General features: G+C 41.8%; 2 protein-coding genes and 1 pseudogene across 6 annotated transcripts; all 3 read left to right on the top strand.

Moving 5' to 3' along the window:
- The first annotated feature begins 1,858 nt into the window (after window positions 1–1,858).
- On the top strand, window positions 1,859–29,974 carry LOC115139340 (inverted formin-2-like; annotated as a pseudogene).
- Window positions 29,975–30,403: 429 nt separating this feature from the next.
- Window positions 30,404–46,954, top strand: LOC115139343 (adenylosuccinate synthetase isozyme 1 B). Its single transcript, XM_029676608.2, has 13 exons — window positions 30,404–30,694; window positions 41,880–41,982; window positions 42,090–42,152; window positions 42,300–42,350; window positions 42,833–42,899; window positions 43,188–43,295; window positions 43,437–43,518; window positions 43,803–43,929; window positions 44,337–44,491; window positions 44,658–44,782; window positions 44,950–45,047; window positions 45,200–45,349; window positions 45,456–46,954. The coding sequence occupies exons 1-13, from the start codon at window positions 30,527–30,529 to the stop codon at window positions 45,506–45,508; spliced, it is 1,350 nt and encodes a 449-aa protein (XP_029532468.1). The 5' UTR covers window positions 30,404–30,526; the 3' UTR covers window positions 45,509–46,954.
- Window positions 46,955–54,816: 7,862 nt separating this feature from the next.
- Window positions 54,817–122,884, top strand: LOC115139339 (RAC-alpha serine/threonine-protein kinase-like). 5 transcript variants are annotated; one of them, XM_029676597.2, is made up of 14 exons: window positions 54,817–55,160; window positions 91,912–92,092; window positions 116,892–117,020; window positions 117,231–117,345; window positions 117,656–117,782; window positions 117,908–118,039; window positions 118,133–118,198; window positions 118,310–118,378; window positions 118,679–118,804; window positions 118,926–119,054; window positions 119,218–119,432; window positions 119,513–119,600; window positions 119,704–119,806; window positions 120,009–122,884. In XM_029676597.2, the coding sequence occupies exons 2-14, from the start codon at window positions 92,047–92,049 to the stop codon at window positions 120,086–120,088; spliced, it is 1,425 nt and encodes a 474-aa protein (XP_029532457.1). In that variant the 5' UTR covers window positions 54,817–55,160; window positions 91,912–92,046; the 3' UTR covers window positions 120,089–122,884. The 5 variants fall into 5 exon arrangements, with proteins under 5 accessions (XP_029532457.1, XP_029532456.1, XP_029532459.1 ...); XM_029676596.2 differs by lacking the exon at window positions 54,817–55,160 and adding an exon at window positions 60,801–60,977; XM_029676599.2 differs by lacking the exon at window positions 54,817–55,160 and adding an exon at window positions 60,802–60,977 and having other exon boundaries at window positions 117,234–117,345.
- Window positions 122,885–124,732: the final 1,848 nt, after the last annotated feature.

Here is a 124,732-nt window from a genome sequence, read left to right as displayed (position 1 = left end):
ATGAAGAGGGTGATAACGCTATCTGTCTGTGTTTTTTGCAGTAGGATTGGATAGAGCACAATCACTGCAGGTGTGTATCTCATTCCCGTGTTAGTGAGCTAGTGAGCATTGTCAAATCAAAACCCAACCTTAAAGTAAGTCATGATGAACTCACTGACAAAACTCAGTTTTGGACAAGACTGACTTTATTATTAAGAAAATTATCCTATTTACACCTTGTAAATTTTGACACTGTAATAAGTTTCTGACTAATATTGGTGCCACATAGCCCATTTTCTATTTGATAAGTTGTTTTTCCTTCAGTTGTGCTTTAAGCCGCGGCAAAACGCATCATCAGGAGGATGTGGCAAGTGACATTTTGCTTCTTGAAAATCCTATATCTTGAAAACTTGACTGCTGACATGCAAAATATTTTGGGACTGTATCAACAGTGGACTAATAAAAAAATAAATCCAAAGTTTTTTTTTCTTTTAACGCAGGACATCAATGACAAACGATGTAAGGAATAATAGCGCCATTTCGTGGCAGCAGGGCTACTACCTAGAGTAGCCAATATTGGGGTAAAAGCCAGTAAGCACACGGATACAACGCTTACAAGCAACAGTACAACCATCATGACTACTTTTAATTAAAACATTTTACAGTTATTTGTAACAGTGAAATATGACTCAGACTCATCCCCTGGCTTTAAAACAGAAGTCCAAACTCTCGTGGTAAGGTAGTTGCATGGTTAGTAACCTCATCCAAAGAGGAACAAGTGAAGTGAGAGATTTTGCACACACCAAAATCTGTCCAAAATAACCCCAATTAATTTCTATGGGCTTAATATGCAGACCTAGGCGTGTCACCTGCCTTCCTGCCTTTGGGACAAAAACTCCCATTGTTAGTGCAGAGACATGAGCGTCTCGTCATTATACACAGATCTCTGCTTCATCCCCAAGCTATTGCGCACAGAGCATATAAGCCTTGGATATTATCAACCACTCAATGTGGTAAGAGGTGAGAGGTGTTGTTGATTCTTTCTGCCCAGAGGCCAAATGCAAGCACTCCAGTAATCACTGACTGGAAATGAGGATGCTGCTCTCAGATGCAGGCTAGGCCATGTATATGGTCATATGCAGCAGTGTGTAGGAGGGAGATTCTGAGATGTGAGAAGTATGCAGGGCATGGGACAAAGGAATGTCTAGTATCGGTGGAAAAAACTGTGTCTCAATTGGGTGCCCATGTTGTTGGGGATCAGAAGTCCCCGGTACGAGAGAGACAGGTTGAGGTTGCCAGGGTACGAGTAGAACAGAAGGTGTCATATGCTGAGGCAGTGATGAGAATAGAGGATGATGGGTCAAGGGTGAATAGTTGGTCTAAGCCAATACAGAGTGAAACAAATTTTTACTTCAGTGAGGTTGGCTTCTTAGCATTCATTGCCATAGTTATCACCTGTACCGCAGGAATGGAATGTAAAATCACAGAATTATAGATGTTGTGATGGAAGCTGCAGAGAAGTGTGTGGATGCCTGATGAAGACCTAAGGGTCGAAACACTGTAAATAAATATAACCTGGGAGCATGGGCAGCAGTGTGCAGCGTTTTCCTTTCTTTTTTTCCAAGTATGTGGGTGTACAATGTTTTACTGCAGAAGAGTTATAAGGTACCTTTCCATCGACACAGCTCCATCCATTACCATGTGCCTGTCCTCCCCAATTAAGGCGCCACCCACCTGTGTTGTAGGGTTTTTGAATCACAGAGGGTAACATGATCGACCACACACTCCCGCACAGTAGGTGGCGGAATGCACAAACAAAATGTGCAAGCACCATGATATCAAAGAAGAAGAAGTACCACTTAAAGTTGTCCTGGTTGATGAATGCAATGTCTGAGCAGGGGAACGCAACCCTAGTATGTTTGGAGAACAGCGCTGCAAGGTTTGGCCAGTGTATTTATACCAAAACGTGCGCACACAGGAATTGTATGAAATTGGTAACTACAAAACGTTACCTTCGATTCGCTGTGGAAATCGAGCAGTTGAAGGGATAAGTACGGTAAGAGTAACACACGTTTTGCAAACAGGGCGAAATTGGTCTGTAATTTGTTAAACTCATGCACTCGGACGGAGAAAAGGACTACTTCACTCGCAAACAACTTTTTGGCCAACATGTATGCTGTATCATGATACACATTGTATTGTCTTGCTCATGCCAAGCCTGGGCGAAGTTATCTTGGCTAAGTCAAGTACCACTGCCAACATTTCAGTAATACAATGCGCAACGTTCTGCCAAGCTTGTGGATGTCATGACAATGGGTACAAAGTATTTGCAATTAGTAATACAGATAAAAGGGTCAATCCACCAATGGAGTACATTTTGGGTAATGTAATTTATTTAAAAAAATAATTACACCTAATTTGTGTTCTATATCGAGTACATGTTCAACTTCATGAACATGTTTTCACACATCAATGGGTTAAATAAAAATAACGTGCCAAGTAACAGGGTTGAGGTTTTTATCTTAAATTAGACAAATTCTGTTACATTGGGGAATGTAAGTGTGTTATGTGCACCAGGGAGGGGCAATTGGATGCAGACTTCAGAAATGCAAGTTTAGACATGTTAACAATTTATCTATGAGTAACGGTGTTATGCTCCAGTTTCCCATCACAAAACACTGGGGGGACAGAAGCTTGTAAGTCACCAGCAACAGTACAACACTACATGCCCAAAAGTATGTGGACACCTGCTCATTGAACATCTCCATTCCAAACTCATGGGCATTAATATAGATTTAGTCTCCCCATTTGCTGCTATAACAGCCTCCACTCTTCTGGGAAGGCTTTTCCCTAGATGTTGGGAAATTGCTGCAGGGACTTGCTTCCATTCAGCCACAAGTATTAGTGAGGTTGAGTGATTTAGGCCTGGCTCGAAGTTAGCAGTCCAAAGGTGTTCGATGTGGTTGAGGTCAGGCCAGTTAAGTTCTTTCACACCGATCTAGACAAACCGATTCTATTTGGACCTTGCTTTGTGCACAGGGACATTGTCATGCTGAAACAGGAAAGGGCCTTCCACAAAGTTGGAAGCACAGAATCATCTAGAATGTCATTGTATGCTGTAGTGTTAAGATTTCCTTTCACTGGAACTAAGGGGCCTCGCCCGAACCATGAAAACAGCCCCACACCATTATTTCTCCTCCATCTAACTTTACAGTTGGCACTATGCATTGGGGAAGGGAGTGTTCTCCTTGCATCTGCTAAACCCAGATTCGTTCGTTGGCCTGCCAGATGGTGAAGTGTGATTCATCACTCCAGAGAACGCGTTTCCACTGCTCTAGTCCATTGCGGCGAGCTTTATACTACTCCAGCCGACGCTTGGCATTGCACATGGTGATCTTAGGCTTGTGTGCGGCTACTTGGCCATGGAAACTCATTTCATTAAGCTCCCAACGTACTGTTCTTGTGATGAAGTTGCTTCGAGAGGCAGTTTGGAATTCTGTAGTGAGTGTTGCAACCAGCCAGAAATTTGACGAACTGACTTGTTGGAAAGGTGGCGTCCTATGACGGATTGAAAGTCACTGAGCTCTTCAGTAAGGCCGTTCTACTGCTAATGTTTGTCTATGGAGATTGCGTGGCTGAAATGGCCAACTCCTAATTTGAAGGGGTGTCCACATACTTTTGGATATATAGTGTAGGTCTAATAGACACCTGGATTCAGGATATGGTGCATATACATTGGAAATATAAATGGGTTATGTCCACTGAAATCTAGTGCAGGGATTGGCTACGTTGATAAGGGTGGGTGCCACAATTTCTTAACTCATTAAGGGGCTGCAGTGGCTCGCGGGTCTGCTTACCCATATCCACAAATGCAGTCAACTGATTTGTGAAATCAATCCATTTGTGCAGTTAAACTGCTTAACTCTCCTTTTGGGTGCCCAAAGCGAGATTTGGTTGTTTTTTAAAGTACATTTTCTGTAATTCTACACTTTTTGCCATGGGGCATAGACGATGTTGCTATTTTTTTTATAACATTTCCTACAGTTTTACACGTTTTGCCAAGACTGTTGACGTGTTACTATGAGGGTGACTAACAAAATCAATGGGTGGGCCCCCTGGAGGTCACGGCCCCTGGGCACGTGTTTAGATAGCTGGTTAGACTGTTAATTAGTCTCAAAATTGTTAGTGACTGACAACTAAACTGCTGGTGCACAACCAAATTTAGAAACTGCACTTTGTGTATTCTACTATTGTAGCTCTCCTCGACTGAGTACCTAAGAGTACTCGGCAGTGAGTGTTGCAACATGGCAGACCCTGCTCTAGGAGGACTAATGCCCTTGGCCATGTATTGTTTACATCTGTTGGTGATAGTCAGTGTTACCATGGCATTACCCACCTCATTCACAACTTATGACAGGCTGGTGTTTTCTACAGCACATGGGAACACATTGCATTAGATGAGAAGCGGTATGTGTGCGCCCGTGTTTATGCTGTACTGTATGCAGTTGCTCACACCCATGCATTCTGTGAACAAAAATAAACACCGTTGACCCTCGGCTTTGCTGCCACACAAATGCAGCCAATTTAGATGTACTGATTTTTATTTTAAAAATTGTGTAGAACCAAAGACAAAGGAGGAAAGAATGGCCCATTAGGTTAGAATGAATTTTGGTTGGTTTAAGATGGCTATGTTCCTCATTAACGTAGTGATTTTAGTGAGTTCCCAAGACTAAATTGATGTAAGCACAAATTCTGAGAGGATGAAATTTGTTGTGTTGGCAATAGTGATGCTGACTGGGTCCCAGAGGGTGGTGGCCTGGATATATAGGGAAGAGAATCTCCACTAGCAGTTCTTCTGCTGACAGAGGTGAATGCAGCTAACTAGGAAGGTCAACAACTGTTTACGTATGTTACTGCACCAGATATGAGACGGCTATAAACCATTCCTTTGCATGAGATGAAGGTTTATTATTGTTCAAACTTCCATGGCTACTGAAATGTTTTATATTTTATAGTGATACTATCATTGTAAACTGCGTAGATTTCTCAATTGCTCTGTAAGCTTTCACAAGGTCCAGAAAGGTAGATTAGCAGGCCACTCGTGTTGTATTTTGTCATGATGTATTGGAGTTAACAACCTACCATAGGAAAATGGGGGGGCTTCTTCTGATGGTGATTGTGGATCATCATCAGTCTCCCAAGTTAAACTATAATGTGGCCACCAATATGCTGACATCCCTAGTTATTCAGGAACGCTCAACGTGCGCTCTGCCTCTCCCCTCCTAGTGACTATTTCTTGCATACCTAAGAATGCTTCAGTAGAACACATTTTTGATTGGTGGAGGGAGGAATTCGCTCAAAGTGATTCCAACGATGGCTATCCTTCTCCACAATTTTTGTAGTATGAATGCTGCTGTTTACTTGAATTAGAACAACTTTTTATAGTTATTGTCTTTGGTGTGGACGGCCCTGTAAGAAGTCACATCACATAGCCCAGAGCCTTGTTCCTTATTTCACATGACCCAAGGAAGATTCTCTCTGCCAGGGTCATGCTGCTATAGCATTTCTCAAAAGTGCTGGCTAATGATAATCTTGACAAGAATTTGCATTGTACAGTATATGCAGCACATTAACATTTGCATCTCCAGGAATGTCATGCTACACATTCTAAGGGATGTAATTTGCCTCTATCAGACGGTGATATGTGAATGAAGAAGCAGAGTTTCTGCATACTTTGCATGTATGCTTATATCACATGCCATTCAGTATTGTATGTCTTAGACATAAACACATTTGTGATGCAATTTACTGATTTGATTCAGTTGACCACAACCCTGTTGATAACTGCATGGTGTTTGCATCGAGGCCTCTATAAACCAATAATGATGTCAAGGTTATTTCAGGAATCTGTCCCTATAGTCAGGCAACTCCTCATATATTATCTCAGGTCAGGTTTGGGAGGAATGTGACAGAGAATAACACAACAAAAGTTAATAATTTACGAAGCATGTTAGTCTCTGCCTCTGTCTGTCGCAATAAACTGGTTTCTATGATTTGAAGACATTGGGGGCTTAGTCCAAAGACAGTGTGTGTGGGGGGTCATCCTTCTCCGTCAAAGAATTTCAACAGCAGAATGCATGAATTTTGTGCACTTTGAGAGATTTGATTTTGTTCAGGTAATTTGCACCTTTCCATCTGCCATAGCAGACACTGCCAGTAGTCCATTACAGTAGCTACTGTGGATCTCTATTCTGGAACACTGTCATTTTCTACGTGTTTTATCCCAGGTTCCCAGAACATTTCCTTATTAAAACTCAGAAAATTAAAACTTGTAAAATGTTCTGTGTGTGTACCCCTGTAAGATATCGTAGCTCTAGAAAAAATGGAAATCTCCTCAAACCCAAAGGAAATAGTACACATCAATCCATATATACACTGCTCAAAAAAATAAAGGGAACACTAAAATAACATCCTAGATCTGAATGAATGAAATATTCTTATTAAATAATTTTTTCTTTACATAGTTGAATGTGCTGTCATCAAAATCACACAAATTATCAATGGAAATCAAATTTATCAACCTATGGAGGTCTGGATTTGGAGTCACACTCAAAATTAAAGTGGAAAACTACACTACAGGCTGATCCAACTTTGTAATGTCCTTAAAACAAGTCAAAATGAGACTCTGTAGTGTGTTTTCTCCACGTGCCTGTATGACCTCCCTACAACGCCTGGGCAGGCTCCTGATGAGGTGGCGGATGGTCTCCTGAGGGATCTCCTCCCAGACCTGGACTAAAGCATCCGCCAACTCCTGGACAGTCTGTGGTGCAACGTGGCGTTGGTGGATGGAGCGAGACCTGATGTCCCAGATGTGCTCAATTGGATTCAGGTCTGGGGAACTGGCGGGCCAGTCCATAGCATCAATGCCTTCCTCTTGCAGGAACTGCTGACACACTCCAGCCACATGAGGTCTAGTATTGTCTTGCATTAGGAGGAACCCAGGGCCAACCGCACCAGCATATGGTCTCACAAGGGGTCTGACGATCTCATCTCGGTACCTAATGGCAGTCAGGCTACCTCTGGCGAGCACATGGAGGGCTGTGCGGCCCACCAAAGAAATGAAATGCCACACCATGACTGACCCACCGCCAAACCGGTCAGGAGGATGTTGCAGGCAGCAGAACGTTCTCCACGGCGTCTCCAGACTCTGTCACGTCTGTCACATGTGCTCAGGGTGAACCTGCTTTCATCTGGGAAGAGCACAGGGCGCCAGTGGCAAATTTGCCAATCTTGGTGTTCTCTGGCAAATGCCAAATGTCCTGCACGGTGTTGGGCTGTAAGCACAACCCCCACCTGTGGATGTCGGACCCTCATACCACCCCCATGGAGTCTGTTCCAATTTGTAAGTCGCTCTGGATAAGAGCGTCTGCTAAATGACTTAAATGTAAATGTAAAATGTTTCTGACCGTTTGAGCAGACACATGCACATTTGTGGCCTGCTGGAGGTAATTTTGCAGGGCTCTTGCAGTGCTCCTCCTTGCACAAAGGCGGAGGTAGTGGTCCTGCTGCTGGGTTGTTGCCCTCCTACGGCCTCCTCCACGTCTCCTGATGTACTGGCCTGTCTCCTGGTAGCGCCTCCATGCTCTGGACACTACGCTGACACACAGTATACCTTCTTGCCACATCTCGCATTGATGTGCCATCCTGGATGAGCTGCACTACCTGAGCCACTTGTGTGGGTTGTAGATTCCGTCTCATGCTACCACTAGATTGAAAGCACCGCCAGCATTCAAAAGTGACCAAAACATCAGCCAGGAAGCATAGGAACTGAGAAGTGGTCTGTGGTTATCACCTGCAGAACCACTCCTTTATTGGGGGTGTCTTGCTAATAGCCTATACTTTCCACCTGTTTGTCTATTCCATTTGCACAACAGCATGTGAAATGTATTGTCAATCAGTGTTGCTTCCTAAGTAGACCATTTAGGCAACAGACAACGCATTACATCGACATCGCCTCGCTATTATTTTTAATGAATGGTCTTTCAATTGAACCTAAACAATTTATTAACGTTCAGTTTATATCTTAAACAAACACTAACAACCGTCTATTTCCAGGCAAAACATACCAATAGTTGAATTCTAATCCGAAATCCAGATTTGATTCTATTGATGCATAGGCTGGGAAACGAACCAGAGTCTCCCGCATTGTAGGCAAGAATTCTACTACCAACGCTATTGAAATGGTGGAGACTCCTCGCAAATAACACTTTATAATTGTCTATAGTCCTTCAGGCACATATTACCGAGACAATTCCCAGAAAATAGCCCTACTTTAAAGGTAAGCATTTCTCTTGCGATAATTCTCAGTACTCTCTTTCTCTATGTTCCCTTATCTTCTCTTTTCTTTGACTTTTGTCACTCTATCTCCTACTCATAATTTAGGAATAATTACTATTGACTTTTGATAAGTTAATTAGGTCTCACACGCACAATTTTTTTTCCCCCTGTTGAAACTTTCTCTCACCCTTTCTCTGCACTTGCCTTCCTGCCTTTTTCGGGCTTCAGACTACAGGTCGACCGATTTAATCGGAATGGTAGATTAATTAGGGCCGATATCAAGTTTTCGTAACAATCGGAAATCTGTATTTTTGGACACTGATTTAAAAAATATTTTTCTTACATCTTTATTTAACTAGGCAAGTCGGTTAAGAACACATTCTTATTTTCAATGACTGCCTAGGAACGGTGGGTTAACTGGCTTGTTCAGGGGCAGAACGATTTTTACCTTGTCAGCTCAGGGATTCAATCTTGCAACCTTACGGTTAACTAGTCCAACGCTCTGAACCACCTGCCTCACGAGGAGCCTGCCTGTTACGCAACTGCAGTAAGAAGCCAAGGTAAGTTGCTAGCTAGCATTAAACTTATTAAAAAAACAATCAATCATAATCACTCGTTAACTACACATGGTTGATATTACTAGTTTATCTAGCGTGTCCTGCGTTGCATGTAATCAGTATGCATATGTGGAAAAAGGACTGTCGTTCAAGCCTATCAACTCCCGAGATTAGGCTGGTGTAACCGATGTGAAATGGCTAGCATGTTAGCGGGGTGCGCGCTAATAGCGTTTCAATCGGTGACATCACTCGCTCTGAGGCTTGAAATAGTTTTTCCCCTTGCTCTCAAGGGCCGCAGCTTTTGTGGAGCGATGGGTAATGATGCTTCAAGGGTGGCTGTTGTCTGTGTTCCTGGTTTGAGCCCAGGTAGGGGCGAGGAGAGGGACGGAAGCTATACTGTTACACTGGCAATACTAAAGTGCCTATAAGAACATCCAATAGTATATGAAATACAAATAGTATAGAGAGAAATAGTCCTATTATTCCTATAACTACAACCTAAAACTTCTTACCTTGGAATATTGAAGACTTATGTTAAAAGGAACTACCAGCTTTCATATGTTCTGAGCAAGGAACTTAAACGTTTGTTTTTTTTACATGGCACATATTGCACTTTTACTTCTCCAACACTGTTTTTGCATTATTTAACAACTGTTCCACAGGTGCATCTTCATTAATTGTATATGGTTCCTTGAACAAACATGGGAAATGGTTTTTAAACCCTTTACAGTGAAGATATGTGAAGTTATTTGGATTATCTTTGAAAGACCGAGTCCTGAAAAATGGATTTCTTTTTTTGCTGAGTTTATATTTAATATGGGCTATTTTCAGCCCTTTCCTGGGTAGCTTATCAGAGAGACAAAATCTGGAAAATAGCAAAAAAAATCTAGATCATTTACATTCAGCAGTCCTGTAATCAATTGGTGTGTGCTGCGGGTGTGAAGCTACAAAATGTCATTTAGTCAGTTCTACCACCTCAACATTGACAATTTTTAAATGGGGTTCATGTAAAGTTCCGCTTCAGTCCACAGGGGGGCACTCTGTCACTGTCAAGATACTTGCTTCAGTCAAAATCTCTTCTGTCTCAGCTAGCTAGCCAGCAAAGCTAGCTACAGAAACAAAACACATCAAATACACTTGCTGGAAATGAGAACTTTTTCTAATACCATGACTTGTGTCAACGTCCTTAGCTTGCCCGTTCACTAAATATACTGTTAAATAACTGACACCCAATAGCTTAAAGAGCGACTGCCTTTAAAAAAAAATGTATCCCTTAAATGGTCTGTCATTGCTATGAGTCAAAGTTATTCTAGTGTAAATGTTGACTGTGTAAATAGGATAATTCTGGTCATAAAGACTGTCTTGTTTGGAACATCCATGCGTCAACATTTTAAGGTTGGGTTTTGATTTGACGATGTCCACTTGCCCACAAACATGGGGTGAACAGCTGCGGTGATTGCTCTCTATCCATTAGCATAGACATGGTCAGCAGCTTTGACTGTTTACATAAGACAACACCTCACTTTTTTTCTATAACTTGAAATACTGCCCCAAACACCTTTTTAGTTGCAGCAACTGAAACCTCTTCTGCAAAAACGTCAATTAATTACTCAAGAATTCTGTAATTTTGTATCGTAGATTAATTCTGGGGATTTTGAGGAAGTGAAATATAGGCTTCCACATCTCCAGTGTCTCATGGGGGATAAATATCATGAATCACACCTCCAAGACTGAAGTCTTGCGTTTTTCCTGTTGCTCATTAGTAAAAAAAAACACACTTATCGGCCTGTTCAGTGGCTCTCTAAGGATGCTGAGTGCTAATTCTAGCTTATTAACATTAGCCAACCCTTATGCTGATGGAGACTAGTATTAGCTACCACTGACTTTGCAGTAACTGCTGCTGCTCCTGCTTCACTTTGATTTTCTGGTTGTTCTACCCTCTTTCACCACATTCGCAGCTGCCTGCTTGTGCTCAACCTGCTTTCTTTTTTTGCTTCCCTTTCGGAAGAAATTCTAACAATCCATATTTGCTCTGTGCTATACTGCAGACTGACTGTGACAGGCATTTTGCTGAATTATGACATTGACATCTAAGCGGTGCTGTGGGAGAGGTGTCAAGGGACCATGAGCGTTCCACTGCCTTGTGAAAACGTTGCGCCTGGTGACTACCATACCCTGTTCACAGGCACGTAAATATTTCCTTGCCAATTCACACTTTGAATGGCACACACACACAATCCGTGTCTTAATTGTCTCAAGGTTTAAATGCTATTTTAACTTGTCTCATCCCCTTCATCTACCTTGATGGAAGTGGATTTACCAAATGACATCAATATGGGATCAAATCTTTCACCTGGTCAGTCCATGTCATGGAAAGAGCAGGTCTTAATGCGTTGTATTTACACTACTGTTCAAAAGTTTGGGTTCACTTAAGAATGTCCTTGTTTTTAACGAAAAGCACTTTTTTTGTCAATAAAAAAAACGACATCAAATTGAGCAGAAATACAGTGTAGAAATGTTGTAAATGACTATTGTAGCTGGAAATGGCAGATTTTCTTAAATGGAATATCTACATAGACGTACAGAGGCCCATTACCAACAACCATGTTCCAATTGGCACGTTGTGTTAGCTAATCCAAGTTTATCATTTTAAAAGGCTAATTGATCATTAGAAAATTGCAAAGGGGGTTATGTTAGCACAGCTGAAAACTGTTCTCATTAAAGAAGTGATTTAAAACTAGCCTTCTTTAGACTAGTTGAGTATCAGCATTTATGGGTTCGATTACAGGCTCAAAATGGCCAGAAACAAAAACCTTTTCTGAAACTCATCAGTCTATTCTTGTTCTGAGAAATGAAGGCTATTCCATGTGAGAAAATGCCAAGAAACTGAAGATCTCTTACAACGCTGTGTACTACTCCCTTCACAGAACAGTGTAAACTGTCTCCAACCAGAATAGAAAGAGTGGGAGGCCGCGGTGCACAACTGAGCAAGAGGACAATTACATTAGTGTCTAGTTTGAGAAACGCACGCCTTAAGTTTTCAACTGGCAGCTTCATTAAACAGTACCAGCAAAACACCAGTCTCAACGTCAACAGTGAAGAGGCGACTCCGGGATGCTGGCCTTCTCGGCAGAGTTGCAAAGAAAAAGCCATATCTTAGACTGGCCAACAAAAATAAAATATTAAGATGGGCAAAAGAACACACAGAGGAACTCTGCCTTGAAGGCCAGCATCCTGGAGTCGCCTCTTCACTGTTGACATTGAGACTGGTGTTTTATCAGGCAGTTGTCTTTTGAAAATGGATACCTTGCTTTTACTACCTCCCCAATTTTCCTGTCTTCCAATCATATTTTGTAGTTACTCTGAATCCAATCAATACATAATTTAGACTTATTTTTAATTGTTCTTTCTATTGTTGTCGGTCTGTTTTCACTCGTGTCACAACCCAAACATTGCACCCTTTTTCTCTAGCTCCCTTTGTTTTGGTTGCTATGGCAGCCAAGGCATCGAAAGGGAAGTGGGGGGCCCTGAAGGAGCACCTGACCAGCAGCCCCCTGACCGAGATGCTCACCTTGAGGCCAACTTGGAGAACTCAGTTCCAGAGCTATGCATACGACTGCTACAGGTACCCACAGTGGTCAACTACTCGGGGGTGCGGAGGCGTCTAGAGGGGAGTGACCAGGAATGGATGGTGCAGTTCCTGGAGCTCAATGGACTGGATCTGCTGATGGAGGCCCTGGAGAGGCTGTCTGGCCGGGGTTGTGCCCGCATCGCTGACGCCCTCCTCCAGCTCACTTGTGTGGCCTGTGTGAAGGCAGTGATGAACTCCTCCGCTGGGCTGCACTTTATACTGGACAATGAGGGATATGTCAGGACCCTGTCACAAGGTGAGAAAGAAGGCAAGTAAGCAGGTTGGCAAAGGAGCGTGGGAGGAGGGGAACAGGCCTGCTTGTCTGTCTGTCCGTTGGGACATAATCTCTGTTTTGATTGGCAGCCCTGGACACATCCAACACCATGGTAAAGATGCAGGTGTTTGAGCTGCTGGCGGCCCTCACCTTGTTTAACCCACAGGGACACCACCTGGCCATGGATGCCCTGGAGCACTATAAAGTAAGGCCACCTTTTTTCACACAGCATAACATCATAAATGTACATAGAAAAATGATAATTATACTCATTGTTCACTTTCAAAGAAATTGTCAGATTGAACCATCATTGATAACCCATGTATTCATGCAAAGTATTAAAAGGAGGCTTATGGAAATATATTTTCCCTCATCTAAGGGACGGAAAACATATATTTTTAGAAAAGACTTCTGTTTGTGATTTAGGGATGATAACCATAAGTAATCTTTATAACTGTCTCTGACAGAGTGTGAATATGCAGCAGTACCGCTTCAGCGTCATCATGAATGAGCTGCATACGACTGACAATGTTCCGTACATGGTCGTCCTCATGAGTGTGGTCAACGTGATCATCTTCGGGGTAGAGGACCTGCGGAAAAGGGACAAACTACGCAAAGAGTTCATCGGTATCACTCCCTCTTAAGCTTTTTCAAAACTCATGTAATAGAGGAACACAGGTATTGGTGCGAATAGGAGATGAAGCCCCTCATTGTCTCTTGAGAAAGGTTTCAATTGCCATGTGTACAGTACCAGTCAAATGTTTGGACTCAACTACTCATTCCAGGTTTTTCTTATTTTTTTTACTGTTTTCTGCTTTGTAGAATAGTGAAGACATCAACTATGAAATAACACCTATGGAATCATGTAGGAACAAAAAAAAGTGTTAAACAAATAAAAATATACTTTGAGATTCTTCAAAGTAGCCACCCTTTGCCTTGATGACAGCTTTGCACACTTGGCATTCTCTCAACCAGCTTCATGAGGTAGTCACCTGGAATGCATTTCAATTAACAGGTGTTCCTTGTTAAATATATTTGTGGAATGTATTTTCTTCTTGCACTTGAGCCAATCAGTTGTGACAAGGTAGGGTTGGTATACAGAAGATGGCCCTATTTGGTAAAAGACCATGTCCATATTATGGCAAGAACAGCTCAAATAAGCAAAGAGAAACACCTGTTCATTACTTTAACACATGAAGGTCAGTCAATTCAGAAGAATTTCTCAAGTACTTTGAATGTTTCTTGAAGTGCAGTCGCAAAAACCATCCAGCACTATGATGAAACTGGCTCTCGTGAGGACCGCCACAGGAAATGTAGACAGTTACCTCTGCTGCAGAGGATACGTTCATTAGAGTTTGCAGCCCAAATAAATGCTTCGAAGAGTTCAAGTAACAGACAACTCAACATTAACTGTTCAGAGGAGACCCTGTGAATCATGCCGCCTTGGTTGAATTGCTGCAAAGAAACCACTAAAGGACCCCAATAATAACAAAATACATGCTTGGATCAAGAAACTTGAGCAATGGACCTTACACTAGTGGAAATCTGTCCTTTTGGTCTGAGTCCAAATTCAAGATTTTTGGTTCCAACCACTGTCTTTGTGAGACTCCGAGTAGGTGAACGGATTATCTCCGCATGTGTATTTCCCCCCGTAAAGCATGGAGGTGACACTGTCTGTGATTTATTTAGAATTCAAGGCACACTTAACCAGCATGGCTACCACAATATTCTGCAGTGATACGCCATCCCATCTGGTTTGGGCTTATTTGTTTTTCATCAGGACAATGACTCCGCACACCTCCAAGCTGTGTAAGGGCTATTTAACCAAGAATGTGCGTGATGGAGTGCTCCATCAGATGACCTGGCCGCCACAATCACCCATCCTCAACCCAATTTGAGATGGTTTGGGATGAGTTGGACCGCAGAGTGAAGGAAAAGCAGCCGACAAGTGCTCAGCATATGTGGGAACTCCTTCAAGACGGTTGGAAAAGCATTCCAGGTGAAGCTGGTTGAGAGAATGTCAAGCGTGTGCAAAGCTGTCAAGGCAAAGTGTGGCTATTTTGAAGAATCTCTAATAAAATATATTTTGATTTAAGAATAAAAATAATTACATGATTCCATGTGTTATTTCAGAGTTCTGATGTATTCACTATTATTCTACAATGTAGAAAATATAATTGGAAACCTTTGAATGAGTAGGTGTCCATACCTTTGACTGGTACTGAATGTCTAATTTATGTGGAAACAGTCGAGGCTTAAGGAGTGTCTGAACTCTTACAAGCTAGAATCCACAGTTGCGACATACATTTTTGGACTTAATGAGAGAGAGCATAGTTTAACTGTCGTACCCCATCAGAACCCAAAATATAAGCTTGTTTTTTTTTACACCAATGTTTGTCAAACACTGTATAGCCTCTAAACATGGATAAAATCATAATTTTTGTTATCATGAATGGTCAGTTTCTGCATCCATAGCTCTATGAATTTGCCCTTCCTCAGCTTTTTACCAAAAGAGGCTGCTTTATTTTTGTTTGAATTAAGGACTCTAGAATTAAAGATCAACCTTGCATAAATTGTTTACTAGTATCAATAAGTACCACACCAGTGCTTACTTGGTGTGGTGTGTTACATATGGTGCAAAAATAAATCATAATGATGAAGATACTGCAATTGTTATAAGCAATGAGGTGGACATGTCAAACTGGTTACAAATGTTGAACCTAGCTGTGCCATTATTTGTTTCCCAGGGCTTCAATTACTACAATTACTTCCAAAACTTAGGTAAGTTGAGTCTTTTTTTATTAAATTTAAAGTATTTCACAGCTTCTGAACTTTTTGTAAATTAGCAAATGCTTTGTTCTACGCTACACACATTTTCTGTCACACTGCGACTTGTTTTAGCCTGTGGAAATGCATATTTGTGTGTGTGTGTGTGTGTGACAGAGAGACCGAGGATGTGGACCTGAACATACAGTGTGAGGCCTTTGAGGACACCATGGCAGAGGATGAGGAGGAGATGGAGAGGGTGTACGGAGGCATCGACATGAGCAGTCACCAGGAAGTCTTCACCACACTCTTCACCAAAGTAAGCCCCAATAGTTTATTTGTAAATGGAAATCCACCACAGATAATACAAATAATATAACGTTCTCTCCCCCTCACTCCAGTTGAGTAGCTCCCCTGCATCGGTGCAGCTGCTGTCGATCCTGCAGGCTCTGTTGTTGGTAGGTCCGGAGCAGAGCGAGGTGTGGCTGGCCCTGGAGGCCTTGGCTGACCGCGCTACTTTGCTGGCACAGGAGCGTGAGTCTCGCATCAATCACCTTCTCATGGTCCATAAACATTGTGTGGCCGTGTACGCTGACATGTTATGGCCGGTTTGTCTGTGCGTGTGTGTTCTTTAGCTGATGTTGACTCCACCAAGCGCCTGATGGAACGTCTGGTGTCCTCCAAGGGTCAGCAAGGGTCACCTAAGGTCAAGACCACAGACCGGGGCGTTCAGATTGATCGGTCAATCTGTCCATCAGGTCTATCAGAGGTCCTCATTAAAGAATCTACCACCCCTGTTGCCACTTCACCTCCTCCCCATCCTGATCTACCACCACCCCTACCAAGCATGAGAACTTTTGTCCCACCACTTCCTGGCTTCTCTGGGATGCCTGGCCTCCCTCCTCCGCCACCACCTCTACCACAGATGGGGCATGGAGGTCCACCACCTCTACCACAGATGGGGCATGGAGGTCCACCGCCTCCCCCACCCCTGCCAGGCATGATGGGTCCACCGCCTCCCCCACCCCTGCCAGGCATGATGGGTCCACCGCCTCCCCCACCCCTGCCAGGCATGATGGGTCCACCGCCTCCCCACCCCTGCCAGGCATGATGGGTCCACCGCCTCCCCCACCCCTGCCTGGCATGATGGGTCCACCGCCTCCCCCACCCCTGCCTGGCATGATGGGTCCACCGCCTCCCCCACCCCTGCCAGGCATGATGGGTCCACCTCCTCCCCTTGGTGGCAATGAAATTATAGTGGCCCAGAGTGTGCAGATGCGATCCTGCTACGCCTCTTCACCCAAGGTGGGCCGCTGCCCCACACTGCGTATGAAGAAGCTCAACTGGCAGAAGCTGCCATCCAGAGTGGTGACTGGTAAGGGACCTGTCAGAATGTCACCTTTGAATTAAACTGACACATACAGCTGACCTTGATAAGTGCCCATTGGATTAATTCAAACTGTGTAATTTATAAATCGAAATTAAAACACTGTCCATTATTTTATCTTTCTAAAGATAGTCACTCCATGTGGACCTCGGTACAGGTAGATTCTCTGGAGCCTGATTACTCCAGTATTGAGGAGCTCTTCTGTCTGCCAGTGACTGACTCAAAAGCCAAAGGCAGCACCCCTGCAGTCAAACAGGAGCCCAAAGAGGTAGCTGTGGTCTTACCCTAACTCATTGTAGTCTTTGAAAGGGTCTTCTAATCGTACTCTCTCCACTGCGATCGTTGTCATTTTCCTTACCCCGTCCCGTTTTAATTTCAAGCTTCATGCTTTTTCTCCATCTACATACAGATTTCTTTCATTGATGCCAAGAAAAATCTTAACCTGAACATATTCTTGAAACAATTCAGATGGTGAGTATTTTCAGAGAAGGTAATATAAAGAAGAGAACCTTAGTAGAGGAAGCACCTTAAGACTATTTACAGTAGGAGAGTTAAAAATACATGTTGTCCCCTACCAGCTCACATAAGGAATTTGTGGCCATGATTCAAAAAGGTGACCGGTCCAAGTTTGATGTGGAGGTGCTGAAACAGCTGCAAAAGCTACAGCCAGAGAAGCATGAGGTGCGTGCCGGCCACAGAAACCCCTGCCAAGTCGATGGTTAAGCCGACGTGGCTATACTGTATTTTTAGATCTAAATACATTTTCAGTTTTGATAGATGTAGTGTTGGAAACCAAATGTTTGTCAGTTTATGGTCATAGAAAAATGATATTATTTCCACCACAGATTGAGAACCTGAAGTCGTACCAGGGAGAGCGGGAGAAGTTAGCTGGTGTGGACCAGTTTTATCTCCAGCTCCTAGCTGTTCCATGGTAAGGTTCTTGACAGCGTTCAATAAGCTAGGACTGATTCACCCTAGATGTTGACCTTGGTCCTGTGTATGTGTTTTACCCCCAGCTACGCTCTGAGGATCGAGTGCATGTTGCTGTGTGAGGAAATCAGCTCAGTGTTACAGATGATGCAGCCTAAAGTTAAGCTGCTGGACGAGGCCTGTGATAGTAAGTCGAGGCACCAGGCTAGCGGCTCTACCACCTTCATCTCCCCGACCGCTAATTAAACGTCCTTTTTATTTTATTCTATTTAATGTGTTATTTGTATCCTGCAAGGTCTGAGAGTGAGCACTCGACTGCCAAGCTTCTGCATGCTCATTCTGGACGTTGGAAACTTCCTCAACTATGTAAGAATCCGTAATGTGATACAATACAATACATATAACCAAACACACAAAATAGGGTCTCGCAACAACGTTTTTAGTGAGAGAACGACGACTCCTGACGCTGGTCTGTCTAACTTTGTTCTACAGGGAAGCCACACAGGGAATGCTGAGGGCTTCAAGATCAGCACACTGTTGAAACTCACTGAAACCAAGGCCAATAAAAGTCGCATCACGCTGCTCCACCACATCCTAGAGGAGGCTGAGAAGAACCATGATGACCTGTTGAACCTTCCAGATGATCTAGAGATCTGTGAGAAGGCTGCTCGGTAATGGGGGAAAAAAGCTGTATACAACTTTTGCAATTTTTCAGTGGTGCCAACATTGTAGAGTAATCAAAGCTTGACACGGGAGGCTATGCTAATCTTACAGAGTTTATAATTTCCTTCCACAGTGTGAATTTGGAGACTCTCCAGTCAGAGGCGAGTTTGCTCATCAAGCGGTTGAAAGAGTCAGAGAAGAAGGTGGCTTCCTCCTCTGTGGCAGCCATCAAGGAGCAGTATCTCACTGTCATACAGGTGGGTTGCTATACCTCTCCTCACCACCAGAGAGCAGGTGACTGGTTTCTCACAAGCGCCCCTTTAATGGTGTCAGAGATTAGCATGCCATCAGGTTGGTTGCCAGATCATAACTAAATACAGCTCCTGAAATGGCTGTCTACTCTAGGGAAGCCAGGAGGCCTGCAGGGAGCTGGAGGCGAGGTTTGCCTCCATTGACAGGAAGAAGGAGGATCTGGCACAGTATCTGTGTGAAGACTCATCCCGTCTCTCCCTGGAGGACTTGTTCAGCACTTTACATTCCTTCAGGGGACTCTTCATCAAAGCTCTCAAGGTGAGAGAATCAAATTACTTATGGACACTTTGTGTCTATTGACTTTCCTATATAAAACCATTAAATTCAAGCATTTATTCCAATAACTGGGCCATAACTTTGGACTGTATAGGTCCCCAAGTTTTGTTTAGTCTAAATACCACATTGCTATGGTGTCACATTTGCATTGTGGACACCTGTGCTGCTCTGTTTTCTCTTGCTTTTTACGTTTTTATTTTTATCGTAGGACAATCAGACCCGCCGAGAGCAAGCGATTAAGGCTGAGAAGAGGAAGAAACAGCTGGAAGAGGAGGATTCCAAGAGACCAAGGGGGCAGAACAGGAAGATAAGCAAGTATAACCGGCAGCCGACACTCCAAATAAGTGTTACCTCATGGCCATCCCTGGTAGAGCCTGGGATTATTTTATATTTTAAAGCCTACCCATGCCCACGATGTTCAGGCCCCACCCTACCCAGGTCCAATTACTTCTGCCAAATTTAAGGCCCCGCCCGATCAGAAATAACTTCCTCCGTTAGTATCCATTAGCTGCTAGTCTCTGTCCCTTGCTCCCTGTGCTGCTCGCACTGCATGCACACTGCATGCACACTGTGCATGGTTCTGCTAGTGTGAGTATCCATAGCAACACCTCTGTTCAATGACAGAGAGCAGTTGATTGTAAACTAGCTACTTTATCACTCTAAACTCAGTCAACTCAAGGAACATTATTTTCGGTAAAATAATCTTTCATGTGGACTCGTACAATGTTCTGGTCTAAAATTTGACAACATTGAAGAACTTCTGACACCACGATATGTACTGTGCAGCAGAGCATGAGCAAATGGCTCTGCTTCAAAATGTTAATGATCAATTTAGTGATGCCTGAGCCCTACCCGTACCCTAGTTATAAAATTAAAAAACAGGCCCCATCCGGCCCTAACCCTATAATGACGGGTAGTAGAGCTCTACTCCCTCGTAACTAGTCACGACTCAAGTGTCCCATTACCAACTTCAGACTGCTCCTGAAAGGGTTTCTGCCTAACTGTCTTGATACTCTTCAGAAGATCCCTTTCCTGGTCCTCTCCTTCATCTGCACTGATCTAGAAGAACTGGGGAAGTGAAAGCATTGCTCACACAAGACTTTCTTTGCTTTTAAATATCCAGCCTTTCATCGCTCAGTGCAGATGAAGGAAAGGAGACTAGTAAATGATAGAGCTTTCGAGGACGGTCAACACCTGATAGTTGACCAGTGCAAATTCAAACGCACTACCAGAACATTGCATGTATCAAGAGTGGACTCTTTTGAGATTCACCCTCTCTCTCACCCCCAGTTCGTAAAGCCCCCCCGGTCCAGGAGGGCTGCATCATTGACCACCTGCTGTCTGACATCAGGAAAGGCTATGCGCTGAGGAAAACCAAGCACCAGGCCGACAGAACCAGCATGCCTTCTGAGGACAATAAAGGGGACAGCATTCAGCCTGGTGGTGAGCATGAAGATGGCACCGGTCATTGATTCTGCTGCTGCCCATGGCTGTTTTTGAAATGCAGTATATTATTAAGGCCCTGTTCAGTAACTTGGGCTGGGACGATACCAGTATCGCGATACTAATGTTGGAAACAAACATGTTATCCAGTCACGTATTTATTTTCCAACCTTTCGCACCCAATATTTTACATACAGGAGGATTTTAAAGGACCAAAGAGTTTGTTCAGCTTCGAGTTTTCATTTTTGCCATGGGAAAAAAATATTGTGATACTGGTATCATCACAGCCCTACCAGTAAAACTCCCTTACCTCTAACCCCTAGGCACTTGTAGATCTAAAAGGGTTGAATGTAGAGGAGGTTTGTAAAGGAGGTAACTGTAGTTAAGCGTGCTTTATGTCAGTCTTTAATGAATCTTTTTTTCCTTTCCCTTCTCCTGTAGAACAGTGCACCAAGCTTAAGGGAACATCTGCTATAGATGCCAAAGAGAAAGTTGAAAAGGGGACTTCACCCATTGACCTAGGACAACAAAGCGGAGATCCGGTCGTAGTGGAGTCCGGCCTCCCCACAGACCCCTCACTTCAGTCGAGTTCTCCCAAAACACCAGGCCCCTCAAACCTTCATACCACCACCAAGGATCACATCCAGAGTGAAGACCTCAACCCTGGGATGGATTCCTCTACTGACCGCCAGCTCAAGAAGTCCCCAGAGGGGAAGGGGTTTAAGGCCGCTGAATCCAAGGTTGAGAATGTGAACAGGAATGCATTCTCAGCTGCTGGGGATGGTCCAAAGAGCAGAGATGCAGAGACCGATGGGAACAGAGAGAGTGGAGCTGAAGGAAATGGGTTAGAGGAGACTCCATCATCAGAGTCCCCCTCAACCACAGCTGATGTCGACGCAGAGTCCAAACATGCACAGAAACGGGGGAGTACTAAGAGACATGGCAAAGGTAATGTATTCAAAACTAACCCCATCTCGATAGAAAATTAACCATGCTTGGGAGCATATCTTGATTTCATATTTCTTTAGGCCTGTAAGAAAAACATTGTTTCTTGTCTTTAATTCTCTAAAAACAGCCAAGCGCAAAGGAAAAGACCACACTAAACTTAAAAAGGTGTGTGTGTTACAATGAGGGAGGTTCTCAGAAACACCATCCACTAAGCTTGCATGGATCTCACTAGATCCTTGGTGATTTAAGGGTCCTGTTTCACTGGCCATCCTGCACATCCCTCCCTTTTCCTCAGTGACCTTTCTGAAGCTATTTGCAGTTACTGTTCCTGCTTGAGCTCTCTTCCATGTCTGTGGTATGGTTAGCCTGGCTGGCTTCCTGTTGGTGCTTTATGGTTGACTTTCAGGGGCTTTTTGGTGGTATATTGTCTGTCAGCTAATACTGGGTGGTTGGAGATTCATAGGATTGCCATCATTGGATCCCCCTAGTACATGAGGTGCCCTTATGTTGGGAGATGTGATACCCCTCGCGCCTGACGAAACGCATACCGACTCACTGAACATTGCGGGACCTCAGCCAAACTCTGGACCTCAGCAGAACTCTGCCTGTTCTCCCTACCAACAACTAACACACACAGAGATCAGATCTGGGCCAGTGGTTTTTGTGGGTCATGACAGTGTTGTTGATTCACTTGGTTTGAGTAACTTTTTGTGGATTTCACATTTTGTCAAAGAACATTGCCTCTATAAATGTTGCATTTGATGTGAACACCAACTACTGATTTTTGCCAGATTGTTCTCCATTTATTTTTTTATGATGAACATGTCAAGAAAGTAGTTTGTTAGTGTGTTGTACATCTTTGTCACTGCCAAGGGATGTTACAATCACAGATGTCCCCTAAAGATGACATCACTTCATGTTAGGTGTGGGGTCTATGGATCTCGTCTCTTCTAATAGCCAGTGTGCAGAGTGCACCGAGGAAGCGGCTATGGCTCTGTCAAGTTGAAATGTTTTTGCCTCATACACAGGATACAATGGGTGTAAAACATTACTCTGTGTGCTTTTTAAATGCACTTTCCTTGATTGATTTAGATTTTATTAGGATCTCTTTTTGTCATTTGGACTAATCTTCCAAGAGTCCTTAAACTTTAAAATACAATCCAATTTTCACAAATAACATGCTGTTGCAAACATACCATAATATATCAAGTAAATTAGAAAAAATAACTAATGACGATCTACCATAGTCGTGCACAACATCACAATCCTATTTCCAAGTGGTTCTAAAGTATTCCTGAAATTATTTATTGAAAGATTTTCTGGTTGCTCAATTTGTATTTTTTTTTTTCGCTTTGAATCTGTTTTACTTCTCTGCTGGTGTAAGACATGGATGGTCTTTGTATTGACAATGTCTCTTATCAACTGAATCCTGCAGTGAATAGATTTTGGCCATAATAAAAAAAGGGTGCTCACTTTATTATCTTGTCGATTGCTGACCACTTAAGAACATTGCATGACTACAACAGAATAATCATATCACCGCCTTAGAAGAATCCTTGCTGCTTTCTTCTGTGCAATCTGAAGCCTTCTCACTTGTTGACGCATTTCTCCACACCACAGAACGGTAGTTCACCCAACTTCCAATTAAAATTTGGGTTGTTTACCTAAGAATCTTTCCCAGTTTGATATATAGCTATCCTTCTGACCATGCACCCAATCTTCATTATTTTATCACATAGAGGAGTTATGAGCTGACCAAAATTGAGAATGGCGCCGGGATGTATAGCAGCCATTTTACAGGCTCTTGACCAATTATGCTATTTAGTGTGTTTGTTTTGCGCTGACATATTTTTTTTTTTTACATAATGTTTCCTTTGACTGAAAATCACTTCTGGACATCAGAACAGCGATCATTAACCTCGAACTGGATGACAAATTCTACTTCAATGCCTCATCCGTGCAGGACATACTGCTCACCCAGGACCAGGCCCTAATCCCCGACACTCAGAAGTGGAAAAGCCGCCAAACATGGGGGCACCTTGATTAAATAAACCGCCTCTGCCCTCTGTTCTATTGGTGAATGTACAATCACTGGAGAACAAACTAAGCTCCGTTCGAGACTATCCTGTCAACGGGACCTGAAGTGCAGTATCCTATGCCTCACAGTATATTAACCAACGAGGACGGTTAGTCTTCAGACGCCTTAACTTTTTCCACAATTTTGTTACGTTACAGCCTTATTCTAAAATGTATTAAATATATATTTTTAATCAATCTACACAATACCCCATAATAACAAAGCAAAAACATTTTTGCAAATGTATTCAAAATAAAAACCGATACATAAGCATTCAAACCATTTGCTATGAGACTAGAAATTGAGCTCAAATGGTTCTTCAACTTGATTGGAGTCCACCTGTGGTCAATTCAATTGATTTGACATTTGAAAAGGCACACACCTGTCTATATAGTGCATGTCAGAGCAAAAACCAAGCCATGAGGTAGAATGAATTGTCCGTAGAGCTCCGAGACAGGATTGTGTTGAGGCACAGATCTGGGGAAGGGTACCTCAACATTTTTATGCAGCTTGGAATTCCCCAAGAACAAAGTGGCCTCATCATTCTTTAGTGGAAGAAGTTTGGAACCACCAAGACTCTTCCTAGAGCTGAGCAATCAGGGGAGAAGGGCCTTCGTCGGGGAGGTGACTAAGAACCCGATGGTTACTCTTGACGACATAGTTCCTCTGGAGATGGAACCTTCCAGATGGAAAACCATCTCTGCAGCACTCCACAAATCAGGCCTTCATGGTAGAGTGGCTAGACAGTAGCCACTCCCCAGTAAAAGGCACATAACAGCCCGCTTTGTTTGCCTAAAGGACACTGACCATGAGAAACAATATTCTCTGGTCTGACGAAACCAATATTGAACTCTTTTTGGCCTGAATGCCACGCTTCCTGGCACTGTCCCTACTGTGAAGCATGGTGGCAGCATGCTGTGTGAATGTTTTTCCGCAGCAGGGATTGGGAGACTAGTCAGACAGTGTTTTTGCCCAACTGCATCTTACATTTTTAATGTCGGATTAAAATTGGGAAACAGCGTCCATAAAGTAACCATTAGATTTAGATCCAGTTGGACTGAATAAGTTTAGAAGTTTTTATTACACTCACAATTTACCACTCTCACGTGCACATTTCTGCCCACTATAAACCAATGATGTGCTTGCTTTTGTAGTATTTCTGAAAATGCTAACATCCTTTCAGCTAAATCTCAGTTCTAAAACCGGATGCTACTCGTTTGCTTCGCAACCGTAGCAGCTAGCTACACCAGTTGCATGTGAAGCAAAAGGAATGTATCTAGCTTTGGTATATTTTGTAATGGAAGGTTTTTTTATATTGCTGAAGTCATCTGTGTAAACTGCTAACCTGGACACTTGCGTGTAATCAGAGCACAAATAAGCTAGCGAACGTCCTTGGTTGCTATTATAGCCAGTTACATACACCAAACTGGGAAAACTGCCACGCTGCTAATACAATCATGCACCAGAACAGACTTATTGCTGTTGGAAGATGCAGAGCAAATTATATCCCTTACCTTAAGTATTAATTCCGTACGCTCTCTGTTACTGCAACTATCTTCATGTAATTATAATTCAATACAGTGTCAAGTTACTTTTTGTGTTCCAGCAAGTAAAAAGAAGCAAGGGTGCAATTGCAAACGAAGCACACAGATAAAACAACATCATAATCGTTGTTTGCTTGCGCAGTCAAAAGAGAACGCCATGCTTGCTAACTTGATTAACTGTGATAAAACGAAACTGTTTTCAACACAACTGTTTGGGATTATTAAAAAAAAAAAAAAACGATCAAGAGAAATAAACGTTCAGTGAGTGAATGAACAAAAGAAATAATGGAACGAACACGTGCTGTCATCAAACCATTTTAAATTATGTGAATTTGACGTATTTATAACGGAGTTCGTAGCATAACGTGATTTTGAAGGTCCTGGGTTAGCCTACCGGAGTTTTAATTTTTTTTTTTTACCATTCTGTCATTTTCATTTATTAGGTGTCTCTTAACCCTTGTGTAGTCTTAACATTCTGTGTACTCCCCTTGTCCTGAGGGTCAAAAATGACCCGCCTTCACCAAACCGCTAATATTAAACTCCAAATCTATTTTTGCATGAAGAAACAACCTAATTCATCAAAAACTTTGAATATCTGGGTTTTCCTTCTTCACAATGCAGGAAGACTGCATTTTAATCCGTGGACAACACTCGTTTTAATTACAACACACCTGTCATAATTGTTTTCACTAAAGTAGAGGATTATTATTATTGCTAGAGGTACTGCATAAGTGTGTAAACACTTTTTTTTGTTTTTTTGTAAGAGATCGCACTTGTATAGCTTAAGAAAGTAGAAGAAAGTTTCTAATGCATTTTATGGAAGGGAAACATTGACAAGTCTTGAACTTTTTTTGCAACATAGTGATATGTTCTGTACAATGAGGAATTCAAATACTAGTCTTATCCCAAAAAATGTTTTAACCATTTCCCCCACCCACAAGGTGTATAAACAATAAGAATAAGATACAAACACATGAATTCTAATTAGCACATGTAGGAGAGTGTGCATGGACTTTATTATATTTCTCACATGTGCAGCACCTGTATTTGTTTTACACTCATTCTTTGGAAGACATAATTGGCATCTCCTCCTTTTTGCCTGCTGCAGCCTCAAGTGGATCAGGACAAGATTCAGCCCCCTGAACAGCTTTCACAAGCGCTGCAGTGGCTGCTGTGTGGGGGAGATGCTCCCTTTGAATTAATAGGGTTACCAGTGCCTTTCCCAGTTGCTCCAAGAACACCTTGTTCTGCTTATCACTAAGGCATTGTATGAGGACATTTCAATGATGTTATGGAAGATAACCAGGGGCCAGCGGGCAGTCATCCTCCTGCAGCTGTAAGTTCCAATCACCTTGTCCAGGTTGTCCAAGCCTCCTTTGTTGTGGTTGTAGTCCAGGATGATTCCTGGCTTCCTGTCCTCACACTCACTGATCTCAGCTATTTCGTGCAGTGTGCTCAGGAGCACCACAGTCTTGTTCCTCTTTGGGGGCTAAGAAACTAGTGGTGGTGGGGGTGAAGGCAAACTTTGAGAAGGCCTCTCTCCCCCTTGTTGCGAGGAGTGCAGGGGGGGAGCTAATCTGTCAGATGCACGCCATCCCTACGGTACAAATGCATGCGATAAGGCTTTAACAAGAAAGCCTGCAATAACCCTGTAGCTCTTCAAGAGCAACTGTGGCCATCCCTGAATTGTACGTACAAAATTGACTGTATCTGATGTACGTTTTGATTGTGATATATTTTGTATTTCAAACTGGGAGGTTTGAGCTCTGAATGCTGATTGGCTGACAGCTGAGGTATATCAGACCATATACCACGGGTATGACAAACATTATTTTTACTGCTCTAATTACATTGGGAACCAGTTTTAAAATAGCAATAAGGCAACTCGGGGTTTGTGATATGGCAAATATACCACGGCTAAGGGCTGTGTACAGGCACTCCATGTCTTGCAAAAGAACAGTCCTTAGCTGTGGTATATTGGCCATATACCACACCACCTCTGGCATTATTGCTTAAATAACTCAGTATTGTTTACAGGTAATGTAGCATAAATGTTTTTTTATTTTTTGTATGTGTTTTCCAGGAACTTTCTCAATTGTCTTGTTAAAAAAGATCAGGGAACATTTTTCTAGTTTACTCCATATTGGCTCAAGTTTTTGTTTTGTTTTTTCACTTCCCTCTTACTATTAAATAATGACTAGTAACTACATCATTTTTTCTTGCCATTTGTCATTATTGTGTACTTTTACTTTACTGTTATTGCTTTGTTTTGCAGTATTATGTTGTATAATCACCTTCCGGTGTAAAAACCATGGAGAAAAAGGGAAGTGTGCATTGGTCTGAAGGATTGGTCTGAAGCTGAAAATAAAGGAAACTCACATGAGCACCATAATGTGTACTTTCCCTCTACCAAGTTTTTCCAGTTCACAGCTTTTACCTACTAAAGTCTTCAGAGGGATAATGAACTTTAGTGTCCTGCTAATGAAGTTATGTATATAAAGTGCATTCAGAATGTATTTAGACCCCTTGACTTTTTCCACGTTACGTTACAGCCTTATTCTAAAATTGATTGTGTTTACAGCTTAAGTGATTACAGCTTTGAGTGTTCTTGGGTATGACGCTACAAGCTTGGCACACCTGTATTTGGGGTGTTTCTCCCATTTAAAAAAATAATATATATTCTGCAGATCCCCCTCAAGCTCTGTCAAGTTCAATGGGGAGCGTCGCTGCACAGATATTTTCAGGTCTTTCCAGAGATGTTCGATCTGGTTCAAGTCCGGCTTTGGCTGGACCACTCAAGGACATTCAGATACTTTTACCAAAGCCACTCTTGCATTGTCCTGGCTGTGCGTTTGGGGTCGGTGTCCTGTTAGAGGGTTAACCTTTGCCCAAGTCAGAGGCCCTGAGCAGGTTTTCATCAAGGATCTTTCTGTACTTTGCTACTTTCATATTTTCCTCGATCCAGACTAGTCTCCCAGTCCTTTCCGCTGAAAAACATCCCCACAGCATGATGCTGCCACCACCGTGCCTCACCGTAGGGATGGTGCCAGGTTTCCTCCAGACGTGATATTTTGCATTCAGGCTAAAGAGTTCAACCTTGGTTTCATCAGACCATAAAATATTGTTTCTCATGGTCTGACTTTAGATGCCTTTTGGCAAACTCCAAGTGGGCTGTCGTGCCTTTCACTGATGAGTGGCTTCTCCCCCAATTGCTCAGTTTGGCCAGGCAGTCAGCTCTAGGAAGAGTCCTGGTGGTTCCAAACTTCTTGCATTTAATAATGATGGAGGTCACTGTTCTTGGAGACATTTTCGATGCTGCAGAAAGGTTTTGGTACCTTTCCCCAGATCTGTGCCTTGACACAAACTTATCTCTGAGCTCTACGGACAATTCCTTTGACCTCATGGCTTGATTATTGCTCTGACATGCACTGCCAACTGTAGGACGTTTTTATATAGACCGGTGTGTGCCTTTCCAAATAAGGTCCAATCAATTGAATTCAACACAGGTGGACTCCAAGTTGAAGAAACATCTTTTGACCTTGAGATGTTTCCACAACTTGATTGGAGTCCACAGGATGCTCCTGAGCTCAATTTCGAGTCTCATAGAAGAGGGTCTGAATAATTATGTTAAGGTATTTCTGATTTGTTATTTTTAATACATTTGCAAACATTTCTACAAACCTGTTTTTGCTTTGTCATTAGGGTTCATAGTGAGTACAGCCTTATTCAAAAATTGATTTAATAAAACCTAACGTAACAAAATGTGGAACAAGTCAAGGGGTCGGAATACTTTTCAAAGGCACTGTATCGTTAGGATGTATGTATTTTTACATAGGCCTGTTGTAAATGTGTATTGTAGCATCTTAATTGCAAAAATAAATATGAATACACAACTTTTAGCTACGGTCATTTGACAGATAATGAACTGTCCATTGTTCAGCACAGGAATTGATAAAACAGAACCATGTTTTAAAAAACAAGTGGTTCTGAGCTCATGTCAATATTACACAGGTAAGCTAACTGTTACAGAAATCAGGAATGCAGACAGTCAGTCAAACACACCACCACCTGTTATGTTGGGTACCTACTGACCAAAATATGTTAACTTTAAAAAAAAGTGAGGCATAACTTTAACTTAGGTGACAGAAGACTGGACAATCATCACAGGGAGCAAAGGTTATCAACTGTCTCCTTGTAGGGCAAATTAAATGCTATAGCTGTGTTGTATGGGACAGCACTGATCTTTTATCTCTATTTCTAGGTGGACGCAAAAAGAAGGATGAGCCCAAAGGCAAAAAGAAGCAATGAACTTTGACTCCATCTTCCAGTGCTCTGTTTTAGATCTGCCAAACAAATTCTATGGCATAACATACATTTGTATACTGTACTTACAAATATCTATGTCAGCCATGTTTTTCTCACTGTTTTCAAAAGGAGTAGGCATACCTAGCGAACCTAGGTTTGTTTTTCAAATGGAGACCTGCCTTATTACACCCATATAGAGGGGTCTTTGTTTTATTTACTACATCAATAAAAGGTCATGTGGCAATGATATCACAGAAACCGCTTGGCAACCAACCACTGCATCATGATGATGGGACCATTTTGCAATTTATACTTTCATCATGGACCTTCAATGTATTGGACACAGTTTCATTGAAATATGATACATCATTTTAAGAAAGTCAACATTTCTATGTTATAACATGTTATGTGGACTTGTTGATACAGCCGCTGTCATTTCATTTGACAAATACAGGGCCTATTTAGCTTACAGTCATAGTAGGAATATTGGTTCATGATCAATTAAGTATTACATATTGACCATAAAAATCTCACCTGTTTTCAGACATGGTACCAGTTATTGTTTCTTTTTTTACACTCTTTGCATTCACACAAGCACAATTATCTGCATTGCAAATAGATTGGATAATCAGAAATGTAATGTAGGCTATTATGAAAATACAATACAATTATACATTTTGATTTTAACCACACCAGATTAGGTTGTCCTATATTTATGTGTAATAGGGACAGTATGTTCACAGTTAAAAGTATTGCATTTTGGGTACATTGGTCCAACACAGTGCGCACGTAGTTTCATCCGAACGAGACTTGGAGAATGATTCATTGAAAATGCACACAAAAACACGGCTACACTATATGATTTCTCATTGGCTCTCGCTTGGGTGGTAGCCTAACTCTTGAAACTGAGTGATAAGGGGCTGACGGTAAAAATAGACACGAGATCATGTGTAGTCTATCGTGCACATGTCTACTTCAACAGGCGGATAACCCGTATTTGGTTACACCGGACTCAGACTTGAGGGGGTATTTTTCCCATCACATAGGCCTACGGGTTGTCGTTTCTACTGCGCTCGGTGCACTAGTGTAGGCAAAACATGTCTCACAAAGCTTGTTACACAAACCCAGGAGCAGGGGTTAAGCGACCCCGTAACGACACAGGGAACAAGTTGACAGTTGTACTTGGTGCACAATGGGGCGATGAAGGGAAGGGAAAAGTGGTCGACTTGTTGGCGACAGAGTCGGACATCATTTGCAGATGCCAGGTGAGGAAATAAGATTAAAACGCACTCTTTTTTTCTTATTTGTTCTTTGTAATATTTGCATTTGTTTATTTTGGAGAAGTTGCACTTGCAAGATAATATGCGCAAAGGCGCATATTTTTTTTTTATTTTGACCCAAATTGCTGTATGCACCGGTTATCTTGCAAGTGCCTTAGTATATTTATTTATGTGAGAAATGTTACACAGTGTACAGTATGTGCCATTGTGCAAAATGTATATATTGATTAATTGTGCAGTCAGGGGTCATAGCGCAATAGTTAACTTTGTTTCCAGGCGCATGAAAGAAAACATACTAAGGCATTCACTATTTCAGCACGGCACCGTAGAATGTTGGGTTGAAAGACACTGCGTTTATAAATAAAAGCACATTCCGGTATGTTGTAATAAGAACCCGGCTCAACAGAAGTTTGTAGCTTGTGTTGACGTGCATAGCGTATCTATGCAAGCTCTATTACAGTACGGGCTCGCGGAGACCAGTGCCACAGTGTGCTATACTTTGTTCCAGACAGCCCGAGTGGTAAAGGTCTCAGCGATGTCAGTGGCATGCCGCATTCCTTCAGTCATATGGCCTGATAAATGTCAATGCGTATTGAGGCGCGCAACAGCGTATGTCATCAGTGTAGTGGTAGACTAACCAACTGTGATTTACGGAAGGGGACATATTACAGATTTATTGGAAAAGCTGCTGAAAATATATTGCAACCAATAAATGTAACAGTGCGAGTTGAGCCTAGCCATCTAACTATTTGAAGAATTTGACCCATTTTTAGACCCCTGTTAGCCTGTCCTTCAGTGAATGGATCTCAAGCCTCTCACAGTTTGCACCCATTTATTTCAGTGGATCCTGGGAAACAGTTTACAATAGGTCTACATTCCTTTATGCAACTCTAGACCCACCATGGTGGACTGAATAGACACTATCTCTCCTAATTATAACACTGATGTCACCAAAGGGAAACTTCATCGATGTCATAGTTAAGTGACAGAGACACAGGTTGTCATGTCGAGTAGCATGGTATTCACTAATCATGGCATGTTTGATATAAAATATGTAAAAATTAAGAATCAATTTAAGAAGCTTTAGCATTTTTTACATTTGGTCACTAAAGAGTTACTGCAACAGAAAAATACTGTCTTTCCCCCTGGAATTCCATGTTCATCCAAATTTATCTTGATTTTCTTGAGATGCTTGGGACATCAAGTGAGCACTTTTTCCAGTGATAACATAATACAGGAAGTTAGAGATAACCATTTATTTTGTGTATGTTCTTGTCGGCACTGTCGATGGAGGCCGAAATATTCTCAATCCAATAAAGAAAACCATGGCATTTTTTAAGAGTGGTGTTCAATTATCCAAATTGAGAGTGTTGGGCAGCGACAATGGGCAGCAGTGTCCTAAGGTCCCAAGGTCACTCAGACTATCATTCTGAGGACTGCGTCTGTGAAGATAAGCCTGTTTTAGTGCATAATGTAATCAAAGAGGAATTTAAGATACGTCACTGAACTATGACAAACGTGCTAAACCCTCAAGGTTCCAAATTTTACATTCTTCTGAAATAAAATCTTCCTTATTGAATATGTCAAAATGGTGTTTTATCTCCAAACTTTTGTTTGCATGTCTTACTGATATTGTATACTGTAACTATTTTTCTAGATTAATTATTTGATTATTGCTTCATATTGTTCACTCTGTATTCCTTTTCAGTGCTACAGTAAAAATATTTGGATCAGGACATTCTGGTCTTTTGACTGACAAATCAACACTGGTTGATTTGTTAGAAAGTAACCTTAGAAATATGGCAGGGTGAATCTATATGAAGCTTCTGCTGATGACAGAGATGTCTTAATGTTTATTTATGTGATTGGCAATAAAAAGTGTTAGCATTTGCACGTTTAGTTTCCTCTTTGGCATTGAGGAAGGAAGGGATTGAGACTGGTATTGGTAAACCCAGCCAAGAGCTGCCTAGTGACGCAAGCCTACCAGACTAACTAAAAGCTTTTTATGCTTGCTTCGAGGTAAGCAACACTGAAGCATGCATGAGAGCACCAGCTGTTCCGGACGACTGTGTGATCACGCTCTCCGTAGCCAATGTGAGCAAGACCTTTAAACAGGTCAACATTCACAAGGCTGCGGGGTGTCAGGGAAAAATGACATACTTACTTGATTTGTTTGATATTAATGGTAAACAATTATATATTTAACTAAGAGTAAGGCTGAGTTTTTATGGTGTCCACTCTAGCTTCCTGCAGATAGTCTGTGCATTGAGGAAATTGATTTTACTAGAGGGCTATAAAACTTTACAGCCACATTCCTTTCTGTGACCAGTGGTGCACTGGGGAGATGTTTTCCATGGAAAGGATGTGGGGTGGTTGTAACTGGGATAGAGATGGACTGGAACAAAGGGTCCTAGACATCCTGGCATTAGGGAAATTAAGCCAGGGTTGGGGGTTAGAACAACACCAATGACAGGATGAACCCAAAGTGGCTTATGATGCTTTTTGATCTGCCTGAGAAGGATGGAACTAAACATTCTTAGTGTCCTACATAAGATGTCTGTTTTTTATTTTTAGGGAAGCTCTCGGCAACACAACTGAGAGTGTGCGGTCGATGGTTTCATTATTGCAATAACTAATCGATGTTGAATAAAGATGATTGTTTGAATAATTGTCCGTCAATAAAATGTATTTATAAAGCCCTTTTTATATCACAAGGTGCTGTACAGAAACCCAGCCTAAAACCCCAAACAGCAAGCAATGCAGGTGTAGGAGCACGGTGGCTAGGAAAAACTCCCTAGAAAGGCCAGAACCTAGGAAGGAACCTAGAGAGGAACCAGGCTATGAGTGGTGGCCAGTCCTCCTCTGACTGTGCCGGGAATTTTAACAGAACATGACCAAGATGTCTAAATGTTCATTAGATGAGGGTCAAATAATAATAATCACAGTGGATGTAGAGGGTGCAACAGGTCAGCACCTCAAGAGTAAATGTCAGTTGGCTTTTAATAGTGTATCATTCAGAGTATTTCTACCGCTTCTGCTGTCTCTAGAGAGTTGAAAACAGCATGTCCGGTGAACAGGTCAGAGTTCCATAGCTGCAGGCAGAACAGTTGAAACTGGAGCAGTAGCACGACCAAGTGGCCTGGGGACAGCAAGGAGTCATCAGGTCAGTTAGTCCTGAGGCATGATCTTAGGGCTCAGGTCCTCTGAGTGAGTGAGTGAGTGAGTGAGAGAGAGAGAGAGAGAGAGAGAGAAAGAGAGAGAGAGAGAGAGAATTAGAGAGAGCATACTTAAATTCACACAGGACACCGGATAGACAAGAGAAATACTCCAGATATAACAGACTGACCCTAGCCCCCCGACCCGTAAACTATTGCAGCATAAATACTGGAGGTTGAGACAGGAGGGGTCGGGAGACACTGTGGCCCTGTCCGATGATACCCCCGGACAAGGCCAAACAGGCAGGATATAACCCCACCTACTTTGCCAAAGCACAGCCCCCACACCACTAGAGGGATCTTTTCAACCACCAACTTACCATCCTGAGACAAGGCCGAGTATAGCGCACGAAGATCTCCCCCAATGCACAACCCAAGGGGGGGCGCCAACCCGGACAGGCAGACCACGTCAGTGACTCAACCCACTCAAGTGACGTACCCCTCCTAGGGATGGCATGGAAGAGCACCAGTAAGCCAGTCACTCAGCTCCTGTAATAGGGTTTGAAGCAGAGAATCCCATTGGAGAGAGGGGAACTTGCCAGGTTCAGGAGGCCTGTGTCTTGTGACCGTAGCGTACGTGTAGGTATGTACGGCAGGACCAAATCGGAAAGATAGGTAGGAGCAAGCCCATGTAATGCTTTGTAGGTTAGCAGAAAAACCTTGAAATCAGCCCTTCCCTTAACAGGAAGCCAGTGTAGAGAGGCTAGCACTGGAGTAATATGATCAAATGTTGTGGTTATAGTCAAGATTCTAGCAGCCGTGTTTAGCCCTAACTGAAGTGTATTTAGTGCTTTATCCAGGTAGCCGGAAAGTAGAGCATTGCAGTAGTCTAACCTAGAAGTGACAAAAGCATGGATTAATTTTTCTGCATCATTTTTGGACAGAAAGTTTCTGATTTTTGCAATGTTACGTAGATGTAAAAAAGCTGTCATTGAAACAGTCTTGATGTGTTAGTCAAAAGAGAGATCAGGGTCCAGAGTAACGCCGAGGTCCTTCACAGTTTTATTTGAGATGACTGTACAACCATCAAGATTAATTTTCAGATTCAACAGAAGATCTCTTTGTTTCTTGGGACCTAGAACTAGCATCTCTGTTTTGTCAAAGTTTAAAAGTACAACATTTGCCGCCATCCACTTCCTTATGTCTGAAACACAGGCTTCCAGGGAGGGAAATTTGGGGCTTCACCATGTTTCATCGAAATGTACAGCTGTGTGTCATCCGCATAGCAGTGAAAGTTAACATTATGTTTCCGAATGACATCCCCAAGAGGTAAAATATATAGTGAAAGCAATAGTGGTCCTAAAACAGAGCCTTGAGGAACACCAAAATGTACAGTTGATTTGTCAGAGGACAAACCATCCACAGAGACAAACTGATATCTTTCCGACAGATAAGATCTAAACCAGGCCAGAACTTGTCCGTGTAGACCAATTTGGGTTTCCAATCTTTCCAAAAGAATGTGGTGATCGATGGTATCAAAAGCAGCACTAAGGTTTAGGAGCACTAGGACAGATGCAGAGCCTCGGTCTGACGTCATTAAATGGTCATTTACCATATTCACAAGTGCAGTCTCAGTGCTATGATGGGGTCTAAAACCAGACTGAAGTGTTTCGTATACATTGTTTGTCTTCAGGAAGACAGTGAGTTGCTGCGCAACAACTTTTTCAACAATTTTTGAGAGGAATGGGAGATTCGATATAGACCAATTCGTTTTTTATATTTTCTGGGTCAAGGTTTGACTTTTTCAAGAGAGGCTTTATTACTGCCACTTTTAGTGAGTTTGGTACACATCCGGTGGATAGAGAGCCGTTTATTATGGTCAACATAGGAGGGCCAAGCACAGGATGCAGCTCTTTCAGTAGTTTAGTTGGAATAGGGTCCAGTATGCAGCTTGAAGGTTTAGAGGCCATGATTATTTTCATCAATGTGTCAAGATATATAGTAGTAAAAACTTGAGTCTTTCCCTTGATCCTAGGTCCTAGAGTTGTGCAGACTCAGGACAACTGAGCTTTGGAGGAATATGCAGATTTAAAGAGGAGTCCGTAATTAGCTTTCTAATGATAACGATCATTCCTCAAAGAAGTTCATGAATTTATCACTGCTGAAGTGAAAGCCATCCTCTCTTGGGGAATGCTGCTTTTTAGTTAGCTTAGCGACAGTATATTTTTTTTGGGGGGGGATTGTTCTTATTCTCCTCAATTAAGTTGGATAAATAGGATGATCGAGCAGCAGTGAGGGTTCTTCGATACTGCATGGTAATGTCTTTCCAAGCTAGTCGGGAGACTTCCAGTTTGGTGTAGCGCCATTTCCGTTCCAATTTTCTGGAAGCTTGCTTCAGAGCTCAGATATTTTCTGTATACCAGGGAGATAGTTTCTTATGATAAATGTTTTTGTTTTTAGGGGTGCGACTGCATCTAGGGTATTGCGCAAGGTTAAATTGAGTTCCTCAGTTAGGGGGTTAACTGATTTTTGTACTCTGACATCCTTGGGTAGGTGGAGGGAGTCTGGAAGGGCATCTAGGAATCTTTGGGTTGTCCCAGAATTTATAGCACAGCTTTTGATGATCCTTGGTTGGGGTCTGAGCAGATTATTTGTTCTGATTGCAAACATAATAAAATGCTGGTCCGATAGTCCAGGATTATGAGGAAAAACACTAACATCCACAACATTTATTCCACGGGACAAAACTAGGTCCAGAATATGACTGTGGCAGTGAGTAGGTCCGGGGACATGTTGGACAAAACCCACTGAGTCGGTGATGGCACTGAAAGCCTTTTGGAGTGGGTCTGTGTTCACTTTTCCGTGTGAATATTAAAGTCACCAAAATGTGAATATTATCTGCCATGACTACAAGGTCCGATAGGAGTTCAGGGAACTCAGTGAGGAACGCTGTATACGTCCCAGGAGGCCTGTAAACAGTAGCTATAAAAAGTGATTGAGTAGGCTGCATAGATTTTATGACTAGAAGCTCAAAAGATGAAAAGTATTTTTTTTGCTATCATAAATGTTCTGCGCGGGGTATATGGTCACTAGTGTAACCAGGAGGTGAGGCCTCTTTTAAATTCATCAGGCTTAAGCCATGTTTCAGTCAGGCCAATCACATCAAGATTATGATCAGTGATTAGTTAATTGACTATAATTGCCTTTGAAGTAAGGGATTCTAACATTAAGTAGCCCTAGTTTGAGATGTGAGATATCACAATCTCTTTCAATAATGGCAGGAATGGAGAAGGTCTTTATTCCAGTGTGATTGCTAAGGCGATCACCGCCATGTTTAGTTTTGCCCAACCTAGATCGAGGCACAGACACGGTCTCAATGGGGATAGCTGAGCTGACTACACTGACTGTGCTAGTGGCAGGCACCACTAAACTGGCAGGCTGGCTAACATCCTGCTGCCTGGCCTGCACCCTATCTCATTGTGGATCTAGGGGAGTTAGAGCCCTGTCTATGTTGGTAGATAAGATGAGAGCACCCCTCCAGCTGGAGTCCGTCACTCCTCAACAGGCCAGGCTTGGTCCTGTTTGTGGGTGAGTCCCAGAAAGAGGGCAAATTATCTTCAAATTCTATCTTTTGGGAGGGGCAGAAAACCGTTTTCAACCAGCGATTACGTTGTGAGACTCTGCTGTAGAGCTCATCACTCCCCCTAACTGGGAGGGGGCAAGAGACAATTACTCGATGCCGACACATCTTTCTAGCTGATTTACACGCTGAAGCTATGTTGTGCTTGGGACCTCTGACTGTTTCATCCTAATATCATTAGTGCAGACGTGGATAACAATATCCCTATACTCTCTACACTCGCCAGTTTTAGCTATAGCCAGCACCATCTTCAGATTGGCCTTAACGTCGGTAACCCTGCCCCCTGGTAAACAGTGTATGATCGCTGGATGATGCGTTTGAATTCTAATACTGTGGGTAATGGAAACGCCAATGACTAGGGTTTTCAATTTGTCAGAGCTAATGGTAGGAAGCTTCGGCATCTCAGACCCCGTAATGGGTGGAGTAGAGACCAGAGAAGGCTCTGACTCCAACCCATTGCTTACTGGGGAGAACCGGTTGAAAGTGTCTGTCAGCTGAATGAGCGACACCGGTTGAGCATTCCTACAGCATTTACTTCCAAAGCCATGAGAAAATTGTCCAGCTGCAGGGACTGTGTGAGTGGATTATAATACTATCTGTACTTACTGGTGGCACAGACGCTGTTTCATCCTTTCCTGCACTTAAATTACCCTTGCCTAACATTTAGATCTGAAGCTGGGCTTGCAGCACAGCTATCCTCGCCATAAGGCGATCATTCCCCTGTATATTATGAGCACAGCGACTGCAATTAGAAGGCATAATGTTAATGTTACTACTTAGCTTTGGCTGATGGAGGTCCTGACGAATCACGTACAGATAAAGCGTCCTGGGTGAAAAAGTTGAATGAAAAAAGTTGAGCGAGGGAAAAACTAAAAATATAAACGGTAATTAAAAAGCAAAAACCATCAAGTTGGCAAGTAGCAAAGTAAGGTTAGCAACAAACCGCACAGAAGCACGTAAACAAGTCTACAAGTTGTGACCGGTGTCTCTCTTAGTACTGAAATTTCCACTACAGGGGCCAGACAGATTACCAGGACGTGTATTCAGAGCATATGCGGACCAACTGGCAAGTGTCTTCACTGACATTTTCAACCTCTCACTGACGGAGTCTGTAATACCAACATGTTTCTAGCAGACCATCATAGTCCCTGTGCCAAAGAAGCAAAGGTAACCTGCCTAAATTATTACCGCCCCGTAGCACTCACGTCGGTCGCCATGAATGGCTTTGAAAGGCTGGTCATGACTCACATTAATACCATCATCCCCGAAACCCGAAACCCTATATCCACTTCAATTCGTATACCGCCCCAACAGATCCACAGATGACGCAATCTCAATCGACAACAGCTCAGCATTCTACACCCTGTGCCCACAAAGCTCATCACTAAGCTAAGGACCCTGGGACTAAACACCTCCCTCTGCAACTGGATCCTGGACTTCCTGACGGGCCGCCCCCAGGTGGTAAGGGTAGGTAACAACACATCTGACACGCTGATCTTCAACAATGGGGCCCCTCAGGGGTGCGTGCTTAGTCCCTTCCTGTACCTCCTGTTCACCCACGACTGCGTGGCCAAGCATGACTCCAACACCATCATTAAGTTTGCTGATGACACAACAGTGGTAGGCCTGATCACCGACAACGATGAGACAGCCTATAGGGAGGAGGTCAGAGACCTGGCAGTGTGATGCCAGGACAACAACCTCTCCCTCAATGTGAGCAAGACAAAGGAACTGATTGTGGATTACAGGAAAAGGAGGGCCAAACAGACCCCCATTAACATTGACGGGGCTGTAGTGGAGTGGGTTGAGAGTTTAAACTTCCTTGGTGTCCACCAACAAACTAGAATGGTCCAAACATACCAAGACAGTGGTGAAGAGGGCACGACAACACCTTTTCCACCTCAGGAGACTGAAAAGATTTGGCATGGGTCCCCAGATCCTCAAAAAGTTATACAGATGCACCATCAAGAGCATCCTGACCAGTTACATCACTGCCTGGTATGGCACCTGCTCCTCATCCGACTGTAAGGTGCTACAGAGGGTAGTGCGTACGGCCCAGTACATCACTGGGGCCAAGCCTCCTGCAATCCAGGACCTATATAATAGGCAGTGCCAAGTCATAGACTGTTCTCTCCGCTACCGCACGGCAAGCGGTACCTGGAACGCCAAGTCTAGGTCCAAAAGGCTTAAGCCCACCTGACACGCAGGCGTCCCATCTAGCCATCTGAAAATGCAAATGCGCTACGCTAAATGCTAATAGCACTCGTTAAAACTCAAACGTTCATTAAAACACATGCAGGGTACTGAATTAAAGCTACACTCGTTGTGAATCTAGCCCACGAGTCAGATTTTTAAAATGCTTTTCGGCGAAAGCATGAGAAGCTATTATCTGATAGCATGCAACACCCCGAAATACCTGAAGGGGACGTAAACAAAATAATTAGCATAGCCTGCGCTACACAAAACGCAGAAATAAAATATAAAACATTCATTACCTTTGACGAGCTTCTTTGTTGGCACTCCTATATGTCCCATAAACATCACTATTGGGTCTTTTTTTTCGATTAAATCGGTCCATATATACCCAAAATATCGATCTATGAAAAGTGTGTGATCCAGAAAAAAACAGCGTTTAAAACGCAACGTCATTTTTTAAAATTAAAAAAGTCGACAATAAACTTTCACAAAACACTTCGAAATACTTTTGTAATCCAACTTTAGGTATTAGTAAACGTTAATAATCTATCAAATTGATCACGTCTTCAAATCATGGTCGGAAATCTCTCTTCCAAAACATCCTGTCGGAGACCGGAAGGAATGGGGTCTCTCTTACTCGTTTGACCAAGAAACAACCCCCAGGCAATTTACAAGACTGGCGACATCGTGTGGAAGCTGTAGGACTTGCAATCTCGGCCCCATCTAATTTGCTGTCCCATAGACAATACATGCAAGTGGCGCATTGATATTTTTCCCAGTTTTTGGTGATCAGTTTTCCTTGCGCTTTTCGACGAAACACACGTTCTGTTCTAGTCACAGCCGTGATTTAACCAGTTTTAGAAACGTCAGAGTGGTTTCTATCCACACATACTAATCATATGCATATACTATATTCCTGGCACGAGTAGCAGGACGCTGAAATGTTGCGTGATTTTTAACAGAATGTTCGAAAAAGTAAGCCCTAAGCTTAAGTGGTTTAACAGCTTCTACCCCCAATCCATAAGACTGCTGAACAATTAATCAAATGGCCACCTCAAATCAAATCAAATCAAATGTATTTATATAGCCCTTCGTACATCAGCTGATATCTCAAAGTGCTGTACAGAAACCCAGCCTAAAACCCCAAACAGCAAGCAATGCAGGTGTAGAAGCACAGTGGCTAGGAAAAACTCCCTAGAAAGGCCTATTTGCATTGGACTATTTGCATTGACCCCTCCCCCCCTTTGTTTTTATACTGCTGCTACTTGCTGTTTATTGTCTATGCATAGTCACTTTACCCCTACCTGTATGTACAAATTACCTCGACTAACATTTACCCCCGCACATTGACTCGGTCCCGGCACCCCCTGTATATAGCCTTGTTATAGTTTTTTTATTGTGTTACTTTAAAAAAGATATATTATTATTTCTTAACTCTATTTCTTGAACTGCATTGTTGGTTAAGGGCTTGTAAGTAAACATTTCACGGTAATGTCTACATCTGTTGTATTCGGCGCATGTGACAAATACAATTAGATTTGATTTGATAAATCTGTGGTCCCACTGGTGGAGACGTAAGGAAGGTTCTTGCAGAAGGACAGGAGTGAAATGAAGCTGCAGAGGAGATAGTGGAAGTAACAACATTACATTACTTTTAGGACAATGATAAAATGTCCATATAGGTAACATTTAAAGTCCTCAAAGATTCTTCAAATGGGCTCACTTCTGTCTCCATCTATGCATCATTCAACAAGCAAAAGAAAATAGTGAACTGTATCCTTTGTGCTAAGGAAGAGTTTGGGCTTGTCACTAGTTTACTGCTAAGGATCTATTTGTCCCTGGTTGCACGGATAAGAGGGTGTCCATTTGGGATGCCTGCCCGGCCCAGGGGATAAGGAGGAGTTACATGCCTGGGGAATCATGGATACATTAGAAGGGCATACTGCCCCGATCACTGCTGCTGCTAAAATTGCTCCTACTCTAGTACTGCAGATTGTGGGTTAGTTTGATGTGGGAAGACCTACTGTATTTCCCCAGGCACCCCGCAGGCATGTTATAGTGTGACCAACCAGTCTTGTGTATCTACAGACAGTGGATAATTGTTGGATGGGATAAACTAACCCATACAGTTATCACATTCCTGAGTACCCTCTCTGTTCTTCTTGTTCTCTGGCCACAGGGCGGTAACAACGCAGGTCACACGGTGGTGGTGGATGGGAAGGAATATGACTTCCACCTCCTACCCAGCGGGATCATCAACTCCAAAGCTCTTTCCGTGATCGGTGTGTACATCCCTATTCCTTGCTCTTTGGTTTGCCAGTTGTAGGCCTACCATCCAACCATAGCCCACTCTGTATTCTTACACAGATAATCCCTTCTGTCTCTGCAGGCAATGGTGTGGTCATTCATCTGCCAGGCTTGTTTGAAGAAGCTGAAAAAAATGAAAAGAAAGGTGGGAAGATTTTGATATCAACATTAAGTAGCGTAATTGGCTTATAGTTTGTTTTAGAATGTGCATGTTGATAATCCATTTAGAAAGGAACAGCAAATGAGAGAACAGAGTGATTTTTCCTAACTATTTTATGTTTCCATCCCACAGGCCTTAAAGACTGGGAGAAGAGACTGATAATCTCAGACAGGGCCCACATTGGTAACTAAACACTCTTATTGGAAAACAGCTGCATTTAGAGGAGAGGGCAAAGGACATATAGTTCAGATAGTGCTAAAAACAGATAAAACAAACACAGTTGTTTGTTGAGAGTAACAGATGTGGTGTGATAGGATATAATTGATTATTGCTGATTGCCCACCAATCATTGCTGATTGATTTATGCTATGCACTTTTTACAGTTACTGTAGGTTTTGTAACAATATGGCAATGCAATATTTAATATAGTTTGTGTTGTGACAACAGTTTGACATTGATCACCAGCTGTGAGATGTGGTGAGATGATTTTAAGAATACTTTTTTACGGTGCTGGTTAACAGTTGTTGCAGATCATTTTAGGACATGGGAGAGACATTTATCCCATACTCTTACATGTTGCTCACATGTTCCGATGGCATGTTCTACTGATGACAGGCATATGTTTGTATCCGTGGTGTGAAATAACCTGTGTACCCTTTGGACAGTGTTTGACTTCCACCAGGCAGTTGACGGGCTCCAGGAGGTACAGAGACAAGCACAGGAAGGGAAAAAGTAAGAACTGGAAATTACACCTTTTTTCTGTAGGACTCAAACAACACTTTACTAAAGCCTGCAGGTGTAATGCATTATGATGCATTTAGAATGCATTGTAAAACGTGTCATAAATCGTGATACAGTATAAAAGCATGCAATGCTTGTAACATGTTGTTAAGCATTACCTGCATGCTTTAAGTAAAGTGTTACCAGATGAATTGTTTTATAAGAATCATAATTCCTGTAGTGTTGACATGCTTATATTCCTCAAATATAGTGTTGTAATTCATAATTTACTTCATACAGTATTGGAACCACAAAGAAAGGCATCGGACCAACCTACTCAAGCAAAGCATCACGTACGGGGCTGCGTATCTGTGACCTTCTAGCTGATTTCAAAGACTTTTCTATGAGGTAAGTCTCACCTTCACTCACAGAGGCTGAGGGTTATGGGGAGTGCCAGTTTGGCATTTGGCTCTCTGGACAATGGGAACATTTATTATGGACATATTGCTACAGTATATTCATGTTCTTCTGATGGTGGCTTGGTTCTAGGTTCAAGAACCTTGCCCAGCAGTACCAGGCCATGTTCCCCACACTGGAGGTAGATGTTGACGGTCAACTGAAGAAATTAAAGGTGGATTTCATGAAGTGTGCATTTTCTATGTGTTTGTGTTGACATGTCGATGGGGTAAATACCCCTCAGCTAGTAGAAAAAGTATGTCATAATTGTAACAGAGTGGACACACTCATAACTCATCATCATCAACCCATAATAACCATGAAATCCTCTCAGTCATGGGGTGAGGTCTAAATTTAGCATCGGAGAAGCAGATGAGAATTACAGTAGCTCTGCTCTCATGATCCATCTATCCATATAGTAGGAACAAATCAAATCTTGCATCCTGTCTAATCATATAGGAGTATGCTGAGCGGATAAGACCCATGGTGCGAGACGGTGTCTATTTCATGTACGATGCTATTAATGGACCCCCTAAGAAGATTCTGGTGGAGGGAGCGAACGCTGCCCTGCTTGACATTGACTTTGGTAAGGGAATTCTATACTCCCCTATGGCTGACTGTATGAGACGGTTATAGACGCATGAACATGAGTAAGCACTGTTAGCCCAAGAGTCATGGTACTCACTACAGTTAGTCGCTCTGGATAAGAGTGTCTGCTAAATTACTCAAATATAATAGTTTGTTCATAGACATGGTATGTTTCCTTAGAATGGGTTTGTGTTTGATTTCTTAAGATAGGCTCAACAACTATTTGGGTCGACACAGTCCTTGTTTACACCTGTTGACACAACCACATATACAATAGTCATTATAATGAAATAGGACGTTTTAAAGGAAGACATTCCCCCACACAGTTTGCTAGAAAATGGTCTGGTGCACATCCAGGAGGCTATCAAAAATGCATCCCTTTAGAATGTTGCTCTTGTCTCCCAGGAACCTACCCATTTGTGACATCATCAAACTGTACCGTGGGTGGTGTATGTACCGGACTGGGCATCCCCCCTCTGAACATTGGTGATGTGTATGGGGTGGTGAAGGCCTACACCACTAGAGTGGGCATCGGGGCGTTCCCTACAGAACAACTCAATGTGAGTCAAACCCCAAACATGATACACTAAATGCAAGTAAGAGGGGCTATAGAGTGAAGAACATAATGTCAGAATACAAACGCAAAGTAGTCAAGACTACACAGAATAGAGTAGTTGAAGGTCTGATTGCTCAGACCAGCTTCTCTGCTGTCATCTGTCCTTACAGGAGGTTGGAGAGCTGCTGCAGACGCGGGGCCATGAGGTGGGCGTGACCACAGGGAGGAAGAGACGCTGTGGTTGGCTGGATCTGGTCATCCTGCGTTACGCCAACATGATCAACGGCTTCACTGCGTGAGTGTCGCAGCAGGGTTTGCCCTGCCCCGAATGTTGTGCAGTCCTGTTACCTTTATAGAAAATTTGGGCCACATTGCCACCTACTGGATCTTACGTGGGGGGTGGGGGGGCTGGAGAGGAGAGATACATACATACATACATTTTTCCTTGTTTTTCAATCACAGGTTTGCATTAACCAAACTTGATATCCTTGATGTGATGGATGAAATCAAAGTGGGAGTGTCTTATAAGCTCAATGGCAAAAAGATTCCCTATTTCCCAGGTAAGACTGACTGAATTTAGTAGTGTATATATTCCTGTATAAATGTATGTGATGAAAGAAGTTGTTGGCTTTATAAGATTAATTTGTACATTTTTTCCACTAAACCTTTCTCCATGGACTGTATGACCCATGTCTCCTCCCTGTCTTCTCAGCTAACATGGACATCTTGCAGAAAGTGGAAGTGGAGTACGAGAAACTGCCTGGCTGGAAGAGTGACACCTCAGCCTGTAGGAAGTGGGAAGATCTGCCTGTCAAAGCCCAGAACTACATCCGCTTTGTGGAGATCCACGTTGGCGTACCCAGTAAGTATTCTATTCCAGATTCAGAACCTACATGCTGTTTTAAAAATAACGAGATCAATACATAAAAACTTTTCAATGGCTCTTAATCAACGTTTTCTCTTTCCAGTCAAATGGGTTGGAGTGGGCAAGGCCAGGGAGTCTATGATCCAGATGTTCTAGGACACAAGACCTTCCTCCATCCTTCCTCTCTCCATGAAGGTGAATTGAGGTGCTATGGCTTTATCTGCCCTGGTCAGATTTCCTCTGTTTTGAAAATGTTTTTCCTACTATACGGGGCTGGCGCAGCCACACAAAGTGAGCAAATATGAGACTTTGAGACATGTTCAGAAAATACTTATATTGATTGTGTCACAGTGGCCCTTCTCTGTTGCAATTTACAAACCATGAAATGATTTTAGGTGAGTTCAGATGGACTTGTTTATGTCCCAATTCCTTTCTTTGCACTGATATAGCATTTGAGTATTTTGCAAAATATTGCTTTGATTTGACATTACTGTCATGTCAGGTAGCCTACACTGTTTAGACTTGAATGAACCTTGGCCAGTATCTGGTGCCTAATACGTGCATGCTGATGTAGAACCACAGCTGAAAAAACTATTTTGAACAATGTGTAATGGCCAGAATTATGTAGTCATGAGTATAACATTACATTTTTTATTTAACTGGGCACTTCAGTTAAGAACAAATTCTTATTTATAATGACGGCCTACCAAGAGGCAGGGACGTGGGCTGGGAGAAATAAAAAGTTGGACGAAACACACATCACAACAAGAGAGACACCACAACACATAAAGATACATATATAGATAACAATAATAATAAAGATACATAAGATACAATACATAAAGAGAGACCTAAGACAACAACACAGTATGGCAGCAACACAACACAGCATGGTAGCAACACAACATGACAACAACACGGTAGCGACACAACATGGCAGCAGCACAACATGGTAGCAACACAACATGACAACAACACGGTAGCGACACAACATGGCAGCAGCACAACATGGTAGCAACACAACATGACAACAACACGGTAGCGACACAACATGGCAGCAGCACAACATGGTAGCAACACAACATGACAACAACACGGTAGCGACACAACATGGCAGCAGCACAACATGGTAGCAGCACAAACATGGTGCAAACATCGTTGGGCACAGACAACAGCACAAAGGGCCAGAAGGTAGAGACAACAATACATCATGTGAAGCAGCCACAAGTGTCAGTAAGCTTGTCCATGATTGAGTCTTCGAATGTAGAGATGTTGTGGTCTAGGTGTAAATGATGTGTCCTGTATCATGTTGTCCACATTTTGTTGAAAGCGCACAGAGATCCATTTTTTTTGCTTCTGTGACACATTTGATGATATAAAACAAATGTATTTTTGTACCAATCAAATCTCAGTCCTGATGTATTTTTGCACACGTCAAATTTCAGTTTTCGTAATATTATGTCCCCCATTGATACTGTACTATAACAGCTAAGATGGCACTGTGATACCCCAAAAGTTATCTAGTGCAATGTTGTTACAAGTAGAAATCTTTAAGAAGTGGAAATCTGATATGCAAATAAATCTGTTATATTGCACAATTGATCTGTTGTGTTTTGTCTATTTTGTCTCTGGCTCACCATTCTGTCAAGAAAAGATACAAATAGTCACAACTCTGGTGAATACTGAGGAAATAGTGTCATCTGCTGGACTATGTTATTTTAATTGGCAACAGTCTGAAGCGGTTTACTCTCCCTATCTCTGGCTGCATTTACACAGGTAGACCAATTTGGATCTTATTAATCACTAATTGGTCTTTTGACCAATCAGATCAGCTCTGAGTAAGCTCTGATGTGAAAACATCTGATGTGATTGATCAAAATACCAATTAGTGGAAAGAAGATCAGAATGCCTGTAAACAGCCGAAGATAAGGGAGAGGAAACCACTTCTGACTGTCGCAGCCTCCTTTCCTTTATCTGTTGTCATGACGTTGCCCTCTTTGAGTACAGCGAGCACCATCCCCCGCTCTCTGGTTCTACAACCAGACTGCTGTGGTCAGAGGTCGTAAATTCCCGAGAAGACCTCATGGACACACAGTATTAGAGAGAGGGTAAACTTTCACAGAGGACAAAGGAAATCCTTCCATCTCACAGAACGTGATGTACTAACAAATTTCATGTTCCAGAGAAAGTGTAAAAGATCGGTGAAGAATCCAGCTACGAACTGGTGCGTTTGTCACAACTTGGGAAGCTCATGGGAGATGGTATGACCATTTTCCATAACGCTGTTTATATAATAGCCTCAGATATGAGGTTTACATCTAATTGTTGTATAAGATGAATGAGTGAGTATGATACTGTTTGTATAATGGTGTAAGATGATTGTGGACTATTTAATGAAGAAAAATACAATTCCCTTTTGATTTGAACTAAATCAGAGGATCAGACATCCTGGGACAGCCCCTTTTTTGCCATTCTGAATAAAACTCAACTTTGAGAAATTATCACCAGACCATGTTTTTCTCCATTAGGGTAGGACTAAGGTTGTAGACCAAGCTTACCTCAATTACGAGATGGCTAAAGGTTGTAGAATCTTACCATACCATGTGGTTAAACTCTTAGACTATCGATACCGACAGAATAAGAACAAGTCTTTGATATTGATTACTAGTCTGCAGCTAGGAATTTGGTATCTTTCAACGCTAAGAATGACAACCGCCGAAACATCCATTCTATAACGAATGCCACTTTGAACTATCCCCTCTAACCAAGATAGAGAGAGAGAGTGAGGGAGACAGAAAATACTTTTCACCAGCGATCAAGACGACATACTGAGCGTAAATATATATATTGATTGCAATTGTTCCCAAATGAGTGAGCGTTCATGTGTAAGGGATTAGCATTTTAATTGTTATAATTAACTTTGTAGGGACTTCTTAGTCGATCCCCATTGCCCCTTTGTCTAACAAGCTGCCATGCCGGTTCAGCCCACTAGGGCACATTCTATCATTTCATGTAACCATATTTACTGTTTGTTTATGCATTTCTGTGAATTACTTAGTTAGTAATAAATAAATAATTTAAGACAATTGATTTATGGATGACTCATAGTGAAGACTGGGTTCGTGCAGATAACCAACAATTTACGACGTTTGGAATGAGACTAACATGAGGTAAAATAAATAAATAATTAATCAGAAGACTATTGATCAGATATTAAAATATCTGAAAGGTTATATTAGGAAATTATAAGCTTGTAATCTGAATATTTTTCCTTGGTGCCCCTATTTCCTAGTTAACTACAGTTACACGATTAATCAGTTTGATCTCGTTATACTAATTACAGGGAATCTTTGATAAAACTATGTCTTGAATTTAATGATAGTAAAGACACGACACTGCTCTAATCTGAGAACACAATAGGTGAAATAGTACATAGTAAAATGTCATTCAAGGGACTTGCTTCCAACTATCAGAACTTAAAATCCCTCTATTTATTTGGCACTGGTGTGGATTGTAACCTGCTACGGATCAGTGGTGATGGTAACTTTGTCTTCATTTGGTCTCATCAGAAAGTCTAGTACCACTACATTGCTGAAATATTGGCAATGAGGCTCCTGTGCTCCTGTTTGGACGTTGAGGTTATCTGATTAAGACCCTTTCAAATTAAATCCCAGCCACTTTTACCACACCTGCTCCCCATGACCCTTCCTCTCCCCTCCGAGTGTCACCCCAGAAGGCCACCGCCACCACTGTCACTTCCCTGAAAATAGCCAGTTACTGTGACCCAGGGATGGCCTGTTTAACGAGAAGGTTAGGGAAAATTAGATAAGAGCCTGCTGGAGTTTCTCATTCGGTAAGCAAGGGGCCATTTTGGCTCTTTTATTGACAATAAATCCATAGTTGCTGTGAGAAACTGTTCCTGGAATTGTGTCCCTGCAGGGGAGGAACACAAGGTCTTTCCATCTGTCTCGCCACTTAACGTCTCAGCCTCTCCTTGGACATTTATATTTATGTGTTTCTGCCTTCTTTTCAGGATGTTTGTTTTCTGGATGCAAGTCCCTGCTGTGTTCCTCTGCTCCAGCAGGAGCCAGTACTAATCTAATGTTGAAACAGTTCATACCTTCACTTCTTGCTTTATACTGGATGTTGGATGGGCATTTCATTGACGATGATGAGGAGGATATCCACATTTTCTTTCTTGTAATTTAATTTACAATATGCTAGAGTCTGCGTTGCAGAAGCATCTCAGAGAGAAGATGGCTCTGTTTTCTAACAAAGGCAAATAATAAACCACACATAGAAATTGAAGAAAACAAGCTCAAATTCTTGAACAGTTACAATATTTAAATTTAGGGGAGTAACATTGCTATTGCTTTGTATTATATATTTAGATTGCAGTTATGTTACTGTAGTAGATTAATACAGCAGTTGTGGCTCAATCAGGGGTGGCCGGTGACGTTTAAGATGAGGGAGGACGATCATTTTTATTTTTATGAGCATGGCCTTATTTCAATTGGTAGTTACAAAACTGTAACTACCAATTGGATACCATGAAATTGAGGAGAAAAGGGGTAAAAATAACCCCCCCAAAAATGTATTTTAAAAAATCAAGGTGACGGTGACACATTTAGTTTGGCCTTGCACACTCTTGCCTACATCTAGCTGATCTAGGGTGTAATAGTTAGTCCAACAGTCGCAAACGAGAGTTTCAATTGGACAAATTCAGGTATGTTTGTCCCCATTTTGTTCCGTTAGTGTCACGGCCTGATCTGTTTCACCTGTCCTTGTGATTGTCTCCACCCCTTCCAGGTGTCGCTGATTTTCCCCAGTGTATTTATCCCTGTGTTTTTCCTGTTTCTCTGTGACAGTTTGTCTTGTATGTTTCCAAGTCAACAAGCATTTTTTTCCGTTCTCCTGCTTTTTGCATTCTCCTTTTTCTAGTCCTCGACCCTTGCCTGTTTCTGGACTTTGTACCCGCCTGCCTTGACCACAAGCCTGTCTGCCTCTCTGTACCTACTGGACTCTGATCTGGTTTTGACCTTTTGCCTGTGCACAACCATTCTCTTGCCTACCCCTTTGAATTAATAAACATTGTAAGACTCCAACCATCTGCCTCATGTGTCTGCATCTGGGTCTTGCCTTGTGCCTTGATAGTTTGCTTCTGTTCAAGAAACATTTTTAAACAGAATAGACAGAATAAACACACCCCTGATCATACACAAACACAGGCCACTTTCGTAGCAGCCACATACAAACAGCATGAACATTTTGCTTGTTATATAATTCCTTCTAGCATCTACGCACTCTCCTCCTCTCACACTTTCCCTTCGCTTGTGGACTTCAGAGCACAACACGTGCCTGGGGCCATGCAAAAAAAACTTTCCAAGCCAAACCTTCATATCATAGCCACTAACCACTACACACAGCCTATGTTGTTGGCACCATATTAGCTAACAACGCTAGTAACGTCATAATCAACATAACTACTATAACTAACGCATTACTAAACCCGGCACAATAATTCAGTAGTGTACAGTCAGCAAGCAGTTCAGCAGTTACACCAGTGGGTGGCAATAAATTAATAAAACCAAACACTTACCTTGACTTGGAAGAGTTCCAGTGTTTGGATAGCTATAGCCAGCTAGCTCACATAACATCCCTCTCTGTTTCAGCCAGGTGTTTGATTAGGCTAAACTAGCTACCTGTATTCGCTAGCTAAGTGAAAGTGAAAAAAATACAACTAAATATATCTCTCTCGCTCTCTTGCTTCTCCTTCATTGTAAAACAAATTAATTTGTTCAAACCTGTTCAACTATTGTCATTCTCTCTTTAAGTCAACTACTCACAGCATTTTATACACTGCAGTGCTAGCTAGATGTGGCTTATGCTTTCAGAACTAGATTCATTCTCTGATCCTTTGATTGGGTGGACAACATGTCAGTTCAATCTGCAAGAGCTCTGATAGGTTGGAGGACATTATGAAGTTGTCATAATTACTGTGTAAGTCTATGGAAGGGGGTGAGAACCATGAGCCTAGGTTTTGTGTTGACGTCAATGCATGCAGAGGAGGATGGAAACTAACTGTCCTCCGGCTACACCATGGTGCTACCCTACAGAGTGCTGTTGAGGCTACTGTTGACCTTCATCGCAAAATAGTGTTTTTACTCAATTATTTGATAGTTTTATCTAAAAAGGTTACAATTTTGAATATTTCACTGAGGGGGATGGTCCTCCCCTTCCTCCTCTGAGGAGCCTCCACTGGGCTCAATTACAATAACCTTCCCAGTAGGGCCCTCACTATATATCCTAAGTGGGCATCACACGAAAGACTCCTAAGCACAGTAGGGGTGTCAATGATTTCTGTCACACCATCTGCCTCCATCTCTTTCTCACTCACTCGGGCATCACACAGCAAAGACTGAAAAGTCTTGAACAGAAAAAACAGGTGCTGTGTGTGGTGTTGTATTTCTCTTTTAAAATGTCTTTCAGATTAGCACTTGGGCAGAATTCTGCACAGTAGTATCATCACAAAGGTGTCAATGATTTTTAAGAGCTGTCACACCATGGGAGATCTTTGTCAATCTAACCTTTGCTTGGGGGGGGGTGAGATCTTACCGGATAAGAGAGAAGGAGCGGGAAAGAGAAAGGGGGGGAGCGTCAATATACAGTATAATATACAGTGAAATGCTTGTCATTAATCCATTCCTGTTGATGACTTTAGTTTAGACTACATTAGTACAATAAAAGCCAAACTCTCTGTGTCACAAAGTAAAGAGGTATTGATATGAACAAGCTACAGATAAGCTTCCTGATAACCCTCAACATTCGTACACCATTTAGCAACAAAAATAGATTAAAAGGTATTAACAATTTAAAAAGTAAATTCACTGGTTTAGATTTGCTGGTTTAGATGTTTAGATGTTCACCCAATGTGTTGGTATTGCAAAGCCAACTGTGGTCATATGAGGCACGGCACTTACAATGCCAATGGTTGTGGGTTTGATTCCCACTGGGGCTACCCATACAAAAATGTATTGTGGCAGACGGCAGGGCGAGGTGAGGGGAGTGGTTATTGAGGGGAGATATCTTACAGCCCGCTGGCTCCAACCCAAGCCTTATATGGTCTTCCTGCCCCAACAAGACAAGGCTGTGGTTTGTTAAGACAGGGAGTGCTTGGGGATAAAGGAGGAAGCAGCCTGCACAAAGGGGCAGAGACTTTTCTCTATAAAGAACAGGTTGCTATATCAGGTCGTGAAGAAGAATGACGAATGTCTGGAGTTGTTGTTGGTGCCCCGTCCCTTTGTACCATCTATCCTGCAGTTGGCGCACTCCCACCTTCTTGCAGCTCACCTAGGGGTGGAAAAGACCCTAGACAGGTATAAGGTACACTTTTACTGGCCATGAGTGAAGAAAGCAGTGGAGGAACACTGCCGCAGTTGCCCGGAGTGACAGCAGGTGGCTCCGAAAACCCATTTTCGCAGTCCCTTAATTCCCCTACCCATTATTTCAGTTCCTTTCAGCAGGATTGCAATGGATCTGGTGGGACATCTACCCAAGAGTAACAGAGGGCACCAGTAGATTCTGGTGATTTTGGATTATGCCACCAGGTACCCGGAAGCCATTTCCCTATGCACCATGATGGCCACCAAGGGAATCGCATGTGAGTTGGTTATGCTGTTCTCCCGAAGTAGGCATTCTCGATGAGATATTGACCGACCAGGGCATCCCCGTTCATGTCAAGAATCATGAAGGATCTATGCAAGCTAATGAGAATAACCCATTTTTAAGTTTTTGCCTAGTGGAACGGAACATACGAAGTCATTGAGACGGTGGGTGAAGTTAACTATAGAGTTAGACAGCCGAGACGTAGGCATCTGACCCAGATTTACCATGTGAACCTGCTAAAGAAATGGAATGCACGTGATATACTCTACTCTATTTCGCCGAAGAAGGCTAACAAAGAGACCGAGCCGGCGGCGGTGACAATTGGGGAGCAGCAGAGCCAAACCCAGAAGCAGGAGCTGAGGGAGTTGGTCAGCCAAAACCAGGATGTGTTCTTCAGTGAACCAGGACACAACAATTTGGTACAGCACCGCATCATCACCGAACCCAGGAAAAAGGTGAAGTTGAGACCCTACTCAAGGAGAGAGGCTGTCAGGACAGAGGTAAAAACGATGTTGGAAGCTGATCTAATCGAAGAGTCGAATAGTGAGTGGTACAGCTCCGATTCTGTAATGATTTTAGATAAGTAAAGGAAATCTCAATGATCGACTCCTACCCCATGTCCCGTATTTGATGTATTAATCGAATGGCTAGGAACCGCCTGATTTATCAGCACGCTCGACCTGACAAAGGATTATTGGCAGGTGGCCTTAGGTCCCGAGGCACGGGAGAAAACTGCTTTCGCCACCCGGGACGGTCTGTTCCATTACAAGAGGCTTCCCTTTGGTACTGCACGGGACCCCGGCCACCTTCCAGAGGTTGATGGACCGGGTTCTCCGACCCCATCGGATGTTCGTGGTGGCAGACATCGACAAAATATTGTGATCCATGGGTGAGCGCAGTAGTGCAGGCCTTACGGGATGTGGGGCTAACAGCAAACCCCCAAAAATGTCGTCTCGCCCTGTGGAGGGCTTAGTACCTAGGGTACATGATCGGGAGGGGATGTGTCAAACCCCAGGTGAAGAAAGTGGAGGCGATTCGGGACTGTCCCCGCCCCCTCACCAAGAAGCAGGTACCCACATTTGTGGAGTTGACTAGTTACTACCGGAGATTTATTCCCCACTTTGCCTCCCTTGCCAGCCCCCTGACAGATCTGACCAGGAGCCGTCTGCCCACCTAGGTGACGTGGCCAGAGGAGACGTAGGAAGCCATCCAGGACCTAAAGGGAGCACTGTGTTCTGGACCCATGCTGGTGACACCGGACTTCTCCAAGCCACTGGTGCATCCGAAACAGGGGTGGGTGCTGTCCTATCACAGATACAAGAAGGTGAGGAACACCCAGTCATGTACATTAGCCAGAAGCTGTTGCCGTGGAATCAAAAATATTCTACGGTGGAGAAAGAATGTCTTGTGATGAAGTGGGCACTGGAAACGCTGAAGTAATACTTATTGTGATGGCACTTCACCCTCGTAACGGACCATGCACCACTGGTTTGGATGTCAAGGAATAAGGACAGTAACGCCCGGGTCACCCGATGGTTCCTATCCTTACAGCCCTTTCCTTTCTGTCGTCCACAGATCAGGTGCAGCCCATGGAAATGCTGATGCCCTCTCCAGGAGGGATGCTCTCGGGAGAGGTGAGGGGATTTGTCATTGAGGGGAGATATCTTACAGCCCGCTGGCTCCATCCCCAAGCCTTATATGGTCTTCCTGTCCCAACGAGGCAAGGCTGTTTGTTAAGCCAGGCAATGCTTGGGGATAAAGGAGGAAGAAGCCTGCATAAAGGGGCAGAGTAGGAGAGAACCAAGAGCGTTATGAAGAGTGGGAGAAGCGAGAACAATATCGGTGTGATTACCCGTTGTGAACTGGACTGTCGGACTACTCCCCCTTGTGTACCGGACCGGATTGGCTCAGGACCCGAGTGTGAGGATTACCCCCGGAAAACGTAACGGACAACGAGAATGGCTTGTGGACTGTGAGGCGATTGGTGAATTCCCCCTTCTTTCTCCGTGTACCGATATCCTTAATAAACTCCCCCTTTTGCATTTGATTTGTGCTACTGGGGCATGTTTTGGTATTGAACTTGGAAACTTGGTGATTTGGAAACCCCACACCCTTGAGCCTGCTACAGTATGCACACATGGCGGTAAGTTGCATTGGATAAAAGTGTCTGCTAATTATTATTAACTGTATGGCCAGACTGATGCAGTGTGCGTGTGTGCATGTGTGTGTGTGTGTGTGTATACCAAATATGTCTAAAAAGAAACTCTTGGTCCAACTTTCTCTGCCTTTCTACTCTTTTCCAAAGTCAACATTTTTATCCCCAATTTCTTTTTAATCTGTCAATCAGGACTTTCCTCAATTTGCATGTATGATTTGAAAGTACAACATTTTGTGTTTTGCCTATGTCCTGTTGCTAAAAAAATCACAAAACATGTTAAACATTACAATTGTTTGATGCAGGGGTCACCTTTGATAACAATTTAGAAGAATTTGACAAAGCAAAATAGTCATTTCCCTGGCCACAGTTAAATGCCTGAGAAAACATCATTAGCTAAACTGAAAACACATTTTGATCAGTTTGAAATGTCCCTTTGACAGCAGTAGCCTAGTTATAGGCTTTGACAGCAAGATAATTAGGCTACTCCAAATAAGGTCAATGAACCAAAGCAGTTTCACAGAACACTAAAAAGTGTCTTAGTAGTTTTCCAATAAGAAATAGCTCATGAAGCACGGCTGTGTGTGTTTCTCATAGTTGAGCCAGCTGAATGGATGCCTTTTGTCCTGCTGGCAGACCCACTCTGCACTGACTTCTTGTTTACCGGCTGGGGCTCTGAGGGGATTTCCTCTGTGTGGGGAAAAATTAACCACCAAATCTACACCATCATAGAGGCTTTTTATCGAAACTGTGTTGAAGTGTTGTCAATGTGGCAAATACCTTATTAGTAGGCACACACACACACCATGACATACTTTTTGGGGATGAGTCTGGGGTATCGTGAGTGTGCAGATGGCTGATGAGGCCTATCTGAGCCCGGGACACTCTTTGGCACACTGACATGATATCTTGGTAACAGTGTCCTGAGGAACCACTCTGTTGATATGGGTCTTGTGCTCTGGGGTGACGATTGGGTATGGCATACCCTAGCTCAACACAAACAATTAAAATTAGACTACTAAAATAATTTATATCCCTATTAAAAGGCTAATGCAGCAACCATAGCCACGGGAAGATGTTTGGGGGTGGGGGTGGGGGTGCTGTGATTTTTTTTATTAACCCTTCCAAAGAAAGTTTGCGGTTCTGAAACTGCAGTAAAAGTGTCGTAACTGCAGTCGACTGTGGTATTTTGGACGCAATAATATTACCTGTGTTCTCTGTTCGTCTGTTGCCAGTTCGTCTTGTTTCGCCAAGCCTACCACCGGTTTCCCTCTGTTCCTGTCTCTTGATTGTTCCTGGTTTCTAGTTTTCCCAGTTTTGACCTTTTCTGCCTGCCTTGACCCTGCCTGCTGTCCTGTACCTTTGCCCCACCTATTTGGATTACTGACCCCTGCTTGCCCTTGACCTGTCTTTTGCCTGCCCCTGTTGGATTAATAAACTGTTGTTACTTCGATGTTGCCTGCATTTGGGTCTTACTTCCCGTAGCTATGGAAGCAACCCAGCTGGCTGGCTTTAGGACTATGGACTGGGCATCCACACAGCTCTGCAGAGAACAACACAACTCTTCTCTCAAAACTGTGGAGGAGATAGATGGCTAGATAACTGCTGTTTGACTTGACATCAAACTAAACTAGAGTTTTTGATCCCGGTACTGAGCTAGTGAGTAGCAGCCAATTACTCTCTGACGTGTTTGTAGAATGTTAAGTCCACTATCGACTGGGGTGAAGGAAGTTACAGCAGCCAAGGTGATAACTGCTGAAGTCAATTTTGGATGTTTTTTTGCTATTCTTTAAATTGCATTTTAGAGTTTTTAAATGAAGTAAAAATGCAGCAAAAGAGCTTCAACTTGATAAAAATTCAGAGTCACTTTTCTATACCCTAGGTTTAGCTGAAATGACGCCCCTGCTTGCGTTGCTGTCTCTTTACAATCAAGAAAGAAGAGCTAATTGTTTGCTATAATGCATATTGTAAGTAATTACCTGACATAACTCAAGACTATAGCTGTGTTTGAATACCCATACTAACATACTGTATACTACATACTTAATGTGTAAATACTATATTCTATTAGTTCATTTTAGTATACTATAAACAAACGGTATCCTTTCAGGGGAAATAGAGGAATCCGCGTTGTGGTAGCCATTGATAAAGAAGAACATCAAGACGAACCAGTTGCTTTACAAGTGGGATGCATTGTTGAGCGCTACATCCCGAGGGGTTCGTGTTGATTGTACGTTGATTGTGACAGTCAGTTAAATGGCGTCCCTTGACAAGGCAAGAACAAGATGTATGTAAGGAGAAGTACAGTATTATCATAAGGAGAGTTATACTTGGAATACGGGAGGCGCAGCGGTCCCAGCCGAATCCTGAGGGGGGGCCCAGATAGCCGGATGGGAAAAAGAGAGGCAGAGGAGGTATAAGAGAGAGAGGGAGGAAGAGGGTGAGCTTGAGTCGGTTAAAAATGGTGGGGGAAAAGGATACGGTTTGTTAAAGAAGAATGGTAGAAAGTGTAAGCAGAGTCAGTTGAAGACAGGGGTCGAAATGGAAGTGAATGGAGGGCAAAGTCTCGAAGGTGGTAGCTGTGGTGAAGTTCTCAGAGCCCGATACTTGCACCGAGGGTCAAGATAAAGATAAGTCTGACAGTAGGAGTGAAGTTTTTGGAAAAAGTGGACCCTTGCCTTTTGGCTGATCCATTTGAGGTTTCAGGGCGAAAACAGAGTTGGGTGTTGTGAAATCAGTGAGGGTAACCAGAAGTGGTCTTGTGATAATTATGTGTTTCTACTGGTCAGAGGGAGCAGATGCTCCATGTTAAACGAATGGTGGCAAGAGATTTGTTTTTTTAAAATTGTTTTGCTCTCAAGAAAAGGGCACCATTGAAAGGAGTGATTACTGGGGTAGCGGTAAATGTGAAAGCTGGTCAACTGAAGAGGAAGATTCCCAGTGTTTGATGCTCATCGCTTGATGTGACGCAGACAGGATGGTGTGAGTGGAGAGACAGAAGAGTCATTGTCTGTTCTTTTGAGTTTTGATGTTGAGTCTTTGCCCGACCAGGTGATGTTAGGATATATAAGTTTTCCTGTACAAGCTTTTGTGACGACTACATTACGTTGTTACAGTTGTCAAGCTTATGGGCATGTGGCAGCAGTGTGTAGGAGGAAGGTTCCTAGGTGTGAGAAGTGTGCCGAAGGCATGAGAGAAAGGAATAGGTAGCTTTGGGGAAAGTAGTGGTATGTGTTAATTGTAGGTGTGCCCATGGTGCTGGGGATCAGAAATGTCCAGTGCGAGAGAGGCAGTTTGAGGTTTCCAGGGTTAGAGTAGTGCAGAAGTGGTCATATGCTGAGGCAGTGAAGAAAGTAGAGGAAGATGGGTCAAGGGGATGGTTCCTGAGAGGAGTGGTGTGAGTAGTAGATTTGTACCAGTACAGAGGGATAAACCAACAAGTGATATATGTTTCAGTAAGATTGGATTTTTGGCATTTATAGTAATGGTTATCAACTGTACTGCAGGGATGGAACTTAAGTCACAGAAAATAGTTTGTTGTGGTAGCTGCAGAGAGGTATTTGGGTGTGCAAGACTTGACATCAGAAGGTGGTGATGTCCCATGCTTTCAGGCTGTTTGCCTGAAATAGGACTAAATAGATTTAAATAGTGGAGTATAGTATTTATATAAGGGAGTTATATTCCAGTCTAGTAGGTAGCGGTAATGCAACATTTATTGGATGCCAACCTCCGCCAAACCTCATCGTAGAAGAAGGTATCCTTTCAGTTGAGCGTACTAGCGCTTCACCTGTCTACCAGAAGTTGATGCTGTTGCTAAGCAACCTCTTGTTAGCATAACAAATGACTAGATAGACATTTTACGAATTCGGGTGTTTCATGATTTCAATCTGGAGTGCCTGAGTGCGCTCTGGGCTTTCGTAAATCCAGAGCATTGTCAGATTGTTAATTTGTAAATTCAGAGCGTTTCGCTCTCGGAGTGCACACACTGGACACTGGCCAAGGAGTAGGGTTAATCCGAGCGTTCTGAACTCACAACGGCGGTCAAGCACCCAAGCGAACTGGCTAACGTTAGCTAGCTACTTCCAGACACAAATGAGAGAACACCTCTGACCATTTTACTCGCCCTAGCAGAGCTGGTTAGGCTGTTTTCATGTTATACAGATCATTGGTGACTAAGTGTACTGCTGGCAACAATTTAATTACGTTTTTTTGGGCAACGTTTATTCACACCAGCCATATTCAATAGGTGTTGAGCATTTGTAAATGCATCAGTTATTCTGCGATCCGGCACACAGACGAGATAAGAGTGCTCTGAAATCGGAGTAGATAGCCAGAATTAACAATGCCCATTGAGAACGCTGAACGACTATAGCACATAGCTAAAAATTCCATGAATAATCAAGCCAATAAACGTTGGGTAGTTAGTTAGGAAGCATATAGTTAATATACAGCCTGGCAAGTTAGATGAGGTAGCCAACTAACATTAGGACGGTAATTAGCTTACATACCGGTACATACTGCTGTAATGATATGCTATGTGGTTCGTAAGGATAGCGTAGCTAACCAACATAACATGTAAGGTAACTTATTTGAAATGTCATTACTTTATTATATTGCTAAACATTTTCCTAACATTTGTCATAATTAGTTAAAGCAATGAATTTGTATTGCCATTTTCTTCAAATCTGAAAACGATGTGGAGCCACGCCCATTTGATGAAGAATTGCATTATGGGCCCTAAAAGCACGGAAATAGTGTCCACTGCTTGTGTACTTCGTATTTTGACGAATTTAGTACGATATCGGAGGACCTTTGGTAATACTATCTATATCCATGCTATGACCTATAGGCATACTATATACTCAATTTACGTCACAAATAGTACGGTTCGTATGAGTGTTCGAACGCAGCTAATGTTCATGGGTATCTAGACATTTTTACGCATCAATCAGACTCATTGTCGGGTATTAAATAGACTCATAGTGGGTATTAGGCTACTGATCATTATAGCAATAATGATAGAATATAGTTGATAGAATATGGCGTCATAAGTACATTTGGTAGATACAAATGAAGTTGCTTCTGCCTACAGTAAACTGTAAAAAGATCCACTTTCATTTTAAGTTGAATATTAAATTATAGGCAAATAAAATGTGTGATTCTCAATTATCATAATCATCCCGTATATAACGTTCAACACAGTTCCATAAAACGTGGCATTTTGCATCTTGAGTGACAATTGCACATTCCTTGATATAACTGCAATGCACACACTGAACTCTAAAACGGGGAAAAGCCAAATGAGGTTACGGCATAGAGATAGATAGAGAACTAATATTTGTATATGTGCCACTAAAGTGTCTGTGACAGCATGCGCTGCGCCATTGAGGCAATCTCCATTTTGAAGTACTCAGTTTTCTTCAGGATTGGCTGATCCCTCCGTATGCCTCGGTTGGACATGACTCCAATAGGGTCACCGGGAGGGATCAGCCAATGAAATTGGAAATCCCACCCAGTTGACTACATTAAAATGGTGGAAGCCCTCAATGGCGCTGCCAATGCTAAAATAGCCTTTTGGTAACTAGAGGCCTCTATCCTTCTTTATGGGTTACGGTATAAGAACTAGGTCGGCTTTAGGACCCAAGGGAGATTCGGATGTTATGAGGACATAAGGCTCGGTTGGTTTAATGGGAGAACGACTGAGTGCATGAGGATACATTAACTAATAATACACATGGACAAATATGCTGATAAGTTGTCAAAGAGCCCGAACAATGACCCCTAATAACGTTCGAATTGGTCAAGGTAAAGTTCTGTTTAAAATATTTTGTTTCAGTCATGCCAGAAATAGTAGTAGTTCGCATTGTAGTCAGTGGGGATGCGGATATCTTCACCCAATCTGCTCTGCTAGGCCTTGAACTGTCAAAAACGAGCAAAAATATCATATTGTTATGCCTACTGTCTGTAACATATAGTTAGTTGTGTGACGCATTGCCCATTTCCATAGTAACCCAGGGTATTACATGTGTTACATATGTCCGAAGAGTTAACAAATAATTGCTGTAAAATCGTTTTTTATTTTGTTGTCGGGCAGGGTGTTGGGGAAAAAAACTAAATGTAATCTGTACGGATACTCTGTCATGAATTGTTATGAGTAAATTGGTTGCATGCCGCTTGGTTTCATTTGGCAACAGCAAGGACTGTAGTAAATCCGCGGTGTTTTAGTCCACAAATCCCCCCCACCCCTCGTACTGTTCTCTTGTGAAGCTTAGCCTATTTATTGTCTTAATTTAGTTGAAACTGTTTGTTGAATAATTTTATTAACGCCAAAATCCTGAAATAATAGTGATTTGGTGGTTGTTCCATTGAATTATTTCTACATTGTTTCCGAACCATAGAGGAACCTGCGCATTATTTTTTTCAGTAGTCTAACACGTGTGATACTTGAACCAGAATCTGGGTGTATAGTAACGTCTACCGTAAACCCAGATTCTGGTTCAATTGAAATCCTAATGTAACATTGGTATTTACTTTTTTTTTCTTTAGTGTGAAAACATTGTATCCGCATACTAATACTGTATATGCCCTGAAAGATTGGCGTAAACATTGTATTAAAAAAGGAATATTTTATTACAGAATTAATTTCATGAAAAGCAACCACCGAGCCCTTATTCTTGACATCTCCCTTATTAACCTTGAGGGAAATGCGCCGACGCTGCCCAAATTATTTTCTGTCGAAACGCAAATATTCCTCGCTCGCGATACAGATTTGGAACTCAATTTTCATATATATATTCATTTAATTTAAATATATATGTATATATTTAAATTAAATGAACTCTTGCTCTACGCAGGATAGCTGAATTGCACCTGGTTGTGTTTTGAGTAATACCTGCTACCAACCAGAAATGGAATGGTCCAATGGAAATGCGCATGTAAGGTGAGAACATAGTGGTGTTAAAATACTCATACTAACCATACTATTTGTGACGTAAATTGAGTATATAGTATGCTTATTGGTCATAGTATGGATATAGTTGGTATGCCAAAAGTTCCCGGATATCGTACTACGTTCGCCAATACACGAAGTATACAAACAGTGGACACTAATTTCTGTGCTTTTAGGGCCCATAATGCAATTCTTAAAGTATTTTTTATATTTGAAGAAAATGGTGAAAGTCCAGCAAGAGCCGATACAAATGCATTGCTTTAACGAATTATGACAAATGTTGGGCAATTTATTTATTTTTAATTTTTTTTAAATTTGAAATTCATTTAACTAGGCAAGTCAGTTAAGAACAAATACTTATTTTCAATGACGGCCTAGGAACAGTGGGTTAACTGCCTGTTCAGGGGCAGAACGACAGATTTGTACCTTGTCAGCTCGGGGATTTGAACTTTCAACTCTCTAACCACTAGGCTACCCTGCCGCCAATATAATAAAGTATTGACTTTGCAAATAAGTTACTTTACATGTTATGTTGGCTGACAATTTGTTAGCTACGCTATCCTTACGAACCACATAGGATGGTAGCTGGCTAACATACATCCTAACGTTAGTTGGCTATTACATCAAACTAGCCAGGGAGTATATTAACTGTATGCTTCCTAACTACCCAATGTTTATTGACTTGATTATTCTTGTTATTCTTAGCTAAGTGGAATAGTCGTTGTGCGTTTTCATTGGACATTCAGGTGCCGGTGTCAGTAAACATTGCCAAAAAAGCGTAATTAAATTGTTCCCAGCAGCAGTTTGTCACCAACGCTTTGGATAACAGGAAAACAGCCTTACCAGCTCTGCTAGGGTGAGTAAAATGGGGAACTCTCTGAATTTTCAAACGGACAATCTGACAACTCTGAATTTACGAACGCTCAGAGTGCACTCTAGATTGAATTTAAGAACTCAACAGAAGGTGTAAAATGTCTAGCTAGTAATTTGTTATACTAACAAGTTAGCAAGAGGTTGCATAGCAACACCAACTTCTGGTAGACAGGCGCAGCGCTAGTACGCTCAACTGAAGAAGGTATACTAAAATGAACATAGTATGTAGTGTATATACTCAAGTATGTAGTATATAGTATGTTTAGTATAGGTATTTGAACACAGCTCATGTCTTACCTCGGCTGGAGGTTGTTACATTCAGGTGAAACTTTGCTAAATTGTATACAGTAAATATATATTTTGTATTTGAAAGATTCTTTCTCGCTGGTATGAAAGTTAAGTTCCAAAGGTTTCCAAAACCATATTGCAAGCCAGGATTATTAACGTTTCTAAACGTTAAAACCGAGCATCGGGATTATAGTTCTCTTGAAGCCACCTGTGGTCCATACCTTCATCTGAGAACCCTAAAAGGGAGACGGCTGTAAGCTCCCTTGGGTTTTGGAGAGCTATAAATGACCCATCATACTGCATTAGTGTTTTTCACGATGTTGAACTTGACATCACAGCTTTGTCATGACATTTAGAAAATACACACTATGTGGGCACCTGCTCGTCGAACATCTCATAACAAAATCATGGGCATTAATATGGAGTTGCCCCCCCCCCTTGCTGCTATAATAGCCTGCACTCTTCTGGGAAGGCTTTCCACTAGATGTTGGAACGTTGCTGCGGGGATTTGCTTCCATTCAGCCACAAGCATTAATGAGGTCGGGCACTGATGTTGGGTGATTAGGCCTGGCTCGCAGTCTGCATTCCAATACATCCCAAAGGTGTTTGATAGGATTGAGGTCAGGGCTCTGTGCAGGCCAGTCAAGTTGTTCCACACTGCTCTTGACAAACCATTATTATGAAAACATTTTGAACCCTTTTTATTTCTCCCCAATTTCATGGTATCCAATTGGTAGTTAGTCTTGTCCCATCGCTGCAACTCCCGTACAGACTCGAGAGAGGCCAAGGTCAAGAGCCGTGCATCCTCCGAAACACAACCCAGCCGAGCCGTACTACTTCTTGACACAATGCCCGCTTAACCCGTAAGCCAGCCGCACCAATGTGTCAAAGGAAACACCGTACATCTGGTGACCGTGTCAGCGTACATTGTGCCCGGCCCGCCACAGGAGTCGCTAGTGCGTGAAAGGACAAGAATATCCCTGCCAGCCTAACCCGGACGATGCTGAGCCAATTGTGCGCCGCCGCCCCATGGGTTTCCAGGTCACGGTCGGCTGCGACAGAGCCTGGACTTGATCCAGGATCTGTAGTGGCACAGCTATTCCTCCTCCATCTAACTTTACAGTTGGCACTATGCATTCGGGCAGGTAGCGTTCTCCTGGCATCTGCCAAACTCAGATTAATTCAAAAGTAAGTCAGTATCTGGTGTGGCCACCAGCTGCATTAAGTACTGCAGTGCATCTCCTCCTCATGGACTGAGCAATCTTGTATCCGGGAGCGTAATTATAGCCTGAAGCGCATTACCATAACGCAACGTTAACTATTCATGAAAATCGCAAATGAAATGAAATAAATATATTGGCTCACAAGCTTAGCCTTTTGTTAACAACACTGTCATCTCAGATTTTCAAAAAATGCTTTTCAACCATAGCTACACAAGCATTTGTGTAAGAGTATTGATAGCATTAAGCCTAGCATTCAGCAGGCAACATTTTCACAAAAACAAGAAAAGCATTCAAATAAAATCATTTACCTTTGAAGAACTTCGGATGTTTTCAATGAGGAGACTCTCAGTTAGATAGCAAATGTTCAGTTTTTCTAAAAATATTATTTGTGTAGGAGAAATTGCTCCGTTTTGTTCATCACGTTTGGCTAAGAAAAAAACAGAATTCAGTCATTACAACGCAAACTTTTTTCCAAATGAACTCCATAATATCGACAGAAACATGGCAAACGTTGTTTAGAATCAATCCTCAAGGTGTTTTTCACATATCTATTCGATGATAAGTCACTCGTGGCAGTTTGGTTTCTCCTCTGTTCAAAATGGAAAAATGCAGGCACCTGGAGATTACGCAATAGTTTCGACGGAGGACACCGAGTGGACAGCTGGTAAATGTAGTCTCTTATGGTCAATTTTCCAATGATATGCCTACAAATACGTCACAATGCTGCAAACACCTTGGGGAAACGACAGAAAGTGTAGTCTCATTCCTTGCGCATTCACAGCCATATAAGGAGACATTGGAACACAGCGCCTCAAATCTGGCTCACTTCCTGTATGAAATTTCATCTTGGTTTCGCCTGTAGCATTAGTTCTGTGGCACTCAGACAATATCTTTGCAGTTTTGGAAACGTCAGTGTTTTCTTTCCAAAGCTGTCAATTATATGCATAGTCGAGCATCTTTTCGTGACAAAATATTTTGTTTAAAACGGGAATGTTTTTCATCCAAAAATGAAATGCTGCCCCCAGAGGTTCAAGAGGTTAATTGCCTACCATCTATGCTGTTAGTGTCTTAACCTCTCTAGGGTATGTGGGACGCTAGCGTCCCATCTGGCCAACATCCAGTGAGGTTGCAGAGCGCCAAATTCAATTACAGAAATGCTCATTATAAAAATTCAGAAAACAAAACATATTTTACATGGGTTTAAAGATGAACTTCTTGTTAAACCAACCAGTGTCATATTTATAAAATGCTTTTCGGCGAAAGCATACCTAGCCCAGAACATACCTAGCCCAGTTGACAAATTATTACAAACAGTAACCAGCCAAGCAGAAGCGTTACAAAACTCAGAAATAGAGAAAATTAATCCCTTACCTTTGATCTTCATATGGTGGCAATCAGAAGACATTAATTTACTCAATAAATGTTCATTTTGTACGATGAAGTCTCTTTATATCCAAAAACCTCTGTTAGTGTGTTTTCTTCAGTAATCCACAGGCTCAAACTCAGTCAGAACAATCACACACAAAAATAAAAATTGTATCCGTAAAGTTCATAGAAACATGTCAAACGATGTTTATATTCAATCATCAGGTTGTTTTTTAGCCTAAATGTTCTATAATATTTCAACAGGACAATAACGTCGTCAATATAAAAGGTAAACAAGAAATGCACATGCGCCTGAGAGAAATTCTGCGTCACGTTAGGGTCCACTCGTTCAGACTGATCTTACTCCCTCATAAGAATACAATCCTGAAACGTTTTCTAAAGACTGTTGACATCTAGTGGAAGGCATAGTAACTGCAAATGGAGTCCTAAGTCAATGGATACTGTAATGGCATTGAATAGAAAACTACAAAACCCCAAAAATAACTACTTCCTGAATGGATTTCTCAGGTTTTCACCTGCTAAATCAGTTCTGTTATACTCAAACACTATTTTAACCGTTTGGAAACTTCTGTGTTTGATCTATGAAGTTTCGAGCAGTCATTTGAAAGAGTAAGAATTTCAGTGAGACAACTCAAAGGTGAAATCCATTAACGCCAACATAATGGAATTCATTGCCCATCTGCAGCAGATGTGATACCCTCTGTCATGGTTTTGAAACGCCTGCTCGACAACTGCAGACACAGACCATTGGGTTCATTTGAATCATGTCTGTGAGGACAACAGAACTAATTTAGCAGGTGAAACCCCGAGGACAAACCATTCAGATTTTTTCCCCTGAGGTCACTTTTCAATGGGGTTTAATTGGGAATCCAGATTTCTAAGGGATCTTCTTGCAGTTCCTACCTCTTCCACTGGATGCCAACAGTCTTTAGAAATTAATTGAGGTTTTTCCTTTGTGTAATGAAGAAGTAGCCCTGTTCAGAACGAGGGTCACTTCAAGTGTACTGTTAGAGGTGCGTGACCAGAAAGCTAGCTACAGTTTGTTTGCCTCCTGTATTGAACACAGATCATCCCGTCTTCAATTTTATCGCTTATTTACGTTAAATACCCAAAGTTGTATTACAAAAGTAGTTTTGAAATGTTTTGGCAAAGTTTACAGGTAACTTGAGATTTTGTAGTCACATTGCGCAAGTTGGAACCCGTGTTTTTCTGGATCAAAGGCGCCAAATAAATTGACTTTTTGGATATGTATATTGACGGAATTAATCGAACAAAAGGACCATTTGTGATGTTTATGGGACATCTTGGAGTGCCAACAAAAGAAGCTCGTCAAAGGTAAGGCATGAATTATATTTTTATATCTGCGTTTTGTGTCGCGCCTGCAGGGTTGAAATATGCTTTTCTCTCTTTGTTTACGGAGGTGCTATCCTCAGATAATAGCATTGTTTGCTCTCGCCGAAAAGCCTTTTTGAAATCTGACATGTTGGCTGGATTCACAAGTGTAGCTTTAATTTGCTATCTTGCATGTGATTTAATTGAAAGTTAGATTTTTTTATAGTAATTTATTTGAATTTGGCGTTCTGCATTTTCCCTGGGGTTTGGCCAGGTGGGACAACCTCGCTGGGATAAGGAGCCTTTTGGTTCTAGACTTGGCCATCTAGTACTGTTTCCCGGGCGGTAGCAGTCTATGACTTGGGTGTCCTTACTCAACATTAACAGGAGTGCTCCAAACAAAAGATAATGACTCAATTGACAGAACTTGTCAATGGAATTAAATAAACTTGTTTCACACAAGTGTCCACTCCGACAATGAGAACATGAAGACTATAATCTAATATTGAATGCGTTAAAATAACTGTAACAAACATTGTAGAATAGGAATTAATGGTAAATGTACTAATGTTGATATCTGTAATGGGGAACTTGATCTACACTTAACGAACAAACGAAAACAATTCAGACAATGAATGTGCACAAATTTGGAGAGGGTGCATTCCAGAGAGAAGTGCATCGGGGGCACATGGTCAATCCAACGTCTGCATTGGCCATGCAGCATTTACGGTGATATGGCTTCAGTAGAAGTCAGGGTAAGAATGGCCTCCGCAGAAGTCTGTGTTCATACTTCTTGCGCTTCACGGAGCAGTGCAGAGCTGTTGTCCGGGAAGTGAGTTTGTGTTTATACAGGATGTACCGCCCCCACCTACCATCATGCCAATACTGGGCTATACAGAGCCCACTGCATTTGTTACAAAATCTGGGAAGGTGCATGGTGATGTAGCACTGAGCTTGAGTTGGCTTCTGCATGCCTCTATATAATTATGTATAATATTTGTATTTTTTAATTGTTAGCTACCACTAGTCAAAACTCTGTTATTTCTGATCCTATAGCTTCTATTAAAATAGTGAGCCAACATGTTTTCAGCACTTTTGCCTGACTGATCGACACTTGTCTCTCTGCAGCAGACACATAGTGAGCAATATGTTTGCAACATCAAATCGTAATAAAATCAGTATTGAATCGCAATACATTGAGAATCACAATGCATATTGTATCGTGAAATCGTTTTGTGAGGTCCATGGCAATTCCCAGCCGTAATCTTCACGCTCGTCAAGGTGGTCCATTTGAAACCAGGGGGATGGTGGTTGCTTAGTTAATTAACATAAAACAACACTCTCTAAAAGCTATAATTCAGAGGTGAGCCCCCCTGTCTGGAGTCAAGGGATGGCTCTGGAAATGTGTTTTTTATGTCGGTCCTGTAAATACTCCGTCTATACCCCCTCACACACTCATTGTTCCCTATCGCTCAGCCTGTTCCGAACATTAGTGATTAATGCAAAGATTTGACAGCATGCTGAATGTGAACAATTTAACAAATGATATTGACAGCCTCTTTCAAACTACTCTTAACGGGAATTACCTTCACACTCATTACATAATTTACTTTTGCTACGTTTTTGTATCAATTGAATCTGACGAATGATTCGGTTTTATTTTTATGTCTGACATAAATGGAAACCACACGAGAATGGCGGAAACGTTTATACTCTTAACACGACACAGGGTAATAGATGGTAAAGGATCATCGACATGCATGGTCAGTGAACGCCTGGCTGGTAATGGAACAGAACGTTAACCAAAATAGTAGTTATAATGTGGGCAACTTGGCTGACTAACTTTCATAATTTCACCCATTTGGTGGATTGTACTGTCGTGTCTTTGGCTATGCCGGATGAAGTGATATGACATGCTATTCTATGATTGAGCTAATCATGTAAATGTAATTAACTAGAGTCGGGCACCACAAAATAATATTTATAGAACCGTTATCTTCCGAATGAACTCTTAAAGACCTAGTAATATTTTACATCAATAGCAGTCAATATTAATAGTCTTATCTGAAAGTTGAGTCTGCACGAACCCTGGCTAACAAGTTGAATCAACAATACAAAATTGGGTTTAATTATTTATTTACTAAATACCTAACTAATCACACAGAATTAAATCATAACTTGATTACAAATGACGTCACAAAGGAAAACGTCCCTAGCGGGCGGAACAGATCTGACAGCTGGATACACAAAAGAAAAGGGCTGGGTTTGAGTGAAAGAGCAGGAAGAAGGAAGAAGCTGTGCTTTCATAAATACAGTATTTTATGCATTCTAAATTACCGCCCATTTGGAAAAGGAAAATGCAATAAATATTTACTTTGAGCTGCGCTTCGGTAGGTTGGTGGTAGATGGAAGGCCGTGTTGCCAAACCGAGTCCTTTGTCCTTTGCAGAATGTCTCTGGTGGTCAATTGGATACGTTGTAGTAACGTTGTTGTGTGATAGTCGGGATACTCTGTCTGTTCCTTCCTAACCCTCGTTTGCAGCTGCTGTTGCTAACTCAACGGCTAGGAGGTATCACTTCTGTAGTAAATAAGAGTTCAAAGTTCATACCATTCGCAACCAAAGCTCACGCTGATGTTGGCTTCGTTCTGTAGTTATTATCTGAACCAATCTGACATAGGACCGTCGTCCTCACGTCCTTGGAACAGGAGGTTATATTGTCGTCAAGTTCTTATATAGGAAGGGAGAGGAGGGCGTGTTTGAAAAGTTTTATAGCCCATGTCCCTTCACCGGGGCGGGCCACTGATTGAGCAGAGCTCTGTCTTATGAAAACCCAAATCTCACATTTTAGAAGCTAAACTCACATTTCATCTCATCACGAATCATTTCTTATTCAAACATTTAAATTGAACAATTCCATGTGAATCCGATAACTCTGTGTAGACTTTCCCCTGTAGAGTTTGTCATCTTATCATTGAGAATGTCTCGGATGACAACCGAACTGACATAATGTTCCATTGGTCGGATTACCAGAATATAGTTCATTTTCCCCCCCACCTTCTGGGCGTTTCCAGAATCTATATTTTAACCAAGGGTTTTGCAAATGTAACTTCGGTAGGGTAAAGAGTCATAAATACCTCTCCCCCCCCCCCCCTTTTTCCTGTCATAAACCTACCCCCCCAGGCCAAAGTCATGCCAGTACCTAGGGAACTCTACCTGTTAGGAACTGTACCTGGCAGAAACAGCTGCTACATGTATGACTTGTTAGGACTAAGGGTGATGCCACTCAAAAGTCCTCAGCCTTTGTGCTGTACACACCGGATCAGCCACAGCATCTACCATCTGCAGATTCTGGCCTGGCTGTGTCAAATACATTTTTATTTGTCAGTCTTTTTAAACCGTGTAGACTAACAGTGAAATGTTTAAATACTGGTCATTTTTCTACAATGCAGAGTTAAAGAAATAAGGGGGGAAAAATGGAAATGGTGGCGAGGTGTAAAAATAACATTGCTATATAGATGGAGTACCAGTACCGAGTTGCTGTGCAGGGTGTGAGGTAATTGAGGTAGCTATGTACATATCGGTAGGGTTAAAGTGAGTAGACTTGGTGCACTGGCACCTCTTGCTGTGTGTGAGTGGTATAAGGGTAAATCTTTTTGAATTCAGTAACTTTTTGACAGCACTCCTTTTTGATTTGAATGAGACCTTGCTCATTGTAGAAGTGCCCAGAAAGTGACCCATTTTGCATACCTGACCGTACTGTCTCCACTGGAAAGTATAAACCGTTGAAATTGATATAATTTAAAAGCTAACAGGCAAGGGTGTAACTTTGTGTTGCATATTGGGGGTGTCAGGGTCAATGGGTTCCGGGGTCAAATCACTTTCAGGGGGATCGGGTGGCATGCCCCCACCCAGGATATAAAATGTTTTAAGAAATAGCTGGTAAATTTGTTTCTGGTCATTCTGAAGGGAAAATGCATCCAAAACCTTCCTGATAATTTGGTCAATATAGCCTAACAACAACTGAAATATCAATTTCAGTATTACTTTAAACTATTGGTCCTATGTTTTTTCCCTACTGAGTGCAACCCTGTTGACTTAAAAAAAAAAAAAAAAAGACACCATTTAAATATACATGTCCCTTCAAATTGTGCCTAATAAAATATTGCTCCATATTATCAGGCTGGTTGTGTTATTTAGCATTATCACCTGTAGCCCAACTGATACAGCATAGTGACGATAAATAAATAGGCTTAAGCATGGTGTTATCTGTATTTGTGCTAATCATGACCTAATCAGTACTTTCAGGCAAGGCACCCTGTCATCTGGGAACACATTTTCTCAATTGAAATATGAAAGTGGTTCTGGAGGTATTCTTGGGGTGATTTTATGTTGCATCAACATAAGTGCTTTCCCTGCACAATTTGAACATTCAAATGTGTTTTCTTAACAGAAATAAGGAGGATAGTCAGCTGGTCAGTCTGACAGGCCTCTGACTGTGTAGAGGAACCGGCTTGTTTGAGCCTACTGCCGAAGGTTGAGAGACGGCCCTACTCCAATTCTGTAGCCTACTAGAAACCAGTTGTTTCAAAGTTTATAATACTGGTCTTAGAACTCTCAAAATTGAGCCCAATTTAATCGTTACTAATTATCACTCAGTTTGAGAAATGGCACTCACACGCTAGATGCGAATCTCCTCACTTAGAGAATGTTTTTATTGCTATTAGAAAAATATAATTTACTATATAATTCTTATTTTCTACTGAATTTACAATGTTAACTTGTAACAAAGTACAGTCACATTTATCTCACATAATTAAGAGTTTGTAAAGGAGAGAAAGAGACACTATTGCTCCGTTTTCCTGTGTTATGCCCCCCATCGGTTGAGATGCATGCTCTTAAATACAGGGTGGGTACCACAAAGATGGTTGGAGGTGCATACATCAGTGTTTTTAATGGGATATCTGTTTTAATGTAACTGCCAGTCTTCCATAGGAAATCTATTGAAATATTGATAATAGAATAAAGATGACAAATTAAATTGACATTTGATTGCCCATCAAATGTCAATTTAATTTGTCATCTTTATTCTATCCTCTGTGGTAGTAATTAGAAGTTAAAATGCATTACAGCAGTTGTCTGAACTCTTTTGCAGACATCCTGATTTCGAAGAGGTCTTCTCACACAACACCTACTCACTTTGGAGGAGCAGTGACTAAATATCTCACTGCCCCTTTAGGGATGTGGGAATCAGCTCAGAGTAAAATATACATCCACCTCTTTTTCGTTAAAAGGCGGTACAAGCCGGCATTTCTGACCAAGATCAAACTGAGGGTGCAGGATGGCCTGACTGGATTCAGTGTTACCGGATCTCTCTCTTACTCGAACGGCATGTTCATGTCTGGCTGCACTTTGTTATTTGGCTGCACGGTCATCTTGTTTCCCTGTGCTCCAACTCTCATTTCTGTTGCTCCAATCTCTCCTCACATTCTCTTTCCTTGTACTCAAGCTATAATTTCTGTTCAAGCAAAACATTTTGTTGCGCCACCTTTGCCTTTAGTTCTAACTCCCTTAGTTGCACGTCTACAGGATGTTCTCTACCCGTAGCACCCTTTTCATCAGCCTCTCTCACCGAGAAGATTTTGTCCTCCACCAAAACAGTACCGATCAACTCTGACTACTACTTTTGGATCGCCAGATGCCGCTGATGTCATAATGCTTTGTAATGATGTGCAGATTTGCATCTCCCATGTAGGGTTTTCCACAAATGCTTCCAACTTAAAGTCCATGGCTTTAATTTTTATTAGCCTGTGTTTATGCAACTTCCAAAATGACTGCACCAAACTTTACAACCCCGAAGGTCGATGTCAGTCTACCACAAAAGTGTATTTTTGTAGTCTGAATCCTGGTTTAGGAAGGCCACCAAAAACCCTGATATTTCCATCCTGATATAATCCAAAATGAAATCTAGAATCGGCTTCCTATTTCGCGACAAAGCATCCTTCACTCATGCTGCCAAACATACCCTTGTAAAACTGACTATCCTACCGATCCTCGACTTCGGATATGTCATTTACAAAAGCCTCCAACACTCTACTCAATAAATTGGATGCAGTCTATCACAGTGCCATCCGTTTTGTCACCAAAGCCCCATATACTACCCACCTCTGCAACCTGTGTGCTCTCGTTGGCTGGCCTTCGCTTCATATTCCTCACCAAACAAACTGGCTCCAGGTCATCTAAGTCTTTGCTAGGTAAAGCCCCGCCTTATCTTAGCTCACTGGTCACCATAGCAGCACCCACCAGTAGCACGCACTCTAGCAGGTATATTTCACTGGTCTCCCCCAAAGCCAATTCCACCTTTGGCCGCCTTTCCTTCCAGTTCTCTGCTGCCAATGACTGGAACGAATTGCGAAAACCACTGAAGCTGGAGACCATATCTCCCTCACTAACTTTAAGTACCAGCTGTCAGAGCAGCTTTCAGATAGCCTATCCAACTACCTCATCCCCATACTGTTATTTTATATATAATTTTTGTTGCTACTTTGCACCCCAGTATCTATACTTGCGCATTCATCTTTGCACATCTATCACTCGTGTTTAATTGCTATATTGTAATTGTTTCACCACTATGGCCTATTTTTGCCTTACCTCCCTTATCCTACCTCATTTGCACACTGTATATAGACTGTATATACACACACTGTATATAGGTCGCAATCGCATTGGGTCGGAGTTTGTTTTGATATTTTAACCTGCGTGTCGTGATCGCTTTTGGTGTAGGGGGACAAAATATATGTATGCATGATGGCGCACGCGCGCAGACTGTTTGGGTTCTGTGTGAGAGCCCACTAAATTTGCTCAAAAGGCTAAAAAATACCAAAAACACCCGACTTAGACGGGAAGCAAACCAAACAGTGGAGCAAAACAAGGAAGATCAGAAAGGATTGTCTAGAGAGCCAACTTAAAGGTGTTAACCCTCCATCTATCAAGACAACTGGAGCACTGGGCCAGAAGCTCTTAAATATCTGTGCCAACACAGGTGAAACCTCCCAACTAACGAGATGGATATCCCAGCATAGATGGAACACATGCTGACTAATGAGGAGACGCCTTCCCTAAAACATGTTTTTCATTATTGGTTATTGTTTGTTGATGGGTGCAGAGTAAAAATAATAATATACATGGAACAAAAATATATAAAACGCAATGATTTTACTGATTTTCATAAATCAGTCAATTGAAATAAATTCATTAGGCCTTAAATCTATGGATTTCAGAAGACTGGGAATACAGATATGCATCGTGTTGGTCACAGAACAAAAAAAAAAATGTTTACCTCATGCAGTGCGACATCGCAATTGCATAGAGCTGCTAAAGCTGTTGGTTGTGGCCTGTGGAATTTTGTCCCACTCTTTTTAAATGGGTGTGCAAAGTTGCTGGATATGGGCGTGAACTGAAACATGCTGTTTTACACTCCGATCCAGAGCATCCCAAACGTTTCCAATGGGTGACACGCAGGCCATTGAAGAACTCAGACATTTTCATCTTCCAGAAATTGTGTGCAGATCCTTGCGACATGGGGCCTTGTATTATCGTCCTAAAACATGAGGTGATGGCGCCAGGTCGCAGTTGTAAATAAACTTGTTCTCAACTGGCCTACCTGGTTAAATGAATGGCACAACAATTTGCAGTATCATCACAGCATCTCTGTGCATTTTTAAATTGCCATCGATAAAATACATTTGTGTTCATTGTCCATAGCTTATACCAGTGGAGGTCTTCGGCTACCGTGGTTACACGTGGTCTGCAGTTGTGAAGCCTGTTGGATGTACTGCCAAATTCTCTAAAATGAAGTTGGAGGCGACTTCGTAATGAAAATGAAATCGTATGGCAACAGCCCTGGTGGACATTCCTGCTGTCAGCATGGCAATTGCATGCTCCCTTAACTTGAGACATCTGTGGCATTGTGTTGTGACAAAACTGCACATTTTAGTGGAATTTTATTGTCCCCAGCACAAGGTACGTGTGTGTAATGATCATGTTGTTTAATCAGCTTCTTGATATACCATATCTGTCAGGTGGATGGATTATCATGGCAAAGGAGAAATTATCACTAACAGGGATGTAAACAAATTTGTTTAACATTTTGAGAAGCTTTTGGTTTGTATGGAACATTTCTGTGATCTTTTATTTCATCTTATGAAACGTGGGGCCAACACTTTACGTGTTGCGTTTTATATATTTAATCCATTTTGAAGTCAGGCTGTAACACAAATTGTGGAGTAAGGTGATGGGTATGTGTATATTCTAAAGGCACTTTAGACACACTTCAAAACCTTGTTCCTTAGGATACATTTGGTCTGTTTTGCCATTTAATGTTATTAAATGTGTTTCTATATGCTATAGCAATAAAGGCCAAATTCAATGTTACATCAAATTATTTCTAGATATTTTTGTATACGTACAGGGGTCCTAAAATTCTAAATCAAATGGCTAAATTATGAATTTGACAGTCTTAAAATAATTGTATATATTAGCATAGTAGATATTGCAATTTAAGTGCTTAGACCTAAGATGCACTATGCAGAAATAGCTCCACTTCTTTCCCAGTTGCTAAAATTCTAGTAGTTTGCCTATTTCAGTTTGACAAAACAAGCAGATCTAGTGTAAAGCAGCGGTCCCCAACCACCGGGCCAGTACCAGTCCGCAGCACATTCGCTACCTGGCCGCACGGAAAGGATTATTAATAAAATAAATACAAATTATCAGTAAAATAATTACATGGCCTATAAATTGTATTTGTGCAGTAATAACATTGAACTTGGTGTGGTCTGTTGGCCCTTTTCTCACCACTTTAATATCTCACGCCCACGACAGTTTATAGATTTTGAATTTGAGTAATCCGCGCACTGCGAGTTCATCACGGTCTGCGTGAGCTGTGTTGCCCACCAACTTTGTACTGGCTAGCTACGTTAGCTGACATGAATAAAAACTAACGTCACTGGAGAGCTTCTTCAGAAGGGGTAAGGGAGCTAAAAGTCCTGTCTAATGCAGAGCCCGAGACTGCAAAAAAAAGAGCCTCAAAATGAGTCCTACCTAAAATATGGTTTTATTGCTAAAGGTGACTCGCATGCTCCAAGCCCCCGGTGCGTAGTATGTGGAGATGGGCAATGACGCCCTTAACTGCTTTGGCACATTGAATCCAAGCACCCTGCACTTAAAGACAAACCTGTTGAAATTTTTGAGTGAAGTCTTGAAAGCCACCGCATCAACAAACAGAGTGTTATACTTACTGGCTAGCCATATTGCTAAGACCAAGAAGCCTTTCACTATTGGCGAGGAGTTGATTCTACCTGCTGCCAAGGACATTTGCCGTGAACTCTTAGAGGCTGCAGCTAAAAAGATGGCACAGGTTCCTCTCGTCTACCACGTCACTAGGCGAATTGATGAAATAGCGGAGGACGTTGAGGCATAATTGTTAGAGGCTTAACGAGTCACTGTGGTATGCAATCCAGGTTGACGAATCTACTGACGTCGACAGCAAGGCAATACTGCTTGTTTATGTGCAATATATATTTCAGGATGACGCGCATGAGGAGATGTGGTGTGTGCTGTCCCTGCCGAATACAACGGCCGCAGAACTATTCAAGTCTTTGGATGATTACATGTCAGGAAAATTGGATTGGTCATGTGTTGGCGTAAGCATGGATGGGGCTGCTGCCATGACTGGACGGCTGTCTGATTTCACTACCCGGGTTAGAGGTTGTGCCTAAATGTGAGTCTGCGCATTGTCATTCAGAGAAATGCTGGCTAGCCGAAAAATGTCACCTGACTTGAACGTTGTATTGAATGATAAAGTTATCAATCACGTCAAAGCACCTGAATATAAACCGCACCCACTGAATTATTAAAAAAAGATATGTATTTTGTACATAAATAAGCTGCACATGTCTATAAGCCGCAGGTGCCTACCGGTATATTGAAACAAATTAACTTTACACAGCCTTTAAACGAAACACGGCTTGTAACAAAAATAAATAGGCTTTAACGAAACACGGCTTGTAACAAAAATTTTAACCGTAGCCTACCAAGAAAGTCATTGGTCACTATCTTCCTCCTCCTGTGCACTGAAACCACTGAAGTCATCTCCTTCGGTGTCGGAGTTGAATAGCCTCAGAATTGCTTCATCCGATGTTGGATCGTTTTCATTGTCGCTCTCGTCACTTTCATCCGGAGGCAAATACCCCGCTGAGCTCATGCTGCCCCTTCAACACGCAGCAGTCCAGCCTTTCGAAACCCGTTGATGATAGTGGATTTTTTGACAATGCTCCACGCTGTCAGGACCCACTGGCAGACTTGACCATAAGATGCTCTTTGCCTGCGGCCCGTTTTAGTGAAGGAATTCTCCCCACTTGTCATCTAAGCCTCCCACTGAACAAGGAGCGCCACCTTAAATGCACGATTTACACTGATGTCGAGTGGCTGCAAATACTTTGGGCCATCTGCTTTTCTTCCCTCGGAAAGCTTTTGTTGTCTTTTTTTTCCCCTCACGCTGCTGTTTCCAATGTCTTATCATCGACTCATTAAGGCCAAGCTCCCATGCAGCAGCTCTATTTCCTTTTCCAACAGCCAGATCGATCGCCTTCAACTTGAAAGCTGCATCATATGCATTTCTCAGTTTCTTTGCCATGATGGTGACAAAATTACTACCGTAATCAGAATGATGGGAAGTTTGAGCGCGCTCGATTTACGTCACATTATGTGACTGTGCTCAGTATTTTGGCGGCATGAATCTTGTGAAAGCGGGAAAAATCCATAAATTAGCCACGTCATTGTATAAACCGCGAGGTTCAAAGTGTGGGAATAAAGTAGCGGCTTATAGTCCGGAAATTACGGTAGTTTAACACTAGGCTTTTAAATTATATCAAACGCAACCGTATATCTTTTCCAGTGATGAAGACATGGATGTCTCATGGGTGCGGTATGCACTTTCTGACCACTGCCATGGGCAAACATGTATGGAACGCTTTAAATCAAAAGGGATGCTGTCAAAGTGAATTCAAATGGATTTACTCATAAATGATCAAATAGTGAAAACAAACTGAAATGCTTTTGTCACATTGACTCAAGTCGTTGACCACACTGTCATCAGAATCCCTCAATGTCGACACAATGCCTGCTAACATCCCTTTCAAATGGCCAACACCACCTGTACTTTTGAAGGGCACACGAGCACTGTGCCGCCACTGGGATGAACCCATTGAACCATAGTCATCATAAAACCCTGCTACTTAGTGCTCTCTGCAGCAAGCCACGTGTTAGGTAATGCTAAGGCATGACCACTGGCATGCCCCAAATCCCAGCTGTGGATGCATAAGGGTGCAGCTGCGTGGCATGTGGAAGAGGCCATCCTCTAACCACCCTCTTTTCCTGCTGTCTTTTATACACTCCCTCTCTCTTCTCTGCAGCAGCTTTTCTAGGTTGCCTGACACTGGGGCGTGTGGCGCACACTTCACCATGAGCGAGGGCACAAATGTTCAACCTGGCTGGCGGGAGGGGTGGTGGCATCCTTAAGGGGCCTCTTTCCTCTACACCTCCCTCCTTTCCCCTCCACCATTATCTCCCTCTCTCTGTATCGGTCTTCCTCTCTCACATACACTTCATCCTTCTCTCCTCCCCTCCCTCTCTGGCTTGGCCCCGTGACCAGCTGTGAGGGAATTGGGTTCATTTGAGTGCTGTCGTGTGTTTTGAGTAAGCAAGTTTTTATTTGTATTTTATTTTTGAGGGAGCGAGTGTGTTGGCCAGGGGCCCAGTCCATTTTCTTCCAGCAGCAGTGACTGGGTGGGTGGGTGGGCGAGCTTCGAGAGGGAGGAATACTCTGGTTGGTAGCAGTGTGCCTGAACCAGGAGGGGTTGTCCGTGTGAGATTCCAAGGGGTGTGTGTGTGTTGCAAGTATGAGCCATTCTTGTGTGATATTTGGTATGCTAGCACTGGGTTTTGTGTGTGCCTGTTCACTTAACATGACCATTTGTATCAAAACCTATAGGTGTTATTGTGAGAAAAGGATGTGTTTACTGCATATGTTTGTGGTCCCATGTGTTGGACTGCATGCTTTAGCTTGCAGCTTGCTTGGTGTCCACAGGTGAGTATTTAAAAAAAAAAATTATATATATATATAATATTAAAAAAATCTTGCCTGAGAGAGAAAGAGAGGAGAGAATTAGAGAATGCACACTTAGATTCACACAGGACACCGAATAGGACAGGAGAAGTACTCCAGATATAACAAACTGACCCTAGCCCCCCGACACATAAACTACTGCAGCATAAATACTGGAGGCTGAGACAGGAGGGGTCAGGAGACACTGTGGCCCCATCCGAGGACACCCCCGGACAGGGCCAAACAGGAAGGATATAACCCCACCCACTTTGCCAAAGCACAGCCCCCACACCACTAGAGGGATATCCTCAACCACCAATTTACCATCCTGAGACCAGGCTGAGTATAACTACACATGGTTGAGATTACGCGTTTATCTAGCGTGTCCTGCGTTGCATATAATCGATGCAGTGCGCATTTGCAAAAAAGGACTGTTGTTGCTCAAACGTGTACCTAACCATAAACATCAATGCCTTTCTTAAAATCAATACACAGAAGTATATATTTTTAAACCTGCATATTTAGCTAAAAAGAAATCCAGGTTAGCAGGCAATATTAACCAGGTGAAATTGTCACTTCCCTTGCACGTAGAGTCAAGGTATATGCAACAGTTTGTGCTGCCTGGCTCATTGTGAACTAATTTGCCAGAATTTTACGTAATTATGACATAACATTGAAGGTTGTGCAATGTAACAGGAATATTTAGATTGGATGCCACCCGTTAGATAAAATACGTAACGGTTCCGTATTTCATTGAAAGAATAAATGTTTTGTTTTTGAGATGATAGTTTCTGGATTCAACAATATTAATGACCTAAGGCTCGTATTGCTGTGTTATTATGTTATAATTAAGTCTATGATTTGATAGAGCAGTCTGACTGAGCGACAGTTGGCACCAGCAGGCTCATAAGCATTCATTCAAACAGCACTTTCATGCGTTTTGCCAGCAGCTCTGCTGTTTATGAATTCAAGCCTATCAACTCCCGAGATTAGGCTGGCAATACTAAAGTGCCTATAATAACATCCAATAGTCGAAGGTATATGAAATACAAATGGTATAGAGAAATATTTATATAAAAACTACAACTTAAAACTTCTTACCTGGGAATATTGAAGACTCATGTTAAAAGGAACCACCAGCTTTCATATGTTCTCATGTTCTGAGCAAGGAACTTAAACGTTAGCTTTCTTACATGGCAGATATTGCACTTTTACTTTCTTCTCCAACACTTTGTTTTTGCATTATTTAAACCGTGTAGTGAACGACCAAAGATTTCAAGACTAAATAAAGGTGATGCAAGTAGTATCAAAATGTGGTAAAAATACAAACGAGTCCTTGGCCTACATCCTAATCTGACATTGGTGCAGGTCGTGTTCTTATTACTGTCTCTGGTAAACACACTATATCAAATAAAATCGAAGTTTATTTGTCACTTGCACAGTATATAGGTGTAAACAATACAGTGAAATTGTTTTGAATAGTGGAGTCTTCTATAAAACTTTTTTTTAATGTAGCTATAATCCTAAATGAACCATAATCCTAATTCTTAATGTGTTCAAAAAAACTGAACTAAAAAAAAAGTTCCTTGGAAAAATCTAACTGTCATCCAACTCGGAACTCGGGCCACTTTCTGGAGCTCTGACTTTCCAACTTCAAGATCACTGATGTCATGATTTAACGGAGTTCCCAGTTTTGAATGTGGCAATACTACCATGCATGAATCTGGAAGTAGCTAAAGCTAACCAACTAGGTTCAATGTTAGCTAGCTAACATTAGGCTATATCTAACAATACAAATGGATTTTCTGAGATCCAAATAATACTACTTGCAGATCATACACGTGACGTTAGCTACCGAGCCAGCTAGCTAACAGTATACTTTAATTTGCAATGAAAATGACTTTCTGACAAAATTAGAAACATACAACATCTGAAAATGTAGCTTGACCCTTACCTGTAAACGTTGCCTTTAGTTAGATGTAATCTGGAGATGGGTGTTATACAACAACCTTCTTTCTGTGTTATCTTTTTGGACTCTCCACATTTGGCAATCATCTCTCTGCTTCCACCTGGCATTCTTCTTCTGTGATATCTTTTCTTCCCTCCATTGTCACCGGAAGACTACAATGTCTTTTACAGGGTTTCCTTATTGTCTGATTCATTTTCAGAGTCAGTCAGTATGGCACCATCATCCTCCAGAAAGTACAGAGCTTTGCGACAGCGCTATTAACTTCAGGGAAGCAATGTTGAGCAGTAGCGCAACTTTTTCAGTTCTTCATGATCATTTTCAAAAGCCACGGTTGGTATGATTATCCACACATACTGAGCAGCACATGTTATAGATAGAAGCATGCTACATGGTAGACAAATCTAACCACCTCTCTCGGCATGTCTAGCCCACTCATTCTCAGACAATCGTGGTTAGCGGGAAGGTTTGTATTTTTCCTTTGCTAAACCAACTAGGCTCGTAATTTAACTTTCTTATTTATTTATAGATGGCATACAAGTTTGTTAGAAAGGTACATGGAAGTTCACATGTTCCAGAAGGAATTTCTGCAAAAAAATGCATACAAGTGAAAACTTCATACCTTTCCTGTGACGTGCGCCGTAAGTCTAGTTTCTTGAAATGGGTCACATTATGGTGAGCTTTGTTTTAGATCATCGAATCACAATAAAATCATAGTATGGAATTGAGAATTGCAATGCGTATCGGCACCTAAGTATCGTGAGGTCCCTGGCAATTTACAGCTCTAACGTATACCTAGGTCTGTGATACCAGTATTGCAATATTTTTTTCCTTTGTGAAAAAACCATCGAAGCAGACAACTCTTTGGTCCTTTTTAAAAACCTGCTTTATGTAAGATATTGTGTGCTATAGCTTGGAAAATACATTTTTGGATGACGACATTACAGGGCTGCAAGACCTTTTTAGCGTGGTGTTTATGTTAGTGGACAGCTTCCCACCAAGTCTAAGCAATGAAAAACAACTCTCATTCTCCCCCCTTCCTGGCTCACTCACCTAAATCTCTAGGTAGTCCTGTTAGCCTTCTTCCTATGCTGTGTAGCATGAGTGTTTTAACACTGGGGCTCCATGTGCTACCAAGCAACAAAGGTCACTGCAAGGTCAGTGTGACTTCCTGCTTGCCTCAATGCAGACACAAAATGCCATGTTTTCACCTCTGGGTGCACTGTACTACCTCCCTGGTGAACCAAACTAACTCCCCAGGGAGACATTACATTCAGACAACCACTTGACCCTTTGTCCTGCACAGATCAAAGGCCATCCCAGGGCAAGAGTAGACTTTCCTAATATTCTACTGAGGGGAGATTACATGCACCTTTTTGTGTTAAAGTAACTGCCCAGTGAATCTCTTTAAATTCATATTATGTTAACTCACACCCAGATAATGTTGACACTTAACCCCACCTCAAACAGACTATAAAAAAAATAATGGTTGCTATTTCCTCAGAACATGTCATCTCCCTGTGAGGATCAGCAGTCTTGAGGAGAATGAGCTGGCCAATCAGCGCATTCAAATTTTTTGTAACTTTTTATATACCCATACCATTCTGTTGGGTTATGCCCACACCATTCCAACATTGAACAGCTTCTAGCCAAGGTAGCCAAAATAATGGACAACTGGGCATTTTTATAAATGATCCTTAGAATGATGTTAATTCAAGAATCACACCTGTGTGGAAGCACCTGCTTTAAATATATACAAAAGAAGGACTTACGGTGACACAGTTTAGAAAATGTCTGCCTAGTTTTTCGTACCTCACATCGGTTGGGTATCCCTCCCCCCAATTCAAGTATTTGATCTAAGCATTATAATAATGTACACAAAATGGAAAAGGTGGAAAATAGGAAAAGGTTGTGGAGCTTCAACAATAGCCCGTAACAAGACCGCAGATATAATCGTCAACGAAACAGATGGCTAATGCTAGTGCAAATAAGCTAGCAGCAGCAAAATAACCCTCATTTTGTGAAGTGATAGAGGAATTGCGTGAGGCGCTCACAGGCTTACGAGAGGAACTTTGAGAAGATATACGAAAATAACTGAGTTCAAGAAGGACATTAACCAGACTCGACAAACAAAATTATACAGCATATCTACAAGAATGGGGGATGCAGAACAGCGCATTGGGGAAATGGACACATGGAACACTGCAGTCAAGAAAATACTTGAACAGTCTTTGAAAAGCCATCACGCACTACAGGCAAAAGTCACAAACTCAAAGGTTTTTCACGTCGAAACAACACTTTATTCCGTGCAGAGGGCCCAGAAACACTCGATGCCCAAATTTGTGGAGGGTCTATTCAAATAAATACTTGAAGACAACACTGACCTGGGGATTGAGAGAGCACACCATGCTCCATAGTATTACGGTTCTTTAATCATGACTACGCGGGAGAGATAATAAAAAGGAAGGAATACACCCCCATCAAGAAAGTACTTAGCGGTATTTCGCTTCCAAATACCATTCCCGGCAAAATTGCGCGTATTTCTGGATAATGGCCCGGTTACATACGAGCGTGCAGACGAGGCGGCTGAGGACCTGTAGTCGAGGGGCATCCCAGTGGAGTATACCGCAAGGAGAAAGGCATCTTCAACGGCGGAAATACTCGAGCAGGCCCTCCCATGGATAATTTTCGGCAAGCAGTGTCGAGGAAAGCGGGAAATCACCTCGGTGAGAAGATGTTCACATTCGAGAGACTCAGGCATTTCCAACGAGAAGATGGAAGACACTGAATCGGATTTAACAGACTTAATAGTTACCGCGAGCTGTTGAGACCTATTGGGTTGTTACTGTTGATATTGCAATAGGATAAATTAGGGATGCACGGTTATATCGGTGAACATATCGGAATTGGCCGACATTAGCTAAAAAATGCCAACATCGTTGTTGGCCCAGATGTCTGGTTTAAAACCTCTTATGGATAGGGGAGACGCTAGCGTCTCAAGTGGCCAATAGCCTCGGGAAATGCATAGCGCCAAATTCAAATAAAACGCGATAATACTCAAACTTTCATTAAATCACACATGCAGGGTACTCAATTAAAGCTACACTCATTGTGAATCCAGCCAACATGTCAGATTTAAAAAATGCTTTTCGGCGAAAGCATGAGAAGCTATCTGATAGCATGCATCCCCCCTGAACCACCTGAACGAGTTGTAAACAAAATAATTAGCGTAGCGGACGCTACACAACGCTGAAATAAAATATAAAACATGCATTACCTTTGACAAGCTTCTTTGTTGGTACTCCAATATGTCCCATAAACATCACAATTGGTCCTTTTTTTTTCTTCTATTAATTCCGTCCATATATACCCAAAATGTCCATTTATAAAGCACGTTTGATCCGGGAAAAAAAACAGCTTTCCAAAACACAACGTCACTACAAAACATTTCAAAAGTTGCCTATAAACTTTGCCAAAATAATTCAAACTACTTTTGTAATACAACTTTAGGTATTTTTAAATGTTAATAATCAATCAAATTGTAGACTGGGTAATCTGTATTCGATAGAGAAAGTAAACAAAACATGCACCATTTTCCCTCTTGCGTAACTATCAACAGTGTAACATTGTTCCAGGATGTGCCTCTTATTCGTTTCACCAATGATTAACTTCAACCCAATTCCAAAGACTGGTGACATCCTGTGGAAGTCGTAGGAACTGAAATGGTCGCTATCAAATTTCCCTTGGCAAAGACAACTGGGGGAACGGTCAGAGGAAGAAAAAAAATAATTCTGAACAGTTTTTCCTCTGGGTTTTGCCTGCTACATAAGTTCTGTTATAGTCACAGGCATGCTTGAACCAGTTTTAGAAACTTCAGAGTTTTCTATCCACACCTACTAATCATATGCATATAATATATTCCTGGCATGAGTAGCAGGAAGTTGAAATTGTGCACGATATTTATCCAAAAGTGGAAATGCTGCCCCCTATCCTTTAAGAGGTTAACGCCTATTGTTAAAAACCGATGTCAAAGCTACCGTGCATACCTACATAACATGACGTAATGACGCCCACAATGTCTGTGTGAATCGAGCAGTCACCAAGTCGAGCAGTCGTTTGAAAGAGTAAGAAAATGTCAGCGAGCCAACTCAAAAGTGAAATCCTTTAAAGCCAAGATGATTGCAATTTCTAAAAGTAAACAAGTCTCCAGGCACTGATGGCTTCCCTTTTTATTTTTAGAATGGTTCAAAGCCTTCAGAGAACAACTAACACCTACTTAAGGCCTGTTTTTTTAACTGGACTTCGCGGGAGGGGAGGGTTTTCCACCCTCTTGGTGAGAAGCCATCATATCTGTAATCCCAAAAGAGGGTAAAGGTAAGAAGGAATGCAGTTCCTATAGACCAATTGCAATTCTTAACACGGTTTATTAACTATATTAATCAATAATAGCCAAAAGAATGGAATACGTAATCCCAGAATTGATTGATGGGGATCAAACTGCTTTCATACGAAATAGGCAGACACAATTTTAAAAAAATGGGATACACACAAGGCAATTCTTGTTCTTGTGGCATATCTTGGTTAAAATATCCCCAATTCAATGGAATTGAAACCCTCTGCATGCACACTGCACTCATCCATCACATATACAGCTGATTCTCAAGATTTTGCCCACTTAGATGTTATTGAGCCCACACTACTACACTGTCCGATCCAAGGACTACATGCTTTCTGGTAAGTTTTGATAACAATACTGGGTGGGGTGAATATATATATTTTTAGGACATTTGTCTTCACTATTAAATAGTAGCCTACTGCAAAGTGTGTTTAAATTATTTCTAACTTGTTAACAATTTCTGCTAGTTAGTGGGTTTTAGCTCGCTTGAGCTAGCTGAGTGTTAATTCACCTGCTTCCATACATTATTAATTTTAAAACATTTATCTTACAAAGGAGTTAGGTTAAATTGCTTGACTATGTATCTGTACATGAAATTGTATTTGTTTTTCACTGCAGCTAATGTAAAAGGATAAGCTGTGTACATTTGCAAATACTGTGCCAAATCATGTGTTGCATTCTTCAAAGATGCAGAATCGTCTGGCCAAGTGCATTAAGTTACCTCAGCGCTCACAACAAGCAACCTCTGACAAAAGACCCCGTACTTCTATTTGAGGTGAAAATGATGAATCCGACAGCTTATTGGTAGTAACAGCTCATGGTCCTCCTGGAATCAGTTTTTCTTGACTCAATGGAAGAACGTAAAAAGAGAAATGCTAATGAATGTTTTGCTCAAGCTGTGTATGCAACTGGTTCACCTCTGCTCACAGGCGATGTGTATTGGAAGAGATTTCTGAATGTTCTTCGCCCAGCATACACCCCTCCAACCAGACATGCTTTATCTACTCATTTGTAATGAACTACATTGCCACCACTCAACCAGGGATACACAACCCTCCGATACACAACCCAACCAAGCCGCACTGCTTAACACAGCGCTCATCAAACCTGCTTGCAGATGTAAGAGAAGAAATCCATACTGCCCTGCCCACTTCACGGTTGCTCCAATGCGCACTGTGTTAAGAAGCAGTGCGGCTTGGTTGGGTTGTGTATCGGAGGACGCATGACTTTCAACCTTCGTCTCTCCCGAGCCCGTACTGGAGTTGTAGCGATGAGACAATATAGTAGCTACTAACAATTGGATACCACAAAATTGGGGAGAAAGGGGTAAAAAAATATATTTTTTAAAGAGGATCCTCCTGGATGATGTATTTTGGGAGAGAGTAGTAAGCAGTCAAACTCCTGAAACCAATAGCAGTAGCTATTACATGGATTGAGGGAGACAATGCCATCCTGTCTGATGTTCACTCTGCTTGCAGATGTAAGAGAAGAAATCCATACTGCCCTGCCCACTTCACGGTTGCTCCAAGCAGAGGAAATTGCAGTTCTGAAATGCATGAAGACTTCTGCCTAAAGCCCATGCACCCCGCAGTGTACATGTTGGACCCCAAGTATGCTGGTAAGAGCATCCTGTCTGGTTCAGAGATCAACAAGTCCTATGGTGTCATCACTACAGTGTCTCGCCACCTTGGCCTGGATGAGGGAAAGTTTCTTGACAGTCTGTCTGGCAAAGTACACTTCCAGGCTTTGGGATGGAGATACAATATGGCAGTCGTGCCAGCATATCTCATCAACCACCTGGTGGAAGGGACTTTGTGGATCTGAGGCTCTTTCCCCAGTTGCCTCATCCTCCAAATCCCACCAACATCAGCTGCCTCAGAGCGCAACTGGTCCTTGTTTGGGAACACACACCAAAGCATGCAACAGGCTGACCTACACATTTTTGTGTTTTTGAGCCTGAAAACAAGCCATCAAGGTTGGAAAGTGATAGTGAAGATGAGTCCTAAGTCTGATGTTCAAGAGCTGGACATTGAGGTCCAGGGAGAAGACATGGAAGCCTGAGAGGAAGACAACCAAAGCTTTAGTCTTAACTATAGTTTTACAGATGTATGTTGATGATGTTTTTGGGTGATGCGATGGATCATTGGACATTATTTAATATTCCCTTTTGTTGTTCAGTGAAATCATGTGATGAGTCAACTCTCCTAAATTAAAGTTTTATTCGTAACTAAATTGTTTCATTTCTATTGGAAGGATTTAATCATTTGCAATTGTCTACTTATGATAAGGTGAAAGGTTTATGATTCTGTCTCCATATGTTATGGTAAATATATCAATGCACAAAACATTACATTTAAATTGTATTAATATTAATTTGTATATATTTCTGTTCATTCCCACGGAAAGTTTCCACAACTGAATATTCCCCAAAATGTGTAACCGTACCTCGAGCACCTCAAAAATGAATCCAAGTATTCACTAACGCATACAACTTGGAGTAAAAAACAACAACCTCTTTACTTGGGTATTCAATCCTCAAAAAATATATATAATATATATTAAAGAAATATTCTACAAACTATATTAAAAAGAAATGGGAGGAGGAACTTGACATTGAAATAACTGATGAAACATGATTGAACATATTAGAGACTCAACATGGAGAATATTCTGTTGGAGGAATGTTATTTCTTCATAACGCCTAAACTGAAATCAAAACAGGCTGGCTCCCTACACCGTTGTTGGAGAGAATGTGGGCTATCAAGGGTGGATCACTCTCATATCTTTTGGTCCTGCTCTGCAATCAAAACTTACTGGGGAGAAATAAGATCGAACATTGGAAAAATAATGGGATTTGACAGAACAAACATGAATTTCTTTGTACTTGGGTGAAATACCTGAACTTACGCAATAGAGAAAAGTACCTCTTGAAGGTGCTACTGGCAGCCAGTAAAAAGGCTTTCACTAGGAAATGGCTACAAAAATGATGTGTGCTGTAACTGCCAGATCCTTTTGTTCTTTTACTTGTACTTTCTCTGTTCCTCAATAAAAACAAACTTTTGTGTATACACACACACGCCTCTTCAAATTAGTGGATTTGGCTATTTCAGCCACAGTTTTGGGAAGGCCCTTTCCTGTTTCAGCATGACAATGCCCTTGTGCACGAAGCGAGGTCCATACAGAAATGCTTTGAAGCGATTGGTGTGGAAGAACTTGACTGGCTTACACAGAGCCTAGACCTCAAACCCATCGAACACTTTTGAGATGAATTGGAACGCCGACTACGAGCCAGGCTTAATTGCCCAACATCAGTGCCTGACCTCACTAATTCTCGTGGCTGAATGGACAAGTCCCCGCAGCAATGTTCCAACATCTAGTGGAAAGCCTTCCCAGAAGAGTAGAGGCTGTTAAAGCAGGAAAGGGGGGGACCAACTCTATATTAATGCCCATAATTTTGGAATGAGATGTTCGACTAGCAGGTGTCCACAAACTTATTGGTCATGTAGAGTATTTTGCATCCCTCGTTTACTCCCATGTTTTTCATTTATTTTGGCAGTTACCTGTATCTGGCAGCTCGTTATTTACTCAAACAAATAATCTGGTGGGTTATGGTCGACAAAGGAGCATGCATGTTTAAAAATGTCCGGTCTTTGTTTTGGCCTTCTGAGCAGTTCACTGTTGGAACCTGTTCTTTTTACTCCAGGTGAAATGATACTTGATAGGTAGGTCCAAAAAATTAAGGTGTTAGTAGCTGCTAGATGGAGTGTGCAATGTAGTGCAGTGGGGAGGGAACTTGGAAGTCATTGGATGACATCTCTGTCTCAGGAACCACATGTTATTTATTATCTTCAAAGACGTGCAGAAAATGTACATCTGAAATGTCTTGCCAGAGACCTCACAATATGATATCACCATACTTAGGTGTCAATATGATATGTATTGCATTTCTCATTATATTGTGGTTTGATGTTCCAAACATATTCCTCACCATGTGTCTGCTGCAGATGGATGAGAGAGCCATGAGTTTTTTATTTTATTTTTTGGATCAGTCACGGAAATAAGTGCAGAAAACAAATTGTCTCCCTATTTAAAGATGTACTATGCATGAATCGCTCTGCCATTTCCTGGTTACTAAAATTCAACTAGTTTGACAGAACAAGCACGTATAGTGTAGAGAATCATTGTACCATCTGAACCACTGAAATGGGTTTATTTTCAGCTGTTTAAAGCTGGTGTACAAAACAAAGATGCTAAACTTAAGCACTGGAAGCATGGAAATGGCACACACAGAACAGATCTACCTCTTCTTAGACTTGCTTTCAATGATAATGACAGCTCTATAACTCACATTTCATTGTCAATTTGGTTGGTCGCACAAAGTTACACTACCGTTCAAATGTTTGGGGTCACTTTGAAATTTTCCATTAAGACATACATGAAATGAGTTGCAAAATTAATAGGAAATATAGTCGAGACATTGACAAGGTTATAAATAATAATTGTGTCCTTCCATCTTTGCTTTCGTCAAAGAATCCTCCATCTGCAGCCATTACAGCCTTGCAGATCTTTTGGCATTCTATTTGTCAATTTGTTAAGAGATTTCACCCCATGCTTCTAGAAGCACCTCCCAAAAGTTGTATTGGCTTGATTGGCACTTCTTACGTACCATACGGTCAAGCTGCTCCCACAACAGCTTAATAGGGTTGAGAGCCGGTGACTGTGCTGGCCACTCCATTATAGACAGAATAACAGATGACTACTTCTTCCCTAAATAGTTATTGCATAGTTTGGAGTTGTGCTTTGGGTCATTGTCCTGTTGTAGGAGGACATTGGCTCCAATTAAGCGCTGTCCACTAGGTATGGCGTTGCGAAATGGAGTGATAGCCTTCCTCCTTCAAGATCCCGTTTACCCTGTACAAATCTCCCAGTTTACCACCACCAAAGCACCCCCAGACCATCACATTGCTTCCACCATGCTTGACAGATGGTGTCAAGCACTCCTCCAGCATCAACAACTAGGATATGTTTGAGTAACCCCAAACATTTGAACGGTAGTGTACATATTGTAGTTTAAAGTGATGGGGAAAACAAGCTATTAATGGAAATTACTAATATAATATTTATATATATATTGAATAATATTCCGATAGTCAAAATAATATCCCGATTTAATGTAACTGTATTGATACCCCCCATCACTAGAATGCACTTGGCATATGCTGTGCTAGACAGCACCTGCTGTCTGAAGACAATACAGTATCAGAATGTGAACCCGCATTACCCCCTCTATAATGCAGATCTTCTGTCAGTGCATTCAATAAGCTCTTTTCATGCCTTTTCATTTCACCCCGATAAACAGTGGTGCAATTTATTTTAATATCATTGGGTTGCAGTCAGGGGCAGGATTTCCAGAAACAAAGGATTAGCACAAATAGAGCCCCTCAATGCTTGCTAACGGATATTTTTACAATTATATGAAACCTATTTTTTTTGCACTAATATGAATCATGGTATTGTGATCATAGTGTAGTTACAGTACTATAGTATAATTATTAGGCCTACCAAAATAAAGCTGAAATTTCACTCATACACCTGGGGCTATCAGGTTAACTACCTGACCTAACCTGGGAACCATCTTGATTATAATTCCATTACGTGATACATGTGGCATTGCACAAAATATATATCCAGGGGATGATAATGAAGCAATATTTACCGTGTTGAGATATATGGAGGGATATGTGGGGTTAGCCATAACAAAGTAGAATGATTTGACAGCTGCTAAAGGGTCTGCATAGTTCTATGTCACCTGTGCTTTCAGTTACAGTAAGGGTCTTGTACTAACAAATACCAGAGGCTTGTTCAGGAGGATGCTACAAGACAGAAATAGGAACATGTAACATTTCATTTGCCGTTTATGTGTAGTAAAACTAATTATTTTAACATTGTTAACGGTGATTTTGTAAGTGCTTTGTATAGTAAGTAACTTGGTGTTTTTGCGCAATAAGCACTGATTACCATTTTGTAATTCTTGTTTCTTTGTCTAGAAATGTTGCTCTCACTCTACCTTTGTTAATATTTGCAGCACTTAAGAATGTGTAATTTGCTGGATTTGAACTAGGATGCATTTCTTCCTTATCCGTTTGTCTTTTAACCTCCCAATAGGTAAACAGTGCTGGCTGAAACCTTCCCCAGCACTAGACCGCTCCTGATTTGAGTGAAGGGGACGAGAGTGACGCCTCCTTCTGTGGGACCACCTCAGAGGACAAAACCCCTCCCCCCATTCTTCCACGGGCCACCATGGGTGAAGTAGTCATTGTGAAGGAGGGATGGCTTCACAAACGAGGTAATACCTATACCCTCGATCTCCACCACCCTCTTACCTAAGGCTTTGGAAATCACACACAATCTAACATCTATGTTGCCTCTGTCCTGCTTTGAAATAAGTGTAGATTTTGTTGCTTTTTCTGGTTATGTTTGTATGGTTTTCAATTAGCCAACCTGTTGTCTCTTGAGATAAAAGGGCATATAAAGTCGTCCCTGCGTCACACGTTTCTGAGATTGCTTCCTGTTTCAGCTCCATTCATCGATAACCAGGTCTACAATGCAAGTGATGCAATGTTTACTGTCTATAAGAATGTTTATGGCCCCTATGAATGTTTATGGTCCATAAAAATGTGATTCCTGACACCTAAGGCCTGTGAATACATCCTCATAACAAACCTGTTAGTGTACACACTAGTAGAGGTTATATCAGGGCATTTGTAAAAGCTGATGAGAAATGTTTTATGTGTAAAACATTTGCCAATTTCTGGGGGGGGGGGCACATCCATTTAACTTTAAAGCTGTGTTTTTCAACCTTTCTCTTGTTTTGGATTAGTCTTTGTGCAGATTGAACTCTGGGTCTCTGCTATGACCCAGGCCATTCCATGTGCATATTTTCCGGTTCTGTCTGGAATTGGTGTGTTTTCCACTCGCACCTGCTTCTCCTTTGACCCTTTCCGTGTTCTATAAACAAAGAAATAGACACCCCCCACTCTATTAACTAACTGTTGCCAGCGTACGCTAGGGCTGGGCGGTATGGCCAAAATATTATCACGGTATTTAAAAGAAATTTGATTTTTTTTTTTTTCAATAATGGAAGTTGTACATTTTGCTTTGAGTAGTGACTGATCCCAGGGTGGCAACACATCCATTCTCAGTGATTTCAGTAAGTCTTTCTCCATTCTGATTGTTTTATACTGTTCAATTCAACTTCAAACAAAACACATTTCAGCACTTTCATAATTTCTGCACTTCCTGCACTCAATTGCGGTGGTGGAAAAGTACCCAACTGTCATACTTGAATAAAAGTAAAGATACTTTAAGAGAAAATGACTCAAGTAAAAGTTAGTAACCCAGTAAAATACTACTTGAGTAGAAGTATTTGGTTTTAAATATACTTAAGTATCAAAAGTAAATGTAATTGATCAAATGTACGTAAGTATCAAAGGTAGAAGTAATTTCAAATTCCTTAAGCGAACCATTTTTAATTTATTTACAGATGGCCAGGGGCACACTCCAACAATTTACAAACAAAGCATTTGTGTTTAGTGAGTCCTCCAGATCAGAGGCAGTAGATGACCAGGGATGTTCTTTTGATAAGTGCGTGAATTGGATCATTTTCCTGTCCTGTTAAGCATTCAAAATGTAACTAGTACATTTGGGTGTCAGGGAAAATGCATGGAGTAAAAAGTACAGTATTTTCTTTAGGAATGTAGTGAAGTAAAAGTAATCCTAATTAAAGTACAGATACCAAAAAACAATTTGAGTAGTACTTCAAAGTATTTTACACCACTGCTCAATTGAGAATTTCCATACTGCCGCCTAGGGCTGCATGATATGGACAAATCATCTAGGACTTATTTTTAACCAAATGTTGCAATTGCGATTTGACTTGCTAATTAGAGCAAAACTGTTGGAATCATGAAAATAGAATGACTAGTCTAATTCTATAGTTAGAATGTAATAGTGGGTACATTGAATACAGTGTTTGAGATGACAATGACTTAAAATGCCAGGGAGTTATTGTGACAGGGTAGGAACTAAAGTGTTTCCTAGGGGACCCTATAAGCTTTGGTTGGCTACATTGCATGTTTTCTCTTAGCTACTTCATGTATCTAACATATTCTTGCTTTGCATATTCCTCTTTGATTTAGAAGATACTGTTGCACAAACAACAAGCTGATTTTAGGTCTACGCCATCACTGGTATTATCAGGCTGTATTAGCTAGCTGCGTTTGCTCTAACTCAGTACATTTATTAGCTAGCTAGCTATTAGCATCTCACAAGATTTAGGGCAACTTGCTAAGAAAAGTCATACTAGCTGTTTGCTGATGTAAGAAACATGAACTAATAATGTCATTTGAGGAACGCTAGTGGATTTATATTAAGACGCAAAGTGAAAACTGCATCGTTGTCATCAACATTGTTACATGTTCTGCATTGACCATGCAGACTGAATGCAAGTGTCTCGTTGTTGAGGAACGTCAAATGCACTCCTTGAGTGACAAGGGGCGGGGCTAGGTCTGTGTGGCACGGAGAGAGATGACTCAAGTAGCTAAGTAAACTATACAAATTGACATTTACATATGGCGTATCACATTCAACAAACCAAACATTCAAATACCGGTATAGAAGGTCAAGTAAAAACCCAAACCAGTCCCTGCATCAATACCGGTATATCATAACATATGGTGTACGCCGTTAAGCCTCAACATAGCTTTAGCCACGGGGACGACCAGATTGCAACAATGAAAAACGTTGGTTTTCACACATGAAATCTTCTATGATAGCCTATACTGGATATAATATATTTTTACGGACTCTCCAATATGGTATTTTCTAGCAAATGGTGTTATTGGGTTGTGTACAACACCCAACTCAACCAGAGGCCAACTTTCTGGAAAAGCCAGGCGGTGCAATGGAGCAGGGATTAGGGTGTGGCTGAGGATGGCAGCAGCAAGATTCCTACTACACAAACTGTGGAAGCTGGACGGTCGGAGTTTGCAAGGCCATTGGGTTTTTACTGGAGAGTCCTACCCCCTCCCTCCCTCCAGCCTTGGCCAGTCGGACAGTGTAGCGCCGTGGCTAGGAGTTTGGGGGTCATCCCAGTTCAGCTATGCAGACAGACCCCACCCAGAATGGCTCTGGGCCCTGATCAAAAGGAAGGCAGCCAGCGCTGGATTTGCGCCGCTTAATGTGGCGGGGAGCCTGTTTTGTCCACAAGGGATTTGGAGATGTTTTCTCTCTTGATGTGACCATGGTGACATCACCCACAGGAAACTATGAAGGCTGCAGAGTGGTTCTGTCAGGCATTTTCTGCTCAGGGTGGATTTTGCCCACCTGTCACTCAAACATCCTACAACAAATTTAGTTTAGCAGTGTTTCCCCTAGGATTTTTTTTCAACAGTGGTGGTGTGACGTAGAAGTCAGTCACTGGCCGCGGGCAGCATTTGGTTCTTTAACGCACACACATATTCATCACTCCTCCCTGCGCCATTATAAGATAAGTTAACAATGTGGGTCGACACACAAATTAACTTCTGTCTTGGTGCATGCATTTCACACTTGTCAATGTTCATATTTGAGAGATACAATAATTATTATACTTATCAATGTTGTGGATGAGCGCATTGTTTGTTCTGTTCCTCTCTCTCCATCTCGGTAGCTTCCGGGTATGCTGGAAAAGGACCCGAGCTAAGGGAATTGGGTTGGCTTTATTGTGTCTGTCCCAAATGGCTCATTAATGCATATGGGCATATTGAAAGATATTGTCAGTAGTGATGTAATGTTGTAAATGTTATGTTGTGATATTGTTTAAAACCGTGTTGCAATGTATATCCTTTAGTATGTTTAGTTCATGGAAAATGTAGGTTTGTATTGTTAATTGATTAATTAATTAGGGTTAATTGTTCTGAGGGGAGGGGCTAGCCCTACAAAAGGAGCCTCTCTTTCAGTTATGGAGAGGCAATTTTGGATTGAGCAATGGATGGGGCAGCATTGTTTTTAAGCTGTCCCATAAGGTAGACGTTGATGGCAGTACTGTTGTTTTTTGTTCCGGAATCACTTGTAAATAAACACCTTTGCACAGAAGAACTTTTGCGGCTCCGCCATCTTTTTATTTTGATAGAGGTTAGGTTATCCAGTTTAGCCTTCTGGCCTACTCTACGTGACAGGTGGCAAAGGAAGGGGAGGGGTAGTGGGTGTATCCAATAGCATGGCCTCCAACTGAAAGTTTAGTGGCCCTCTTGGCCGCAGAGACTAAATGTAGCTGTTTTAAAGCGAATTACTTGCAACTCTACTAGGACTGACCCATTTTAGTCGATTTGGTGAATTGTTTGGTCGATAGGCTGTTGGTCGATCGAGATTTCTTTAGTCGAGCAGTAGCAATAAAAATAATAATCATGGTGTACAAGAGACCTGTCCAATTCTTGCATGTCTGAGTGTACTGATTAGAGGTTGACCGATTAATTGGAACGGCCGATTTTAATTAGGGCCGATTTCAAGTTTTCATAACAATCGGAAATCGGTATTTATGAGCGCCATTTAAAAAAAAACTTTTACATTTTTTAATACCTTTATTTAAATAGGCAAGTCAGTTAAGAACACATTCTTATTTTCAATGACTGCCTAGGAACGGTGGGTTAACTGCCTCGATCAGGGGCAGAACGACAGATTTTCACTTTGTCAGCTCGGGGGATCCAATCTTGCAACCTTACAGTTAACTAGTCCAACGCAATAACGACCTGCCTCTCTCTCGTTGCACTCCACAAGGAGACTGCCTGTTACGTGAATGCAGTAAGCCAAGGTAAGTTGCTAGCTAGCATTAAACTTATCTTATAAAAAACAATCATAATCACTAGCTAACTACACATGGTTGATGATATTACTAGATATTATCTAGCGTGTCCTTCGTTGCATATAATCTGACTGAGCATACATGTATCTAAGTATCTGACTGAGCGGTGGTAGGCAGAAGCAGGCGTGTAAACATTCATTCAAAGAACACTTTTGTGCGTTTTGCCAGCAGCTCTTCGTTGTGCGTCAAGCATTGCGCTGTTTATGACTTCAAGCCTATCAACATTATTTAAACCAAATTGAACATGTTTCATTATTTACTTGAGGCTAAATTGATTTTATTGATGTATTATATTAAGTTAAAATATAAGTGCCCATTCAGTATTGTTGTAATTGTCATTATTACAAATAAATAAAACAATCGGACGGTATCGGTATTCTGCTTTTTTGGTCCTCCAATAATCGGTATCGGCGTTGAAAATTCATAATCGGTTGACCTCTAGTACTGATCCATGGGGATGGCACAGTCCATCAGACATTTGCTACTGAAATTGTATGTGGTTATATAATGTAAGAACAATGTTGCATCACAAATAAAAATATATATTTTACAAATGGGTTTTCTTCCACGTTGGATAGTGGTTGCTGTCTGTGGTTCTGAAACGCATCAGTGCGCTGTTGAATTGGCGCCTTTTCATAGACCATGTTGCCATGTGCATAATAGCGAAGTTAACCAGCATATCGGTGTTGAGAACAATGGGGCGGAGGCAGCAGCAGAGTTAGATGAGACAACAGCCCTTGCCTTAATTGTTGAGTAAAGGTGAGGAGAGAGATGGGAAACCCCAATTTAATTAAGTCTTTAAATCAATAGCTTAACTGTTTATTAAATGTACTTGGCTTTATAAATAATATCTACAGAAATGACAACCTGCTTCTGTTGCCTGTTTGAGTGTTTAACAGTCTACTGATTCCATGAGTACCAGGCCTCATGTAACCACAACAACCACTCATGTAACCAAAACAAGTACACAAATTCTGCTGTTTTGATATGCTGAAATAAAGGCTTCACAGTTTTTTCATTAGACCAGCCTCTGGTATTATTTTTTATTTTGTGTCTACACTGTTCCAAATGGTCAAATTATATATATAATAATAATAATGCCACTTTTTCCTTGATCTCCTTATTGTTATTATTATCATTATAATAAGTAATGTCATTATCATTAGTAGGCTTAGTATAGCAGCCTTGTATAACCACCATTGAGCTGTATGCTTAAGAGCGCATCCTGTTTAGTCTTAATACCGTAACTAACTTCGGCCTATATTTCAATTCTTAAATAGGCTACTGTATCAATCAATAATTTATTTGTTAATGTCATCACACAGCAAATGAGTCATTTATGATTTGAAATGCAGTAAAAGCATTTTAGTTTTAATTAAATAAAAGGGATGGTTGAATAATTAGTGTAAACAATAAATAGGCCTAAATCGTTCATTTCTCTAATTTGCTTAACCTGTTGCTTCTACTCGGGACGCTTGCGTCCCAACTAGAGCTCTGGAAATGCAAATGCGCTACGCTAAATGCTAATAGTATTAGTTAAAACTCAAAAGTTCATTAAAATACACATGCAGGGTATCGAATTAAAGCTACACTCGTTGTGAATCCAGGCAACAAGTCAGATTTTTAAAATGCTTTTCGGCGAAAGCATGAGAAGCTATTATCTGATAGCATGCAACACCCCAAAAGACCCACAGGGGACGTAAACAAAATAATTAGCATTTCGGCGTTACACAAACCGCACAATAAAATAGAAAACATTCATTACCTTTCACCATCTTCTTTGTTGGCACTCCTAGATGTCCCATAAACACTATTTGGGTCTTTATTTCGATTAAATCGGTCCATATAAAGCCTAGATATCGTTATATGTAGACTGTGTGATAAACGAAAAAAACATTGTTTCAAAACGTAACGTCATTTTTTTAAATTCAAAAAGTCGACGATAAACTTTCACAAAACACTTCGAAATACGTTTGTAATGCAACTTTAGATATTAGTAAACGTTAATAAGCGATAAAATTCATCAGGAGGCGATGTAAAGATCATTAGCTGTCCGTCTGGAAAAATGTCCGGCTAGAAACTCAACGAAAATATCCGGTCCTAGACCGGATTAGATACGGTGTCCTGTATGTGTTTGACCAAGAAAAAACTCGAAGGGAAATGACAAGACTCTAGACACCCTGTGGAAGCTGTAGGTACTGCAACCTCAGGCAATTAATTGTGGTTCACGTTTATCAATGGGTTCAAGTAGCGCATGGATATATTTTCCCCATTTTCAGTGATCAGTTTTTCCTGTGCTTTTCGATGTAAATGCCGTTCTGGTAAAGCCACAGCAGTGATTTAACCAGTTTTTTTAAACGTCTGAGTGTTTTCTATCCACACAGACTAAGCAAATGCATATACTATATTCCTGGCATGAGTAGCAGGGCGCTGAAATGTTGCGCGATTTTTAACAGAATGTTCAAAAAAGTAGAGGGTCGACTGAAGAGGTTAACGAATGTGACTGTTTTTAGTCTTTGCTGTAATAAAGGCTTTACCCAAAAAAAACATACTTTGTCCAAATGGTCAGAAAATGTATATTGTAATCTAACAGCACCTGTTTGGTACACATAATATGCGCGCAGCGCTTGCCCCTTACTTTATTCTTGATCGCCAGTATTTTCCACAGCCATTCATTCCACACATCTGACTTCCCCTTTACCTCCTGAGCAACTAGTAAACATTCCCCCGTTCCAGTTTATTTGTCACGTCCTCTCAATCCATTTTGCTGTTGTGTTACGCTGGCCAGAGTTTACATGTGTCAGTAAAGAGAGCAAGGGTTGAGGAAATGGATCTTTTTTTCTGAACAAATTAGGGATTTCGGTAAGAACTTTTCAGTCAGACTTGGCTGTAATTATGTTGCTGTAGTGGTCGCTGCAGCAGGGAGGAGAGGGAGATGACAGGTGCTAGTCAGTCACTCAATGTTTATTATTTTTTTTGCGCAGCAAGTATGAGCCAGATCCAGTGCAACCAAATCATTTGCGGTCACACTCCATATAGTAATTTGTCTTAATTATTTAATCAAACAGTTTTCTTAAAGGATCAGACAAGCTCAGTGCAAAAAAAACTCAGCAAAAAAAGACACTTCCCTTTTTCAGGACCCTGTCTTTCAAAGATAATTTGTAAAAATCCAAATAACTTTACAGATCTTCATTGCAAAGGGTTTAAACACTGTTTCCCATGCTTGTTCAATGAACCATAAACAATTAATAAACATGCACCTGTGGAACTGTTGATAAGACACTAACAGCTTAGACGGTAGGCAATTAACCTCTCTGGTACAAGTGGGACGTTAGCGTCCCACCTCGACAACAGCCAGTGAACTTGCAGGGCGCCAAATTCAAAACAGAAATCTCAGAATTAAAATTCATCAAACATACAAGTATTATACACCATTTTAAAGATAAACTTCTTGTAAATCCAACCACAGTGTCCGATATCAAAAAGGCTTTACTGCGAAAGCACACCATGCGATTATGTTAGGTCAGCGCCTAGTCACAACCATACAGACATTGCGAGCCCTCTCCTTGGCTGGAAAAAGTCAGAAATAGAGATTAATTTAAATCACTAACCTTTGAACTTCATCAGATAGCACTCAGGACTCTGTTAGACAACAAATGTCTGTGTTCGATAAAGTTAATCTTTGTCCATATACCTCAATTGAAATTGATGCGTTATGTTCAGAAATGTATTGTCTCAAACAAACATTTGGTGAAAGTGCAGAGCCACATCAATTTACAGAAATACTCATCATAAACATTGATCTAAGATATAAGTGTTTAACATACGATTAAATAAACTTCTCCTTAATGCAACTGCTGTGTCAGATTTCAAAAAGGCTTTATGGCAAAAGCACACTTTGTGATTTATGTTAGGTCAGCGCCTAGCCACAAACCATACAGCCATTTTCCAGCCAAGGAGAGGTGTCGCAAGTAAAAAATTGCATTAAAATGAATCACTTACCTTTGATCTTCATATGATGGCACTCCCAGGTCTCCATGTTAGACAAATGTTTGTTTTGTTCGATAAAGTTCATCTTTATGTCCAAATACCTCCTTTTTGTTCGCGTTTAGTCCTGTAATCCAAATGCACAGTGCGTGGGCACTAAGTCCAGACAAAGTCAAAATAGTTCCATTACAGTTCGTAGAAACATGTCAAACGATGTATAGAATCAATCTTTAGGATGTTTTTGTAATAAATCTTCAATAATATTCCAACCAGACAATTCCTGTCTTTAGAAATGAAAAGGAACTGAGCTTGTGCGTGACTAAACTAAAGGCTTTCTGCTAGACCCCCAATTCAAAAAGTCCCCCTTCACAGTTGAAGCCTGAAACATTCTAAAGACTGACATCTAGTAGAAGCCTTAGGAAGTGCAATCTGACCCCATAGACACAGTATATTGGATAGGCAATCACTTGAAAAACTACAAACCTCAGATTTCCCACTTCCTGGATGGATTTTCCTCAGGTTTTCACCTGCCATATTAGTTATGTTATACTCAGACATTATTTTAACAATTTTGGAAACTTTAGTGTTTTCTATCCAAATCTACTAATTATATGCATATCCTAGCTTCTGGACCTGAGTAGCAGGCAGTTTAATTTGCACACTTTTCATCCAAAATTTTGAATGCTTCCCCCTACCCTAGTGAAGTTAAGGTCACAGTTATGATAACTTAGGACACTGAAGAGGCCTTTCTACTGACTCTGAAAAACACCAAAAAGATGCCCAGGGTCCCTGCTCATCTGCGAAAACATGCCTTAGGCATGCTGCAAGAAGGCATGACGACTGCAGATGTGGCCAGGGCAATAAATTGCAATGTCCGTACTGTGAGACGCCTAAACGCAACAGGGTGACAGGACGGACAGCTGATTGTCCTCGCAGTGGCAGACCACGTGTAACAACACCTGCACAGGATCTGAACATCACACCTGCGGGACAGGTACAGGATGGCAATAAAACTGCCCGAGTTACACCAGGAACGCACAATCTCTCCCTCCAGTGCTCAGACTGTCCACGAGAGGCTGGACTGAGGGCTTGTAGGCCTGTTGTAAAGACAGTTCCTCACCAGACATCACCGGCAACATCACCTATGGGCACAAACCCACCGTAGCTGTACCAGACAGGACTGGAAAAATGTGCTCTTCACTGACTAGTCACGGTTTTGTCTCACCGGTGGGTGATGGTCTGATTCGTGTTAATCGTCGAAAGAATGAACGGGATCGATTTGGAGGTGGAGGGTCCGTCATGGTCTGGGGCAGTGTCACAGCATCATTGGACTAAGTTTGTTGTCATTGCCTGAAATCTCAACGCTGTGTGTTACAAGGAAGACATCCTCATGTGGTACCCTTCCTGCAGGCTCATGCTGACATGACCCTCCAGCACGACAATGCCACCAGCCATACTGCTAATTCTGTGTGTGATTTCCTGCAAGACAGCAATGTCAGTGTTCTGCCGTGGCCAGCGAAGAGTCCGGATCTCAATCCCATTGAGCACATCTGGGACTTGTTGGATCGGAGGTTGAGAGCTAGGGCCATTCCCCCCAGAAATGTCCGGGAACTTGCAGGTGCCTTGGTGGAAGAGTGGGGTAACATCTCACAGCAAGAACTGGCAAATCTGGTGCAGTCCATGAGGAGGAGATGCACTGGCGTACTTAATGCAGCTGGTGGCCAGATACTGTTTCTTTTGATTTTGACCCCCCCCACCCCCGCCCTACCTTTGTTCAGGGACACGTCTGTGGAACTTGTTCAGTTTGTCAAATTTTATGTTCATGTTCATACAAATATTTACACGTTAAGTTTGCTGAAAATAAACGCAGTTGACAGTGAGAGGATGTTTCTTTTGTTGCTGAGTTTAGTTGATTTGATTAAAACACATAGGATGTGTCTATATTGAGAAAAGTGACCAATCGATTGGTCGAAAGAAAAGACTTCGAGAGAATTTGTTGTAGGGCACAGCCTTAATTCTACACATTTTGGCATGAGGTGGAGAGAAAGTTGTACAGTTTTAAAGCTATATTGTACAAAAATAGAAACTCAACAAGATTTTACTTAGTTACAGTTCATAAAACGTATGTGCGCACTTTTTTTCCAAAATAATGCCATGGAATTCTAAGCAAAACTTGTATGTTAAAATAAATAGTGTAGCCCACAGTCATATGACAGCCATATCCGGGCCTAACATAAGGACAACTCAGAGTATGCTATTCTGTTCTGAAATAGACTACATTTTCTTCATATCATGTTTGTTTAGACCTGTCTAAATTAAATAATGGATTTATTGTGATGGTGTAGGCTATATTACATGGATTTATTAGACTTTTTAAAATGTAGATATTCCAAAAGGTCTGCATCATTGGCTTGTAGGCTATGTGTGGAAGCCAGGAGATGCTAAACATGTTTTATGCTAATTAACTGTCGATTTACTGTGAGATCAGCGGTTATGTTCTTGACAATCACCGGCTGACAATTTCATGACCGCCACAGCCCTAGGCGTGGATCAGAAAACCAGTCAGTATCTGCTGTGGCCACCATTTGCCCCATGCGGCATAACACCTCCATCGCATAGAGCTAATCAGGCTGTTGATTATGGAATGTTGTCCCACTCTTCAATGGCTGTGCAAATTTGCTAGATATTAACGGGAACTGGAACATGCTGTCGTGCATGCCGGTCCCAAGCATCCCAAAGATGCTCAATGGGTGACATGTCTGAGTATGCAGGCCATGGAAGAACTGGTACATTTTCAGCTTCCAGGAATTGTGTACAGATCCTTGTGACATGGGGCTATGCATTATCATGCTGAAACATGAGGTGGATGAATGGCACGACAATGGGTCTCAGAAACTTGTCACTGTATATGTCTGCATTCAAATTGTCATTGATAAAATGCAATTGTGTTTGTTGTCTGTATCTTATGCCTGCCCATACCATAACCCCACCGCCACCATGGGGCACTGTTCACAACGTTGACATCAGCAAACTGCTCGCCCACACGGTGCCATACACGTTTTCAGCGGTTGCGAGGCTGGTTGGACGTACTGCTGAATTCTCTAAAACGGCGGTTTATGGTAGAGAAATTGACATTACATTCTCTGGCAACAGATATGGTGGACATACCTGCAGTCAGCATGCCAATTGCACTCTCCCTGAACTTGAGGCATCTGTGGCATTGTGTTGTGACAAAACGGTACATTTTATAGTGGTCTTTTGTTGTCCCCAGCACAAGCTGCACCTTTGTAATGATCATGTTTAATCAGCTTTTTGATATGCCATACCTGTCAGGTGGCTGGATTATCCTGGAAAAGTAGAAATGCTCAAAAACAGGGATGTAAAAAAAATAATAATAATTGTGCAACAAATTTGAGAGATTAGCTTTGCATATTGGGATATTTTATTTCATCTCCTGAAACATGGGACTAACACCTTATATTTTTGATAAGTGTAGTTTCCTGCAATTCTACATATTTTGCCATGGCTTATGCAGTGTTCTTATGTGACTCAAACAGTGACTCAAACATTATAGCAAAATCAATGGGGGGGCCCATGAAATTTGGAATTTTATTCTCCCCGACTGGCTACTTTTTTTATTTTGGTTGTTAGTTCTCAAAGATTATCTTTATAATTGGATAGCTATCTTATAGTTGGATAGCTACATTATCTTTTCTATATACTTTATCTGGTTTTAGTCATTTTCAGTTTACACTGAATCTTTTCCCATCTCTTGAATATATATATTTTTAAATGATACAGTACCAGTCAAAAGTTTGGACACCTACTCATTCCACCTACTCATTTGTATTATTTTCTACATTGTACAATAGTGAAGACATCACAACTATGAAATAACATATGGAATCATGTAGTAACACTTGGCATTCTCTCAACCAGCTTCATGAGTTAGTCACCTGGAATGCATTTCAATTAACAGGTGTGCCTTAAGTGAATTTGTGGAATTTCTTTCCTCGTATTTGAACCAATCAGTTGTGTGGTGACATGGTAGGGTTGGAATACAGAAGTTATCACTATTTGGTAAAAGACCAAGTCCATATTATTGCAAGAACGGCTCAAATAAGCAAAGAGAAACATTAGTTTAAGACATGAAGGTCGGTAAATCTGGAACATTTCAACAACTTTGACAGTTTCTTCAAGTGCAGTTGAAAACCATCAAGCACTATGATTTAACCGGCTCTCATGAAGACCGCTACAGGAAAGGAAGACCCAGAGGTACCTCTAATGAACTTATCCTCTGCAGTAGTTAACTGCAGCCCAAATAAATACTTCCGAGTTCAAGTTAGATACATCAACTGTTTAAAGGAGACTGCGTGAATCAGGCTTCCATGGTAGAATTGCTGCAAAGAAACCACTACTAAAGGACACCAATAAGAAGACCTGTTTGGGCCAAGAAACGCAAGCAATGGACATTAGACCGTTGGAAATCTGTCCTTTTGGTCTGTGTCCAAATTTGAGATTTTTGGTTCCAACCGCCGTGTCTTTGAGACGCAGAGTAGGTGAACGGACCTCCGCATGTGTGATGGTGTCGGGGGTGCTTTGCTGGTGACACTGTCTGATTTTTATTTAGAATTTAGGGCACACTTAACCAGCATGGTTACCACAGCAATCTGCAGTGATACACCATCACATCTGGTTTGGGCTTAGTCCCACTAATTTGTTTTTCAACAGGACAATGACTCAACACACCTCCAGGCTGTGTAAGGGCTATTTGACCAAGAAGGAGAGTGATGTAGTGCTGCATAAGATGACCTGGCTTCCACAATCCCCCGACCTCAACCCAATTGAGATGGTTTGGGATGAGTTGGACCACAGAGTGAAGAAAAAGCAGCCAACAAGACCTCAGCATATGTGGGAACTCCTTCAAGACTGTTGGAAAAACATTCCAGGTGAAGCTGGTTGAGAGAACGGCAAGAGTGCAAAGCTGTCAAGGAAAATATTTTTATTTGACCTTTTTTTTGGTTACATGTGTTATTTCATAGTTTGTCTTCACTATCATACAACGTAGAAAATAGTAAAAATAAAGAAAAACCCTTGAATGAGTAGGTGTCCAAACTTTTGACTCTTACCGGATAATTTTTGGGGGACTGGTGCCCACGTCTTAGCAGCGGCAGCCTGGCGCTGCAAAATCAATATAGGGGAAACACTGAGGGTTATGCTCGTTAAAGCACTGAATGGCAGCCACCTAATTTAAACAGGCCAAGCATACCAGTCATGTCTCATCTGTATGATTGACAACATGCGGAGCTGATTTGTATGTGCTGAAAATGAGGTGTGTAAATTTTGCCTGAATGACATGATTTTATGTCAAGTATCTTGGGTCCATTAAATAGGGCTGTATTTTAGTGTGAGGCAATTTAAGTACACAAGATTTACTGGATGGTAATTCAAAGGTGTTCTCTTATGGGATTGGTTCCATCACAGCAGACAGAGCGTGGACTTTCCCACTATTCCAAGGATAATCAAAGCCACGGATGGCTGCTTGGATGACCTCCCTGTGATTCTTTTCACGTTGAAACACTGCAGGGGCCTGAGCCAAGGAGTTAGTCACCCACTGGAAAAGCCTACTCTGAGGGAAAAACATCTGGATTCCCTGGAACGCATCCACCCTTCCCTTTAGCCAATCTCTCAACATGGCTAGGAGTCCTCCGATTCCAATCAAATGAGTCATACAAGATGAAGGAGAAACAAGATGGTTTGGATGTGACTCAAATCACCACTGGAAAGACGTATTCTTATATCCCAGCTTCAGCCTAAATTCTGTTTTAGTATCCTGGCAGCTGGTTTGTCCCTGACATGGGACTAACCTTAAGGCTAGTCGAAGTAGCCACACCCATGTTGCAGGCAGCAGACCACACCCTTTAGCCTACAGCTGTGTGGCTTGCGATGGTGTGCCACTCTTGCCTGATCAAAGCATTCCATTTGTGAATGTTGCAGAGATGGATACACCAGGATCTGTCTGTAGAGATTGGCAGTTAGTTGGGGGAGGGTGGCCATGGTGGTCAGCCAGGCCATCCAGTACCTTCCTTACCAAAAACCTCAGACCCAGTGTGGTTGAACACACTGTGGAGTGAGTTGAGGAATCTTGAGGAGTGGTTGTAAGGCTGAGACATACTTGTGGTGTTGGCTCCTCTCAACACTTACATGTGGATGAGAAATGTGTGCTGAGTTAGTGCTGTACGTGTGCATTTGATTACTGTGCCACCTTGTGTTAACAAGGCCTAGCATAAGGCTCATAGATGCTTGCAAATGGGACCACTGACCAGAATACTACTGGACCACTGTTGCCTGTGCTTGTGTTTGAATGGAAAAGACCAGAGACAGCTGACATCTGACTGCTGTTTTGACCCACTTGTCTTAGTCTAGACAGGAAGTGTGCAGGTCTACCCACATTCATTCTGCTCACAAGCAATTTTCATGCAATACTATTTTCAGAGTGATATTAACAACGTGTAAGCACACTATGCATACATAGATGATTGATTGCTTTGCCAATAAAGGTACTTGTTTAATTTGCTGCTTTTGTAGCTATCTACATGCATACAACGCTATAGTTTACACGTGTTCAACTCCTCTTTTAGAAGAGACTACCTAAGACAACCAGACGGGCGGGAGGAGGAAGTGGATTCTTATTATAAGCCACACACAGTTCCTTTTGAAACCACATCCTCCTCCTAACCCAGGCTGCAATGGCATCTCTTATCTGCCCTGTCACTGTACCACCGGGCTTAGCCACTGGCTTCCTGCCTGCTTGGGTAGCTATAAATGATTTATTCATTATTAGTTTTAATCTCAATTGTTTACTGGGTCTCTCTCCTTTAACCTCGAATGCATTGATCTGCCACTAGGGTGGAGGCAGATTTATGTAGTGTTGCAAAGGTAGAGTATATTACTGCTAACTGTAATTTTATCATGACATTTAGTGGCCTTTTGGGTACTTCAGATAATCACATGTCTATCTCTGGCCCTCTGTGGCCTTATCACATGTAAAATAAATATATCAAATAAGATTTTAAAAATAGAATGACAAAGCTGTAAAACATCCTAAATATAAACCATCAACTTAGTGAATAGCTTTGCTGTTTAATATGAGGGTTTTAGCACGAAATGCACTTGGTTTAAAAACATGTCATTGTAAATGCTTTGGTGCCAAACTGGTGGCAGTTGTGGAAAAAGTAAATAGTTGGAAGGGTTAATTGAAAATAATGCTATTGTTGATTCGATGCTTTTTACATTTTCTCTTGAATCATCATATGTAAACAAATGAATACATTTTTATAAAGGTTCAAATATAAATCAAATTTATTTATATAGCCCTTCGTACATCAGCTGATATCTCAAAGTGCTGTACAGAAACCCAGCCTAAAACTCCAAACAGCAAACAATGCAGGTGTAAAAGCACGGTGGCTAGGAAAAACTCCCTAGAAAGGCCAAAAGCTAGGAAGAAACCTAGAGAGGAACCAGGCTATGTGGGGTGGCCAGTCCTCTTCTGGCTGTGCCGGGTAGAGATTATAACAGAACATGACCAAGATGTTCAAATGTTCATAAATGACCAGCATGGTCGAATAATAATAAGGCAGAACAGTTGAAACTGGAGCAGCAGCACAGTCAGGTGGACTGGGGACAGCAAGGAGTCATCATGTCAGGTAGTCCTGGGGCACGGTCCTAGGGCTCAGATCCTCAGAGAGAGAGAGAAAGAAAGAGAGAATTAGAGAGAGCATATGTGGGGTGGCCAGTCCTCTTCTGGCTGTGCCGGGTGGAGATTATAACAGAACATGGCCAAGATGTTCAAATGTTCATAAATGACCAGCATGGTTGAATAAATGACCAGTTAATTACCGAATGTTTTGGTAAATTACCTGAAGTTTAGGCCTAGGTGTTTGAGTCTAGACGGAACCATACAACAATTAATATATAGAGATGGATTGTCTTTATAGACAGGTTGGTTGTTATTAAGCAAATAAAATGACACGTGCGCAACTGAGGCAAAACAGACTGGGATGGCTTGAATTGTTGACAACGTGTAAACTATATTTCGTCGACAATGTTTATTGAAAACATTACATTTGCACAATGTCTCAAATCCATCGCTACAGTTGTTGGTTAGCTAGCGAATTTTAGCCATATTAGCATCGATATGACATCAGTCAAAAAGATACGAGCTGAAATAAGCCACCTACTATTCCCCACATGGCAGCAGCATGTCATTGTTGCTAGCTGTTAAGAAACACAACACACGGACTTCTGCCCCCAGTGATGCCAATTTAGCGATTTTGTTGCTAGATTTGGCAACTTTTCAGACTACCGTGGCAACTTTTTGTTGCACCTAGCTACAAATGTAGCTACTTTTAAAAATGTATTTGAACTTTTAGCAACTTTTGAAAAGTGACTCATGCCAACATGCACGCATTTTCCCTTTAAATGACAAACTTTTTCTGTCAGTCACAACATGGCCTGGCTGCAAAAAATGCATTGAGTGAAGTCAGCAGCAGGAGGCCAGCAGCAATTCCAGCAAATTGCAAACAAGCGTCAATCAAAATTGTACAGAAAAGAGTGAGAGTCTGTACCTGAACAAAAGTCAAATCATATTTTTGCAGAGATGGCCAGTCAATTTGAGTAACGTTATTGTGTATTCTACGTAATGACATCAACGTCATTTATCAACCTTTAGCAACATCAACCTGCCTCTAGCAATTTAGCCTGAAAATTAGTTGTCAACACTGTCTGCCCCATAGAAGCGTGGGCATCAGATTCGTGATATTGTCAGCTAACCACTCTAAGGCAACAGCTTGTTAATTAGCTCACTATTTCCCCTAGGAGCATCGTGTGCACCTGCAGCTGTGTGAAACCATCCATGTCCATGCCACACGCATAATTTTATAAAATTAAATTGGCTCGTGTACAGTATATTCGTTTAGTATTTTTATCACACGCGTACCGCATAAAGAGCCTTTTAGAGTGGAAACTGTCAGACAGCGCGAGAGTTGCTGCTACAGCATCTCAAATAGCAAATGTATGTTTTAAAAACATACTACATATGAGGCATGTCTTACCTTGTTTCAAAGTAGCCTAGCCAAAATCAGAAACCTACTGACTTGTGCCCATTGCTGCTCTTATAATGTAAATACATAATAGTTTGTCAGCATTTTAAGCAACAGTTTCTGATCTGTTGCATCATTCATCCCCCTCACAGCTGTCTGTGTTTGGAATAGGTTATTTCTTTCTCGACAAGCTGATCAGTAGAATAGGTAAACTTTTCTACTATGGGGCGATAGGCTAGTGATTTTGCTGTTCGTTGCTTGATCGTGATCTTAGACCCTTATCGTGCCATCTACGCGAAGCATATTTCTGAGATATTGAGCATCAACATTTTCACATCTCAGAACTATATTATTTTTTCATAACCCATTAAGGTCCACTTTTTTTTAAAGGTACCTAAAGTTCACAGTATCAAAATCCTCGCTGTCGCTCCCTTTTTTAAAATGTTTTCTTTTTCTGTTTTTTTTTACTGGTGCAATCAGAGAACCTTATAGCTCTGAAATGTCAATCTGGGTTCAGCCTTAAAGTTCTTTCTAACACTTCTGAATTAGACATGTTATGTTTTTAAGAAGACTAGCTATTTGAATACATACATAAATGATATAATAACTCTTAACAAGACTGAGTCAGAACACATCAAATACATTAGGAAATGTATTATGATAATCAGATGAATTACTGTCATTACCGAACAATTATTTTCTGATTTAATTTTTTTGTTGTTGCTTGCATGCCATTATTGCTGGCAAGACTAGTCTAGACCATACTTGGAGGGAGATGGCAAAGATATGCTGATTGGTCCATCTGTATTTGTTCAGGCTTGTGATTGGATTACAGATAAACCCATTTGAACTGGGCACTAAAAGGTTCTAACTTTCCAGTACATTTTTTTCCACAAATTTACTTTTCAAATAAACTAAGTTCACAGACCTGAAGAACCATCTAAAGATCAGTTATGTGACTAACTCATTTTTGACAATGTTCAGTACCTTAATACAAAGGTCTCAACATGTAAAATATATATTAAATAATCAAATAAGATGACATCTGTAAACATGATCCTAAATATAAACCAACTCAGTGAATACCATTCAAATAAAATGTTCTTTGTTGCATGCTTAGTCTCCACCGGTTCACAAACAGTGAAATGCTTACGTGTCCTTTTCCAACTATGCAGAGTTAAAGATAGAAAAGGGGGCCATACTCATCACCCTCTGTAGCACCTTGCGGTGAATAACAATAACAAGTAAAAATATAACATTGTTATATACAAGGAGTACCAGTACCGAGTCGATGTGCAGGGGTACAAGTTCATTGAGGTAGTAGCTATGTACATTTGGTAGGGGGTAAAGTGACTAGGCAACAGGGTAGATAAGACCGTAGCAGCAGCGTGCGTGTGCGTGTGTGTGTTAGGGTGTCGATATAAGTCTGTGTGCGCATTCTCAGTACAAAAGTTTGTTTACAAAAAGGTCAATGCATGTAGTATGGTTAGCCATTTTGATTTGCTAATTAGCAGCCTTGTTTAGCAGTCTTATAGCTTGGGGGTAGAAACTGTTCAGGGTCCTGTTGGTTCCAGACTTGGTGCACTAGTACCGCTTGCCGTGCAGTAGCAGAGCAAAAGTACTGTGGCTGGCGTCTGACCATTTTTTGGGGCCTTCCTCTGAAACCACCACGTGCATACTGATGCCTTACACACACTAAAACTCCCCACATACGCTGCTGCTACTGTCTTATCTAACCTGTTTCCTAGTCACTTACCTACAGTAGACCTTCCGAGTGGTGCAGTGGTCTAAGGCACTGCATCACAGTTGTTAGTCGTGCCACTAGAGATCCTGGTTCGAGTCCAGGCCTTGACGCAGTCGGCCGCGACCGGGAGACCCATGGGGCGGCGCACAATTGGCCTAGCGTTGTCCGGGTTAGGGGAGGGTTTGGCCGGCAGAGATGTCCTAGTTTCATCGCGCTCTAGCGACTTCTGTGGCGGTCCAGGCGCATGCACGTTGACATGGTCGCCAGGTGTACGGTGTTTCCTCCGACACATTGGTGCGGCTAGCTTCCGGGTTAAGTGGGCATTGTCAAGAAGCAGTGCGGCTTGGTTGGGTTGTGTTCCGGAGGATGCATGGCTCTCGACATTCGCATCTCCCGAGTTCGTATGGGAGTTGCAGCGATGGGACAAGACTAACTACCAATTGGATACCACGAAATTGGGAGGGAAAAAGGGGTAGTAAAAGTTGTTTTTAAATGCATACAGTACTCAGACCCCTTTTTCAATATTTTGTTACAGCCTTAACCAGAAAATTGATTAAATTGTCCCCCCCCACATCAATCTACACAGAATACCCCATGATTACAAAGCAAAAACAGATTTGTAGAAATTTTTGCAAATGTATTAGAAAATAAAAACTTACACAAGTATTCAGACCCTTAGTACTTTGTTGAAGCACCTTTGGCTACGATTACAGCCTGGTCTTCTTGGATATGACGCTACAAACTTGGCACACCTGTATTTGGGGAGTTTCTCACATTATTCTCTGCAGATCCTCTCAAGCTCTGTCAGGTTGGATGGGGAGTGTCGCTGCACAGCTATTTTCAGGTCTCTCCAGAAATGTTTGGTCGGGTTCAAGTCCAGGCTCTGGCTGGGCCACGCAAGGATATTCAGAGACTTGTCCCTAAGCCACTCCTGCATTGTCTTGGCTGTGTGCTTAGAATCGTTGTCCTGTTGGAAGGTGAACCTTCACCCCAGTCTGAGGTCCTGAGCGTTCTGGAGCAGGTTTTCATCAAGGATCTCGCTCTACTTTGCTCCGTTCATCTCTCCCTCGATCCTGACTAGTCTCCCTGTCCCTACTGCTGAAACATCCGCACCGTGTGATGTTGCCACCACCACCATGCTTCACTGTAGGGATGATTCCACGTTTCTTCCAGACATGACGCTTGGCATTCAGGCCAAAGAGTTCAACCTTGGTTTCATCTGACCAGAGAATCTTGTTTCTCATGGTCAGTCCTTTTAGGTGCCTTTTTGGCAAACTCCAAGCAGGCTGTCATGTACCTTTTTGCTGAGGAGTGGCTTCCGTCTGGCCGCTACCATAAAGGCCTGATTGGTGGAGTGCTGCAGAGATGGTTGTCCTTCTGGAAGGTTCTCCCATCTCCACAGAAGAACTCTGGAGCTCTGTCTGAGTGACCATCTGGGTTCTTGTTCACCTCCCTGACCAAGGCCCTTCTCCCCCGATTGCTCTGTTTGTCCCGGGTGGCCAATTCTAGGAAGAGTCTCTTGGGGGGAGGGGGTTCCAAACTTCTTCCATTTAAGAATGATGGATGCCGCTGTGTTCTTGGACCTTCATTGCTGCAGATATTTTCTTTGTACCCTTCCCCAAATTTGACCTCATGGCTTGGTTTTTGACATCAATTTTTATTGGTCACATATACATGATTAGCAGACGTTAATGCGAGTGTAGTGAAATGCTTGTGCTTCTAGTTCCGACCGTGCAGTAATATCTAACAGGTAATCTAACAATTTCACAACAACTACCTTATACACAGAACTGTAAAGGAATGAATATGTACATATAAATCTATGGATGAGCGATGGCCGAACGGCATAGGCACGATGCAGTAGGTAGTATAGAGTACATTATATACATATGAGATGAGTAATGTAGGGTATAGTGGCATTGTTTAAAGTGACTAGTGATACATTTATTACATCAAATTTTTTATTATTAAAGTGGGTAGAGATTTGAGTCAGTATGTTGGCAGCAGCCACTCAATGTTAGTGATGGCTGTTTACCAGTCTGATGTCCTTGAGATAGAAGCTGTTTTTAATCTCTCGGTCCCAGCTTTGATGCACCTGTACTGACCTCGCCTTCTGGATGATAGCGGGGTGAACAGGCAGTGGCTCAGGTGGTTGTTGTTCTTGATGATCTTTTTGGCCTTCCTGTGACATCGCGTGGTGTAGGTGTCCTGGAGGGCAGGTAGTTTGCCCCCGGTGATGCGTTGTACAGACCTTACTACCCTCTGGAGAGCCTTATGGTTGTGGGTGGAGCAGTTGCCATACCAGGCGGTGATACAGCCCGACAGGATGCTCTCGATTGTGCATCTGTAAAAGTTTGTCAGTGCTTTTGGTGACAAGCCAAATTTCTTCAGCCTCCTGAGGTTGAAGAGGCGCTGCTGCGTCTTCTTCACCACGCTGTCTGTGTGGGTGGACCAATTCAGTTTGATGTGTACGCAGAGGAACTTAAAACCCACTACCCACTCCACTACTGTCCCGTCGATGTGGATAGGTGAGTGCTCCGTCTGCTGTATCCTGAAGTCCACGATCATCTCCTTTGTTTTGTTGACGTTGAGTGTGAGGTTATTTTCCTGACCCCACACTCCGAGGGCCCTCACCTCCTCCCTGTAGGCCGTCTCGTCGTTATTGGTAATCAAGCCTTCCACTGTAGTGTTTTCTGCAAACTTGATGATTGAGTTGGAGGCGTGCATGGCCATGCAGTCATGGGTGAACAGGGAGTACAGGAGATGGCTGAGAACACATCCTTGTGAGGCCGCAGTGTTGAGGATCAGCGGGGTGGAGATGTTTCCTACCCTCACCACCTGGGGCGGCCCGTCGGAAAGTCCAGGACCCAGTTGCACAGGGCTGGGTCGAGACCCAGGGTCTCGAGCTTAATGACGAGTTTGGAGGGTACTATGGTGTTAAATGCTGAGCTGTAATTGATGAACAACATTCTTACATAGGTATTCCTCTTGTCCAGATGGGTTAGGGCAGTGTGCAGTTTGATTGCGTCGCCTGTGGATCTATTGAGGCGGTAAGCAAATTGGAGTGGGTCTAGGATGTAGGGTGGAAGTGATACGATCCTTGACTAGTCTCTCAAAGCACTTCATGATGACTGAAGTGAGTGCTACGGGGCGATAGTCGTTTAGCTCCGTTACTTTAGCTTTCTTGGGAACAGGAACAATGGTGGCCATCTTGAAGCATGTGGGAACAGCAGACTAGGATAGGGATTGATTGAATATTTCCGTAAACACACCAGCCAGCTGGTCTGCGCATGCTCTGAGGACGCGGATAGGGATGCCGTCTGGGCCAGCAGCCTTGTGAGGGTTAACACGTTTAAATGTTTTACACACATTGGCTGCGGTGAAGGAGAGCCTGCAGGTTTTGGTAGCGGGCTGTGGCACTGTAATGTCCTCAAAGCGAGCAAAGAGGGCGTTTAGTTTGTCTGGGAGCAAGACATCAGTGTCCGCGACGGGGCTGGTTTTATTTTTGTAGTCCGTGATTGTCTGTAGACCCTGCCACATACGTCTCGTGTTTGAGCCGTTGAATTGCGACTCTACTTTGTCTCTATACTGACGCTTAGCTTGTTTGATTGCCTTGTGGAGGGAATAGCTACACTGTATTCGGTCATGTTTCAGGTCACCTTGCTATGATTAAAAGCAGTGGCTCGCGCTTTCAGTTTTGCACGAATGCTGCCATCAATCCACTGTTTCTGGTTGGGGAAGGTCCCACAGTACTTTCAACTGTGGGACTTTATATAGATAGGTGTGTGCCTTTCCAAATCATGTCCCATCAATTGAATGTACCACAGGTGGACTCAAGTTGTAGAAAGTAACATCTCAAGGATGATCAATGCAAACAGGATGCACCTGAGCTCAATTTAGTCACATAGCAAAGGGTCTGAATACTAAAGGTATTTCTGTTTTTATTTTTTATCAACATTCTAAAGACCTGTTCACTTTGTCATTATGGGGTATTGTGTGTAGATGAAGGAAAAACATGTATTTAATAAATTATAGAAAAGGCTATAATGTAACAAAATGTGGAAAGTTTAAGGTCTAAATACTTTCCGAAATCATTGTATATTTATAAAGCTACCTCGTTTACCTCACATTGCTGCACATCGATTCGGGTACAAATACTCCCTGTATATACATATATTCTGTACAGCACTTTGAGATATCAGCTGATGTACGAAGGGCTATATAAATAAATTTGATTTGATATATAGCCATACTATTTTTCTCATTAGTTATACCTCGTTATTTTTATTTTTTTCACTGTTGGAAAAGGACCCGTAAGTAGGCTTTTCACTGTTAGTCTGTAGCCTGTTGTTTATGAAGCATGTGACAAATACAATTTCATCATTTTGTGTGTGTGTGTGTATGACATAGCCTTTTTTTTCACACTTAATTTACTTTAAATGTTTTGGCACCAATGTTGAAAAAAGTACATTTGAAGTAATGCCATTGTTGATTTAGATGCTTTTTTCAATTAGGCTTTTATCTTGAAACCTATGGACAATATTGACACAGAGATATATAAAAAAAAAAAATCTACTACAATTAAAGAAAAAAAGTTTAAATTACCAAGTTGCCATAAATTACCGCAAGTTTAACCCTAGGCCTATGTGTTTGCAAAGATATGGGTTTCAGATGAGTGGCATTGGTAAATGAGTCTGGACAGGCACCATGCAACAACACTTAATTGGTATGGATTGTCTTTTATAAGGCAACAGCTTGTTCCTTAGGTCACTTTGCCCTAGGAGCATCACACACATCTGCTTTAGTCTCTAGGCATGAAGTGTGCGTGTGAAATGAAACTGTTTTTCGAAGATTCCAATCATCTTATCGCCCTTATTGAGCATTAACAGATGAGTCAGCAGCAGCAGCACTCACTACACTTGATTAGGGTGTCGTTTTTCTCTCAATGTGCTGTTAGTGTGTCACTTCCTGTTTTCTAGAATATGGTTGTTTATTACCAGAAGTACCCGTAGTCGCGGTTATAAAAAATAAATGAAAAACATATCGGAGACCCTGTTTACTAGCTGCCTGTCTTAAAGGCACAGTACAGGAAGGCAGTACAACAGATACACGCAGTGCAAAGAGGAGATACAAAAAATAGAAATGTCCCTTGAGGGGAAGTTCTGTTTTCGTCGAAACCACCAGGTCAAATGCCTCAGAAGTTTGCGGTCAACCAAACTCTGTCTTTCTCTGACACACTTGTCCAACATGCTATCATTACTAGCTCCCCCTAGGGTTAGCGATAGCTCAGTGCTCTTATGGCTCTTCAGACTGGGTTAGGATTTCACTGACAGGTTGAGTAGTCTCCTTTCTGATGTAATACATGCAATTGGCTGAAGGATATCTGTTAAATGGTTCTCTCGCTTCCTCTCAGGAGAGTACATAAAGACCTGGAGGCCCAGGTATTTCTTGCTGAAGAGAGACGGTACGTTCATCGGGTACAAGGAGCGACCGCAAGACGTCGACCAACTGGAGACGCCACTCAATAACTTCTCAGTAGCACGTAAGTCAACCCTCTGACACTCTCCCCCCCTAATCACAATATTTAAAACACAAATTGAGCAGTACATCTCCACTCAGGTCCTGAAGTACCTCAGAGGTTGCACATTTTTGTTCTTGCCCTGCACTACATTCTATGCATCCCTGATGGTTCACCACATGACATATCTCGCTCTCGTTCCCGCTCTCTCCCTCTGTTTTTCCTTATGACCAGCAGAATGTCAGCTGATGAAGACTGAGCGACCCAAGCCCAACACATTCATCATCCGCTGCCTACAGTGGACCACTGTCATAGAACGCACCTTCCATGTGGAGAGCCCAGAGGATAGGTAGGTTACACACAGTCTTGTACAGCTAACCTTGTGGGGGGACACAATTCAGTCCTATAAATCCTATTTTCCCCAAACCTAACCTGTACTCTTACCCTAACCCTAGCTCCTAACCTTAGAACTAACCCTAACACTAATTCTAACCTTAACCCTAAACCCCCTAGAAATAACATTTGACCTTATGGGGACTAACAATGTCCCCAGTTGCTCAAATTGTTGTTTACTATTCTTGTGGGGACTTCTGGTCCCCACAAAAATAAACATGTCACACACACGTAGTCATCCTACCTCTGGTTCCCTCTGTCCTCAGGGAGCAGTGGACAAAGGCCATCCAGGAGGTGGCTGATGGGCTGCAGAAACAGGAGGAGGAGAGGATGGACTCCTCACCAGACCCCATGGACATGGAGATGTACCTCACCAAGCCCAAACTCAAAGTGGTGCGTACACCTAACCCTCTGTTCTCAGCATTTGTGTTGCTGTAAGGCAAATACCAGTGGCAGGGTTTTTGATATGGCAAAATACAGTTTATCCAACTCTTTGTTTTTAACACTTTGTCTCCTAGACTATGCACGACTTTGAATACCTCAAACTCTTGGGAAAGGGCACTTTTGGGAAGGTTATCCTGGTGAAGGAGAAGTCAACCGGAAAATACTACGCTATGAAAATCCTCAAGAAAGAAGTGATTGTGGCAAAAGTGAGTAGACGAGTGTGTGTGTGCGTGCGCCTAGTCTGTGTATACTGGTATTTCCTTTTCTTGGATCAAGCTCATCTCCTTAGTATTCTCTAGGATGAAGTAGCACACACTCTCACTGAAAACAGAGTACTGCAGAACTCCAAACACCCCTTCTTAACGGTGAGAGACCATTCCATTGGTGTGCAACAGAAACTCTGTTCCCTCTGTTTACTGTTCTACTAATATAAATCGGTAACCTAATTGTGCTCTTCCTTCATCCGCTCCATAAAGGGTCTGAAGTACTCCTTCCAGACGCACGACCGCTTGTGTTTCGTCATGGAGTACGCCAATGGAGGAGAGGTGAGTACTTTGTTACATTTGACCTGATGTAAAGGCCTTATCGGTGAGGTGAAATACTCAGAACATTGCAGATGGACTGTAATGAATAGAGTGGACAGGATTCCTTGTCTTAAAAAAAAAAAAAAAACTTTATTTAACTAGGCAAGTTGGTTAAGAACAAATTCTTATTTTCAATGACGATCTTACATGGTAGACGATCATATGATGGTGAACTTAATACCGGTAAGGTTGGGGGAAATGGTTCGTATTTATGTGACTGTAAATTGGATTGCCACAATATAACCATCTCTTTCAACCCAGCTGTTCTTCCACCTATCACGAGACCGTGTGTTCTCCGAGGAGAGGGCCCGGTTCTACGGAGCGGAGATAGTGTCCGCGCTGGACTACCTCCACTTGGAGAAGAACGTGGTTTACAGGGACCTGAAGGTGACTTAGGGAGTCGTGAAAACATTTCGCAATGGAAAATACAAATGTGTTTTTATTGAACAAGTTCAAGAAGGAACCTCCCTGTTCTCGAACTCACCTTGTGAAACCCTCTCTACTGTAGCTGGAAAACCTGATGCTGGACAAAGACGGCCACATAAAGATCACAGACTTTGGCCTGTGTAAGGAGGGCATCAAGGACGGGGCCACCATGAAGACCTTCTGTGGGACACCAGAGTATCTGGCCCCTGAGGTAAACACCTACCCATCAACCCTTTCCTTCAACTGATCGAAAACTATCAGTGAATCAGGACCACTACCATAGACATAGGGATGAGGTTAGAAAGCCCTTCCAAAGGATCTACCACCCACCTGTACATGACGCTCATGTTCTACCTCCCCTTTCCAACACACAGGTGCTGGAGGACAATGACTACGGCCGTGCTGTGGACTGGTGGGGTCTGGGTGTGGTCATGTATGAGATGATGTGCGGTCGGCTGCCCTTCTACAACCAGGACCATGAGAAGCTGTTTGAGCTGATCCTGATGGAGGAGATCCGCTTTCCTAGAACCCTGGGCCCCGAGGGAAAGTCCCTGCTCTCTGGCCTGCTCAAGAAGGACCCCAAGCAGAGGTAAGGGGGGTGTGTGTGTGTGCATGTGTGTGTGCGTGTGTGTGTACACACTGACTTTGTGTGTGTGTTCCTCTCTTTAGGTTAGGTGGAGGGCCTGATGACGCCAAGGAGATAATGCAGCACAAGTTCTTTGCTGGGATCGAGTGGCAAGATGTGTACGAGAAGAAGGTATCGTATCCTAAGCTTTCTATGTGTTGTCATTGTTCTCATGGTGATGGCAAGTGTTATGACAGGCAGGTTCCCACTCATGACTCCTCCCCTTTCCTCTCAGCTGGTCCCTCCATTCAAGCCCCAGGTCACCTCGGAAACAGACACCCGCTATTTTGACGTGGAGTTCACCGGGCAGACCATCACCATCACTCCTCCAGGACAAGGTACCCTCCCTCCCTCCCAACTCAACAAAACGTTGCTTAAAGATTTTATGGATTTATGGGACATCAACTCCCCTTAGTTGACTTCGCAGCGTTCATACTACCAGATAATCCACAATTTGACCTTGTTTTGTTTTTTTGCTTTGAAAGATGAATGTTACTTTTTAATGATTTGTGCTCTTAACTTTCTCTCTTTCCTTCCCAGATGGCAGCATGGAGTCTTTCGACAGCGACAGGAGACCCCACTTCCCTCAGTTCTCCTACTCTGCCAGTGGGACAGCCTGAACCAAAAACCTAGACTCCCTCTCCTCACTCTCTTATGGACCATACTCCTCTCACCCTGACCCCACACATACCTCTGACCAGAACACATCCTCACAGGCCATCTATGACCTCTTTTCACTTTTATTATTTTGCTGTAATTGTTGGGGCACATCTCAATTGTCTAGCGTGGCTTCTTATCCTGGTCTCCTCTTCAGATGGACAATGAGAGAAAGGCCACTATAAACTATTGCGAGTCAACCTTGGTGTCACCAGTGTTTCAAATACCGTACTTGTTGTGCTTAAGGGGAGGTTTCTGTTGCCTGGCAAAAGCAACACACTTGGACACAGTGGTGGTGACTGACTTACTTAATTCTTCATGGCAGCATGATGTTCCTGTCAATGATACGTATGCCGCTAGCCTCAAAAGAGAAGCACATTCATAAGCGTTCTCTGAAAACTAGCTTTTTAAACGGTACACTATTTATTTCTCCAAATGATTGTCTTTATATTTTGATGGAGCAAAGGGAAACATCAGAGCGTGATCTGTAGAAATAGTCCTTTCCATCTCCATCTACTAGCCACCACTGCCATTGTGCTCTGACTCCCAGGTTTTACACGTTTGCGAGAGGTAACACTAAAGCTCCACACCTGGGTTGTGTTCAGTAGGACACCACGAAGCAACAAGTTTTGAAATAGGAAATGAAAATGTGTTCTTATTGAACAAGTTTCCGTAGCACCTCCTGTTGCCTTCTCCCATTTCGTGCCTTCTGAGCATAACCCTACAGTCTCTCACCTCTCAAATGTTGACCCTCCCCAACACACACACACCTTCTAGTAGAAGTAAATGCTATAGAACTGAATTGGAGTCTATGGAATGAGCCGTCTCCTTTTCTTCAGTGTTACTGGCCTCACCACCTTGCCTAAGTTGTCCTTAGTGAGACTACAGTACAATGTATCGAGAGAACAGTTTTACTGGATCACACCATCTGTAAAGTGGTGAAGCACAGAGTGGAATTCACAAAATTATGTGGTGATCATAAAGGACATTTTTGATGGGTGTATTGGCTACATTAATGTTTAGTGAAATAGATGTTTTCATGAGAAATCATGTGAATAGCAATCTTGTTTATTCCTGTAAAGTTGCTGCTGCAACCACAGTAGGGGAGGTATTTTTCTGATACATTTTATGGTGAAATGACTAGGTGTGTGTAACATGCATGCATGCATGCATGCATACACACACACACTTATTTTTTCTAGAAAGGTCACTCCATTTACCCCGTGAACAAATGTTGAGTTGGTCCTTGGTTTATATTTTTCTATCAAAGCTGTAGACGTATACTTCAAAGTACATTGAAATGAGAAGTAATATAACTCACTTTTTATATCTAGCAGAAAATCATGCTAGCTACATGTTGATCAAATAAATCAACTTGTTGAAAACCGATGTCTTTTTCTACCAGCATGCCATTGAATGCATACACATGCATAGCTTAAACTACGGAAGAGTCTGAAGCTCGCCTGCCTGTAGAGTTAAAAAATGTATAAAAAAGAAACGATTTACCAACCAAGCATTTTCTCCACAAATATTATCTATTATTGAGAACAGTCACAGTCCAGTCCGGACAATGTATAACAAAACTCTCATCAATGATCCAGTTCTGGAAAATATTCTGTAGACTGTTAGGTTGGTGGAGAGTTTGTGCAATAACACAGTGCCATAGTGAGGGGAAAGGAGGGGCAGACATAACTGTCACTGATGTCCTCGTGAGGGCAATGCCGAAACAAAATAAATGGTTTGAAATTCATATCTGTCTTAGCTAGAACTGTGACCAAAGTCTTGTTTAGTTTGAGAGACTTACAACCTTACCCTCTGCTTTGTTTTGCCCTGACCCTTATCGGAGTAGCACCGACTGAAGCCTGGATAATATAATCTGAAAGGCATGTACTGATTCGAACCTTGGGATTGAGTGTACAAAATTAATTGTGTGAATGTTCTGCCAACAAAATGACCTTTTTGCTGTTAGTTCTCAACAGGTAGCCTATTCTGTGATTGTTTGAGTACATTTTCTTTTTCTATTGTTTTGCGATCCTTTCCGGTTATTGGGTGTTTTCTCCGCAATGCTTTTAGCAACATCTCAGTGACTTACAGTACCTTTCAGACAGACTGCTACTGTACATAGACCGGTACTGTTGCAAGTGAAACACACCAAACAGGCTGTGACTGACCACAATCGAGGAAGGATGACCATTTATTTTGTATGTATTTTTGTGTGTGCACAAGATTGTGCGGACAGGTCTGTGAGGGCAACAATTCAATGCGTCTCAATGGTCCTAATTGAATCCAAGTGAGGATATCTACGTTTAGCTTTAAAATGATTGACTGTTCAAGAATTAAGAGGATAATTGACTTTGTCCTGATCCACCAGATTCTAGGTTTGTCAAATGTTAAAGGCCTTTAGTTTAGTCTGAATATAAATAGTTTCTAGAGGAAATGGTTTGAAATTTCAACAAAACAATACAATTGATAATTAGTGGTAAATAAATTGTGAATTTAACGTAAAACATATTTAATTTTGTCACATTACAGTTTTGTATATATTTTTAAAAAATCATTGACATAATTGTTGCTTATAGACAGGTGTTAAGAATATTTTCTAACTATTTCTATTTAAGTTATTTCATTCCCTTTGCCCCCTTGGTAGATGAGAAACTGAACAATTGAATGCACCAGCTTTTGTGAACAAATAACATTTTCCCTCACTGTGTGTGGTATTTTTCATTTGAATTCAGAAATAAAGATCTTTTTGGGACAAAGTGATTTTCAATTCATTCAATTAACTCTAAGCTTCCCACTTGATACTCTGTATACAAGTAGCCTAAAAAAATATTGTCCATCCTCTGGATATCTGTATTGGGCTGACAATGGAGGTCCAGAGCCAAGTGTAGATGGCCCAGAATAAGGAGCAGATGTCCAGGGAGACAGTCCAGTGTGCTGGGGTCCAGCTGTGAGCCAAGCTGGGTGCTGGAGCTTGATGTGGATGGAGCAACATATTAGACAATTGCTGAATTCTCAGTTGACCCCAAGCCCCTGCCTTCTAAAGAAATCCTATAGATCTGAAGGATGTTTTGCATTAACATTTCAAATAGTTCCTCAAGGAAGGCTCTGTTTCAGCAAAGCCATATGGCATGCATAGTGCGCCATCGTCTGGCTCAAAAGGCTATGCAGTCTCATTGTATTTAGCCAATGGTGAAGGTTTCACTCACTCTATGCAGTTATTCCTGATAAACATAGGCCCATCGTGGATAAAGCTAAATGATCACAAAACACACATGAAAGGTTAGGCATTAGACTGTGTTGGCACATGTTGCCAAATGAAGCATCTGAAATCAAATATGATGTCATAGTTTTACAGGAGACTGATTGCAATCACAATTTATAACTGACCATGAACAGAAATTACACCAACTAGAAAAGGATTTTTACTGAAGTAAATGTGGTGTGCTTGCTAGTCTTGAAGTATTTATGGCTGTAAAAGGGTTTTCATAGGCTGTGTTATAGTGACCTATTTTGGGGTGGTTTGTAGGTGTGGAGTTATTATAGTGGACTAGTATAGTTAGCAAGAGTGAGTACTATATCATCATAAGCCATGTGTTTTTAAGCTCTCAAATGTTTTTGTTTGAACATTCTCAATGGTTTCAGTTTAGAATGTTGAAGCCTGCATTCCACCATTGAAATTAAAGGGGATACAGCAAGCTTTATGGGTTATAAAGTAGGCAAAGTTTAGTCAGTCTGCTGAAATAGATCAAGATCAGTGGTGAATCCAAATTTGGCCTTTAAAGTCCATGGGGCTTTTATGCAAATGTAAATAGCAACAATCCTTTGTAGCTTTAACGTTTCAAGTGGTGAATTCAAATACTTTTCATTCAAGCCTATGGAGTTTTATGCAGATTTAAAACAATTCTAGTTCAAAAAGTATTTAAATGGTATCAAAAAGCTGTATACAAGCACACTATTCCAGACTGGTCTGCACGTTTTAGCGTTTCTATATTAAATGGAATGGTATTTTCTATCTTATTCCAGATTTCTTTCCCATTCGTCTATGGCCCCTGAAATGCATTGGGATTTATGTAAATATGATTGTAGTGTGAAAACTATAAGTAATATAATCAAAAGGTTTTTTTTCAAGTAACTAGACCAGTGCCGTAAGAACTACCAACATCAAAACAGCATTAATGCATGCAGCATCAAAACAACAATGCGTGCAGCATCAAAACAACAATGCGTGCAGCATCAAAACAACAATGCGTGCAGCATCAAAACAACAATGCTTGCAGCATTAAAACAACATTAATGCGTGCAGCATCAAAACAACATTCATGCGTGCAGCATCAAAACAACATTAATGCGTGCAGCAGCATCAAAACAACACGCATTAATGTTGTTTTGATGTTGGTAGTTCTTACAGATTTTTGCGCTAGAGGTTACAGCGGAAAAATAACTATGAACAGTTTCTAAAGTTGTGATTTGCTTTCAGCAACCACATCGAATGAATAGCCGACTGTTGGCTACTACATAAATACGGGCGCGTGGATTTACAGGCCACCCAAAAGGGCGTGGTAAAGACATGTAGCCTAGCCTAACCTGACAGTTTGGATGGGATG

Source organism: Oncorhynchus nerka, linkage group LG13 (genome assembly GCF_034236695.1).
Source record: "Oncorhynchus nerka isolate Pitt River linkage group LG13, Oner_Uvic_2.0, whole genome shotgun sequence".
Taxonomy (NCBI): domain Eukaryota; kingdom Metazoa; phylum Chordata; class Actinopteri; order Salmoniformes; family Salmonidae; genus Oncorhynchus; species Oncorhynchus nerka.
This window is presented reverse-complemented; position numbering and strand designations above follow the sequence as displayed.

Excerpts from the sequence above, each read along its gene's own strand:
- LOC115139343 (XM_029676608.2), top strand. The coding sequence starts at position 30,527 with ATGTCTCACAAAGCTTGTTACACAAACCCAGGAGCAGGGGTTAAGCGA. Across the intron at positions 42,900-43,187 it reads CAAGCACAGGAAGGGAAAAA|TATTGGAACCACAAAGAAAG; the intron begins GTAAGAACTGGA and ends TACTTCATACAG. Across the intron at positions 43,930-44,336 it reads CCTGCTTGACATTGACTTTG|GAACCTACCCATTTGTGACA; the intron begins GTAAGGGAATTC and ends CTTGTCTCCCAG.
- LOC115139339 (XM_029676597.2), top strand. The coding sequence starts at position 92,047 with ATGGGTGAAGTAGTCATTGTGAAGGAGGGATGGCTTCACAAACGAG. Across the intron at positions 118,040-118,132 it reads AAGAAGTGATTGTGGCAAAA|GATGAAGTAGCACACACTCT; the intron begins GTGAGTAGACGA and ends AGTATTCTCTAG. Across the intron at positions 118,379-118,678 it reads AGTACGCCAATGGAGGAGAG|CTGTTCTTCCACCTATCACG; the intron begins GTGAGTACTTTG and ends CTTTCAACCCAG.